The following is a 144179-nucleotide window of genomic DNA, read 5'->3' on the forward strand; positions in this document are numbered from 1 at the left end:
TTTCGGTAAGTCCATACCGAAAAGTATCAGAATCTGCAAAGTTGTGTTTTACGTTGCATGTGACCTTTAAGATGCTTAGTATTGAAGTAAAGACTTCGTCTGTATCCCCCCTTAAATTTCATTCTAGTCAAATCATATCACCTGAATATATATTCCTCATCTGATAAGGGTGAGTTTTAACATGTTTCTTTGGAAAGAATTCCTTCTATTCCCCCATATTAGTTTTTAACATTACCAGTGGTTAACAGAGATAACGCAACGTGGTTTGACCCTATATATTGTAATTGATATTTGGGCTTTTTGTTATTTTTTGTGAGTTCTCTAGCAATTGTTGCGTTAGGTTCTGTTAGTGTTAATAATTTTAGCACATATTAATTTATACATATTATTTGGGATGGGGGGAATGGGAGGAACTCTTACCGTTTCTTTAATCCTATTTGAACATACTGAAAGACTTCTCCAAATGTTTCTCAAAGAAATTTTTCCTAATCATTAGAATTAAGGGGGGATACAGGAGAAGTCTTACCAGATTCTATCCCTAACCCTAAATCCTGGAAATAATCCTAATAAATAAAATCAATTTATTCAATCAATCACCTTTAGAATACAGCACCACAACTTCTCGTGAGGACGATCTCTGCCGTAGGTCACGTGTCATTAAGACAAGCAACCAGTTTGTGAGAACCCGTCGGACGCGAACCAGCGACCTTCGGATTGTTAGCTCGACAGCTAACCGACTGAGCTACGTCCACACTGTTGCACAATGTGCAAACTTATCGAGTCATTTCTGTGACGTCACAGAAATGAACGGAAAGAGTCGAATAGGTCACGGACAATTACCCTAACCCTAAACCCTCAGCCCTAACCCTAAACCCTAAATCCTCAGCCCTAACCCTAACCATAACCCCTTGAAATAATCCTAATAAATCGAATGCATTGACCGAACCGGCAGTATTAAAATGCAAAAGGAAAAACAACAAATGGTACTCACGTATTACACCGGACATGTACCTACTATATTGGATTAGGTCTCTAACCCTAACGTACCTAACCCCTTGGAATAATTCCAATAAATGCATTGACCGAACAGGCACAAACATGACTGACGTGTCCAGTGTAATGCATTATTACCGCTTCGAAATATAAAATACTAATAAAAAACTTTTCTATGTAATGGTGCAAATTACTGAATGAAAAAAATATATATGTATGTCAGTTCACATTGGTAAATAATTTAGACTTAATAGTTACTTAGAAACCGACATATAAAATATATTTACATAATTTAAATAATTACATTGACCAAAATTGCGAATATTCGAATATATATAATATAGACCGGTGTAACGCATTCTCGCTAAATCTAAAAAACCCAAAATACAATAATACACAAAACATAACACCTCAGCACTCCGTAATACAAATAAATATGAGCGTATTAGTGAAAAAAGAAAAATATTTCAAACTGGTCCTTGCAAAAAATTGCGCATCCGCTGGTATACAACTACTGGAAACTCTCTACATCGTTGGGCTTACGCAATGACATAGCTAGTCGAGATGAAACACCAGTGAGTCGAGCTTATACGCACTTGCTGAGCTAGACCACCGCGTTGCCATGCAGGCGTCATAGGGCATTGTTTCGAGAACGTGCTTTCGAACAAAATCACATTACATTACGTAAAAGGGTATTATGACTTATTTTTAAAGTTTGTGGTGCTGTATTCTAAAGGTAGGCCATCAATTTCAAGTGGGGGCTACGGGATGAATTCTTACCGCAGATCAGTGTAAAAGTTAGAGGTATGCAGTTCAGAGACACTGACCATGTAAGTTAAACCTGCAGGCACCGGTTATGTACCCACTGATTTTGGTTGTCAGGATAAATCTTTGATCTGAACCCTTGCCAATAGCATCCTGACTCGTCTCTCAACCACTGCCAATATTAATAGAAATCAGTTTGTGTTGTTAGTGTAACTTACATATTTCACTTAAGTAACAGCGCGGTTTCATTCTACATCAAACAAGTGAGAACTGATTTTGCCTCTTTTTCTGACTTTCACGTTTTCTTATTTCGTTAGTGTGATCAGGAGCTGATGAAGGTTAAAACAACTGATTCAACTTTACATCACGATAACAATCATTTTACATATACTGGCTTAATTCATTATATGTCACGTCAACTCCACCACAAAATCCACAAGCGTATAAATAAGAATATGAATATACATCTAAAAACAAATCATGATCTGATATCACAGGCAGAAAAAACCGGTGCTTCAGTGGAAAAGACAATAAAAAACATACAGTGATGTAAAGCTGTTTTGCTATTATTTCTGATGGCAAAATCAACACGTTCGATATAAAAATCACGCACATCCTTATCAAGGAACAAAGCAAATACATTAAGAGATAATAATATCGAAAACTCACATGTCTCAAACAAATGGCGCCTGTTTTGAAAGATCAGGGGAAGACCACTCTCATTTGCTCTTCTCTATTGCGTGCCGCTAAATGTGATATGAGAAAAGCAAATGTTGTATTACATAAGTTTCCATAGTATAAACAGACGTTTATGAGTCAAAATAGTGTCATTAAAACATTTGCTAAAAACGAAATCGCTTGGTCAAAACATATATCATCATAATTATGGAATCTTATGTCACGGCCTCACCCTATCAGTGAAGCTGAGAACGCAAACATTCATCATTGAGAACTTCACACGGACCTTGTATAGCCATGCAGATGCAACATTTTCATATTTGACTGTCTGTCTTGACACGTATATGAATGCAATAAATATACTTACGGATTTCAACCCGTTCCTTTCTGTTTGATTTGTTAGGTTGTTAAAAGGAACATTTAGGGATCATTTCAAGCTCAACAAGTTACGACATAATCTGACGAGGAAAATCATACAGATCATATTGCCAATTTGATCCTGACAATTTCAATTCGTAATTCTGTTGCGAATTTCAGCAATTTTATTTATGAGACGTTAAAAATATATTCTCTATCTGTATATATTTTGCAAAACATTAAAAATGTTTTTTCCCCCTATTTTGTATGTTTACAAGGAAATGAATAAATAGAAGTGCATAGCATAGGTTTGCACACAACATCTGCATCATCTCTGACGTCATGTCACTCTGATGTCACGGTATTGTGACGTCATGCTATTGTTACCCACATGCGCATGGAAATAAGCCGCATTTACACAGCCTCAAAGAGTATCGACTAAAATGGGATGTAAGCAAACTAAGGTCACACCACTGAAGCAAACATCTCCCGAAGAGGCTCTGGCGGGCAAGATCAACTGCCCTCACGAACTCTACTACGCCAAGAGTCAGGTGACGCCCCGCCTGTCAGGGGATGAGATTCTTCAGCAGCTGAGAGAGGAGGGACTGGTCCCTGTCCTCCAGACACGAGGAGGAGTTGCCTTCTCTGTGCCCGCCACCGAGTGTGTTGGTTCCCGCGGCAAACCACCCCGACGTCTGGAGCAAATCCCAGTGCGATGCTTCTACACAGCTGAGAGGAGAAGACAGAAGGCTGACGAATTTAGATTCAACAGGTATGTCATTATCGCAGATGTACAAGGGTGTCGGGGGAATGTCTTATTTATTATTGGGATCTATTATCCGAAAGGGCGACTAAATGAAGCCTTGCGTTGAACGAATATAGTTTCATTAACGCTGATACTGGCACACCTGAGCATTCCTCGGATTTGACTGACATGTTCCGATTACAAACATCTATTGCAGGCTAGTTGATCAAGTTCAGAGGAAACAGCTGGACAGAGAAATAAAGCACAAAGCTGTGAAAGACGAGAAGAAACGTCGCCTGTTCTTGAAGAAAATGATGGCGGAACATCAGCTGCAGATGAGAGAAGAGAAACTGAAGAGGCTGGATGAAGAGCGGGCGGCCAAAAAGAAGAAGGAGGAGAAGATGTCATCCAAGAAATAGATGAAGAGGCGTGCAGATGGGGCTGGGGTGTGATCGGGGGTCGGGGCTTGGCACAGGCCAGAGAGGGAGGGTCACCCATTATCAAATATCTAAAACGATTTTCAAAAATGCAATGTTAGTGCAAAAAGATATATGATATTTATACAATATGTATAAATATAGATCGTTGTTGTAGATCGCTGATGATAGGCAAGATAGTGATTGTCTTCATTTAACAAACATATGTGCATTATCCAAAATGATTACATGTATATGAAAATATGCGCATAAACTGTTTGTGCTTAAGAGATATTTATACCATATTTGTGAGCATAACATTTGTATTAGTTAATGTAACGTTATGTATTTCCAGTATTTTGTACAGAGTCTTATACCTGAGCCAAAGATAATTGTGTACCATGTCATGTAAACTTTTAAACCATAAACATTGTATTTTGAGTATTCTGAATAAAATATTCAAACTAAAAATTCGGTTTGTATTCTTTGAGTATTTGAATGTTTCCGCCCCATAAAAATGGATCCACCTTATGATCAGTGTTTTAACCGTGTTTTAAGTGAATCCATACGAAGGAGACTCATTTAACGTCGTTTTTCAACCGACTATATATATCGAAATGTTTGCATGTTGATTATGCATACAACCGATATTGTTAACCCTGACATTATATTTTATTCTAAATATTTACGCATGTTCACCAAACTGTGGCATGACAAACGTTCACCCAAGAAGCCACTGCATTGTATAATCACATATGAAGAACTGACCCATGTGAACTCAAATGAGGTTGAAGCTGGTGTGATATGAAAAGACATCATACCTCCAAGAGTAAATATCTCACTGAGTAAGAGACTGAGTGAGAGTGTGCATGAGCGAGAAATATTGTAAGCAATGACTGACTGACGGACTGACTGAGTATGGTGTTACGCCGCTTTTAGCAATATTCCAGCAATATCACGGCGGAGGTCACCAGAAATGAGTTTCACACATTGTGCTCATGTGGGGATTCGAACCCGGGTCTTCAGCGTGACGAGCGAACGCCTTTACAATTAGGCTACCCCACCGCCCCTGTAAGCCATGAGAGATCCCTTGCTAATTCAGCATACACGAAATACGTCTAACAGAATTCCAGTTATAGCCTGAAGTGAGGCAGGTCTCACACACTACAGTTTGGGTAGAACAACGTGCACGGGTATATATTGTGTTGACAAACTCAGAAACATCATCGTGGGTAAACTTACGCAAGCACGCATACTATCAAATAAATCCTTTGGTAGTAGTTGTGTTGGTGACTCGGATTATCCATAGTATTAACCCTAGCTAAGCTAAGGGTAAGATGGCCATGATACTTCAGGGTGTCTCGGAGCACCCATAGTATTAACCCTAGCTAATCTAAGGGTGAGATGACCATGATACCTCAGGGTGTCTCGGAGCACCCATAGTATTAACCCTAGCTAATCTAAGGGTGAGATGACCATGATACCTCAGGGTGTCTCGGAGCACCCATAGTATTAACCCTAGCTAATCTAAGGGTGAGATGACCATGATACCTCAGGGTGTCTCGGAGCACCCATAGTATTAACCCTAGCTAATCTAAGGGTAAGATGGCCATGATACTTCAGGGTGTCTCGGAGCACCCATAGTATTAACCCTAGCTAATCTAAGGGTGAGATGACCATGGTACTTCAGGGTGTCTCGGAGCACCCATAGTATTAACCCTAGCTAAGCTAAGGGTGAGATGACCATGATACCTCAGGGTGTCTCGGAGCACCCATAGTATTAACCCTAGCTAAGCTAAGGGTAAGATGACCATGATACTTCAGGGTGTCTCGGAGCACCCATAGTATTAACCCTAGCTAAGCTAAGGGTGAGATGACCATGATTCCTCAGGGTGTCTCGGAGCACCCATAGTATTAACCCTAGCTAATCTAAGGGTAAAACCAAGTCATCGAATGTCACCTGACACGGATTTCATAAATTGGAACAGCAGTAAAGGAGGTGACATAGTTGCACAACTCGTTCTTGTTGATGGAGTTGAACGTACAATATATGGTAACTTACAAAGGACATTAGCGTCTTTTAAGGAAGTGCACTTAAGTGATTGGATGCATATACATCTTTGAAATTAAATGTTATTCGGGCAGTGTTCGTTCTAAATTGGTCGCTGAAACCAGGGAGAATTATCCCTGCTGAAACAAATACTGAAACACGATCATTAAAAGAGACATGTATTTGATTAGAGTGCGTGCGTGCGTGAGTGAGTGAGTGAGTGAGCGAATATTGCTTAACGCTGCATCAGAAATGTTGCAGCTATTCGCGGCGAACAGTAGTGTAAGAATAATCGATGCCAACGTAGAGAAATCTGTTGCCTTGTGAAAAACAACCATCTTAACACAAATATTTATACTTCAAATGCAAGCGTCATAAACAGGATTCTATTAAAATCATAAATATTTTGAAATTCCTAATAAACCTTTCTCATATTTACCCCGTGCACGTGGGATTCAGAAAGGTACTCGCGTGCACGAACATCTCGTGCCGAAAGTGCCTGTCAAAGTGTCTGGTGTTATTGCACACGAACCATATGGCGCACAATCTGCTTAGATATCATTACGTTCGTTATCTGATGTGTCTTTAAGAGCTCAAGTTGACAACCACTCGATTTGAAGGTGATGCACGTTTTAAACAACAATGCTTTTAGATATTTATTGCCATCATTATTTATTACAGAAAATGAGCTTAAATCTCTGTATTAACCAAAATAAACGAATATCATAGCGCTCGTTTGAAAAATCGATCACTTCCGCGGAAATGTCTCGCAAGTTGGTACAAGGGAGACAACTTCATATTTATCTCGGTGACCTAGATAGAAGCCAACGAGAACTGGGTTGTTGATAGTGAGATACACTTGAGATATCCGACCCGTCGACACTGCTGTTGTATATTTGACTGCTTCATGTGAAATACCGCTTCTGACCAAACACAATTACGTAAGTTACGAACAGTTTATGCTAGATCTCACGTGCATATTGTTCATATATAAGTTTCGGCGGAATTTAGGCGATGTTGAAACAATCGATTTCTCAGCAGACGTGTCTCAAATATGGCCGCCACTATAATTATGGTGAGACGAGGCATGGCGGCTAGCAGTTCGTGTTGTTAAAACAAACATGGCGAATGTAGCTTTCGCTGTTTATGAATGTATGTTCAGACTTACTTGACTGTTACAACTAAGGGGGATTGCGATATCTGTTTATATTACCGTATCAGAGATAACCACGGTATATGACATCAGTTCTACTAATCTTCTTTTCTTATGTGATGATATACTGAATGGTTATAGTGATACATAGAGAATCTCACCCGAGTGTCTTTTGATATCAAATATATCACCAGGAGTTGATAAAGTAACAAATATCCTAGGCTTGCCGAGGATATTTTTACTTTTATCAACGAGTGTTGATATATTTGATATCAGAAGACACGAGGGTGAGATTCTATTTATCATCAAAAATCACTCTTCATTAGTTTTCAATGAAAAATGTACATCTCTTAACTCAGTACTGCCATTAGATTTGCAGTGCAGCGATGTCATAACATTGTGACGTCTACAAGTTCATGACGTCATAGCATTGTCAGGGCATTGTACAAAATCAACTGTCAAAACGATATCTCCTGTATAGCATGACGTGTCCCACCTGTCTGTACATCATGACGTGTCCCACCTGTCTGTATATCATGACGTGTCCCGCTTGTCTGTATATCATGACGAGTCCTACATGTCTGTATATCATGAGGTGTCCCACCTGTCTGTATATCACGTCGTGTCCTACCTGTCTGTATATCATGACGTGTCCCGCCTGTCTGTATATTATGACGTGTCCTACCTGTCTGTATATCATGACGTGTCCTGCCTGTCTGTATATCATGACGAGTCCTACATGTCTGTATATCATGAGGTGTCCCACCTGTCTGTATATCACGTCGTGTCCTACCTGTCTGTATATCATGACGTGTCCTACCTGTCTGTATATCATGACGTGTCCCGCCTGTCTGTATATTATGACGTGTCCTACCTGTCTGTATATCATGACTTGTCCCACCTGTCTGTACATCATGACGTGTCCCACCTATATATGTCATGACGTGTCCTACCTGTCTGTATATCATGACATGTTCAACCTGTCTGTAAAACATGACGTGTACTACCTGTCTGTATATCATGACGTGTCCCATCTGTCTGTATATCATGACGTGTCCCACCTATCTATATCATGACATGTCCCACCTGCCTGTATATCATGACGTGTCCCACCTGTCTGTATATTATGACGTGTTCCACATGCCTGTATATCATGACGTGTCGCACCAGTCTGTATATCACGACGTGTCCCACCTGTCTGTATATCGTGACATGTCCCACCTGTCTGTATGTCATGACATGTCCCACCTGTCTGTATATCATGACATGTCCCACCTGTCTGTATATCATGACGTGTCCTACCTGTCTGTATATCATGACATGTCCCACCTGTCTGTATTTCATGACATGTCCCACCTGTCTGTATATCATGACATGTCCCACCTGTCTGTATAATATACAAGCTATTCATCAAACGCAGCGTGTCTGTCCATCCATAATGAATAGACATGGAAAATTCACAGCCTCACATTATGTGCATGTTTTCAATGTTCAACTCATTTTCCTTCTTAAATACTTATTTTGTTTTGTGCAGACGTATTCATAAGGCATACTGACAACAGCCTCTGCAAGAAACCCACATATGGCTCATTATTAGTTGGGCGGCGGGGTAGCCTAGTGGTTAAAGCGTTCGCTCGTCACACCGAAGACCCGGGTTCGAGTCCCCACATAGGTACTATGAATGGAGCCCATTTCTGGTGTTCCCGCCGTGATAGTGCTGGAATATTATTGCTAAAAGCGGCGTTAAACCCAACTCACTCACTCACTTTTTAGTGTAATTTTCTGTTCCATCTTTCAGGAAATGGCAATGGACCGACAATACTCCAAAGAATTCTTCCACTCACTCATTGATTCCATGCAGAAGCTGTGTCGCCAATACCTTGAGTTTGACCAGGCTGTTGAACTGTGTGGTTATTTATCTCTTGAAATTGATAATAGCAAGAAGGAGAGATATGTTCTCAGTGAACTAGTCCAGAACTCGGGGGATGTCATCAGCGAGAGATACTGCACCAAGGCATTCAGAACAGTCAGGAGAAACAGCAAGAGTCCGCAAAGGGCGGAAGACAGTGGTCCTCCGTGGAAGGCGAGGATTTTACGCGAGGACAATGGGCAAATATCCAGGGACTCAGCTAAACTGACGCAGCGGGAGAGAAACCAACTAGGGCCAGTGTTTCCGACTGGAGGATCATTTAACAGACCCGGTGAACACAGTACAAGCTTAGATAACCCTCTTCCTTCTAAGTCCGTTTCAGGATCCAGAGTTACGAACTATAGCCAAAGATACAGCCCAGTGGAATCGTTGTCATTTGTACAGCGACGCCAGAATCATATTCCACATCCTCAAGCAGCTCCAGAAGCTGTTCCCGTCCAAATGTTTACTTCCAAATTTGTACGTGATGGACAGTGTGGTCCACACGGTCCATGGCAACAGGTGATTCCCTCAATAACAGATAGTGAGGGGTTGGAAGGCTGTGCTGGATCTGGTGATGGTGCCAGAACTGGGAAGAGGAAACCCACGCCCGAGAGCCATGTGATGACAGGGAGCAAGAAACTTAAAGGTATGTATTCTGTCACAGCAACTAAGACTCGGACCAGAATCGACGATTACTGCACTGTCCGCTATGTCCTGTATTCCATCCACTATGCATGCCAGGATCCTAGATTCACCCAGATTATGATGCTTAGGTTATCAGCAATTTACACTGCCCGCTGTCGCAGAGACATCCTACATTACTGATGGGTGAATTCGGTTTACACGAGTTTGAATGGCATGTCAATTTTATGACGATGTGTCAGTTTCATGTTGACGGTTGATATGGGGGAAATACCAAAGTTGTTTTGTTTGTTTGGTTTTTGTATAACGCCACACTCAGCAATATTCCAGCTATGTGGCGGCGGTCTGTAAATAATAGTTTCAGACCAGGCAATCTAGCATGAACAGCATGAGCATGGATCCACGTAGTGGAGAAAGACCGAAGTGGTACTGGATTAGGCGTTTGCGATTTGGATAAACAAAAACCACGATCACAGAAATCTGGAATTCTGATCAACGATCATAGCTTGTGCCACGCACAAGGGACGCAATTCTGTACAGTAACTTGCGGTGCTCTATGATGTTCACTCTGCATTTCACTCTTGTCTTTCAGAGTCGCCAGGGCCTTCTCTGCCCCCTACATCTAGCACCCATACCTCCTTCCCTGTCACTACCTTATCAGGTTCCACTGTACATTCCCGACTCCCCTCCGTCTACAATGACAAGTCGTCCATCATTACAGAAGACATGCCAATCATTGTAAAGGAGGAAGGCGTCCCCTTCCTTGTGATCAACCCCCAAGATGAAGGTCTCGAAACAAGTGGTGAAGGAGACTTAGAAGTTGAGAAACTTATCCAGGAAGGAGGGGTAGATAACTCTTGTCTTTTGGACGGAGATGCTGTTGGACAGTTGCTGGAGGCATCATTGACCGAAGACATGAACAAACACACTTCAAGGAAAACCCGGGGACACGTTAAACTATTTCAGGTTAGTTCGTTGTCATTGTTTCCAAATATCATGTGTGGGCAATCCAGATAATTTCCCCTAAATACCAGACATGATCAAGAAAGTTGGACAAGCACGATCGGATCGTCTCAGTGAAAATACAGGTGCTGGGATATGTACCATGATGATGGAAATTAGCCTAGAATGTCAGCTGAACGTCATTGTGGTAGCGGTATCTCACAGGATACCTTTAACAAACAAAATAATGACAAAACCGGTCAGGGTTAATAGCCTAGTGCTCATTTCCATCCCCGATGGAATGGCATAGACAGTACATGTGTGTTATTAGGTAGCAGCGCCAGAAATTTCTTTTCAGATTCAAATGCCATGAAAGAATCCATCAAAATTATTAACGCAATCACAATGTGTCTATGGCACGTCTTCATTTTCCTAAGCCCCGAAGGTACTTGCAATTAATGTTGCAAAGTGAAAATTTGACGAGTCCAGTTATACAGACTTAGATATGCACCATTACAACACACGGCTAGCTATGGTATGATAACTGTTCAAACACTCGAATGACACGCAGCTTGAGTTTCCAGTTCCTTTTGGCTTAGGCAACACCTGAACTTAACTCTGTTCTGTGTATTTTTCAGGAGTATCTTGTATTACAAGGAATCACTATTCCCATGCAGGAGTTGCCACCGGCAGACCTCGACAATGTTCTGGGAACTTTCTTCTGGGACATCCGAAAGGACAACGGGGAAGAGTACGAGCCTTCTTACTTAAAAAACATGCAGTCAAGCCTTGAAAGACATCTCAAGTTCTGCGGCTACAGCTTTTGCATCACACGGGACAAGATATTCGAGAACAGCAGGACCAAACTGAAGGACAAACAGTCCTGGCTCATCCAGCAGGGGAAAGGAATGCTGCCCAATAAGACTGTATTCCTCACCGAGCAGGACATAGATGTGTTGTTCCGAATCCAGAAACTAGGAGATTATAATCCCGATGTTCTATTGAATACGATTTGGTTGATGGTGAATATAAATTTTGGGAATGTTGTGAAGAATGTTCGAGACCATGGCGATCTGTTGTGGAGGGACATGGAACTGCAGGTGGACTCTTCCGGTAGGGAATGTGTGATGTTGAATAAGTCCCCGTTTCCTGTGGTGCATCTAGACAACACGGTGCCTTCTAACAGGTGTTTGGTTAGGCTTTACAAGACCTTCAGAGACAGTAGAGGCAGATATGTTGAAGGTACTTGCTCTTTTTATCTGTGTCCCAATCCATCAACAATGTCCGAATGGTTCAAACCATCCCCTGCTGGTGTTAACCGACTGAACAATATGGTTCGAAGGATCGTCGAGGGTTCTGGCCTTCCGCTTGAAAGGAAGTACACGAATTCCAGTATACAAATGTTGATTAGGGGGCCATTGAGAGTTCTTGCCGACTAGATCCAAGAATATGCGTGCTTGTGGATTTTCGTGCATTCGTGGACCTGACTGCAGTATTGCTAAAAGCAACGTAAAACAAAACCCCATTCTCTGCCTTAAACAAATTTGACGACATTTGATATCAGCGGCGCCATTCTCTTTAGATGGATGGCTATGATTCTTGTTGCAACCGAGCTGTAGCGTACATTTTGAAATAAGATGTTTAGACAGTTATGCACGTCTTTCAGGGAAATACTGTTTTGTTGTTAATAATTTGAGTTGTGATTCCATTCCTTGCTGCATTTCTGCAGAATGCTGTTTTATTTTGATATTTTATTTATTTCCAACGTACTATGTGCCACGGGTACTGGTTTATCCAGTGTTTAATTGTCAATTGCTGTATTACATTAACATTATTTCAATATGGACATCTTCATAGAAGCTTTGGGCAATGAAGTGATATCCTACCACATGTCATTCATGATATACAATAAAAAAGCAACAACACCAGTTTGGTTTATTTTTTATGTATTTGTTTGTTGTTTCGCAATTTTCCAGCCACGTAGCGGCGTCTGTAACTAATCGAGTCTGGACCAGACAATCCAGTGATCAACAGCATTAGAATCGATCTGCGCAATTGGGATGCGATGGCATGTGTCAGAAAGCCTGGCCGACAAGCATGGGTTGCTAAAGACGAATTCTAACATGGATCTTCACGGGTCTGGCATTGTTCTTTTCCAAGTAACATTCCAGTATCGAACCCACTAGGCTATCCCACCGCCCCTTTCAGAAGGGGAAGGGTCAGGTTCTGATGCACGCAGATGTTTGTTGTCAGCGTTGTCCCAGTATCCCAACCCACAAAGTAGGCCATGCCAGATTATTTGTATTACACCCTCTTTACAAGGTTTTTCCTGATAGCAGGGAATTTGCTGAGAAAGGCATTAACCACCCCCACCTCCCCGAAATTCACTCACGATATCACTTTACATATTAGATCATGGTGAATCCGCGTTAAGGTCTCCACGTACATGCACACGTAAGATGTAGTTCCACGCCTAATAATGGTTTGGGTGGACATGCTTCGTTACCCGACCCTTCGTGTGTTCGAAACCCAACTGCGGTAATCGTTGCTTATTTCATCAATCCCTGTGTTGTCTGATCCAGACTCCATTATTTACAATCCAATGTCATATAACTAGATTATTGATAATTCTACCATGACATTTAAGTATGTTCGTTCTTCATTGGCTGTTACTAAAAAATTAGAAGTGAAAATATTTCAATAACCACTTCTGAGAGCCGGTTCAGTGCGCGTAGGAATATTTTGCACTCATTACCCTACGCAAGGTTAATGAGTGCATATTTAAAACGCGTTTTATTTATGGTGCATATGTCATGGTAGAATGGAGATAATCTTATTGTGTTTACATTTTGGAAGTGATTATAGTTGGTTGAACGCTGCTAAATGTTTCATTTAGCAGCGTTCAACCAACTATATAATCACATCCATGTTTCATTTAGCAGCGTTCAACCAACTATAATCACTTCCAAAATGTAAACACAATAGGATTATCTCCTAAGTGATGCGTTAACAAACTTTACAAAGTCAGTCATCATCAGATGTGCTGTTTTATTCATTGAAATATGATCTTGGGTCATGATACATAATCATGACCAGTACAATCAACGGCTATACCTCGATTTTACTCCATGTATTTTGGCAAGATCCTGGACATATGACGTGATGTCACTATCACTTACATTATGCTTTAAAAAATCAACTAGACTGGAATAGAAGCTGCGAAAAGGGCTGAGACGGGCTGTCATAATGGAATACAGATGTGACCAGTTTGCCAATCAATGATACGGAAATATACAACCGCATTAATATTTTTTCCAGAGATTCCGACAATGCATGTTGGACGAACACAATTTCAGTACAAGTCCGATGATGGCGGTATCCAGCCTGTCGTGTTGGCTGTATTCACCCTTTGTCTTCCAGTATTCCTGATATATGTGCAGTGGATATGATAGACGAAAACAACCTTACAAGGGTTAAGAACACGGAAACTTAGAATATTCTGGAACACCCATGTAATCACCAAGTCAATGCCCCAGGCCATGGTATCCGTTGATAAGAACTCAATTGCAGATGCCGGAAGATATCCTTGCGGAACAAAAATATACGTGTCATGAGATCCGACAAATTTGCTTCCTTCGTCACAGAAGTCACCTGACATGTCACATGACTCTTCCAGTCTGCCGTGACGGGTCAATGCATACATTAACCTCTCCGATTTAAATCTTTCGATGTCAATGAAGTCAAACCCTCGTTCTGGATAAACGTCCGCTTGAGTCACCATAACCAATCGACCTTGAAGTTTCTCAAATGCAAATCGGAAAGTCGAAATCGCTTGCCTGGTGTTTTGTAGATGGTGAAAACATAGTTTCCGATGGAAAGGAACATTGGGAAGTTTCTTTCTAACATGATCAGGAAGTAATTCTTGGTCGTAAAGGAGGTGGACTTCTTCTATGTGCGGATGTAACAAGGTTCTGGTAAGGCCTGTAATGTATTCCTCCGCTCGAGCCTCCTTCTCACTGAGACTGAGGGTCGAGTATCCAGGGCTGTTCCAAGAGGGGTCGAGCAAGTATGGAAACGTAAGAATAACAGAAATCCGCTGCTTCTCACCAGCTTGCTTTGTAACTGTAAACGTGTAGTGTAGAAATACCAGTGTACACACTGTTGTGGTGATCAACCCACATATGGCATATCCAGACCTTCCTGAAACAAGAGGATATCTATTATACGAATGTCATATTAATCTATTATTGTTTGTTTGTTGTTTTTCGCCGTACTCAGCAGTATTCCGGCTATATGACGGCGGACTTTAAATATTATGTAAACCAGTCAATCTAGTGACAGACATCATGACCATCGATCTTCGCAACTGGGATACGATGACAGGCATCAACCAGATCTGCGAGCCTGACCATTTGATCGCGTGGGTCTAATTTTACGACAAGCATAGCTTGTTGAGACCAAATCGAACATGAACCTTTACGGGAGGTTCTTGTTATTAGAACAGTTACTGAAAATGCTTTTCAGATATTTCCGAAAATAGCACATTCAGATAGCGATAAAAATGGCAAAATAGAAATTTGCTCCATTGAAGATATATATCAAATAAACTTCAGATAGAAGAAGAAAAAGACATGATTACAGGTGCGAAATGCATTACCTGTTACTCAAAGTCTCACGCAAATGGCAACAGATTACGGAACTTAAACTGAAAATCATGCAGGACATCTTGCGGTCTTACCTCTGATCAAATGATGAATTGTCTCCCTTGACATGACCTACCACTGTTTGTAATACATATGCGTGAATAAAAGCGCGTTTACGATAAAAGTTAAATAACCCCCCGATAAGAACATGTCTCAATATTTAAAACACATTGAAAAGGCAAATGTATTTAACAATATTGTGTCATGTGAGGACAACAAGAAACAATACAGGGATATAAAAGTAGTTCGGAATGTGCATCCGTCGAGTTGAGGAAAGAAATGCCACATGAATGGACGCTACAGTTGTTGTGTCATTTCTGATACTAGTAACCCAAAATGATTTACCTTTGGATAGACGCATCTTTTATCTCCACAAGCTGCGCGTGCGGCACGCGGAACACTAAATCCCACAGTCAATTCATGGCAGTTCTTTCACTGCGTGCATTTTGGTCAACTATGAGTTATATTATAACACATTAAGGAACACTTATTTCGAACATGCTCATACCGCACGATTTGTGCTTTCAACAGATGGAATGACACTTTATTGAGAGATCTTTAGATGTGGACGAAAACGGATCAGGAATATGGTAAAACATTGAACCTGGATCCAGGACTTGGGGCTATCTAGGTATTACTTGGACTTAATTATTATTTTATTTTTAATTGTTAGACAGTGTAGCTCCTTATATATCTACCCGTAGAGTAACAACTAGTCTCTGAAATGAACATATTTTACTGAAAAAAGTTCATAGTAAAAAAATATAAAATATAATGAAAAGGAGCCCCGAGACTTTCTTCATTTTCGGAAATCTAGACTTGCCACATTTTCAAGACTTGTGTGGGATTTCTTGGATATATTTGCTTCAGGGTCTGTATGACAGACTAATCTACCCGTAAAGATCCGGGTTAAAGTGGTCTTCAGCAACCCATGCTTGTACGAGGCGATTAACGGGATCGGGTGGTCAGGCTCGCTGACTTGGTTGACACATGCCATCGTATTCCGATTGCGTAGATAGATGCTCATGTAGTTGATCACTGGATTGTCTGGACCAGACTCGATTATTTACAGACCAGCGCTATATAGCTGTAATATTGCTGAGTGCGGCGTTAAGCAACAACCAACCAACAAACCAACCTTGTACGGTCATACGGGATTCACCATTGTGTGGTAGAGAGGAAAAGTCTAAGAATTGATGTTAATGAACTGTTGATGCCGGTTGCGTCCCTTAGTCCTGTCAGGTTGCGATGGTCGTGTGTTCGAATCCTTGATTCACTTTCGTTTGTTGTACGTGCCAGCTTGAATGAGGACAACGCAACTGGAGATTAGAATCACAGTGTAGTATCGTATTCCAACCATTGTATCATGCAGTAACTGGTTTGTCTCTTTAGTTAAAGTCTTATGTGTCCACTGACAACGGTGTTAAACAATATTCATTCATTCGGTGGGGTAGCATCTCCGATTGGCAAACTTGGCCGATTTCCTCAACCACATCTAACCGTCAAAGGCGATTGTTTTCAGTGTTGGGAATAATTCAAGTGTTTGTGCCAGGTACATAGTTAATTCAGTTTGGATTTAAAAGTTTTGTTCATAATTATCATTTTTAACAGTAGTTTAGATAATTAGACTCGTCTATTACGGATATAGGCTGACTGGTTGTGTTGGAAGATTTTTAATTGGCTGTGTCATGTACTTTGTCTTGTGTGGCCGTTACACTTCACAACAACGGGGACGGTGAGGTAGCCTAGCGGTTGAAGCGTTCGCTCGTCACGCCGAAGACCCGGGTTCGATTCCCCACATGGGTATAATGTGTGAAGCCCATTTCTGGTGTCCCCCGCCGTGATATTGCTGGAATATTGCTAAAAACGGCGTAAAACCAAACTCATTCTCACTTACTCACCCACAACTGAGACCACCCATCGAATGCTAAGGTTAGTATAGTATTTCAAGTTCTGTATCTATGTTACATTGATATTAAATAGTAGTGCTATTATTTTAAATCAACTAGTCGAGGACAACATACAATACGCTGTATTGATTTATTCAATGGCACTTATGCGCATTTTTAATACTATTCAGTGTTCTCACTACATGGTGAATATGCCTCATAGTGCAAGTTTCGGTATACACATGGTTGGGAATATAAACCGGAGAAGTGATGTAAGTGTCACGAAGCTGTGCTTCTGGGACCAGTGTGTAATTAAACAAGAATAAAACAATATTTCCAAACGTGGTAAAAGTTCACACTATTATTACTATCAACTACATTGTCATTTTATCAATAGACGACGAAAAATGTTCCAAAACCCAATTTAGACTGACAATTTTCATTGATTAATTAAATCAGAGAAAAGACACAAGATGATTTTGTTTATTTGTTTGTTTCTTGTACAACGCCGCACTCAGCAACATTCAAGCTGTAAATAATCGAGTATGAAACAGACTATCCAGTGATCAACATCATGAGCATCGATCTACGCAATTGGGATACGATGACGTGTCAACCAAGTCAGCGAGTCTGACCATCCGATCCCGTAAATCGCCTCGTACGACAAGCATGGGTTACTGAATTCTAACCCGGATCTTCACGGGTATGGCCGTAGTGAGGCTACTGGAAATGCCAGTAGTGATTTCACAAAGCTGACTTACCATCACTTTGTGATTCAAAACAAAACTTACTCCTATGTCTGCAGCCACAAGCAGAGTAGCAATCACACGTATAACGGGGATAACAAGAGATTAGCTATGGCTACACTTTGACAAGATATCGACAAGACGCATAGACAGCCAGTTGAGTCGGATGCTACCAGTTAACCCCTGAGAGTGTACAATTCGACTGGGTTAAGCAGCAGGAATAACAGACCGATGCCCTATCCCCAAAACAAGCCTACTGGACAATGCATTAGAAGACTGACTGACTGAGTTTAGTTTTACGCCGCTTTTAGCAATATTCCAGCAATATCACGGCAGGGGACACCAGAAATGGGCTTCAAACATTGTACCCATGTGGGGAATCGAACCCGGGTCTTCGGCGTGACGAGCCAACGCTTTAACCACTAGGCTACCCCACCGCCCCTGCATTAGAAGAAACACGCCTGAATAGTAGCCTAGTCTTATAGAGTAAAGACTCAGTCACTTCGACAGGGCAAGGCAATTATAAACTCCCCCAAATACAAAGTACTTGGTCAACGTTGCTCAGCCATCCGGATATACGAGAAAAAAATGCACATAATTTACCGTTTTGTATGTGAAAATGACCGTCCGGTTACGGAAATCGGATTTCAGGATAAGTGAGTAAGTTTACAACGTTGTGAATGCGTTTTAAGGAATTTTCGTTCGGAAGGCGAGTTTTCCGGATATCTGAGGTTCCGATAAACGGGGCACGACTGTATACTGACCATGCTGACAGGCTTGGTATACTTGACCAAAAGAAAAACCTCACGCCACGTAGTAAATAGGTACTTGGCCTAAACTATAGACAATCACGGAACGGATTACTAGGAAAACGGAGTATGAAAAGCCCTAGTTAAAAATCTTTAGCTCAATACCACCAAACTAAGTCAGTGCCCGAGAAAAAGCTGCCCCCATAACCCCTTTATAACGAAGACTGGGTTTCGAATGACCACCAAGTTTCGTGACTACGTAGAATCGGCCTAGCTACGCCTGAAGGTTAATATTAAACTGGTTGTACGTGTATGTGTTGTATCCTGAAACTATGACTATTCCCCACATCATGTGTTTCAGTGTGTCTATTTTCAAGATCAAGAAATAAAGACTCTAAGCCTGTGTTTCGTCCACTTTGGTTCCTGCACAACTTCCCGTTACACGTTCAGTGTTTCAGTGTGTCTATTTTCAAGATCAAGAAATAAAGACCCTAAGCCTGTGTTTCGTCCACTTTGGTTCCTGCACAACTTCCCGTTACACGTTCAATCGTAATAACAGCTCGTACATGGTCTTGTGTCACCCCCATGATTTTGCTGGAATATTGCTGAAGCATATCAAAGCTCACCTATTTAATGTATATAGCTAATTTACTGAATATCTTTACTAATATATAACAAACACGTGTATATTGAAGCTCAATCTTGTTTAATGTGTGAATTATCGACGGTACCATGTAAATATCATAATGAATTGTCTTAAAGCTGAACTTGTGGATGAATCCAGTCCAGTGCATCTGCAAACCAAGAAAAAAAGTATTTTAGAAAGTATCGTATTTTAGGAGGAGATATATACCCCCCCTTAAATGAAAACTGTTACAAGTTGGCCTTAAATGAAAATAAATTGTACCCCGGCTCAAGATATTACTGAGGTAGCCTAGTGGTTAAAGCGTTCGCTCGTCACGCCGAAGACCCGGTTCGAGTCCCCACATGGTCACAATGAGCAGAGACAGATGATTTTATGACCGCTTTACCTTGGATGTGAACCATCTTTGCAAATAAAAGTTCACCGATAGTGGAAAATATTCAAACGGTGCGAGTGAATGTGAAACTGTCAAGTATTTACTTTACATTGAACAAGAAGTCTTATATCCACTTGAGCTTTCAATAACATATCCCTTGTCTTCTGTATGTAGTACGAATCAGCAATAACTCATTTACCGATCTCTTTTCGTTTTTAAGGATAACATTTGAATCATCACAATTCCCCTTTGCTCAGTACCTATCAGCACCAAATCTGTCCAGCCATAATAACGATATATTAATGTCTCCCAAATCTCGGCCCCGGGCTCGAGTTTTGTGTGTTGTTTAACGCCTTACTCGGCAATATTTAGTACATATTAATAAACTCGTATTCCAGCAAAGGCCTACCTTGGTACATGGGTGGAAATAACTTTAAAATTGCTAGCGTACTTCGGTACAGTGGCACATGTAAAATCACCTGCCCTGATAATTTTTCCACTATGCCAGCTGTTTTCTTGTTGATTTTTTTACATAAAGAACATAATTAACATTGGAAAGCCAACTGGACACCGGTACAGTGTTATATACAAATTTGCTTGCCCGACAGAAAAAAAACACTGGACTCGGGCGTCGGGCAATGGGTTATTTCCACCCCTGCTGGTATAGTGCAAAGTTAGACTAGGCAATATGATACTAATATGGTGGCTGTCTATAAATAAGTATGGAACAGATAAACCACCCGGGTTCGAGAAATAGACCTGGTAGCATCCAACTGCATCTTGAAAACGCAAATACATTTGATGGGGTAGAACTGCTATTTCGCCTCAGTCGCAATCAGTTGTTATATTTGTCGTGATTTAGTGGAATATTGATGACGGCTTAAAACAACACTCACTCACTGAGATCTTAAACCAATGAATCATTCTGGCACCAGATTCGTACCATGTCAGATGTAGTGTTCAACACGTGTTGCAGGACTTCTTGCAATTCCTGTTCATATAGCGCGGGTTGGCCCGGCACTCCCCTCTTCCAGCCCATACAGAACAACTGGCGTTCTTATCCCTACACGCAGAGTTACCTCCTCCTGAAACAGAGCATTATACATGTTGAAAATGTTCTGATAATAACCTCAGAAGTATTTTTTACTGAAAAATCGCTGTAATGCTTTCTGATATCTCTTCAAGATTCCAATGGTCTCATAGGCGGATCCAGGGGTGTGGGTGGGGGGTGTTTCCTCCCTCTCAACACACACACACACACACACACACACACACACACACACACACACACACACACACACACACACACACACACACACACACACACACACACACACACACACACACACACACACACACACCACCCCATCCGTCATGGGTCTCATGGATGGGGTATATCTAGCAGAGAAGGTGGACGGTCTGTGGTTCGAAGCAAACCCGGTACTGTCACACCAAAAGCGTTTGTTCACAATGTCTCCGCTCGTATACTTTACAGCAGTGGAAATGACAAACGTCTTGACCTTGATGTCAATACTTCACAGGTACGTTAAGTTTGACTTTCTTGACATAGATGACACACCTTCGACGAGCTAATATAATGTTCTCAGCGGCGTTAAACAAAATTCACGCATTGTGTACAATAAAAGAGTTCGCTAAATATCTTTGTCCAAACGTATCAGGTGTGACTTAATAATGATAAAAGTTTGATAATGTCAAACCAAAACATAATCATTGTGAAAAGATATTTTTTGTTTTTAGTTGTTGTTTAAAACCACGTTCAACATTTTTCTAGCTATTTGATGGCGGTCTTTAGATCATCGAGTCTGGACCACCCAGTCCAGTGACGGACAGCATGAGCATCGATCTACGCAAATGCTATACGATGACATGTGTCAACCAAGCCAGCGAGCCTGACCACCCGATCCCGTTAGTTGCCTCTTACGACAAGCATGGGTTACTGAAGACCAATTCTAACCCGTATCTTCACGGGTCACTGAGAAAACGAATACAATGGATAAACTTACCTTTGATACAACAACATATGATACATGACATTTTGGAATAACTGAAAACAATTATTTACATTTCGCAGACGTAAAATGAGTTCAGTTCAGCTGAAGTTTCAGCGATAGAAGAAATGCGTCACTGAATTGTGGAAACAAAAAAAGGCAAGAAGAAAAACGATATTGCCAAAATATATAAGCTAGAAGGCAGAAGTTGAAGCGGCCGCATCAGTCTATTTGGAAGATACAGTTACGCAACTGCGTAGTCGGGCCTTGTTTTATACAGATGTGATATTGATAGTGAGTCAGAGCGCCCCGTGTATGTGATTATGATAGTGAGTGAGTGAGTGAATGACTTAATATTTTTGCAATGAGATCAATTTATACATTAAAATGAATAAATATTTTTTTTCTATTTCGATATACATGTATTTATTCATTTTAATGATTTCGTCATACGAATATGGTGATCGAACAAAAATTAGTATTATACGAATAATGTGAGTCACACTTGTATGAATATGGCAATCAAACAAACGCGACATGTGAATATAATGGTCAAACACTTCCGACATATGGTGGACAAGTCAAAACAGTCGCGTTTCCTGCTGACTGGGTTCCGTCCTATTGCGCAACTTCGTACAATAACCAGTCCAGACTTTTAGACCAATTCATTCAACTGGATACATAAATATTTATCAGTATTATTCGATACATCTAAGCACTTGTATATTGCAACACTACGCTCCTCCTAATCTTTGCAAACACGTGGTTCAGCGTGCTCTGACAAACGGAAATCTGGAAATCCTGGAAATCGCAAAACGAGGCTCTGCCGCAAGAAAAGTTTGGCGGTCTGGTACGGACTTGATATTTTATCAATCACACTGTGCCTTACAAAACTACACTGAATAAGCGCACATAACAGGTGTAACCAGTGAGCTTGATGAAGTGTGAATCATTTTACGACCTCATCAAACGGGCAGTCTGGGACGTCTTAGTTAACGATATGCTGCCTACACCTCGACATAAAATATAGAAATACGACGTTATTAAAGTTTAAAATAAAAATTAACTTGTAAACACAATGTTCTTATGAAACAAGGAATTGGAATTCAGTGTAACCATAGTTGTTTGTGGTGTCTCTTTTCATTTTCACACGAGAAATTTCGGATCGGCTGAAAAGTAGGTCATTGTCTGAATAGTCTAATGGGACTCATGTTTCGGCTTGCAATCCATGACATGGTTATCTAAGCAAGACAATGACATGATATGAACATGGGGATCCTAAAGTCGAGGTTAGTGATCACTGAAGTAACGCAGCACGTCAGACAAAGGGATCTCGTTTAGCGAATTTTCCGATTCAGAAAATCTTTTGTTATAGTTCCGTTATTGATTTTGATCAAGCTTTTGAGATTAATCATGCCCCAAAGTATTAAAATCAGCGAAGTGGTTAATAACCACACGTCAGACCTAACGCCAGTAGGAGTGAGTGAGTGAGCTGAGTTTTACGCCGCACTCAGCAATATTCCAGCTATATGGCGGAGGTCTGTAAATAATCGAGTCTGGACCAGACAATCCAGTGATCAACAGCATGAGCATCGATCTGCGCAATTGGGAACCGATGACATGTGTCAACCAAGTCAGCGAGCCTGACCACCCGATCCCGTTGGGATGGGATGCTGAAGACCTATTCTATCCCGGATCTTCACGGGTCAACGCCAGTAGGAGGACCTGGAGGCTCAATGCATCCAACCTTCACCGTCCCCCGAAAATAGACCAAAATTTTAGCAATGACAACTGGATTAGAAACTGGTCGAGATAATCAAACAGGTGAAATTGTTAAGAGCTACATATATACTCTAATATCCAATCTTATGTTTTACTGAATATGATTGTTTCTGCTTTGCATAAATTTCACAACTTCTCTTCAACCATTTACACACATTTGTACGTGATAAAATTAATAACTTGAGGATATAAATAAAAAGATGTGTGTCGAAATTACTGACACAATTGATTGGTTTAATATTTGAAGCTTATTTCCTGTTTCGTTCAACTGATCATCACATCGATAAGTTTCAGCAAGTTTCAACATTACTATAACACCACATACAAATGATGTAACAACTCAACAACCAAAACAACTATTTAGCAGCACCATATCTCCTTAGAAAACCACTGCCAGGAAAACCCAGGCCAAGACACTCAGTATTTCCTCCACAGTCACCGCCACCAAAAAGGAGGTCAGTGAGCGATACTCACAGACTAGAAGTGCTCATGTAACACGTGACCAACACAAGGCTCAGTGGAATTCAGTCTTTTCAATTCGCCAGTGCATTTTGCTTTGGACAAATGTCGATCGAAATACCACGACAATGTAAGCCCGTGTCCGACCGAATGAAATGCTCGTTGATCACCTGACTTTCGGCACATACCGCCACCTATAAGGCATTCGGCACGTACCGCCACCTATAAGGCATTCGGCACGTACCGCCACCTATAAGGCATTCGGCACCTACTGCCACCTATAAGGCATTCGACACAAACCGCCACCTATAAGGCATTCGGCACATACCGCTACATTCACACGATTTGCGACAATGCATTCTCATCCATTCAGCATTGTGTACACATTCTCCTCTGTCCGCCCACGATGGGCAACTGTCGTAATAGTCTACACAATCTTCACCTGTTGATGGAATTCGCATGTCAATCAAGATCTTTTACCAAAAAAATTTAAGTCCTTCGACATAAGAGTTTCTCCTCTTACAGTTCATGGATTTGCCCATTACGATTAATTCAGTTGGTGGCTATGTACTGTAAGGAATTCTTCGATATGCAACAACAAAATCCAATGTTTTAATTAAACTTATTTTTATGTTACAACATTAAACAATATACTTGAATAAACTAAGGAATTACATTTTAATATAATTGTGGTTTATATTGAAAAAGTTAAAAAAACAGAATACAAGGTCAAATACGTACTGTCCCCAGATGAAGTATCTACAAGAAAGATAACATTTTCTGTCAGAGAACTATTTCACAACACACATAACAGTATGATAACTACAAGCTAACTACATCAAGCACAACAGATCCACCAAGTCAGCATTTCCAGGGCTCATTTCAACATATCGTTGACGTCATTACATTTACACGATTATAAAGTGCAAAATATTTAGATTTTTATGCAATTACAATATTCGTCATTTTCTATGTTTACCTCATTAAGTTTTAGTTTTAGCTCACCTGCACACTGCCCGCACGATCTTTGACAGTATTTGTGCATCCAGCCAGGGTTTCGATCACATTCACCGTGTTCTGCCCACGAGCGGCAGTTACCGTGATTGTCATAACACGTAGTTTCATCTATAACGATGTGGGCAGGTTAATTCAAATGCTAGGGTTCACCATACGTTTACTAGTGAAATGGCACGATAATTGTTTTAGATCATTAAGAACTTGCAAGTTACATATAAGTTGTATATTTTTTACGGTTAATCTGATATACTAATTACACTTTAATATGAATATATTTGTAGTTATAGGTATAAAAAATATAATTATAAACTCATGATCATGTGTAATTATCATGGCCAGTCTTCATAATGGCATAACAATTAAATGTTATTTCATTTGGAAAGTGACGCCATTTACGATACCAGCATGTATAAAAATGGAGAAAACACGAGAGCCACCACCACCAAATAGGGGAATGCACACAGGTAAATTCCAAGTTCTACTTGAAACGTGTATCATATACCATGAACGGAGCACTGACGTATACATTCTTTGACAACAACCAGGACTAAAACTACATATCATAAAACAAATCAATGCACATCCCATGAACAATCAACTTTCAGAACACCGCCATACAACCAGGAAGAGACACGACTTGATATACATACAATCTTCACGCATCTAAAACAAACAGGTATCATTTGATGAGGTTGATAATTGATAAAAATGATGTTTAGTTTTACGTCAAATATTACCGTCGATGAAGCGAGAGCATGACGCTTATGTTATGTTAAACATTACCGAAGATAATGGATCTATAAGACAGTTATATTACGTTAAACATTACGGTAGATTATTGATCGATAAGACGTTTATATTACGTTTGCAAAACATTACCGTAGATGATTGTCCGATACTACGTTTATATTACGTTAAACATTATCGTTGTTGTGTGAGTACGGCGATTTTACTACGTTACAAATGCTACGTATGATGCATGAATATGGATGATTACATGCATGACTATTACTACACTGCATAATGCTAAGCGTTATTATACTAATATATTGATAACATGACCACACGCGGTCTGTTAGCGATATGTATATTACGCTGTATGTACATCTTCATGAATAAGTGATATATAGTGACCCCAATGTTTGTGACATTTATGTTAAGCATGACATGATCGTTGTTAATGGATTGGTTTGACTTGATCACACGTCTTCTCTTAGCAATATTCGTAGAAAACATTACATGATGATACTTACAAATTTATGAAACCAACTTCTTCTATTGTGTGAGTGCGACGTTTCGGTATAGATTCTTGTACCGTTGTCCAGCAGTAATAAAAAATCTGTACCGAAATCTCACACAATAAAGGAAGTTGTTATCCATAAGTTTGTAAGTATTGTACTGGTCAACTGCTAAACTGCCACTTAAAGAAGATGTTGTAACGTGATGAGTGTTAAGAAACGAGATATACACTGAACTCATGCTGTCAGTACACAAGCTTTAGGGAATAGGTGAACAGATACATGACTAAAATGCATGACTTTGTAATTTAATGAGGTATGTATAAACAGAGGTTATGTGAACTTAAATACATTTGTAAAGAACTATAAATGCAAGCGTTGAAGAAGAGACATGTGGGAGAATAGAATATAATATCCCAGCTACTTAGTTACTTAGCTGTTTCATTAAAAGCATGACTGTGAATAAGCTGTGATATGAAAATACAATATATAGTGCAATGATGATATATGTACATTGCACGTAGTAAATTTACTATATATATCTTAAGATATAAGCGTATGTTATAAGACATATGCTAAATACATCATGCACTTCGCATACGAGCAAGCCAACCAGTATATGGCTATATTACGTGTACATATAAGCCCACGTCACACCATGCTGCAGCTACTGACTATAGGTATGACCACATAGGTTCAGCCTAGGGAGACCAGGCTTGTCATAATATCAGCTACTTTAAGCGCGGACGAATCCCGTAATGGTAGAAGAACGCTGCAATGCCTTGTGCTGAATACTCGATTGGTATAATATCGGATGCGCCCAATACAGTGGTACACAGCCATCGTTGTACGCAGCAGCAATAGCTCTATTCAACTAAACACTATCCCAAAATACTGCATCCACATATTGTTCTTTTAGATATAAACTAAATCCTTCAGTATTTATGAGAAAGAACCAGCACTCACCAATAGCTTGGAACTTAAAACTATCTGTGAAGGGGTTCAGTTGATGACATTCAAATAATTATATTATTGCAGTTCAAAATGGTTTGATCCAGGGATACTCATTGTATATATATTGACCACTTCACGTCCTAAAAGTTGCAGATAGTGGCGAATCATCCCATTACCTCTTCTGGTTGTCAGTAGCTGATGACGTTGTTCGCGAACACTGTGGTCCATTGCTATAATTTTCACAGCTATTGTTTCCTTTTACACCAAACTGAATTTCTTTCTGAAGATAGTCAAGATAGCATTCTTTACCACTGACGTTCTATGTTTCCTTATCGGTGTGGTTATACCAGTGTATACCTACGGAGCTTCTAGTCTATATGGCCAGCTTCAAAAACAGCCATAACAAGCAGCCTCGGTTGATGCAATACATGCAGTATATCTGTTGCAGTGCACGAGATGACTAGTACTGTAAACATCGCAAGTGCACACATTGTCAAGTGCACACATTGCAGATCAGGTCATTGACCTACCATAGCAAGTATTGCAGGATTTGGGACATTTGATCTTCATGTAGGCCGGATTTCTTACACAATGATTTTGCCCCGCCCATCGTTTGCAAGACCGGACTTTGTCTCGGCATTCATCTGTCTTCGGGTTCTTAGTTTTAGGTTTCTCCTCTGTTTGTGTTGGATATAGACTTACATGAAGAAGAGGTTCCTTGTTCTCATATGTGTATTATATTCCATACTTTATATACATAATTACATATGTCTGCATTTGTTACTTGAGTAAAACCAGCATGAAATATACTCCTAAATAGAATTTCGACAAAGAAATAACCAATTCGGTATTTGGGTGTGTGCCTCCACCACATTGTGAAACGAATACATTGTTCTTTCAGATCAGCTTTCCTTATCATCAAAAGATACATTTACAACGAGTGTATTTATTGTACATATCAAGAAAACACTCACCTTTCTTACCTCCTTTGGTCGCACCTGTAAACCATGAAAAACATGATTTTGTTTTCCGTCCTAAATCACGGACCCTAAATGACTACACATCATTTTACCTCCAATAAAGGCTTAAGGCGGAGTTCCATATACCAACAAAATACAGATTGGGGAAACGAAAACGGTATGATTTATAGAGCTCATGTGAAGTGAAATGAAAACGATATGATTAATTATATATTAAACACATGTGTGATGTGAAAAAAAACCGAAATAACTTATAGAGCTCATATGTGAGGCGAGTTAAAACCAAATAATTCATTTTACAGAGCTCATATGTAAGGCGAAAGGAAAACGAAATAACTTATAAAACTCACATGTGTATGATGGTTTTACTTGTGATTCTATCCATTATTAATGCTTGATACAAATTGATTTTTTACAAAATATATACAACGCACCTCCCCCACAGATGTTGCAAGACTTTTTACATGTAGATTTCATGTAACGTGCGCTTCTGGTACAGTGGCCGCTTTTGGCCCAAGAGGGACACCGTCTGTCGGAGTCAACACAGTTCTCACCTACTCAAACACAGGCCCAGAAACACGATGTGATCAACGGGTGATAAAAGAACGCGCAGTATTGAAGCGCAAGCGTTCATCTCAGCGACTGCGAAATCAGAGTTAGCTGTAAGCGCTCGTAAAATATACTTGAATAATACTTGGCAGCAGCTTGCATCATTTTGGCAAATTGATTTCGTTATTCAAACTTAGAATATCCTCATGCTTTGGTAGGTTTGTCTTAAGGCCATGTTGCCTCAACACGAGTATGCGCAAGATGGCGCTAAAAGAAGGTTAGTTTTAAAATAATTTGCGTAGTTTAAAAAAGGATACATTATGTAAAATGTAGGTAATTATACAACTGTGGAAAGCCATTTTATAAATCTATGTTAATCTGCAATAGTAAAACAATAGCAACAACAATTATCTTACCTGATGGTTTCTGCTTCGTGTTACCTGTGACAAAACACAAAAGTAAAAAATACAAATGATGTCTGGGCGTGAATGTTGTTTTACAACGCAGTCAGCATTGACTAAACACTTTGTTTTACGATTAGCCAGGTCAAATGTTCTTGCCCCTGATCATTCGTTCAGACTACAATAGCCTACAAATTGAAAGGTACTAAGGGCAATCAACTATGACATGTGTGTATTTAAGGCATATAACTAATGGGTCGGTTGACTAATGGGATGCCACCAATTCAAATAGTGCAGTGACGAGTAAGTGCCATCAAGCCCCAATGGTGTACGCTGGTTGCTGTATGAGGTGTTACTGAACGCTGCTGAAGGCGACCCGCAACACCATTTCGTAAACTGATTATAGAAACTGAACACATGACTTCTGGTCATCATTTTAATTCTTTAAGTTAATGTAATTAATTAAACGTTTTCACGTATATTTACATATGGATATAAACATATGCCTGACCTTTAGTTGGTTTTCTGCCACCTGAAATGAAATCCAACACATCTGCATATGAATATGTTTTCACAATACAACCAACCAAGATCGTTGCTTGATTACAACATGCGTAATACATGTAAACAAATGTCTAAAAGAAACGATAACATTTTTCAATATATTTTTTAATTAAGGATTCCTTTTCATATTAAAACATACTTCAGCGTTTCCCATGTTCCAAACCAAACGTATTCGATCGAACAATCCGGGAATATTTGATCAATTTAGAAAATAAAACGCGCACTATGTCAAAATGATGTTACGTCCCGTTGCACGAAATGCACGTGCAGGTCAACGGTATAAAACTGCTGAGTCCACACTTTGGGATCACAGCAACAAAATCACTCAAACGAAATGCCACGTTTGACCGCGATTGAGATAAAGTTTCTGTATCTTTTTGGTTTTCGTTAATGTCCTTTCAAACACGTGTTATCATTTCTTTTGGACATTATGTTATGTTAATCGTTTTCTAAGTGTCTTCATTTTAATTTTAATTCTTTAACCTATTGTAATTCATTAAACGTTTTTCACGTATATTTACAGATGGATATAAACATATGCCTAACCTTTAGTAGGTTTACCGCCACCACCTCCTGAAAGGAAACCCAACGCCTCTGTATATAATTATATTTTCACCAATACAAGCAAACAATTTCGTTGGTTAATCACAACATGCATAATTCATTGATTACGTCAATGCTTTTATAAGCGTTTTCGTATCGTAATGATCGTACTAGAGGAATAATAATGGCCTTATAAAGTCTTCATTTTATCTTTGGATCTTGATGCATAGTTTATCGCACCGATAACAAGTATCTGTTATGTGCTGTATTGTGTAATAAGTTAAGGTTTTACCTTTGCAGAATTTACAAGCTCGGGCACACGAATCCTTCATGAATTCTTTGTTCTGTGTGCACTGGTTCATCGTGTTGGCCCACATGTCGCAGTTATCGTCCAGGTCCTCGCACGGGTCAGACCCACCTGCAGAACGGTAGGGCCTCAAACTATCATATAGTGCTGCAAGTGTAACTCACACAACTGACCAGGGTAGCTCACACATCTGACCAGTGTAGCTCACACATCTGACCAGTGAAACTCACACATCTGACCACCGTAATTCACACATCTGACCAGTGTAACTCACACTTGTGACAAGCGTAGCACACACATCTGACCAGTGTAACTACACATCTGACCAGCGTAATTCACACATCTGACCAGCGTAACTCACACTTCTGACCAGTGTAGCTCACACATCTGACCAGTATAACTCACACATCTGACCACTGTAGCTCACACATCTGACCAGTATAACTCACACATAGGACCAGTGTAGCTCAGACATCTGACCAGCGTAACTCACACATAGGACCAGCCTAACTCATACAAGTGACCAGTGTAACTTACACAAGTGACCAGTGTAGCTCACACATCTGGCCAGTGAAACTCACACAAGTGACCAATGAAACACACAACTGTCCAGTGCAACTCACACACCTGACCAGCGTAACTCACACATAGGACCAGCCTAACTCACACAAGTGACCAGTGTAACTCACACAAATGGCCAGTGTTGCTCAGACATCTGACCAGCGTAATTCACACATCTGACCAGCTTAACTCACACAAGTGACCAGTGTAACTCACAAATCTGACGAGCGTAACTCACACAAGTGACCAGTGTAACACACAACTGGCCAGTGCAACTCACACATCTAACCAGACTAACTCACACAAGTGACCAGTGTAACTCACAAATCTGACGGGCGTAACTCACACCAGTGACCAGTGAAACTCACACAAGTGACTAATGTAACTCACACATCTGACCAGCGTAACTCACATATCTGACCAGCGTCACTCACACATCTGACCAGTGTAACTCACACAACAGGCCAGTGTAGCTCACACAACCGGCAAGTGTAACTCACACAACCAACCACTGTAGCTCATACAACCGGCAAGTGTAACTCACACAGCCAACTAGTGTGGCTCACACAACTGACCACTGTAGGATTCACCCGCCGTGATATTGATCGCATATTACTTAAAGCGACATAAAAATAACCTCATTCACTCGCTCACCCTGAACCACATACCTGCACACAGGCGGTTGCTGCAAGTCTGGTCGTCTCTACATTTGCTACACGAACTACCCCGTTGATATGGCTTCACGCCCATCTTGTTGCCTCTATAACAAAGACATGTCTGCCTTGAGGATAGCTAGAGAAACAGAGTGCATCATCAGATTATACTGCACAAGTCTCATTTGTCGACATTTTTTGTGACGCACTGTAGTTTAGTTCTCACAGAGGGTGGTACTCGGTTCCCTTTGAATTGGAATTCTGATGATTATTCATACCATTAGATGATTATTTAAAATCATAGATTATTCAAAAGGAATGAAATTTGAAATGTTATCTTGAACCATGTAGAGTTACTTACGCTGGGTCGTAGAAACATACAAGGTACCAGGCTTTGGCGGTACCCTGAACTAAGTATTCACACCGCTTCATAGCACAACCAACCCGCCTTGTCGTGGCCCATACCAGCTGTAATAGACATTAACATTCATTATGGTCTTGGTATGAAGTCATACACACAAAAAGTGATTAGAAAGACTTATTGAACTGTAACACTTAAATAGGTATCAATTCAAACAATATTCGTACTGGAAGGGAGAAGAATTTTAATTCATTGGTCTATTCTAATATATGTAAATTAGCTTAAGTTCAGTTGGATACCTTGAAGGGTTAATAGCAACAATATGAACATTAAAACTACCTCTATGTACAGATGTAATTAGCAATGATTGGGGTCTTCAGTTTGGGGATTCAAATGCGGGATCATTATCAACATTACGTTTTGCAATTTCAATTTCATTTAATGGAGACGTACAATATGAACATTAAAACTACCTCTATGTACAGACGTAATTAGCAATGATTGGTATCTTCAGTTTGGGGATTCAAATGCGGGATCATTATCAACATTACGTTTTGCAATTTCAATTTCATTTAATGGAGACGTAGTTCTAACGTATAAGGCGAGTATATGCATCTGCTGTAGCCTCATTATTTGTGTCAATGGCTTTACCTTATTCCAGTTATCATTGTTTTTATAATATAACTGCTTTTGATCGGTCCTCTGTGAGTGATTGTAAATACATGTACATGTCTGGCATCCTGTAAATCTGGTATATATAGTTTGCTTTCTACATCTGTCAATAATCACCTAAAGAAGGGACAAGAAGTAGCCCAGGAACGTTGTGATATACAAAAAACAAGAAGTTTTCATCCATATACTCGTCTTATATATTCACCAACTTCTAAATGCCTCTCAAGAATCTCATAATTCTAACGTGTTGACGTCACACTGAAGACTATTTCAAGTCTTCATCGGCAACAATTATTTCTGACACCCTATGTATTTAGTAAATACCAATGTAGTTATCAAATCCCTAAGTACTTAGTAAATCCCATGTACTTAGTAAACCCCATGTACTTAGTAAATCCCTAAGTACTTAGTAAATCTCATGTACTTAGTAAACCCCATGTACTTAGTAAACCCCATGTACTTAGTAAATCCAATGTACTTAGTAAAACCCATGTACTTAAACCCTATGTACTTAGTAAATCCCATGTACTTAGTAAATCCCATGTACTTAGTAAACCCCATGTACTTAGTAAATCCCATGTACTTAGTAAACCCCACGTACTTAGTAAATCCCATGTACTTAGTAAACCACATGTACTTAGTAAACCCCATGTACTTAGTAAATCCCATGTACTTAATAAACCCCGTGTACTTAGTAAACCCCTAAGTAGATGCCACGTCCTTTGTAAATCACATGTAAATTCCGATGTAGTTATCAAACCCCTAAGTACTTACCAACCCCCTACGTACGCAGTATACCTCTAGTAAAGCCCCACGTACTTTGTTTATCCTTACGTAGTTATCAAACCATGTTTGTGCGCTTTGAGCATCCTTATGTTTGGAAATAGCGCTATATAAATGCACTATTATTATTATTATTATTGTTATTATGTAAACAGTAAAGCCCTACGTACTTGTATATCCTTACGTAGTTATCAAACCCTTACATACTCAGTAAACCTCAACCTATTTAGAAAACCCCTAGGTGTAAAGTAACCATACGTACTCAGTAAATCCATTCGTACTTAATAACTGCCTACGTCTTCAAGTGTGACAATGCTTAACCTTAGGCTGGTAACACCAAACCTCTTCCAGTGTCGATGCAATATATAACATGAGGTTTCTCTTATCTTACCTGTGTGTAATGACAGCTTGCCCCGCACGAGTACTGCCCGTACGAGTATATGTTCTTTTCATCAAACCAACCCTTAAAGGCGATCTTGGTCAGTTCCGACTCAGGAATCGTCTTTGTGTTAAAGGCAAGGTTCTCCCCCCTTCCTTTCATCTGATGTTCAAATACACAGCGGTTGGCCCAGGCCCTTGCTTCTTTCTCAAGCTGGTCATCCCACACCTGTAACCGGGAATATACGAACACGTATAGTGAGTCAGTTTAGTTTTACGCCACACTCAGCAATACTCCAGCGATGTGGTGGCGGTCTGGAAATAATTGAGTCTGGACCAGGCAATCCAGTCATCAACAACATGAGCATCGATCTACGCAATTGGGGTACGATGACATGTGTCAACCAAGTCAGCAAGCCTGACCACCCGATCCCGTTAGTCGCCCCTTACGAGGTATACCTGTAACAAATGTGTATGTGCGTGTACGTGTGCGTGTGTGTTTGACATTGGAAGCTTAAGACACCTACCTATATTTACATGAAATAATTATTATTCTTGGATTTTATTCTGTTTACAATGTAGTTTATGTAATTATTACAACATATTGTGTGTGTGTGTTCCATATATATAACACTGGTCTGAACGTTATCAGGCATTTACGTAAGCACTAGGTTTCATTCCATTATCAATAATGAAATATTCTATATGTTTAACAGAAAACATGTTTGTATCGTTGCAACAAATGCCTCTGTTACTTATTACCTTTCTTTAAAAATACATTCTGAATATTGGTGCTGATGTGTATGATATGTCAATACGAGGTGTCGTATATTTAAAAAAATGTCATATCTGAGCTAAATGACCCTAACTAGACGTAACAACGCTATTTGTGCTATAAGGTCAAATGCAAGTAGGATTTGTCACTTTATGACATGCTTTGCGCTTACACGGGTTTCCGTTTTGATTTAGGTATAGTCGTATGACAGAGAGGTATACGTTTCAGTTTAAAGGACTAAAGTCATATAGTGCAGCACTGTGCTTTGCAGGTATTCTGTCATACAGACCTGAAACAAATATATCCAAGAAAGCCATGCAAGTCTTAGATTACAACAGTTTCTGGAAGTGAAGAAAGTCTGTGGGGTCCTTTTTATTGTATTTTATTTCAGTTTATAATGTAAAATTTCATTTCAGAGACTACATGTTAGTATACTCGGCCGTTTAGGAGTACGTATGGCCCAATGATTATGTGGTATTTCTGAAGAAAGTAAAGACATATAAGATAGCAGATGAGCAGTGTTCGAGCTGGTCTAGTGTATTATACAGCAATATGCACTGTCGTTTTGATGTAAGTATAATCGTATTATTATGTCCTGTCAATCTGAAGGAGCGCTGGTGTAGCCTAGTGGTTAAAGCGTTGGCTCGTCACATCGAAGAACCGGGTTCGAATCCCCACATGGGTACAATTTGTGAATCCCATTTCTGGTGTCCCCCGCCGTGATGTTGCTGGAATATTGCTAAAAGCAGCGTAAAACCAAATTCAGTCAGTCAGTCAACTTGAAGTACAGTTCTCTGATATAGCGACATGTACTATCTTTTTGGAGGAAGTATAGGTGAAGGATGTATATTTCCATTTTGAAATACTGTGGTCGTATAACATTAAAGTATGTACAGTCGTTTATAGGGTGGTATGCACTTCAAGTTTGAAGTAAGTACACTCGTATTTAAGTAGTATTCGTCTTGTACGAGTGTTCGACTTCGGCGACTTTGAAGTGAAGTACTATCATATGATACGGCGACATTGTGAAGTAAGTCATATTGTCACAGTGAGCGAAGTGTCATTTCTATAAATTAAAACCGACCACCTTCACTAACCATACTCGGTGAGGCCTTTACAAAACCTAACCTGAACCTAACCTTAAAATGTGTTTTTAGTTCACACACAAAAAGTTTTGTTTGATATAAAACATATATTCTAGCACGACATTGTGTGATACTCGATTCTGATTGGCTGAGAGCTCATCAAAACCGTACTTAAATGGCAGTTTAAGACCGCTAATTCAAGTGACCGATTCACCGCGTATGAATACAACGAACTCGTTGACCCTATTGTTTGTAAACAAACATGTCGGACATCGGCAATTTCTATCTCGGCAGCATCTTTTGTTTTTAAAGTAAAAAGCGAATGGTTTGAAGGAGAATTTCTTGAACCTAATCCCAGTGAAGAAACTACGAAGCTGGAAAATCCGTCAGCAGCGCAAAAGCGGCAGTATATTCAAACCGGGTCCAGATCTACGTGTGTTGACGTCGACAACACACGTCGGCCCACACGTCCTAACCTGACCGCTTCCGTCCCGGCCGTAATGCCCAGTCCTTCCACTTCCACTGTCCATGTATCCCACATAAAACGTGGCATGTCAGGTCTTTTCCAAATTGGGAATAGTAGGGTGGTTATCAACAGTTATTAAAAATTTCCGTGAATAAAGTTAGCGGCGACTAAACTTAGCGACTTCACGGCTTGAATTGGGACGAGTCGATTGTCATACAGTAGGGGAGATCAATAATTCGCTTGAGAAAAATCAAATAATTGTACTTGCTCACAGTATAAACTGTATTTTTATATTTATGTATGCTACTTGTTACAAATACAAGCATACTGGTTCCTGAAATAAAGCATTTATGTTGTTGAAAATGTCTCATTTTGTTCATTACACAACCTGTCCCTCAACGGGACGATTCCAAGCGATTTCCAGGAAAAGGGCCCTTTCGCGCCTTGTGTTCTTGCGCGCCAAACAGTTCGGTTTTAAAACGCTTATCAGTCGTGCTAGAATGAAGATAAAGTTACACTGTTTTCAATTTTTTCGGTCCTTTATCGTTGATTTAAGACTGCTAAATGTTTAATTTTAAACCTCACGCTAACGCGTTCGGTTTTAAATTACATTTAGCGGTCTTAAATCAACGATAAAGGACCGAAAATTGAAAACAGAGTAGCTTTATCTTCTAAATAAAATTTAATCATTTATGAAATCAAAAGGTGTCGTTTATTAAAACTCTTGACCGATTTCTCCATCACACACTCAAGCAATATTGTAGTGGGAAGATCTCGTTACACTGAAATTCATACCAGGCATTGAAATCTGTAGCGTAAATATCAAGACGATTTCACACAGTGTCACAAATGCCAGTATATGCCATTGAAACGACTCGGCTAGAGCAATCCTGCAATCTAGCACGGCGATTAGTCTTAGTGACATCTTACTTATGATTACTGCCCGAACCTTGTTTACTTGCCTCAACTACAGGCCAGGTTTTCATGATTGTATGTCAAGCTTATAATTAACACATCAACAATAATTGCTGACGATGACAGCTGATAGCTGAGTCTTTGACGTTATTAATACAATAAAGTGTACCGATCTCTGTCCATTTCAAACCACGATTAGGATCAAAGCTATCTATATACCATTCATTATGAAACGATTATATAAATTGGAATAATTAGTTATTAACATACGCTGTCGTCTTTTCTCCAGGACATTTTTTAGTCAATGTGTGTCAATTTTCAGTTCTTTTGAGACAGAGAAAAATAATTGTTCAAAAAAGATTTCAGGCATTCCGAATAAATTAATCCATTACCTCTCTTGCAAATGGCATTATTTAAAAAAAAGTAAATGCATGATCAGTGAGAGTCAGAATATACTATATGTAGAGAATCGAGTACGGATATTATATTATTTACTGTTGTCTAGTTTTGTCTTATTCTGTTACAACCCGGGTAATAAAAAGCAGTTGTTTGCGAATGTTTTGATTCAGTGACTTGGAGGACTGCTACTTAATTGCTACTCAATTTGTCTTCATTTCTTTGAAACTGACGATAAGTAGTGAGAGAGTATGAGCTTACGCCGTTTTCAGCAATATGCCTGTACTACAAGGGCGGGGGACACCAGGAATGTGGGAATCAAACTCGAGCCTTTGAACCACCAGATTCCCCAGCCGATATATAAATTTGTTATGGGAGAACGTCCTTTAAATCGCATTATCATAATGGTTAAAAATCAATAAATTTCGTAACAATATTTAAATCGTAATAACCTGCTCCTAAATCTAACCGTGGACACGTAAACAAATTGATTAGAACTTTTACGGGGTACTAAATTATTTTCTCACCTAACTGGTCAGATGATTAATGTGTTTTTTTAGTCTTGGTGTATTTCCCGATAGTGTTAAAAAGTACAAATACCAGCATCATGTGGCTGACAAATGAATACTTTGTAAGACTAATATATTTAGATGATCCTGCTGCGTTTGAAAACCCAGGTGTATATTATAAATTGTGTTATAATCATTGTGTTTCCTTTCATAGAACAGCATTCCTACTTCAAGCTGACATGCCTTGATATCCCATTTGAAACGGCTCTAAACCATACTCACTCCCACCTCGAGAGGTCAGTCAGTAAGGAAGTTGCTAAATATTGTTTCCAAATACTCAGCAACGCAATACTAGCCTGAGATACAACTTGGCGACACTAACATATTACACTTCTATGTAAGTACCGTTTTCAGTGACAGGCCAATGAAATAATAGTATAATTATGACAGGCTGCGTTTTCACTTGACTAACATATAAGAACACTTGATGGTATAATTTGTTGTAGGTGCCTGTTTAAGGGGTGTGACTGTATAATACAACCTAGTGCAAAAAGCCATCTTTCGCTCTTGTTCTAGACAAGAAACGAAACAAGGCTAAGTATACTACTGAAAACAATTCTTTCTCTCACATTTGGAAGCTTGATAGAATTTCATATCGGGCGTTCGGTAAAGTATTTCCGCTGCATATATCAGTAAATAGGAAACCAGTTAAACATATTCGAGAATTAAGATGAAATTGTCAGTAACAGGATAAGTTCGATTTCTTGGCGCCCTAAAGAGATTTCCTTGAGAACCACGTAGCGATGTAACGATGTCATCTAAAATCATTCGAAAGTTCTATCATCTTGTCATAAGTGTTCATGAAAGACTCTTACTTGATGGTCTGACTGTACATCCTCACAATTCACAAGTGATCACTGACCATAAATAAAGACTTCCATGATCTAACTTTGTTTGTTTGTTGTTTAGCACAACACTCAGCAATATTCCAGCTATATGGCAGCGGTCTCTAAATAATCAAGTCTGGACCAGACAATCAAATGATCAACATCATGAACATCGACCTATGCAATTGGGATACGATGACATGTGTCAACCATTTAGCGAGTCTGGCCACCCGATCCCGTTAGTCGCTTCAGGTTTAGCACTTTACCCGAACACGTTTTGGACTAGCTTTTAAGTGGAGATAAATGCAGCAATGAGTCTAATCCCAATATTCCACACATTCAGTGATAGCACTTGGGGAGACGTCACGTTGACGTCGTGTACTGAGACGTCAATGTCCATAGAAGTATGATTGTCCATAGAGTGAGTGAGTGAGTTTAGTCTAACGCCACACTCATCAGCATTCCATAATCGAGTCTGGAGCTCACAATCCAGTGACCGACAGCAAGAGCATCTATCTACGCAAATGGAATATGATGACACGTGTCAACCAAGTCTGCGATCCCGTTAGTCGCTTCTTGCGACAAGCATGGGTTACTGAAGATCAATTCTAACTCGGATCTTCACGGGTAGATTGTCCATAGAATTTGTTCTGTATGAAATTACTCATCTGAAGCTGCTTTTCTTATATGTATCTACTTTCTAACCCATAGTGTAGGGTTTTGGATTATGCAAACACAAACATTATCGTTCCCTGTATATTTCTAATAGTCAATTATATGACTGCGTATGAAATGAAAACTCCTACGATAGCCAATTGTGATGTAAATGTGGATTAGAAAGGACTTACACTACGCCTGGAGTCCATTGGAGTATAAACGTTCATAGAGTTAGACTCTCACTCTATGAAGACTCTCAAAGAATTTACACACAGTTGATGGTCACTTTCTATTGAAGTCTATAGTGAAAGACGAAAGCCCAATGACCATGGCCCTATCAAGAAAAACAGTTTTTCAACTTAGTGTTCACAGTATAGTTTTTATACTGCGCTATGAACATATGCATGCAAGCACTTTAGTGAGTGAGTTGGTTTACGCAGCTTTGAACACTGTTTCCGTTATCTCACGGCGTATCCTGCTGAAGGAGAGCCCGAAGTGATGAAGTGTGTGGATGCTTACTACTTTAATGAAGCCAACAAGCACATGTATGGCAAAAAACTAAACCACATTAGTTGGACGAAACGGGATCAGAACCCACCATCACTGGATTATGTTGTGCCCAAGGGACGCAACTATGCACAGCTAATTGCCGAGCCTTATACGACTGGGACAACCATGACCCCTCAAATTCATCTTTTCAATTGAACTCCTAACAATGTGTACTGACCAACTGATTCATGTCGGAGCCTCCTTCGTTTGCCCTGGCGTCGTTGTGGAGTTTGAGAAGCAACGTTTTATACTTGTCTTCTATAGACAGCGTCCCCTGAAGCAACACCGTCACCATCAACGTCACCAGCAACAACATGGTCATATGTCTGCAACACAGAAATACAGGTTAATGAATCAGAATCTCTGTAAGCATAGTTACTAGCACCTACATGCACCATAACAGGACATATTAGAAGAACTGGGCAAGCGTGAGTGAGATGTAGATGAGGACGAAATGATCTAAGATATGGCGCAAAGGGAGTGAGCGCAAGATACGGTAAATGCCAAATCAAAGCAAGACAACAATGGTAACGTGCAATTGCAGATTGAAGAGACAAGGGAGAAAATGGTGAGTGAGTTTAGTTTAAGGCTGCTTTTAGCAATATTCCAGCAATATCACGGCAGGGAACACCAGAAATGGGCTTCACACATTGTACCCATGTGGGGAATCAAACCCGGGTCTTCGGTGTGACGAGCGAACGCTTCAACCACTAGGCTACCCCATCGCCCCCGGGAAAATAGAAAAAGGACTTTAAAAATGAGTGAGTAAGGTTTTACGTTGCTTTTAGCACTATTCCAGCAATATCACGGAGTTGGACACCAGAAATGGGCCTCACACATTGTACCCATTTGGCGAATCGAACCCGGGTCTTCGGCGTGACGAGCGAACGCTTTAACAACTAAGCTACTCTACCGCCCCAGTAAAAATGAGATATGAGGTATAGACGAAGGGTGATGCTGTGAAGGACCCAAAAATGAGAGAAGGAAAGTAGAGTGTGAAATCGAATATGAGAAAATGACAAAAGAAGGACTATATGAGGAAACATAGAAAAGGGAATAGCGACAGGAGAACTGGACAAATAGTCACTGTGAAAAACGTTACCCAGGAAAAAGGAAAAACTAACGTTCATATGTTTTGTGAAATACTGGATTACATAAAACCATATGAAACCATCGCTTACCTCTCTGAAACTAACGTGTTCATGATCTAAGGTGTCCGGTAACATAGGTTCAGTTTCTCCGGATATTAGCAACACACATCTGTTGTATCCGTGCCATGGTCACAACGCTGTTGTGGACATTGTCCAGTGTGATAATTGATATTTGCAAATCAACGTCAACCCGTAGCACGAACGTTTCCGTGAATACATGGAAGAAGCCTTGATAGTTGTTGCCAACGTTTCCGTTAGAAAACGTTAGATCAATAAGGTACATAATGAAAAGGCCAAAAGTTCTATGAACTCGCTTTTGTCTGTGTGGCACCAGGTTTAAGGTATGATTAAACAGAACTGTATAAAGTAAAACGTCCGACTTAACGAAGGGATGAAAAATCGAAAAATATTAAAATTTGTCATTGTTTATATGTAACAGAATGATCTTATATATCCCTTGAAAGTCGTAATATCGAGTGATGACTGTCCGCGAGAACAATTGTATGTAAAACTTCAACGCAAGAAAATAGCCAGTCTTGATTATCCGACGAAACAGCTTCCATTGGGCGTAAAAGGAAAATTAGCTGGAGAACAAAGAAACTCTCACAGTTGTCCTTAACAGTATGTGTTTGTTTATATAACCTCGGTTCATTTATTAAGAAGAAATAAACCCACCAAGCAAAAAAGAAAAGAAAAGAAAAACAAACAAAAACACCACGCACATTGGGCATGAGATACAATTATGTACAATTTTCAAAATGTACTAAATGGCAGTATTTAACATGAGTTATGAGAATAGGATGCATAATTACTCACACATTTTACTAATTGTATTGTACATATGATTAAAGAATCTAAAGAGACCTTTTAGATCTCTTACACTGTAAGTGGTGATACGTTTCCTAAACTGGGCCAAGGTTTGGGAAACTTGCTGATGTAAGAGTTCATATCGTTGATGGAGAAAAGCTTCACATCTACTAAAAGATAACGGAATTCATCTACCACAGCAACTGGTTCCCTGATCCCTTATTCCTAGGGATGTTCAGTCAACATCAGTAATAGACCTCAATTGCCTTTACAGGAGAAAGTCACGTTGGTGATATTTGGAACATAGAACTACAAGAGTTATACATGAGTATAACCTGCCCTTACCTAAACCTTCATTTCTTTTAACAACAACCACTTGTTAGTGCCGAACATTTCATGCACCTCTGAGGATGCCAGACCACTGAAACATTTCTATCTTATCTCCTATAGACAATAAAGTGTAAATATTGTTTAGTTCTATCATATCAATTGGGATCCGATGACATGTGTCGAGATCTGTCCAATCTGACCAAGTCAGAGAGCCTGACCACCCGATCCCGTTAGTCGACTCTTACGACAAGCATGGGTAACTGAAGATCAATATTCTAACCCGGACCTCCACGGGTTGTATTAAGGACTGACTGACTGACTGAGTTTGGTTTTACGCCGCTTTTAGCAATATTCCAGCAACATCACGGCGGGGACACCAGAAATGGGCTTCACACATTGTACCCATGTGGGGATTCGAACCCGGGTCTTCGGCGTGACGAGCCAACGCTTTAATCATTAGGCTACCCCAGCGCCCCTTGTATTAAGGAAGTGATGGCCTATAAGACAATGTCACTACTCAACACTGTAACATTACAAAAACACGTCCTATACCAATGTTAAATATAGATTAGTAGTGAAAAATATTTACAATTTCCTACCTTAATGACTGGCGAACTTGGGAAGTCTCTTCAAATAATGACAAGAAGCTGTTGCTGTTTATATACAAGCGGATAATTATGATATGGTAATGTGGGTTGTAACCTCTGTATAGGAATTAGTGAATGAGTGGTTAACGTGGGTAATTGTGGTCCTGGTCAACTGCCGTATTTGCAGCGTTGCGTGTGAAAACCTATCTTTCAGATGGTGTTGAACAAATAAATACTTTTTGATATTTAATTATAAGCTATTAGAAGTGAGAAGTACCGTCACAGATTATAGCAATTACAGTTATATGATATTTGAAGTAGTTAATAGTGATAAAGAATGTTGGAGAGATAGGACAGGCTGAGAAACACGGTAATGAGTATATTCGTTAAATAGTGTGTACTCCAGGTCGAGCTGAGGTGAGGTGAAATTGGGTTTATCGTCGTGCTTGAGAATATTTCGCTCATATGACGACGTGCATGCATGTGTATGTGTATGTGCGGCTGCTTGTACTAGCCCAGACTGAAGCTGGTTTTATAGTGCTAGCCCACTGAGATACCATGCCGCAGTGAAGCATGAATACCCCACTCAGACACATCATACTGACTCCGAGCCGACCAGTCCTTGTTGTACCCATTAATGCTGAGCGCCAGGCAGGGGCCAACAAGTACCATATTTTAACGTCTTTTGGTATGACGCGGTCGGGGATCGAACCCGCGACCTTACATTGCACCCATATGGGGACTCGAACCCAAGCGTCCCAACAAAACTTGAACTGATAAAGAAGGAACATGTAGGGACCATATGCTCCTCATTAAATTTATAAGAGATTTGTCATCTTCCAGTTGTTTCCCCTTTCAATATTACATGAAACAGACTTATTAAAATTTGCCAAACTGAGCAGGAATTTAGATCAATATGCTTACAAACAGATCAGCAAGAACGCAATAACTGCTGGTAACCATGCAGATTATTCCTTACTTAACGTTCTAATCGCCATATTTCATATAGGTTTTATCAACGAGAAAACATTTCAAGTATTGCTTTCATAGAAAACATCAGAAATTCCATTACTTTATGACTGAATGTTTGGAGATAGGGATTTAACTATACTGTTCCAAACAAGACACGCATACCCCAGAAATATGTTGCGAAAATGTTGTATTTTCAAACATGTATAACTCGTCCACAAATAGACTTTAGTGCATGAATTTTTACACTAGTTTAGAAGAAGGTAATGTCTATACCACCAAGTGGATAATTTTAGATAACGGTGACGCTGAGCCCCATGGTGACCACGTAGCATGGTCCCGACGTCGGGTCTACATATTGGGATTGTGCAGGGTCTTCTGGCTCTCAGTCCAACCAATCTCTCTCAACCTGTTCCGTACAGTTTGACCGGATATCCCCCGAAGTCCAGGCACCCTGGCTGCTGTGCTCTCACCCGTGGCAGTACGATCACGCAAATGTAGTACCCGGATGTAGCGATCTTGGGCTGCAGTGGTGACTCGAGGTCTGCCTGTACAGGGACGGTCATTTGTTATACCTATTTGGTTGTAACGAGCTGCAAGCAGTGATATTTTGCTCAGATTAACATGCAGACGCCTGGCAACAGACAATTGGTAATGTCCAACGTGCATTCTTTCAATGGCGATGTTCTGTGTCGCAGCGTCATGACGTGGCGTAGGGATTTGACCTTGAAACTCCTTCAAAACGAATGCTGATTTCCGAACGTAATTTTCATAGCCAGACAGTGCATGCTCTTTGCTGCACAATTTCAACTGGAATGTAATTTTGGTTGCGTTGCGGCGATGCCTCTTTAATTCTTGTAAGAAATCTCATAAAAATCAACATTTTCAGGTAAAGTAGATTTTTCACTTGTGCAATAGTGTAAAATCGTGTTATCAACACTTTTGTTACATATTTTGACGACTGTTTGAACACAATTGGTAATTAATAGATTTTAAAAAATACAAAACGCCTGTGCGTTTCTTTTTTGGGATAGTATATTTCGGTGATTACAAATGTCCCATAGGTTTGATGAAGTGAGTGTTTTCTGCGTGCATACGTCGAATACGAAGTCAAGCACCGTTGTGTCGAAGGCAACTATGTAAATAATTCGTGCCATCTGCGGTCCGACGAGTGAGTAGGACACACAGCCCTATCTCAGGTTTACCCGCTCTGTCCATCAAGGCTTATTTTAATAGGTGACCCTGCAGAGACCGAAGCCACACACAGAGGATGTATGAATCGATACTTTTTGATGTATTGGTGCAAATGTGAGTGAGTGAGTTTGGTTTTACGCCGCTTTTAGCAATATTCCAGTAATATCACGGCGGCGGACACCAGAAATGGGCTTCAGACATTGTACCCATATGGGGATTCGAACCCCAGCGTCCCAACAAAACTTGAACTGATAAAGAAGGAACATGTAGGGACCAAGCTTTTACTTCGAGACAACCTTTTATTCCGGACATTAAAGTTCGAAAAATCGGTGTTTAACTATTTTCGAAACACCGATTGATTAATATTAGGTTTAGTGTTATAAATACTGCATACGTTCAGGTTCCACATGCACAAAGCTATTTTAGCGCTTAGTATGGGATTAAAGATTGCTTTGTACAACTGGACCCTGTTTCCCACAGCGACCAATCCCCTCCTCCAGTAGAAAAAAACACAAAAATACAAAAAACACCAAAAAAAACCAACAACAAAGAATCAAAACAAAGAAACGCACAACAATTAATTGAGCAAACAAAAACAGCCACTAAATACAACAACAACAACAACAACAACAACAACAAAAACAACAACAACGACACACTAACAACAATAAACTTACCAAACCCCAAACTACACCAAACCAAACCAAAGCAGTTCGTTATAACCGTCAGTTCGTTATAAATGGCAATTCGTGTCTCAATATTCGGGAGCTTTTTGTTCTCTTCAAAGTGCCGTCAAGAATGGCTTGATTTGTGAATAACAAGGGAACCCACATGGTATTTCAATTCCAGATCTTGACATTTATTCGTCCACAATCAGATGGCCTCATGGTTTACAGGGGGTTCACGGATCGACGGCCTAATTCGTTGCAGCTGGATGATGATCCTGATGGAGGCCGCTGGCTTGGTCATTCTTGTCCTGCAGTCTGCATGAGATCTGGACTGCTTCCATTTGCAATGAAGACATGTCTAGCAATCATCCAAGGGAAAGAGGTTCTACCTATATATAACACTCTGTAGCATGTATCACTGACTGACTGACTGAGTTTGGTTTTACGCCGCTTTTAGCAATATTCCAGCAACATCACGGCGGGGGACACCAGAAATGGGCTTCATACATTGTGCCCATGTGGGGATTCCAACCCGGGTCTTCGGCATGACGAGCCAACGCTTTAACCATTAGGCTACCCCACCGCCCCAGCATGTATAAGAAGTCGAATGGTCGCAAATAATATTTTGAGACCTGAAAGAGAAATAAAATACTGAATCTGAAATTTCTTAAGTGTAAAGTATATCCATGAGGAATTCTACCGGAAACGCTTTTCCAGGGCAATCTGTAACTCTATACCATTATTTACGTCAGTGGTCACGGATGTAACAGCTGTGACCGGTAGATGACCATGGAGAGATAACCGACATAGATAATTGAGATTAGTTCCAATTAATGACGAGCAATTACCGCTGATATACAGATTACCTCACTATCATATTACAGATTCATTTTGATATAGCGTGTGTTTTTTTAAACATATCGTGAAAAGTTCCGTTTTCTTTGAACTGACTTAATATACGGTACTTAAGTATATATTAAAATATAATAACAACAGTCATAAAACACCTGTGAGTGATAAATAACAATAAATGATCGTGCTGGGACCCCCGGATCTCAACACGGTTAAAGTGTCCTCGAAATCATGTTTTCCAGGGCCGGAACAAACTATATTACAGGATGGTCATTCCATGCTAAATACTCTAGCATACCCTTATTTTATGTAATTTTAATAAATAGATCACTCTACAAGGTAATTGAAGATACAGAGTCGCTTTGCTTTGGAAACAATTATTTATTATTTGTAGATGCACAAAATGTAAGCTGTCCTGTTTTGGTATGATCCAGCAAGGGTAAGAGTCCGATTGACAGGATGGGCGGGAGATATACGGACAACAGCAAGGGTAAGAGTCGGATTGACAGGGTGGGCGGGAGATATACGGACAGCCTGAAGGACTGCGTTGATGGAGTTGCATTTTCAACCGAATCCCGCCGAGGTCAACACACTTCTATCAGTGGTAACAGAGTGCCCGGATCACAGACGTTTGAAAGGTTTCCTTGTGGCGTAAAAGTTCCTCCACAGCAAGAATGGCGACATCATCATTTGCGTAATGTTTGACAAGGGTTCATTTGGAAGAGGTGGCCGTCTGACGATGTCAAGTCTGGCTCATGCGCAGGACGTCCAGTGCGGTCAAAGACATGGCATGCATCCATGGCAACAACATACCTGTGCAACATACCTTGTCCTGGTGAAACAACACAAACCCGTATTTTCAAAGATTTTTTAGCTTTGATCGTTTCACGAAGTTGCCTGAGCAGATTAGCACAAATAAGGCCAATTATGGTCCGACCTGTTGTGACATGGTCTTCCAGAAGGAGTTCTCTCAAATCCCAGAACTCCGAATCCATTACCTGGTCAGGCGTTGTGGTTTTCGCGTTAGGTGCCGTTTGACGGTTGTTTGGTTTCTGGTTGTAAGCCTAACACTCATGAGTGGTTACAAATCACTATGAAAATCCAAGTCTGCTTCCATTTGACATAATATTCTCACCAGAAATAATGAACATGAGGTATTTCTCCAGAAGCCTTGACACCTTTGTCTTCCCCTGGTCATTCATCAGAATGACGTATCGCCGTCATCATATGATCATATCATGTATTTGATCAATATTAACCTTTATAGTTACCTAAGTGTATGTTTCACCTTGGATAACCTTCGCGTTCTACTCCCCTTTTGAACTCCACTGCCCAACTCCACTTAAGGGCAAATGAAGGATCCTCCCCTGTCTACCATTGACATCTTGACGGCTGTCGTCAGGAAAGTACTTGATGGGAGCACGTTAGCCGGTTTTGTCTATTCTATCAACAGGAACTTCCTAGTTACTTTGATATCTGCAATGACATCCTTACTGGCACATATGCAACTTGTTGGCATGGAAACATATGCAAACAGCACGTTGTGTGAAATGGTTAGAATGAGACCTGATCAGCCACCTCAAGCAGTGGACACAAGGATGTTAACAAAGGGAGATAATAATGCTTAAACTCTTCATGCTAAATGGAACGTTATTCAAAATATGTATAACATATGTATATATTTTTCGTTAACGAGTTGCTGATTATAGCATCTTGACTTTTGGCTTCAGCGGTTGTCTCGTTTTGGCTGTTGAAATCTAAAGACTGAAAGAATTATATATTTTCGTGGAGTTGTTGAGTGAGGATCTTGAGTTGGTCGGAGTTGTCTGAGTGAGTGAAATCCAGAAGAATATGAGTGAGTGAAAGTGAAAGGAGAAGTGAGTGAGTGAGTGAGTGAGTGAAAGTGAGTGAGTGAGTGAGTGAGTGAGTGAGTGAGTGAGTGAGTGAGTAAGTAAGTGAGTGAGTCTGGATTTATGAAGCCATTTGCCATATTTCAGCAGGGAACACCAGAAATACGTTTCAAACATTGTACCCATAAGGGGAATCGAACTTGGGTCTTTGACGTGTCTTGTAGACTTGTGCAGAGTGTAGTTTGGCCAGAATATAGGTTTCAAACAGCTTTAGGATTTGGGTGAAATGTTAACAGCTTGATCACATTGCCTGATTAAAGTAATAACAATGGTAGAAAAATGTTTCTGTCAAGCACAACATTCATGATAGATTTATCAAGATAATAAGCCGAATATCGGCAGCGTTGTCTATCGCTTTGGAATTCCCTCATACTTGTATAATGATTCTGCCAAGACATAATGATACCAACAGAACCAGCTGTCCTGAGTACACTTGTCTGATGTACTTTTGGTAGGTGAGCTCGGTGCGTGTGTACGTCAATCTGCTGGGGGAAAGTCACGGAGTATCATTCGCATTTAATGACAGCGGTTGTCGTATTTATGAACTGACACGGGTTTGCTAAAGTACCAGCATCAAGCGATCATTATCATTTTGTTGTCTCTCTTTGTGTGAGTACTGAGCTAAGTTTTACGCCGCTTTTAGCAATATTCCAGCAACATCACGGCGAGAGACACCAGAAATGAGCTTCACACATTGTACCCATGTGTGGACTCGAACCTGGGTCTTCGGCATGACAAGCAAACGCTTTAACCACTAGGCTACCCCACCGCCCCCGGGAAAATAGAAAAAAGACAGTAAAAATGAGTGAGTAAGGTTTTACGTGGCTTTTAGCACTACTCCAGCAATATCACGGAGTTGGACACCAGAAATGGGCCTCACACATTGTACCCATTTGGCGAATCGAACCCGGGTCTTCGGCGTGACGAGCGAACGCTTTAACGACTAAGCTACCCTACCGCCCCAGTAAAAAATGAGATATGAGACATAGACGAAGGGTGATGCTGTGAAGGACCCAAAAATGAGAGAAGGAAAGTAGAGTGTGAAATCGAATATGAGAAAATGACAAAAGAAGGACTATATGAGGAAACATAGAAAAGGGAATAGCGACAGGAGAACTGGACAAATTTGTCATTTTTGTGTCTTGAAGACCAACCTTTCTTTATCGTTGATATAATCTTCTTTGAACCGATGCATATTTACAAAACAGTCATATACAGTCTTCAACAAAAGAAACGCATAAGCCATTTTTAGAAGAATTTATTGCGTTAGTTTAAGAACAATTATGCCATGTAATTTCAATGGTAAAAAAGGTGAAAATTCACACGTCTGTAGGCAAAGAGTTCGCCAACACAACACTGTTTACTTGAGTCCACAAGATAGCGTGAACGTCAGTACTTTGTATGGCCACCATTGGCAGCAGCTACTGCTCGGCACCGCCTCGGCACAGACTGGATAAGTCGACGCAGTCGCTCTTGCGGAGTTCTTTCCGAATCTTCCTGCAATGTGTGGAAGCGTCTGAGGCGTTTTTTGACGTTGACGTATATGTCGATCGAGTTCATCCCACAGGTGTTCTATCGGGTTTAGATCTGGTGATCGGGAAGGCCATATCAAGACATTGACGTTAGAAATGGGAAGGTAGCCGACCGTGACACGTGCTGTATGAGAACTAGCGTTGTCATGCTGGAACAACTCCCTTTGTCGGTCCATAATAGGAAGCATGTGACGTGCAAGGATTTCGTTGATGTACAGATTTGCTGTCAAAGTCCCCTGAACCACCACTAAATCAGATCTTTGTGTGCTGGATATCTCACGCCACACCATAACACTTCATCCACCGAATCTGTCGACCTGTCGAATACAATTAGGGGCAAAACGTTCATTTCTCCGACGGTAACACGCTGTCTTCCATCTCGCCGGTGAAGAAGAAATCGTGATTCATCACTGAACCAGATTCACATCCAGTTTCTAAGGTTCCGGTTCCGGACCCTACGACACCACCGCTCCCCCAGCTTCAAGGCGGCCTATCGCAATGTTTCGATTGGTGGCACTTAGTCGTGGCATGAGGCTTTCCTCTATTCCAGGCAAAAACGAATGACAAAATTAAACACAACGTTTGCCTTTGTATAGTGATCGATACCGCATGCTTTTTACGCTCACTCGCTGGACCAGGTGTATTTTGCTTTTCATGTTTTCTTGGTAACGTTTTGGCAAATATTTCTTCAAACGCTTCTAAAACAAAGGAAAAAGTTAAAATTGCAGCGTTTTGGGGCTGAAGCAGTTTACAATCACACAATGATGACGCTGTGGAAAGAAATAGTATACTTGTATTGTTTTTGCCGCAGCTACATGAGTCAAATATGCTCAAACTTAAAAATAGCTTTTTGAAGAGTGTAACTCTTGTCCATAACCCTTTCGTGATTCTTTGTCGATATCTTCACTTTCAAACACATATTGGTATTTATGACAGTATATTATATAAGGGGCGGTGGGGTAGCCTAGTGGTTAAAGCGTTGGCTCGTCACGCCAAAGACCCGGGTTCGAATCCCCACATGGGTACAATGTGTGAAGCCCACTTCTGGTGTTCCCCCCGCCGTGATGTTGCTGGAATATTGCTAAAAGCGGCGTAAAACCAAACTCAGTCAGTCAGTCAGTATATTATATAAATCGGGCCTTGAATAAAGTTTTCTCTGGCACTTAGCGAAATTCTCTCATGTTGGCAGATGTATAATGTATGCATCGGCGGGAACTGATCTAGATGTAATTAGTATCGTTATATAAACCATCAATAAGAAGAGGTCGCAACTTTGAACGTTGATTGACATGTTTTATCTTAAAATTATTTCATACGGTTGACAGAAAGGTTCTAACTAGCGATGCATGTACGTTTCACCTCCTGCAGGTATAGGAACTGTATGCAATCTAGCTTTGAAAAGCGTTTCAGGGTTTTCGGGATTTGAACCACACAACTAGGGTGTTATTGTTTTTGGTTTCAGCTTTGTCCAACACGTTTTTAACACAACGCATCAAGACAATCCATTAACTATATATAATTGCTCGTGGTATTTCTTTCAATAAGGGAACTCAAATAATGATTTGAGTATAACATAATCCAAGTAGAAGGCAGATCTCTACTTCAATGTTATTAAAAATCATTATTGGTTCGGCTGAAAGACTTATAGTCACTATGACTATCTGGGGAAACCATACACCCATAAATCCGTTTAACAAAAATATTCCAACGGTGAGACAGCGAAAAACCCTGAGCAAGTAGTCTGTTTGGGTAGATAAACGTTGTAAAGTCGCACCTCCCTCCAAAAAACCTCTGATATCTTGGTAAAAGCGAGAAGACCTCTTTCCATAACCCAACAAATTTAAGCCAAAACAATATCGTTTTTGACTCACTATCAAATAGAAACGCCACCATCAGCATTTTACTACCGCTTCTGTTAATGTGTACGCACACATGACGGGAGAGTGGTGTATGTATAACAACTTTATAGATACGAACTTCTTGTTAATTGTATAGTTTCTTGTATTTCGTTGTAGATTCTTACACCTTTATAAAGTTATCACATTTAGCTTGATAACAATCTAAGAATCTACAAGAAAACGTCTATCTATGCAATAACGTTCTCATCCTAGTTATTGACACACACGCTTCTAGAATGTCGATCAAATAATGACAGGAAATAACTTCCCGTGTGTATAAAATTGATTCTCACCTTTCAGCTGTTGTTCCAATTTCCGCAGCACTGACACAATAAAAGTATACTCTAGTCTGTACTTACACAGTTCAATACACCTGAACCTTGACAAACATTTACCAAAACAACAAACACATGGAACCCTTGAACCTTACCGGAAATTGCTGGCCTCAAAATCCAATTCTGTGTGATATTTAATCTGTTTCTTCTCTTGAATACCATAATTATCCCGCTATTCTAATCAGGATTAGAACCGAATGCGTATCCGTCAGAATTTTTCAGAAACAAGCTAAAACAGCCCCATTAAGAACATGTCAGGTGAATGAGTGAGTTGGGTTTTACGACGCTTTTAGCAATATTCCAGCAATATCACAGCGGGGGACAACAGAAACGGGCCCATGTGCCCATGTGTGGAATCGTACCTGTGTCTTTGGCGTGACGAGCGAACACTTTAACCACTAGGATACCCCAGAACACGTCAAGAGCATTGTGTCTTTTCGTGGTGGTTACTGAATTACGGGAATACATACATGTGATATTAATGACGAAAATGAAAACGATGTAGTTATGTTATTGTTTCATAAATCCTGAGTTATTGACAACCAGCTATGACAAATCTCACCAATCAAAGCCCATATGCATACGCAGGCATCAATTTGCTTTGGGTTATCGGCCGTGTTGATTTATAATTATCGGTTATTACAGTATCTTGTCAGATGATACACCGTCTACGGTTTGTATTGCTGAAGAGGCGCCAGCGAGTCGCTTTTTACCAACTCCAAGCAATTTTGCATTCGAAAGAAATTTCACATTTCGATCTTTAACATTTACTTTGATGTAATGAACATATTGATATGATCCTAGTTGCTTATAATTCCCCCGTGATGGTTTATTTATCTCAACATTCAATAAGCACAAGCGATTTAATTATGTCTATTTACATAACTTTCTCGTCTCTGTGAAATGCGTTTCTGTCATGTCCTGTCAATCAAAGTTGTCTTTCTTGTCTTACACAACGCGTCGGTGTAAGTCGATCGACCGAGAGGGGCGGGTGTGGGTGGTCTAATGGTCAAAGCGTCCTCTCGTCACACTGAAGACCGATTCCCTACATGAATGTACAATGTGGTGTCCCCTACCGTGATATTGGTGGAACATTGCTGAAAGCGGTGGGAAACCATACTCACTCACTCACTCGAGCGACTGTGTGAGTGAGTTTTGTCTAATGCTTCTTTCAACAGTATTAGCAGCTTCACGTGGACGGACAGTAAGAATTAATGAAGGTGTCAGAAGTATGCTTCTTTGGTGAAACTCACGATCACTGACATGATGCTGACCAATTTGTATCATGATGATGAATGAAACACCCAATCGGGTCAACTTGCAGGAACTGCTGTTCACCATATTCCTTAACAACTGCGAAGATTATTTGATAGAGAAACCATTACGTTCCCCTAAAAAGTCGAGGGCCTACAAGTATTGTGTCTGCTTCTATCCAAAACACGACTTTAAATATTTTTGCTATATTTACCAAATGCCGCAATTTATTCAAGCATTGTATACGCGACGTTAGTTATTTTAGATGTTAGGAGAAAACATTGAATATTGGCATATATTCGCCTAATCTGTAGTTCATACAAAAGAATGATGAATGTGTATTTTATTTCGCATCTTATGATGTACCGAAACGCACAAGAAAAGAATACTAAAGTTACGCATTTTTATTTTATTACATACTTGAGCAGGGAAGTTATATGAAGGTTTATAGCAGTTGAAACACATACTTATGATTTAGCCGGAGTCGTACAATGAACTCTTCTTGAGCAGGGATGGCTTTGATTTGTTCAATGGCAGCGTCAGTTGTGGTGGTGGTGGTGGTGGGGCCGTGGGGTAGCCTAGTGGTTAAAACGTTCGCTCGTCACACCGAAGACACGGTTTCGATTCCCCACATAGGTACAATGTGTGAAGCCCATTTCTTGTGTCCCCCGTGATATTGCTGGAATACTGCTAAAAGCGGCTTAAAACCATACTCACTCACTCACGCTTTACAATTCCTCGAAAGCGAGGGAACATTGACTTTTCTTCACATTCAGACTTGGTATTATTCATAACGCACCCACTCTCTACCACAAGGGTACTTACAAACTGTTCTACGATCAAGTACCCTATGAAGTAACATCATCCACCACACCTACCTCACAAGATGGTAATGTAACCGAATCTTAGAATAATCGTTTCTCAACCAATTCCCACGAACTAAACCGTGAAGATCCGGGTTAGAATTGATCTTCAGTAACCCATGGTTGTCGTAAGAGGCGACTAACTGGATCGGGTGGTCAGGCTCGCTGACTTGGTTGACACATGTCATCGGTTCCCAATTGCGGAGATCGATGCTCATACTGTTGATCACTGGATTGTCTGGTCCAGACTCGATTATTTTCAGACCGCCGCCACATAGCTGGAATATTGCTGAGTGCGGCGTAAAACTCACTCACTCCAACAAAGTACCCTTAAAATTGTTTTGAGTTGGTATATGCTTGAGTCAATGTCGTAATATTGGCTAGTTTCCCTTGCAAAACATTACTGATCAACTGATAATGAAAGTTACATCAACAATTAATTAAAATACAGGGCCGAAACCATTTCAACAACATTTTAAATTACACACTGCAAAATTATATGAATCATTACAGGGCACCAGCGTAATCAACCATCTGTTTGCAAATAATTAAATGTTAAATTATCAACATTGCCTTTTTTCCTGACACGATGACCGAAAATTCATTGGGGTTACCTCAAACAATTCATTTATTTATATTACATGCGACCTCCTTATTCAAAGCTCATCCGTATCGGAATGTAAATTATCAGCCATTAGGTTGAAGAGGAGTATAGGGTGACATTTAAACGCTCGTGGTAGAAGTGTATAATGCGGGCTGTCATTTTTACATTGAGGATAATCTGTGTCCTTGGTGTAGACGGGGAACAAGGCTGTGAAACAGAAAGTGTCATAGTAGCTCTGTATTCTATACTTGAGGAGAGGAGAAATAGGGTTTAATGTCGAGTGCAAGAGTATTGCACTTTGATAGCAATATGTATGTATACTACTGGGATATAGCAACTGTGCATTATTTGATGTTATGCAACTTTTAATGCAAAAAGATAATAACAGGATTTATGGTGTGTTTTTTTATTTGTGGTTTTTTTTTTTTAATCACTGTCTAAATTTGACAGGATAACATCGAAATCTGTTTGGTTTGACACAAGGCATCGTGGCACGCCCTTGAAGAGATGTAGTGTCAAAAGTCAGTTCACAAATTCAGTTTTGGATGCAGGCTTGACAACGACGACGCCTAGGCGACACTAAGCGATTGAAGAAAGATTGGGGAATGTCTGAACCAACGCTTGTCCCCATTCAGCTAACGTCAACTTTGCTCGATTTCATCCCAAGCGTACTCTATAATCTACAGGTCTGGAGAAACAGCTGGCCAAGGGAGTACCGGAATGTTCTGCTCTCTCAGGAAATATGTCATGTGTACAGGTATTAGGTTGCTGAAGAGTGATGCTACGTCTCTGTCCTTGAATGAACGGTTGTACATGTCACCCAATGATCTAATCCCTGTCTCGAAGAACTGTCAAGTTGCCATTGGCAAGTTGTGTCTGACCATCAGATGTGATACTTTCCATATCATAACGCCTATGCCACCAAACTGTCGACGTTAAACAACGCACGAGTCAGCATACCGTTCACCTCGCCGTCTGTACACCCTTGCCCTGCCATCTGAGCTGTCCAGATGCAATCTCGACTCGTCAGTGAACAAAACACCATCCCAATCTTGTCTCCTGTACCGTAGATGCTGTTTGCACCAGGCAAGACGTGTCTGTCGGTGACGTTGGAAATTTTTTTGACGTATTGCAGGCCGTCGGGGCCGGATGTTGTGCTGCCTCAGTCGGTTCCGTACATCTTGGAACTGATTGGAACTGGCAGTCTAGAATCGATTGCTTAGATTGGTCAGCCGAATGTGATTGCTTTGCTGACGTGATGTCACGCGTGGACGACCGGTCCGAGGCAAAGCTCTCGTTGAAAACGTCTCTATAGTGATGAGATGGTGTTGCGATGGACACCAAAATGTCTCGCCACTTCATTTTGGGTCATTCCAGTCTCCAGCATACCCACGGCGCGGAGACGCTGATTGTCTTAAGCCGTAGCATGACGTACGCGCAGTTTAGGTTGAAATTAACGTGTTTTCCACAACATTCAGAGGCTAGAGAATAATCAACCGTTCTGTAATTTTCAATATCAGGTGTGTGAACTTCAGGTGTCAAAAATCATTAAAAAAGTGAGTAATTTCACTGTGCATAAAGTGCACGTGCCACGCCGATAACTGACATCAAATGTCATGCAAAGTGCTTTGATAATATTTCTTTTAGAGTTATTTTTATAACTTTCCAAATGTCCTCTATTTTATGCAATGTTTCCTCATTCATGTTCCTCCTGAATGGACCACTTCAGTGGGGCTGCAGATAGCACGTCTTCTTAGCGAAAGTCTGCAGTTCGATTCCAAGTCCGCCTTATACCAATAAAAGTGGCAAAGTCTTTTCAACATCTATAAGATATCTGTGCTCAGAGCAGATTGTAGAATTCCGGCTATATCCTGAGCATGCGTACATCAGTATCAAATAGTGATGGTACTCGTCACGTACAAATGCGAAGGTCGTTCTATTGTTCGACTGAAAAAAACACCAACACAGGAACATATGGTACAAGTCTAAATAGAGAATTGTATCCCATATACTTCTTATCACTGATGCTTCAAACGTGGAAATGTTTTCCACATGTCTGTCTATCACAAAGAACTTGAATGTTGTAATCTTGATCAAACAATTTTTGATGATTTTGATCAGACAAAAAGACACTTTTTGAAATCTGATAAAATGAGCATTGTTCGACTTGCAAAAAAGTTATGAAATATGAGTATAAATTGCTGGACCTGCACGAATATTGCACGATATAAAATTGACTATATGAAGGTTGAATCCAAACATATAATTCTGGGGTCCATTTACCACGTCTCGTCGTATTCTCAAGCAAATCTTGAAAGCATAACTTTAAGCCAACTTTCATGGGGGGCAACATCCATATGCATTGTACATTACATGTCGTACTGAACACGTTGAATAGACTCTTAAGGCTAATTGTCATACGTACAAACAAAGCATTGTGATCAAATGGTTCTCAGCACTATGATTTTGGTAGATATACACAGCGTTAACGCCAGAAACGCCGAAACAAATTCCAAAATAAGAGGCCAAATAGGGTTGAAGACAATACGAATGGATCACTACGTGTATGCTAAAGAACAGGTGCTGTTCTAGCTGTAGCCACGTATATAAGTATATAGCTGTTTACGCTTCTAGTACTTAACGTGTGCTAACTGGATATCTGTGGAGGAAGCTAGGTGTTGGGAGCGTGGAACAATTCAAGTCAGGGGGGACTTCTCGACACTCGATTGTGGGCATGCCACCGTAATGTAAGAGTGCTTTCTGGACGGCGTAAAGCAGCAAACACAATCGTCGAGCGACAAACACAATAGTCAAGAGACAATCGTCAAGCGACAAACACAATCGTCAAGCGACAAACACAATCGTCAAGAGACAATAACAATCGTCAAGCGACAAACACAATCGCCAAGAGACAATCACAATCGTCAAGCGACAAACACAATCGTCAAGAGACAATAACAATGGTCAAGCGACAAATACAATCGTCAAGAGACAATCACAATCGTTAAGTGACAAATACAATCGTCAAGAGACAATAACAATCGTCAAGCGACAAACACACCGGTCAATCGCCAACACAGTTGTCAATCAACAAGCACAGTCGTCAAGCTGGATGCACAATCATCAAACAACAAACACAATCGCCAAGCAACACACACTCTGGCAATCGACAAACACACCGGTCAATCGACAAACACTCCGGTCAATCCACAAACACAGTCGTCAAGCAACAAAACACACTGGTCAATTGACAAACACTTCAGTCAATCAACAAACACAATCGTCAAGCAACAAAACACGATCTTCAATCGACAAACACCGATGGTTCCTGTAGTCAACATTGATTTTGTAAGACGTTTCTTTCATAATATGTTAGCACTATATTATATATTTCCGCCGAATCTGATTCGTAGGATAATCGAGACTGACTTTTCTTTGGCGTATGTTTTAAGTTACGCAAAATGTCAGGGGTGACTTCTCAACATTTGATTATGGGCATGCCGCCGTAATGTAAGAGTACTTTCTGGACGGCGTAAAATAGGAAACACAATCGTCAAGCGACAAACAAAATCGTCAAGCGAAAATACAATCGTCAAGAGACAAATACAATCGTCAAGCAACAAACACAATCATCAAGAGACAATCACAGTGGTCAAGAGACAAACACAATCGTCAAGAGACAATCACAATCGTCAAGCGACAGACACAATTGTCAAGAGACAATCAATCGTCAAGCGACAATCACACGCGTCAAGAGACAATCACAATCGTCAAGAGACAAACACAATCGTCAAGAGACAATCACAATCGTCAAGCGACAGACACAATTGTCAAGAAACAATCAATCGTCAAGCGACAATCACACGCGTCAAGAGACAATCAATCGTCAAGCGACAAACACAATCGTCAAGAGACAAACACAATCGTCAAGAGACAATCACAATCGTCAAGCGACAGACACAATCGTCAAGAGACAATCAATCGTCAAGCGACAATCACACGCGTCAAGAGACAATCAATCGTCAAGCGACAAACACAATCGTCAAGAGACAAACATAATCGTCAAGAGACAATAAAAATCGTCAAGCGACAGACACAATCGTCAAGAGACAATCACACGCGTCAAGAGACAATCAATCGTCAAGCAACAAACACGATCGTCAAGAGACAATCACAATCGTCAAGTGACAAATACAATCGTCAAGAGGCAATCACAATCGTCAAGCAACAAACACACCGGTCAATCGCCAACACAGTTGTCAATCAACAAGCACAGTCGTCAAGCTGCATACACAATCATCAAACAACAAACACAATCGTCAAGCAACAATCACAATCACCACGCAACAAACACTCTGGAAATCGACAAACACACCGGTCAATCGACAAACACTCCGGTCAATCCACAAACACAATCGTCAATCAATAAACACAATCGTCAAGCAACGAAACACACAAGATTTTGTAAGACGTTTCTTTCATAACATTTTAGCACTATATTATATTTTTCCGCCGAATCTGATTCGTAAGATAATCGAGACTGACCTTTCTTTGGCGTTTGTTTTAATTTACGCAAAATGCGATGGGCTGTTTTCATCTAACGCTTCAGAAACGTTTAAACTTTTTGTCCGTATCCGTTATTTAGAGAACTATTCGTTGAGATAATAATTATTCACAATATATAATAAGGGCTATTTCTACAATAATCAAATAATAAATAAACTACAAAGAAGTAGAAAAGGAATATTACTTTCTCTTGATCTGTCTATCATTTGAATTATTAACTTTGTTTCACTTAAGTTCTATGCATGTACATCATTAAATAAATGTAAAAAGCCGTTAACATCGACAAATGAATATACTCTGAACCAATTAGCTATGTTTAATCATCATTCCATGTTAAAATGAAAACTTCGATGCCTTACAGTCCTGTAATAAACTGATAGTCAATAGCCAGTTTCTTTGACTGCAGTAGTAGACGGGGGAATATACGCATCACACCACACTACCCTTGAAAAATTCTAACAAAAGGTTTCTCAGTGGTTTTCACTTCTACTTGGTATGGTTATCAACAGAAAAAAAGTCTACCAAAATCCCACTGTGCAAAAGGGGTTAAAATCGGTTATTTCTATAACATGGTATCAAGCAGCAGCCAACTACAAGCGATACAGATGAAGAACAAGTTTTTAGGTGAGTAGTATCCACTGCTTGTTTACATTGGAGACAACATATTTCCCAGCATATTTACATGAAGTCTTCTTCCAGCCCATAATGTCAATTTAATGGAAATGGTAATTATTGAGATATGAATTTTGATGAGTTAGAATATACATCAGCTTAAACTACTCCAAAAAATGGTGTATGATATTAAATGTATAAGTAAATCCATCTCAATGAATGTGCTGTCTGCTATGATGTCAATATGACCATCAGAAGCATATCTACATCGAATAATGGGTAATCCATAATAAAACTTATGATAATAGTTGTTAAATACCAAACAAACAAGATTCACAACAATGTTCATTGAGGAAATTGTAATATAAAGCTTAATTTCAAAGAAAAGTGCAGCAAATTTACAACACCTCCAGCCCCGCTGCTTGGAGCCAAGCTCCTCTGCAGTGTGTTTCACTTTCTCTGCATGGAGTTTGACCTATAAAAAAAAACTGTTTTCTTGATGCCTTATCATACATTCTTAAATACCCAGATGAATTTTTAAATATGATTTTTTTTTTAAGTAGTACCTACTTTTTTATCATAATTTCCTATAAAGTTACATGTGAACCATTTTAAACAATTAGTTTTATATTGATTGATATAATTTCCACAAACATAAAACACTTAAGTGCCCTGATTAAGAAAATGAATCTGAATTTTAATGTTTTTTCAAATAAAATATAATGCAAAAATCCTATTTTGATCATGATATTTTAGATTTATAGTAATGAATGAACATGAAATATTTAAGTGCTTTGCCTAATAAAATTCAATTGCATGAATATAAGATCTTGCTATTTAATTTGGATTTTTTGAACAAATAACTATCTAAAGCATTGACATATGAATAGGTATGAAAATGTTATTATCTCTCTACATATATTTTTTGGTTATAATAAAACTTAAGTTTAATGTTGTCTTATGATGTTCCAATATACTAGTATTAGCAAAAAACTTTGAAATCGAGGAAAAATAAAAATGTTTTATAGGAAATAAATATTACCATCTTTTCTCTATATAAATGCCAGTGTGAATTGTACCACTGTTTCATCATTTGTTTCAGACCACAGTTGGAGAACACTTATTCAAGTGTCAGTTATGTCTGAAAAGACTTGACAATGGCCGTGACATTGTGAATATTCGTCAGAAGGGAGCCGATGGTATCAACGCTGCTAGTGCTCAGAGAGGTGATGACATTAGTGTGGAAGCAGGATGCAAGGTGCACTTGCACTGTCGCAAACAGTATATCAATCAGCATGATATTGAAAATCAGAAGAAGAAACAAGAGACACAAAAACCCCCTTTGAAGCGAAGTTCTCGTGTTTTGAAGGATACTTTCAATAGTAATTCCGACTGTATATTTTGTGGTAACACAGTTTCCTTGCGTAGTCCAGATTTCAGCTACGTTAAGACTTTCAACTTCGCAAAATCAATACTAGATTGTTGCAAAAAAAGATGTGATGATTGGTCTCTTGCAGTGAAAGGACGCATTCAGTACTATGGAGGAGATCTGCATGCAGCCGATTGCATCTATCATCATCAGTGCAGTGTACACTTCCGTAATGGCAGTGATGTACCAGTGAAATTCCGTGATGTCCCTAGAACTAAAACACCTGGGCGTCCTAAAGACAGTGATCAAGAGCAGGCTTTTGCTAAAATGTGTTTGTATCTCGAGGACAATGATGAGGAACAGATGACTATTACATACCTTCGGGAAAGAATGAGGAAGTATCTGATGGGTGAAAATTCTCTCCCCTACACCAACTCCCATTTGAAGAACAAACTGAAGGAACGCTATGGGGACTCTATCTATATAGCTGACAGAGAAGGACTAAGTGACATTATCACATTCAGGGAGAAAACATCTAATATCCTCCAAGCATATTACAAAAATGCAGAACGTGAAGGTGACGAGGAAACACAAAAGAAGGCCATAATTGCGACCGCTGCAAGATTGATCAAGAGTGACATTAAAACAGATGTACCAACTTCTACTGATTGCTATCCAAAGTCAGAAGAACTTGGACTTGATTCTGCACTGTCATTCCTTCCAGATACACTACAGAACTTGCTCAACTGTCTGTTTGTTGGAAAGAACAAATCAAGAAAAGTTGCTATTATTGGCCAAGCCATAATACAGGCAGTCAGACCAAGGGCTGTTATTGCACCTCTCCAGATTGGCCTCGGGGTACAAGTGCATCACCTTTATCGCTCAAAATTCCTTGTGGAAACATTGTCTTGCATGGGGTACAGTTCATCATACAGGGAAGTATTACGCTTTGAAAAAAATGCTGCAAGTTGTGTCACACCCGACTTGCTGCTTGAAGAGCAGGATGTGCCAGACATATCAGTATTGTTTGCCTGTGACAATGTTGATCACAACACCATTACCATCGATGGGAAAGGTACCTTTCATGGAATGGGCATGATAGCTGCAATGACTCCAGGTGGAAAATCATGTCATCTGGTAACAAGGCAAAGAACATCAGAACTGAACATTGCAAGAATGTCAAAAAATTGATATTAAAGAATACAGATTCACCAGCCATGTTCTTCACAAGGTTAAGTTCAAACACCTCCCTTGTTTTCAGGCCTGTGACAGAATGGTTGATATTTTATGGGAACTATCCTTCAGTTTCAAGCAGACAGTTCCGAATTGGCAGGGGATGATGCACATCCTTCATCAAAAACAGAAACATCCCGGTGTGTCCTCTATAGTCTATCTGCCCATGATTGATATGTATCCAGGTGACAAGTCATGCATTCTGTCAACGTTGGAATACCTGACCAGCCTATCCTTCAGACACAATATCTTTCCAGTGGTAACATTCGACCAGCCCTTGTATTGGAAAGCATCCGAGGTCATTCAAGCTGCACCAGGGGAATAGCCCTTTGAAGAGTATCATACTTAGGCTAGGTACTTTCCACATGTTCATGAATCTACTTGGAGCAATAGGCACACTGATGGTTGGGTCAGGTCTGAAAAACATTCTGGAAATAGTGTATGGTGAAAATGCCGTGGTTCATATGATGTCTGGCAAGGCTGTTCAAAGGGCATTTCGTGGGCACCTTCTAGTAGACAAATGTCTCCACCAAATGATCTTGAAATCGGCAGTGGAAGATAACCCAGATCTTGCAAACCATGTGCTTGAAATTGAGAAAGTTTATTCCTCCTTGTTAAAGGGAGACAAACAAATTGAAGAACTCAGACAATCAGTGTCCTTCATTCAAGTGATCAATGAACTTGACAAAAAGAAGTCCAGACTTAGTGCAGACTCCAAAACAAGCCAGTTGTGGATAGGATATCAGAAGATGCTTGTCACGGCTCGAGAACTGATCAAAGCTGATCGCACTGGATCCTGGGATGATCATCTCTGTGCTATAGCTAATGCATTGCCAATATTTGCTGCAGCTGGACATTACAACTACCTAAAGTCGGCTTACCTCTATAGTCAAGATATGGCTGAGCTGGACACCAGAAACCCAGAAGTTTTTTAAGAAGTTTCAAGATGGTTTCCATGTGATCCGAAGAACAAACCAGTTTTGGGCAGGCCTCAGTAGTGATCTAGTCATCGAACAAACACTAATGAGATCAATAAAAAAGCACAGGAGGCTTGACCCATGGCAGTAAGATGACAGAAGAACAGCGAACACTATGGACAATGTCAGCACCCATTACCTCTGAGTTGAACATTGCCATGCAAGACTTCAATGAACTCACATACTCCACAAGTGAGCAACATAAAGAAGCCAGTGTCGCCAGGATTGAGAGAGACGCTTCTGATCTGTTGAAGATACATTCCAAACTCTCTTCTTGCTCTCCTTTCACCTCAGACCCAGCGTTGAGAAATATCATCAATGGTATCGTTGCAAACGAGGATGCAAATGTTCATGAATATGACTCAATAGGGAAAAATATTATTGACAAAATGGTTGGACAGCCTGTATATTCTTTCTCCATCAAAAGGAAAGAGAAAGCCAAGACCTTGGGAAATTCTGCTGCTGTCCAGGTTGCTCCTGACAGAACAATGGATCCCAATTTGCTGTTTCAACGATTCCTGGTGGTGTCAAGAACAGGGGATTTGGCATTTGAAGAAGTGCTGAAATATGAGTTAAGTCCATACCCACCATCTCTGTTTGAGGACAATAAGATTATGAGAAAGGCAGACAAACCTCAACTAGCCGAAGCTGTCAATGATCACTGTAAAAAGATAGCAAGATGTGATCACACATCAGATGTCATCCCACAGACTGAAAAGTATGTGCTAGATGGAGGCTCCTTGCTACACAAGCTAAAGTGGAACAACAGTGACACTTACGGGAAAATTGCCAAGGGATATGGAGATTTCACAACAAGGCACTATGGGATGGCAACTATTGTTTTTGATGGGTATGGGACTGGCCCTTCAATAAAGGATAACACACACCAACGGCGGGGACAAAAAAACAGCTTCCGGACTGTTAACTTTACACATGAAACTGAATTTGAAGGGAAGAAGGAAGAGTTCCTATCCATAGACAAAAACAAACAAGGTTTAATCAACTTGATAAGTGGGAAACTTAAGGAAGCTGGATGTAAAGTCATTCAGGCACATGGAGATGCAGATGTTGACATCGCAAAGACTGCAGTAAACAGTGCAAAGACCCATTCTACCACACTGATCGGAGAGGACACTGACTTATTGATTCTTGTGCTGCATTACTGTATAGCAGGTGGGAATTCACTCTATTTCAGATCAGACAATTCTTCAAAAGTCAGTCTGAAAGTGTACAACATCAACTGGATGAAGCAACTTCTTGGAAATAAGCTGTGCACCCAACTGTTATTTCTGCACTCATTTACAGGCTGTGATTCCACGTCTCGGATTTATGGCATTGGGAAAAAATCAGTGTTCCAGAAACTTGTCAAAGGTGATCAAGCCCTCCAGCTGTGTGCAGATACTTTCACTGCAAAAGAGGTAGAACAAGCAAAGATAGAGGAAACCGGTCGCCAGGCCATGGTGATCCTATTTGGTGGGAGAGAAGATGTTCCCTGGCTGCATTGCGTTACAGTGTATTCGCAAAGAAGGTTGTGGCTGCTAAATCTTTTGTTACACCTGAACGCCTTCCCCCAACGGAATCAGCCACCAAGTTTCACTGTCTGCGTGCCTATTATCAGGTCATGGTTTGGATGGACATGCAAACTAACCTCGATCCATTGCAATGGGGTTGGAAACTTGAAGACAACCACTTTGTTCCCATCATGACATCACTAAATGCTGCTCCAGACAGTCTTATCAAGATCATACATTGTAACTGCACAACTAGTTGCAGTTCCGCACGCTGCAGCTGCAGAAAGAATGGACTTCAATGCACGACTGCCTGTGGACTGTGCCAAGTGACATGTTGTGACAATCCAGTCAATGAACCCTCAAAAGAAGTGGAGGATAGTGATGAGGACAATAATGACAATGATGAGGACAAAGATGAGGACTAAATAGTGTCCTTGGTAAAAACCTTGTTATGGAACATTATCCTAAAATTGTTTTTTTAGATGATATTCTTCTACTTAAAATGTATACCAATGGCAACATTCCTATGGATAATACTGACTTTCAGATTTCCACAAGTCAAATCCTACATATTTTGTCACCAGTTGTTTGGTCATCCTTCAAAACCATAGATAACAACCAAAAACTATGCTTTGGACTCAATTATTGACAAAGGTATAGTGATTCTGGTGATTGGAAAGTCCCAATGGCGGCCATCTTGGAAATACCCGTTTTTACCCATAATGCACGGTTGGATTTTGGTAGACTTTTTTTCTGTTATAAAGCATACCTGGTAGGAGACAACGTCACCAAGAAACCTTTTGTTATAATTTTTTTTAGGTTACCTGCCATATTCACCCGACTATAGTATTTGGCCTTTAATGTACGTTCTAAGTTATGCAATACTTTGCTAATGTTTTAAGTTTACCGAGAGTTTTCCAGAAGTGTTACAGTTGCTGTCACAGTAAGGCGATCATGCCAATGAGATTGTCATTTCAGTTCAATATTAGAATAATGGGTTTACATATTTCAATTATATGGAGAATCGAACCAGGGTTTGAGGTGTAACGAGGAAACCCGGTACCCACCGCCCCAGTCAGAAGGAAATATACCCTTACCTTGATGTCAGTCGTTTCTACGTGAAGGACAGCAGTAATGTGGAGATAGTTGCTATTTAAACACACTACTTAATTGATTAATGAGAATAAAATGTCTTCTAAACATCACACGATTGCCAAATGTAGAGATAACCGCTCTTATAATACGTGCAATTATAAACAACTATCACAATTCTAGATATTAACTTGTACGAATTCACTCCAATATGTTTTGATATTGCGGACACCACAGCAAGTTATCCATGATAAGCATATGGAATGTGCGAAAAGTTAACTAATGAATATATGCATACATAATTTAATGATAAAACTGCAGCGTTTGCAAAGTAACACTGGATGAAGAGACCGTGAAGTTATAATTATACTCTTCCACCCCCCCAACCCCCAAGAAGAAGAATATATTGCGTTAGTTTAAGAGCAATTAGTTCATGTAATTTCGATGGTAAAAAAACAGGGGGGGGGGATTCACACGTCTATAGACAAAGAGTTCTCCAACACAACACCAACACCTTTATTGTTGTGTTTCCGTTTACTTGAGTCCACAAGATGGCGTGTAAGTATTTCTTCAAACGCTTCTAAAACAAGCGAAAAAGTTAAAATTGCCGCGCTTTGGCTGTTTACAATCAAACATAGATGACGTTTTAAAAAGAAATAGTATACTTGTATTGTTTTTGCCGCAGCTACATGAGTCCAAGATTCTCAAAATCATCTATGCGTTTCTTTTTTTTAAGAGCGTAACTGTTAGATGCGATATGGAAGTACTTTATCACAAGTATGAATACTGTAAATGTTTGTAGCTTAACGACTCGCTATTATCTATTTCCGCTGCGGTCGGGTAGCCTAATGGTTAAAGCGTTCGCTCGTCACGCCGAACACACGGGTTCGATTCCACACATGGGTACAATGTGCGAAACCCTTTTCTTCTGTTCGTCGTCATGAGTAAAACTAAACTCACTCACTCTTCCATATTCCAGCTTCACGACGGCAGTCTGAAAATAATCGTGTCTGGACCTGACAATCCAATGATTGACATTATGAGTCTCAACAAAAAGGGTATTTTGTAAATGGTGGAGTTAAATTCAGTGGCATATGTTTTTGTTTTCATCATAAAGTCGACTTGGGTCACATTCCACACGGCCATTTTAGGTTACGACTGCGTCGAGGCCCAGGACGTTGACATCAACATTAACATCCATGCTTGGAAAATTACTCTCATCTTATATATCATCAAAAACTGGAACACCTGTTTTAGCAGACCAGCCAAGCTAGGATTAAACACAGGATTAACTACAGCTCTTCTCAGACATATAACTGTCACTTGCTTGGGCAGCTAGACGAGAGTTTGGGAGAATTCCTGTTGTGGTCCCATATGTTGATGTTTCTGACGAGCGGCGCCCTGTTGATTCGCTATATGTTTCCGTGAAGGGTGTTTAGAATGTATTGACACACAGCTAATTATCGCTCATGTTAATGAGAGGGGACACATATTTCTTCAACGTACGTTACAGCGACAACTCTCTCCATTCATCGCGTATAATATATAAATATCACACGAAATATGTTCAGACTCTGTGATCACATATATAAAATATAAAATGAATTTGAAATAAGTGTGGCAAACGTTTTCAGTAGTTACATTCTGTACCTGCTTCTTCATGTCGTCTAATGCAGTGAAACTAGTGAATTGTCGGATTGTTTTGGCGTACGATACTGCAGCAAGACAATAAGTGCTTGCCGACACTCTGCGGAAGGGACTCACTCTCTATTTCAAGTGAGAGAGGATGGTTTTACGCCGTTTTCAACAATATCACGGTTTGGGGACGCCATAAAAGGGCTTCACACATTGAACCCGGGCCTTCAACGTGACGAACTAGCGCTTTAACCATTGGGCAACCCTTCCGCCCCTTACTGCATCAAGAGGTCCATCACATTCTGAATCTTACCAAGGCAAAACTGTTGATTTATTCGTTGTGTGCATGTCCGTAGACACTTAAACATTGAAACATGGAAAGAAATAATTAAATTACACACATACACTACAACACACAACATAAAACACTCTCCATACATTGTGTTCCTCTGCTGCTTCTTCAGGCCGTTTAATGCCATAACTGACACACTCTGAAGCAATTTGACACCACACATAAACCTATGGGTCATGATGCGTATAGCAACAATAGCATAGAATCATGTACACAAAATCATGTTTGGCCATTCAAATTTGGCGCATATTTATGAATAAAACATGCTTCTTTCAAGAGTAAAACATTTTCTTGCTGCAGTATCGTACGCCAAGACAGTCCGACAATTCAAAAGTTTCATATGAACACTTCATTTGTCGAGATCAGGAGTGCTGAGTGAGTGAGTGAGTGAGTGAGTGAGTGAGTGAGTGAGTGAGTTTGGTTCAATTCCGCTTTGAATGCTAGTATTACATCAGCATAGTCTAAGAGGAAAGTGATGCCGGTATTAGACATTTACCTCTTTGATGCCACCCATGATCACAGGTACTGTGATGACAAACCTGGAAACATAATCGGCTCGAACTTGGATTCGAACCAATTATTGGACAGTCATAGGTTGACCAAGGGGCGCAACTCTGTACAGGGGCCAAACGTGCCCCAGAGTACGTGAATGGTTTGAAAATGTTTCCCTTATATTAGCTTGGTGTGAGAGATACCCGGACAATAAGGAGTGGTATCATGGCTGCAGATTCACGGCGGCAGGAAACTAGTGTTGTAGGCAACTAACTAGCAACTAACTAAACTGACCACGCCACAAAACCATTTCAACCCTGGTTCAGATAACATAAAACAGAGTCGGCATTGTTTGTGTTTGCTAATTTTGCAATCACTTTGCTTTATTTAAACACTTCGAACAGGCAACATCCAGTCAAAAGTCGTCCATCGTACGAAGCCTCTATTTCGCTGTAAATAAAACAAACAAACAAACATCAAACGATGCCTGAAACACCTTGTAAATAAAGACGAATTACTTAATTTTCGATAGCACCCTGAATACACATACACACACGCACGCACGCACACACATAGATTTCTATCTAACTATGTTATATAAATTGTGAACATAAGTGTTATTTTTAAAGAAAAATATAAGGTCGGTTTCGTACCAATTACAGGTGGAATGCAATAAATAATCACATCACATCAAGGGTTGGGGGTCAAAATAGACAGAAGCATGATGTCTACACATTATTCTTTTTGATGTGCCAAATGCTATGTTTTCCTCATTTGTGGATGAACAGATATTTAACGAGGAAAGTATTCAACCACCTTGTATAGTCAAGAGGCGTTCGAGATTTCAACACGCCTTTCGACCAGCATGAAATGTATAATAATTGCAGTGACGACTTGTATCAAAATTTACTTTAGTAAAGACAACCCAGTTGTTGAATTTCAAAATGTTGGCATTTACCTGGTTCGTAAGCTTCCTCTCCCATCCAGTTACCCCTGGAACATGAAGTAAAATATTTTATGTCTTAGACGGGATTTTGTTGTTGTGACAGAATGTATCATTGAAGGGCACTGCACGTGAATACACCAAAGGCATGAAATAAAAGGAACTAATAATATGAATGTCGCTATTGTTTAGGAGGACGTTCACAATACAATGGCGTTGCATCTGAATGCAAGATCTAATATTTCACATCACACAACACAGTGCGTATTACACGTTTAGAAAAGAATCCAAGTGTGTGTACTTCCACCATCGAAATCATGTCATCAGTTTCAATCTGAGGGTAGTACATGTATTCTGATTATCAGACATTGACCATTTTTAATGAAAACATGATCTCGAGTTACATGACCCAGTCACTTTCTGTAGGCTGAAACGTTGAACTCACTATTTTGTCATGGTTACCCAATGAGTCGCTGCTTGCAAAACACCAACACTGGAATCTGTGGGTCGTGAATGACCACACACGGACAGGCAGATTAAAGTGTAAATACTTACCTGGGCTCATAGTAACACACCAGGAACCGTACGTCATTGTAACCTTGGAACTGAGACATATAGGGGCAGTTATTCATTGCACAGCCAAATTCCCGAGTATCCTCCCAGTTGACCTAGATGAGACATCCATTATTTAGACGTTGCACTGATAAGAATATCGAAAATGATAACGACAACGCCACGTTCAATATTGAGCATTTTGTTTTTAAATGACCATCAAGTAGTGATGATACCAACTGTAAGTAAAAAGGTGGGTAAATCCTGGTATCCGGGGTGAACACATGCAAAGGCAAGGTAATTATTCACCTGAAAATAAGATCCACAGAGATACACAGGGCCAATCACTAAAGGGGTTTGAACTACAAGGTGGTGTCCAATCTGAAATATCCTCCATATTTCTATTGTTTACAAAACTATTCTGAAGCTTTTCATCGAACGACATGTGCACAAGAGTGGCATGACTCTCTTTGAACTCATCATGCAAAGAGCATGCGCCCTCGGACATCAAGAGTTGTGACATCAATGACTGGAACTGGGATTCTGAGCAACAAAAAAGGGAATCCTGACCATTGAAATTTTGAACTCCCTCCTCTTTTTTGAAACATTTTGTCAGCCTAAAATTTTATGCCTAGAACTAAATTCTAATTTCTAATGTGTTTCGAAACCTATCTTTCTTAAATTTAGTTTTTAAATTTTAAATTTTAAAAAGAAAACGAACGTCAATGAACCGACTTAGATGAAATGCATGTCCTGGTTGAGAAATAGCTGAATAACGTTGTTATTCGACGTATCCTCCACTTGTCAGTATTGGAGCACGTGTCCGACAGATAATGATTTTTATGCTCTACCCACGGTGTCACGATTACAGGTAATCATTCAGACAACACTTTGTTACCATTTGTGACTCGGCATACTGGGTCTTTGAATAGGGGACAACAGGGAGACGGTTAAGGAAAGCCACGTGAAATATGAAGGCGCTTGATTTTGTTTCAGGGTGATAAAAAAGGTGAAGCGACTTCCACTTTGAGTGAGTGAGTGAGTATGGTTTTACTCCGCTTTTAGCAATATTCCAGCAATATCACAGCGGTGAACGACAGAAATGGGCTTCAAACATGTACCCATGTTGGGAATCCAACGCGGATCTTCGGCGCGACGAACGAACGCTTTATATTAACCACTACTTCCACTTTGAAGGCACATGATCCTAAATAGTTGGAACAAGATATTTAGTACGCATTTCACTGCAATATTTACACCATGTCAGATTTGTATTAGAAAACAGCTGCTGGAAGTCGATCATGGAACATGGAAATACCTGATAAAATGTATCTATGAGGGGTCATTGTGTGAAACCAATGTTTTTGGTACAATGTCTGACATATGTCCGCCTCCGTGGTGTAGTTGTTAGAGCGTCCGCCCGGAGAGCGGAAGGTCGCGGGTTCGATGCCCGACCGCGTCATACCAAAAGACGTTAAAATATGGTACTTGTTGGTCCCTGCCTGGCGCTCGGCATTAATGGATACAACAAGGACTGGTCGGCTCGGAGTCAGTATAATGTGTCTGAGTGGGGTATTCATGCTTCACTGCGGCATGGTATCTCAGTGGGCTAGCGCTATAAAACCAGCTTAAGTCTGGGCTAGTACAAGCAGCCGCACATACACATACACACGCACGCACGTCGTCATATGAGCGAAATATTCTCAAGCACGACGTAAAACCCAATTTCACCTCACCTCACCTGACATATATTTTCAGGATCTGCTATTTGGAATTTGGCGAGAATATATACAGTGCAAAAGTATTCGCAATGTTTCAAGATACACTGATCGCATAACTATACTGACATCTGAAAATGGATAACTACGACGATCTAGAACGGCTTTGTACTGAGTCTGCCATACCGTGTGATGCTGTCTCATGCATATTAATGTCAACATGTGTATACCTCTTATTCGCACAACAAAATAAACAAACTATGCGTTGATAAACCAAAACGAAATGCTCTGAGAAAAATATATAAGTAGACATCTTTGTAAAACCTATACGATAAACATGAATGCATGTACCTTCAATCATCACAGATGTAGAAAGGGGTTGTAAGAACCCAAAAAATCAATCTGAAATCTGTTTAGCCAGATTTGTGAACATCAGACAGTGTTTACACCAAGTGTTCACAAATAACTTAAAGTTACCTGTGAGTAATAGCAGCTCTGGGAAGGAGAGCATTGTCTGTCATTGTAGCGGAATGAGTCGACCCCGTTCCTCCAAGCGTTAAAGCCTCTATTCATGAACTCTTCCTCCGATCGGGACGACTGCTCAATGTAGAGGTTCTCGCCGAAGTCAGGTCTTGATGAATATCTGAACTCACATCTGTTTGCATATCTCTGGGCTTCTCTTGCTAATTCTTCGTTCCATCTCTGCAACAAACAGTATTTAAGCTTAAGAAGCAATTTGATTTATCTACGAGACCAATGCCAATATGTCTAAATGCTTACAAGATTGTAGTTGGGCTTATAATTTCGTACAACAGTATACATTTGATAATTGACTTGAAATATAACAAATGCGAAAAGAATGCACAGCAAGTAATATGTTCTTGTATTGACAAAATTAAAAAACTGCTATTTTGTTTGACAACATGTCTCCAAATGTTTCCGTTGTGGTAATTGGTACAGTTCATTAATTTCCTTTCAGGAAGTGCATGGAAATTCCATCTCATTGTTTAATGCAGACATTCAGTTTGTGTCTACTTAACATAAAGGGAACACTATAACCTCTTATCTCTCCGTCCAACACTCTGTTAGTTCAAGCAGCATCCACATCAATCCATCCACGTACGCACACACGCACACACGCACACACACACACATACACACATAAATAAATACATACATACATACATACACACACATACATACATACATACATACATACATACATACATACATACATACATACATACATACATACATACATACATACATACATACATACATACATACATACATTTCATGAAAAGGGACAGTAGTTTCAACTACTCACGAGAAAGGGATAGCTTTCCTCTCCGTACTCATTAGGGAACTCTCCCTCATCCATCATCTGGCGTCCCTCGTTGTGAAGTTGAAGCATGATGTTCTGATATTCTGGCATCATTACATTCGCCATGGAGACGCCCAAGACGCCCAGAAAAAGTACGGTCCACATCATTGTGATATTGGAAGATCTGTCAACGTCATAAAAATAGATTTCTTAACTTTTACTGTTCCTGTAATATTTGTAATTATCAGCTTTACGCGAACCCCTCCTCTCACTAATCTTTGCTACTGATATACACATGCTTATGCACTAATCGTAATCGGTTACATCTGTATATTTTATCTGACGTGAAACATTGAAATATGAAGTCCTCCATGGAGATAAACTGTTATCATTCTGTACCATAAACATCTCAGTATACAAGTATGTTGTATGCTCATTAAATATAACGTATCTATACAGATATTTATGTAATGTAGGGATCTTTTTAGAAATACCAGGAAAACTCTTACTTACAATTTCATTTTGAAAACAAAATGAGTGTAGGCTATTCCGTGTGTAAAACCATCATGCGTCCAAAATTATGTTATGAATAAAACTACACAAATTTATACACGTTTTCTATCATAATAATGCTCCAGGTAGGTACATATGAATCTCTACGCCCCAAAATAGTATAGACTGAAGTAATCATGCAAACGTTATATAAATGTACTTAATAAATTATAATCAGTGTTTTAGAATGCGAGAAAATAAAATTGTGTTAGCTGAAGGAAAGTAAGACGAAGCCATACAGTTATCAAGGCTGAAACTACTAGTGTTGGTTGCCTGGGTCTGTATACATATAAATGTCACAATATGAAACTGTATATAGGAAATCAAAATATATATTGGAACTGGATATAAAAGTCACAAAACGAAACTGTACATAAGGAATCAAAATATATATTGGAACTGCATGTTTACATAAATACAGATGTAAACAGTAAACACTGAATTAAACTGAATATTGAACAACCCTGCCTCTGATATCACTTTCCGCCTATTACGGCTTAGATTGAATGTTTCGTCAGAAGGTCCATTTCAACATTTCCAAACTATGTATATTAGTTATTGTATGAAAATCTTCAAACATATCCAGTTTGTATTTAGTGAAAAGATCAATCTTTGATAATTTATCTCCAAATGTCTAAATTGAAAGACAAAGGATTATTTCATTGTATGAAAAACTTGTATTCATGCGAATAGTCACACTATTTTTCTCGTTGTCTTGTACAAATCAGGAAACTACAGGAATTGACATTTTGGGACATGGCAGTCTGTCTTGTCATTTAATCTCTTAGCCGTCACATATTATTATTATCTATGGTTCTATGAGAAATATCATACATATGAAAATTGAATAAACAATAAAATACCAAAAATTGGAAACAGTGAGGTATTGTATTCTGTCATTTGTTATAATAAAATTTCTGAAATGATTTGCCTCTGTAATGTCATACTTTTACTTTTACTGTTTTTGAAGGACGTTCAATCTATTGCTTACACAATTGGGCTACTTTTGCACTACGTTAAATCATGAATTATTGAATTATTTAGAGAATATCCATTATATCAAACTGCACAAATGAATTTTGAGGTTGTCCCTGTTAAGTTAGTTTTACAAAATTTGGAGCTCCCATCTCAACTGAACGAAAATGTTCAATTGTTACATTGCCCATAGGTAGGTGTATCAACCAGATTGATCTAAAAACGATTTACATATATTTACAATAAATTACCTCTGACGGTTATTTAGTACAGATGTCAATTGTTATGTTAGATAATTCTAATACTGTTAATATTTTGTGAGAGGGCTAAAAGTTGCCAAATATGTGCCCAGTCCCAATAAACAATGTCAAAATGAAAGTCGGACATCATACATGTTCTTACCTCAAGGGAGCTGATTCCACTGTTTGAAGACTTGAGTGGGCCTGCCTGTTGAAGCCCTTCTTATATATTTGTGCCATTAATTAAAATGTATTCACGTCCTTTAACTATATACAGATATTACTGATAAACACTTGATCATATTATGACATGCTTTGATATTTAGGGAGCTGATTATTATAATATTACGTATTAAGTGCATATATATCTTATCAGAGAGCATTACCGCCAATCACTTTCAGTGTTTAAATCATTATAGTGATGTTCAGTTAGTACATTGATCATTTCACAGAACTGTAAACATTATGGTATAATGAACTAATTTTGCGGTATCGAAAAAAATTAATCCTTCAAAGAGAATTTCGGACGAGCCTTGCACAATCTGTACTGGCTTGCCTCATCATCAGCAGGTTAGGGAAGAAATTAAAATTATTATTTCATAATTAATCAGAATAACAATGTGATGTACATTCTAGAGAAAGCATGCTTGAAAACGGTATAAGCATCTATACCGAAACGTCGCAATTGTACAATAAAGAAGCTGACCATCCATAAACACTTGTCATCCTATTGCTTTCAACTTCTATAATGCCTCTCAAACAGTACTGTTTCAGAATGGAGCAGCATATGATACCCTGATTCTCCATGTGATGGCTTGTGAAACAATCAAAGTCACCAAGCCTTATCACCTTATCCGTTTAGCTGTCTTACAACAAGCACATATCGCCTATTCTGATGTGGAATCGACAGAGGATATCCCCAAATACTACATACGATCAAACCATTGCTCAGAACACGTTGCAAAAGCAAGCACATTACACTCCGAGACTTGTTTAAGGCGCACCATTGCATTTTGGAGTGAACAAGATACAGAAAACCCCTTTTATGTGTCAACTGTTGCTTCATTTCAAACAGTTAGGGAATAAAGACGAGTGAGTGAGTTTAATTTTACGCAGCAGACAATCCAGTGATCAACAGCTTCAGTATCGATCTATGCAAATGGGATACCCTGACATGTGTCAAACAAGTCAGCTTGCCTGACCACCCGATCCCGTTAGTCGCCTCTTATGACAAGTATGGGTTACTGAAGGCCAATTCTACCCCGGATCTTCACGGGTCGAATAAAGACGGTTTACTATACACTAATGTGCATTAAACAACTATCATGACAAAAAGATCAAGGCGACAAAAACACTCTGTCAGTCATATATAAATTGACAGTAAACATTTCAATATTTATTGAAAATCACTACTACAAGCAGAATGGGGCGTTGGGGTAGCCTAGTGGTTACAGCATCCGCTCGGGTTTAATTCCCCACATGGGTAAAATGTGTGAACCCATTTCTAGTGCCCCTGTCATGATATTGCTGTAATATTGCTACAAGCGGCGTAAAACGTAACTCACACAACCCATTTTACGATTCTGACTGTTGTGTTTGTGAATCACGATCAAATAGTAATAATGCTGATGGCGCTGTAGTAAACACACGCAAAGGAAAGGAAATAGTTTACTTCGGAAAACAAAAATATGGGAAAATACTATCCTGAATGTGAAAATTCATCGGATATAAATTTGACCAGTAAAATCTGGGTTAACCTTTAATGTATCATGTGAAACGAATACTGACTCTGTAATAACACATGCAAAGGCAAAGAAATATTTTACATCGAAAATATAAAACATAGGAAAAATATATACGATCTGTAAACATTCATTGGACATAATGTTGACCTGTGATGCCTAAAAGTGTGTTAACCTTTATGTATCATGTGAAACGAATACTTTGACATCCTTGTGAGTTTGTATAAAACGAGATTTGTATTATATTTGTTTACAAAAGGTTTCGACATAATGAAAGGATGGAAGTCCCATGGGGAAATCAACATCAGTGCATTTAAGAAATGACAACTCTGAGTAGGGGGAGCATTTCTTGTCACTGAAGTGGAACGTATCTACCTTGTTTAAATATGCGGTAAAATGTCGGCTTTCAAACTTTCGATCGAGAAGAGGTTATGATAACAATATAGAGGTTCTGAACGCACTTATGTTTTGCTTTAACACATAGCAACTTCCGTGTGAGAATCTCATAGCAAATGAAATAACTAGTCGGCTCAGATCTGATGCAAATGAAATAACCAGTTGGCGAAAGTCTTATGACTCCTCGTTTAAAAACATATCTCATAGTTGTGAAATAGTTACACTCCAAAGACCGAAGCTCAAGAAATATTACTCAACTTGAATTAAAGGTTATACTATCACTCGTGCCATACTGTAATATTAGGGATTATTTTATCACTATGAATTATTACGTAAAGATGTAAATTTAGGTTGTTTCACTGGTTTCTCAGGTGGGTCAGTTATTGGAAGTCTCTAAAATCATTGGAAATGACGATTTCACCAAGCGACGTAAGAGCGTAAGTGAAAAAGACCCATGCCAGGCACGATAAAGTTATTGAGATGAGAGCTTTTATTTACATCAATGTGATACAGTTATGCTAACATCATTGGGAAAAAATGATTATTCAGAAATCCTGTCAGTTGGAAAGACGAACGTGTAATACATACTTGCGTACCTGGGTGGGTGATGTTGGATGTTTAAGGGTGCATAATTGTGAAGCCAATACATGATTATACATTAGGATGTCGATTAATTTTCGTGAATATCTCTTGATAATCTGCAATAGTGTCGTGTAATATTATTTAATTTCAGGGTTCATTCAGTTCAGTTTCTCATTCAAAGGCATAAATGATCTGTGTGATCTCACACAATTATTCATCTGGCTCTTATTTCATACCTGATGAAACTGGTGATCATTGGGCTTCAGACCCGCAAACCACATTGCAGAGATTCCAAGGATCTACTAATCGAGGGGTTCGAATGCCCAGTTTCCGATTACCCACAAGCACTAGACCAATTGGTCATATACCCACCATGGTTGTTCCAAAATGTAGCTGACATGCCGTAATGAAACACGTTTACACTTACATGGTGTTTAACCCAACGAACTCAGTTAATGAACTGTTTCTATTTGATCCAATTATTTGTCAGATAATGGTACGTGTACTCGTTGGATGACTGTTCAGTGACGTATTAGATTACAAGAAGCGCAGATTGTAGTAGAGAGATCGAATGTTAACCTGATGTATCCTCGTAAGTGGAGGCAGGCACCGTCATCATTAAACGAATGCCTCTTCTTAAATTCAAAATTGTTTAGAGAGAGAAATTAAACGACACCAGGACCGTTTTTTTTTAAATGAGGAAAATGGACTTCAATAAACCGCCAATAATGTGTTTGATAGTTTTAATGGATTTGGGTTCGTATGACTGCATTATCAATGCATACTCTTTAAGTCAACTTTTCCTTTACGTCGAACCTTTGGTGTCAACATTTCTCAACTTTTGAGGTGCGATTGTGCATGCTCTTTCTACGGAGATTTCAAACAGCGACGAGCAACTTTGAAGCTTTTAGTACAACTCTAAACGTGTTAAGGTTTGCCAGTTTGCCAGTTTGCAAACTAGTTTCCGATTCGAGTTCCAAGTTGGACTTTCACCATGCAAACTATTATTCAGTGTTTCATCAACAATTGACGTGTTTTGTTTCAGTCTGCTTTTAGGGCGAGTGCTGCAAATGAGGGAAAAATACACTCACTTATTACTTAATGACTGGTATCATGCTTTAGATCTACAGTGAATTCTGCTGTTAATATGTATTTCAGATCATAATGGAATAGTGTTTATCGCTTGATTTACTTTGTAATATCTGCAGCGCAAGGTAGTAAAAGTTCTTGGTCTAGACATGGTTAATGTGTGTCTGGGACATTGCCAATTAGAGTTAACAGTATTCCACACCCACTGTCTGTCATAAGAGGGGACTGATGAGTTCGGGAGGTCAGCCTGGCCGACTTAGTTAAGGCACATTATCGTGTTCAGATGTTGTAGGTAGATGCTAGTCACAATTGTGTCTGGTCCAGACTGTATTATTTACAGAGTTGTTCAACAAGAGTAGAGTATGTTTATTGGAAAGTATATATAGACAAGAGGACAAATATAAATAAAATGTTTGGTACCTGAACATTTCTATTAAACTTTTTTATTCTCACTTTCCTACTAATGTCTATAACTTGGATGTATTTATGGATGTAAATTGCACTTATTAGTGTATCATTCCGATCTTCAATAAAACAATTATAATTCGTGACTCAACGTATTTCCATGAACTAAGTTTTATCTCCAGCATGAACTAACTCCTTTCTCAATAAATATTATGCCAATGGGGGACCTTGGTGGAGCATGTGTACCCAATGTGGTATGTTCATTCTGAACACTAAGAAATGGATACGTCGGCTCCATGATATCATGCCCTGACGATGTGGATCCTCGTCCATGATTTCAGTTGCTGCTGTTGCTTTATCAGTTATGTAGAGGTCGCATTGATATTGATAGAGAAATTGTGTCCGTAGCGTGAACCGACCGTCGCTCACTCACTCAGTAGCATATATTGTTCAGCCTCGTGTGTAGCATAGGGAGTCGGATTACACCTGTATGCTATTTGTACTGTCGGGACATATGTTTTCCTGTGTAAAGCAAAAACACAAACACGACAGGTTAACTGATTTAATAATGAACGAAATTATGTCATAAGGATACATGAGCGTAGTTCTTTTGTTCAATGTATACGTTAATGTCGAGGTTTTAGTTTTGTTTGGACTGTTGTAATAAACAATTAACCGGCTCACGTCGTCAGAGACAACCGCTGGCGTCATCTGCTCTGTCTCTTTTGGGAGTTTTTGCAATGGTATTTGGCATGTTCAAAGCTTCAAAATACTCAGGCTATTTCAGTCAACATGCGGTGATGACATAAGTAAATAGATATTGCTCACATAAGACAGGGTTTGAATTTGGACAGCAAAGTGAATGATAATCGGAATCCGGTTATGATCATACGCTATATAGTTCCGCCATCACGGTATAACATTGGTACAAATTAAAATCCTCATATATACATGATTTAAATCTACAGTATTGCAGTTTAGATACGGTGTTTATAACTACTTATGTATATCGGAACTACACATGTTCGTGAACAATGAATCTAATTCTCCAAAGCTCTCTTTGTATCCCTCAGCTGGATTATTTTATCACTATGAATTATTACGCAAAGATGTAAATTTAGGATGTTTCACTGGTTTCTCAGGTGGGTCAGTTAGTGGAAGTCTCTAAAATCATTGGAAATGACGATTTCACCAAGCGACGTAAGAGCGTAAGTGAAAAGAGCCATACCAGTCACGAGAAAGTAATTGAGATGAGAGCTTTTATTTACATCAATGTGATACATTTATGCTAACATCGTTGGGAAAAATGATTATTCAGAAATCCTGTCAGTTGGAAAGACGAACGTGTAATACATACTTGCGTACCTGGGTGGGTGATGTTGGATGTTTAAGGGTGCATAATTGTGAAGCCAATACATGATTATACATTAGGATGTCGATTAATTTTCGTGAATATCTCTTGATAATCTGCAATAGTGTCGTGTAATATTATTTAATTACAGGGTTCTCTCACTCAAAGACATAAATGATCTGTGTGATCTCACATAATTATTCATCTGGCTCTTATTTCATACCTGATGAAACTGGTAATCATTGGGCTTCAGACCCGCAAACCACATTGCAGAGATGCTAAGGATCTACAAATCGAGGGGTTCGAATCCCCAGTTTCCGATTATCCACAAGCACTAGACCAATTGGTCATATACCCACTATGGTTGTTCCAAAATGTAGCTGACATGCCGTAATGAAACACGTTTACACTTACATGGTGTTTAACCCAACGAACTCAGTTAATGAACTGTTTCTATTTGATCCAATTATTTGTCAGATAATGGTACGTGTACTCGTTGGATGACTGTTCAGTGACGTATTAGATTACAAGAAGCGCAGATTGTAGTAGAGAGATCGAATGTTAACCTGATGTATCCTCGTAAGTGGAGGCAGGCACCGTCATCATTAAACGAATGCCTCTTCTTAAATTCAAAATTGTTTAGAGAGAGAAATTAAACGACACCAGGACCGTTTTTTTTTAAATGAGGAAAATGGACTTCAATAAACCGCCAATAATGTGTTTGATAGTTTTAATGGATTTGGGTTCGTATGACTGCATTATCAATGCATACTCTTTAAGTCAACTTTTCCTTTACGTCGAACCTTTGGTGTCAACATTTCTCAACTTTTGAGGTGCGATTGTGCATGCTCTTTCTACGGAGATTTCAAACAGCGACGAGCAACTTTGAAGCTTTTAGTACAACTCTAAACGTGTTAAGGTTTGCCAGTTTGCCAGTTTGCAAACTAGTTTCCGATTCGAGTTCCAAGTTGGACTTTCACCATGCAAACTATTATTCAGTGTTTCATCAACAATTGACGTGTTTTTGTTTCAGTCTGCTTTTTAGGGCGAGTGCTGCAAATGAGGAAACATACACTCACTTATTACTTAATGACTGGTATCATGCTTTAGATCTACAGTGAATTCTGCTGTTAATATGTATTTCAGATCATAATGGAATAGTGTTTATCGCTTGATTTACTTTGTAATATCTGCAGCGCAAGGTAGTAAAAGTTCTTGGTCTAGACATGGTTAATGTGTGTCTGGGACATTGCCAATTAGAGTTAACAGTATTCCACCCCCACTGTCTGTCATAAGAGGGGACTGATGAGTTCGGGAGGTCAGCCTGGCCGACTTAGTTAAGGCACATTATCGTGTTCAGATGTTGTAGGTAGATGCTAGTCACAATTGTGTCTGGTCCAGACTGTATTATTTACAGAGTTGTTCAACAAGAGTAGAGTATGTTTATTGGAAAGTATATATAGACAAGAGGACAAATATAAATAAAATGTTTGGTACCTGAACATTTCTATTAAACTTTTTTATTCTTACTTTCCTACTAATGTCTATAACGTGGATGTATTTATGGATGTATTAATTGCACTTATTAGTGTATCATTCCGATCTTCAATAAAACAATTATAATTTGTGACTCAACGTATTTCCATGAACTAAGTTTTATCTCCAGCATGAACTAACTCCTTTCTCAATAAATATTATGCCAATGGGGGACCTTGGTGGAGCATGTGTACCCAATGTGGTATGTTCATTCTGAACACTAAGAAATGGATACGTCGGCTCCATGATATCATGCCCTGACGATGTGGATCCTCGTCCATGATTTCAGTTGCTGCTGTTGCTTTATCAGTTATGTAGATGCCGCATTGATATTGATAGAGAAATTGTGTTCGCAGCGTAAACCGACCGTCGCTCACTCACTCACTCAGTTGTATATATTGTTCAGCCTCGTGTGTAGCATAGGGAGTCGGATTACACCTGTACGCTATTTGTACTGTCGGGACATATGTTTTCCTGTGTAAAGCAAAAACACAAACACGACAGGTTAACTGATTTAATAATGAACGAAATTATGTCATAAGGATACATGAGCGTAGTTCTTTTGTTCAATGTATACGTTAATGTCGAGGTTTTAGTTTTGTTTGGACTGTTGTAATAAACAATTAACCGGCTCACGTCGTCAGAGACAACCGCTGGCGTCATCTGCTCTGTCTCTTTTGGGAGTTTTTGCAATGGTATTTGGCATGTTCAAAGCTTCAAAATACTCAGGCTATTTCAGTCAACATGCGGTGATGACATAAGTAAATAGATATTGCTCACATAAGACAGGGTTTGAATTTGGACAGCAAAGTGAATGATAATCGGAATCCGGTTATGATCACACGCTATATAGTTCCGCCATCACGGTATAACATTGGTACAAATTAAAATGCTCATATATACATGATTTACATCTACAGTATTGCAGTTTAGATACGGTGTTTATAACTACTTATGTATATCGGAACTACACATGTTCGTGAACAATGAATCTAATTCTCCAAAGCTCTCTTTGTATCCCTCAGCTGGCTCAGCCTCGATTCTGCAAACCCCATAACCATTGGGTTAATATATTTCGTTTAAACTAAGCATCTTTGACCTGTAATTTCTCGACCCATGAAGATCCGGGTTAGAAGCGAGTAATGGGATCGGGTGGTCAGGCTCGCCTACTTGGTTGATGCAGGCCATCGAATCTCATTTGCGTAGATTGATGCTCATTATTTTTATCACTAGACAGACAGGTGGAGACAGATTATTTACAGACCGTCGTCATGTAGATGGAAAACTTGTGAATGCAGTGTTCCGCATAGTAAAAACTAACAAACACAAAACGTGCAAGAGATCTAGAGAGTATTTCGAACATGAAGTGGCATCACGGGCGTCCGATTCACGGCTGCAGGAGTGTTGTAAGCAACTAACTAGGGCTAAACTGACCTGGGCACAAACCCTGGTTCAGATAACATAAAACAGAGTCGGCATTGTTTGTGTTTGCTTCTTTTGCAATCACTTTGCTTTATTTAAACACTTCGAACAGTCAACATCCGGTCGAAAGTCGTCCATTAGTATCCATCCTACGAAGCCTCTATTTCGCTGTAAATAAAACAAACAAACAAACATCAAACGATGCCTGAAAGACCTTGTAAATAAAGACAATTTTCTTAATTTTCGATAGCACCCTGAATACACATACACACACGCACGCACGCACTCACATAGGTTTCTATCTGTCTATGTTTTATAAATTGTGAACATATGTGTTATTATTAAAGAATAAAATGAGGTCGGTTTCGTACCATTTGCAGGTGGGATGTAATAACAAATCACATCACATCAATCACATCAAGGGTTGGGGATCAAAATAGAAAGAAGCATGATGTCGATACATTATTCTTTTTGCTGTGTCAAATGCTATGTTTTCTCATTTGTGGACGAACAAATATTTAACGAGGAAAGTATTCAACCAGTTTTTATAGTCAAGAGGCGTTAGAGATTTCAACACGCCTTTCGACCAGCAGTGAAATGTATAATAATTGCAGTGACGACTTGTGTCACAAATTTACTTTAGTAAAGACAACCCAGTTGTTGAATTTCAAAATGTAGGCATTTACCTGGTTCGTAAGCATCCTCTCCCATCCAGTTAGCCCTGGAACATGAAGTAAAATATATTATGTCTTGGACGGGATTTTGTTGTTGTGACGGAAAGTATTGATGGTCACTGGAAGTGGAATACACCAACGGCATGAAATAAAAGGAACTAATAATATGAATGTCGCTATTTTTTAGGAGGACGTTCACAATACCATGGCGTTGCATCTGAATGCAATATCTAATATTTCACATCACACAACACAGTGCGTATTACACATGCAGAAAAGACTGTGTACTTCCACCATCGAGATCATTCCATCAGTTCCCTTCTGAGGGTTGTACAATGTACATGTATTCTGATTATCAGACACGGACCATTATTAATGAAAACATGATCTCGAGTTACATGATCCAGTCACTTTCTGTGGGCTGTAACATTGAACTCACTATTTTGTCATGCTTACCCAATGAGTCGCTGCTTGCAAAACACAAGCACTGGAATCTGTGGGCCGTGAATGACCACACACGGGCAGGCAGATTAAAGTACAAATACTTACCTGGGCTCATAGTAACACACCAGGAACCGTACGTCATTGTAACCTCGGAACTGAGACATATAGTTGCAGTTATTCATTGCACAGCCAAATTCCCTAGTGTCCTCCCAGTTAACCTAGATGAGACATCCATTATTTAGAAGTTGCACTGATAAGAATATCGAAAATCATAACGACAACACCACGTTCAATCTTGAGCATTTTGTTCTTAAATGACCATCAAGTAGTGATGATACCAACTGTAAGTAAAAAGATCAAACTCCTGCCACTGCGATGGTATCTGGGTTGAACACATGCAAAGGCAAGGTAATTATTCACCTGAAAACAAATTCACAAAGATACAGAGGGCCAATCAATAAAGGGGTTTGAACTACATGGTGGTGTCAAATCTGAAATATCCTCCATATCTATTGTTTACAAAACTATTTTGAAGCTTTTCATCGAACGACATGTTCGCAAGAGTGGCATGACGCTCTTTGAATTTATAATGCAAGGAGCATGCACCCTCGTACATCAAGAGTTGTGACATCAAGGACTGGAACTGGGATGCTGAGCAACAAAAAGGGAAACCTGACAATTGAAATTTTGAACTCACTCCTCTTTTTTGAAACATTTTGTCAGCCTAAAATGTTATGCCTAGAACTAAATTCTAATTTCTTATATGTTTCGAAACCTATCTTTCTTAAATTTAGTTTTTAAATTAAAAATTTAAAAAAGAGAACGAACGCCAATGAACCGACTTAGAGGAGATGCATGTCCTGGTTGAGAAGTAGCTGAATAACGTTGTTATTCGACGTATCATCCACTTGTCAGTATTGGAACACGTGTCCGTCGATCACGGAACATGGAAATACCTGATAAAATATTATCTATTAGGGGTCATTGTGTGAAACCAATGTTTCAGGTACAATGTCTGACATATATTTTCAGAAACTGCTACTCGGAGTTTGGCGAGAACATATACAATGCAAACGTATTCACAAATGTTTCAAGATACACTGATCGCATAGCTATACTGATAGCTGTAAATGATAACTACGTCGATCTCGAACCATGACATGTGTTGCTGTTTCGTGTGTATTAATGACAACGTGTATACCTCTTATTCGCACAACAAAATAAACAAACTATTCGTTGATAAACCAAAACGATATGCTCTGAGAAAAATATATAAGTAGACATCTTTGTAAAGCCTATACGATAAACATGAATGCATGTACCTTCAATCAACAAAGATGTAGAAAGGGGTTGTAAGAACCAAACAAATCAATCTGAAATCTGTTTTGCATGAGTTGTGAACATCAGACACTGTTAACACCAAGTGTTCACAAATAACTTAAAGTTACCTGTGAGTAATAGCAGCTCTGGGAAGGAGAGCATCCCCTGTCATCAAAGCGGAATGAGTCGTCCCCGTTCCTCCAAGCGTTAAAGCCTCTATTCATGAACTCTTCTTCCGATCGGGACGACTGCTCAATGTAGAGGTTCTCGCCGAAGTCAGGTCTTGATGAGTAACTGAACTGACATCTGTTTGCATATCTCTGGGCTTCTCTTGCTAAGTCTTCGTTCCATCTCTGCAACAAACAGTATTTAAGCTTAAGAAGCAATTTGATTTATCTACGAGACCAGTGCCAAAATGTCTAAATGCTTACAAGACTGTACTTGGGCTTACAATTTCGTACAACAATATACATTTGATAATTGACTTGAAATATAACAAATGCGAAAAGAATGCACAGCAAGTAATATGTTCTTGTTTTGACAAAAATAAAAAAAACTGCTATTTTGTTTGACAACATGTCTCCAAATGTTTCCGTTGTGTGTGTTTTATGCGTGAAACATTGTGAATAGGAGGTCTTCTAATCCAATGTAAACCTTCGAATTGGTACAGTTCATTAATTTCATTTTCATTAATTTTAAGTGCATGGAAATTCCATTTCATTGTATAATGCAGACATTCAGTTTGTGTCTACTTAACATAAAGCGAATGCTATAACCACACACACACGCACACACACACACACACACACACACACAAGTAAAGCTGCGAGTAATAATGGTTAAAATAGAAAGAAAATATATACATATACGTCATCCAATTAGCATCATTTTGAAATAATTTTTATATTGACATGAATACTCACGAGAAAGGGATAATTGTCTTCTCCGTACTGATTAGGGAAATCTCCCTCACCCATCATCTGGCGTCCCCGTTGTGTAGTTGAAGCATGATGTTCTGATATTCTGGCATCATTACATTCGCCATGGAGACGCCCAAGACGCCCAGAAAAACTACGGTCCACATCATTTTGATATTGAAAGATCTGTCAACGTCATGAAACCAGATTTCTTAATTTTTACTGTTCCTGAACTACAGTCAAATAATGGGGTCAGTTCAACCTGGATCTTCACGTATATTTTGAGAAATAGGAACTACAGTTATCGAAACAAGCACAAATACTTGTAATTATCAGCTTTACGCGAACCCCTCCTCTCACTAATCTTTGCTACTGATATACACATGCTTATGCACTAATCGTAATCGGTTACATCTGTATATTTTATCTGACGTGAAACATTGAAATATGAAGTCCGCCATGGAGATAAACTGTTATCATTCTGTACCATAAACATCTCAGTATACAAGTTAAATATAACGTATCTATACAGATATTTATGTAATGTAGGGATCTTTTTAGAAATACCAGGAAAACTCTTACTTACAATTTCATTTTGAAAACAAAATGAGTGTAGGCTATTCCGTGTGTAAAACCATCATGCGTCCAAAATTATTTCAGGAATAAAACTACACAAACTTCTACACATTTTCTATCATAATAATGCTCCAGGTAGGTACATATCAATCTCTACGCCCCAAAACAGTATAGACTGAAGTAATCATGCAAACGTTATATAAATGTACTATTATAAATTATAATCAGTGTTTTAGAATGAGAGAAAATGAAAATGAAAGCAACGTTTATCAAATGAAGAGAGAACAAAATAGTGTCAGCTGAAGGAAAGTAAGACGAAGTCATACAATTATCAAGGCCGAAACTATTATTGTTGTTGCCTGGGTCTGTATACATATAAATGTCACAAAATGAAACTGTATATAGGAAATCAAAATATATATTGGAACTGGATATAAAAGTCACAAAACGAAACTGTACATAAGGAATCAAAATATATATTGGAACTGCATGTTTAAATTGAATATTGAACAACACTGCCTCTGATATCACTTCCGCCTATTAAGGCTTAAATTGAATGTTTCCTCGGAAAGTCCATTTCGACATTTCAAAAGTATGTATATTAGTCATTGTATGAAAATCTTCAAACATATCCAGTTTGTATTTAGGGAAACGATCAATCTTTGATAATTTATCTCCAAACGCCTAAACTGAAAGACAAAGGATTATTTCATTGCATTAAAATCGTTAAAAATATCAAACTTGTATTCAGGCAAATAGTCACAGTTGTTATTTTTCTCGTTGTCTTGTACAATTCAGGAAAGAACTGGAATTGACATTTTGGGACATGACAGTCTGTCTTGTCTCTCTTAGCCGTCACTCATCAATTATATTTCTGGCCCTAGAAGAAATATCATACATGTGAAAATTGAAAAAATAATAAAATACCGAAAATTGGAAACAGTGAGATGATATATGTAAACAGTGAGATGATATATGTAAAACGATTTACATATATTTACATAAATTACTTCTGACGGTTATTTAGTACAGATGTCAATTGTTATGTTAGATAATTCTAATACTGTTAATATTTTGTGAGAGGGCTAAAAGTTGCCAAAAATGAGCCCACTCCCAATATACTGTGGTTTACTGTGGTCTATTGCTTACACAATTACGCTACCTTTGCACTAAGTTAAATCATGAATTATTTAGAGAATATCCATTATATCAAACTGCACAAATGAATTTTGAGAAAACGAAGGTGCAACTGTTAAGTCGGTTTTACAAAATGGGAGCTCCCATCTCAACTGAACGAAATTTTCAACTGTTACACTGTCCATACGTAGGTGTATCAACCAGATTGATCCAAAACGATTTACATATATTTATATTAAATTACCTCCGATGGTTATTTTGTACAGATTTCAATTGTTATGTTAAATAATGTTAATACTGTTAATATTTTGTGAGAGGGCTAAAAGTTGCCAAATATGAGCCCAGTCCCAATATACAATGTCAATATGAAAGTCGGACATCATACATGTTCTTACCTCAAGGGAGCTGATTCCACTGTTTGAAGACTTGAGTGGGCCTGCCTATTGAAGCCCTTCTTATATATTTGTACAATTAATTAAAATGTATGCACGTCCTTTAACTATATACAGATATTACTGATAAACACTTGATCATATTATGACATGCTTTGATATTTAGGGTGCTGATTATTATCATATTACGTATTCAGTGCATATGTATCTTATCAGAGAACATTACCGCCAATCACTTTCAGTGTTTAAATCATTATAGCGATGTTCAGTTAGTACATTGATCATTTCACAGAAATGTAAACATTATGGTATAATGAACTAATTTTGCGGTATCGAAAAAAATTAAATGCATCAAAGAGAATTTCGGACGAGCCTTGCACAATCTGTACTGGCTTGCCTCATCATCAGGTTAGGGAAGAAATTATAATTATTATTACATAATTAATTAGAATGACCATGTGATGTACATTCTAGAGAAAGCATGCTTGAAAACGGTATAACCATCAATACCGAAACGTCGCAATTGTAGAATAAAGAAGCTGATCATCCATAAACACTTGTCATCCTATAAAATATTGCTTTCAACTTCTGGAATGCCTCTCAAACAGTGCTGTTTCAGAATGGAGCACCATATCATACCCTGATTTTCTATGTGATGGCTTGTGCAACAATCAAAGTCACCAAGCCTTATCCGTTATCCTTATCACCTTATCCGTTTACCTGCCTTACAAGAAGCACATATCGCCTATTCTGGGGTGGAATAGACAGAGGATATCCCCCAATACTACATACGCTCAAGCCATTGCTCAGAACACGTTACAACCAAGCACATTACATTCCGAGACTTGTTTAAGATGCACCCACGGCATTTTGGAGTGAAAAAGAAACAGAAAACCCCTTTTATGTGTAAACTGTTGCTGCATATCAAACACTTAGGGAATAAAGACGAGTGAGTGAGTTTAGTTTCACGCCGCAATATTCCAGTGATATGGCTGCGGCCTGTAAATGATCGAGTCTGGACCAGACAATCCAGTGATCAACAGCTTGAGCATCGATCTATGCAATTGGGATACGATGACATCTGTCAACCAAGTCAGCTTGCCTGACCACCCGATCCCGTTAGTCGCCTCTTATGACAAGCATGGTTACTAAAGGCCAATTCTAACCCGGATATTCACGGGTCGAATAAAGAAACGCTAATGTGCATCAAACAACGATCATGACAAAACAAGACGACAAAAACATTCTGTCAGTCATATATAAATTGACAGTAAACATTTCAATATTAAAAATCACTACTACAAGCAGAATGGGGCGCTGGGGGGTAGCCTAGTGGTTACAGCGTCCGCCCGTCACGCCGAAGACCCGGGTTCGATTTCCCAAATGGGTAAAATGTGTGAACCCATTTCTGGTGCCCCTGCCATGATATTGCTGTAATTTTGCTACAATCGGCGTAAAACGTAACTTATTCAATCTATTTTACGACACTGACTGTTGTGTTTGTGAATCACGATCAAATAGTGATCATACCGATGGCGCTGTAGTAAACACACGCTAAGGAGCGGAGATATTTTACTTCGAAAAACAAAAACATGGGAAAATAATAGAAATGTGAAATATCATCGGATATAAATTTGACCAGTAACATTGTGTTAACCTTAAACGTATCCTGTGAAATGAATACTGACGCTGTAATAACACATCCAAAGGCAAGGAACTATTTTACCTCGAAAACCCAAACATAGGAAAGATATATACGATCTGTAAAAATTCATTGGACATAATTTTGACCTGTGATGCCTGTGTTAACCCTTATGTCTCATGTGAAACGAATACTTTGACATCCCTTTGAGGTAGTATAAAACGAGATTTGTATTATATTTGTTTACAAAAGGTGTCGACATAATGAAAGGATGGAAGTCCCATGGGGAAATCAACTCAGAGCATGTAAGAAATGGCAACTCTGAGTAAGGGGAGCATTTCTTGTCACTGAAGTGGAACGTATCTACTTTGTTTAAATATGCGGTAAAATCTCGCCTTTCAAACTTTCGATCGAGAAGAGGTTATGATAACAATATAGAGGTTCTGAACGCACTTATGTTTTGCTTTAACACATAGCAACTTCCGTGTGAGAATCTCATAGCAAGTGAAATAACTAGTCGGCTCAGATCTGATGCCAATGAAATAATCAGTCAGCGAAAGTCTTATGACTCCTCGTTTAAAAACATATCTCATAGTTGTGAAATAATTACACTCCAGAGACCCAAGCTCAAGAAATTTTACTCAACTTGAATTAAAGATTACACCATCACTTTGCCATACTGTAATATTAGGGAATATTTTATCACTATGAATTATTACGTAAAGATGTAAATTTAGGTTGTTTCACTGGTTTCAGGTGGGTCAGTTAGTGGAAGTCTCTAAAATCATTGGAAATGACGATTTCACCAATTAATGCAAAAGACGTAAGAGCGTAAGTGAAAAGACCCATGCCAGGCACGATAAAGTAATTGAGATGAGAGCTTTTATTTACATCAATGTGATACAGTTATGCTAACATCATTGGGAAAAAATGATTATTCAGAAATCCTGTCAGTTGGAAAGACGAACGTGTAATACATACTTGCGTACCTGGGTGGGTGATGTTGGATGTTTAAGGGTGCATAATTGTGAAGCCAATACATGAATATACATTAGGATGTCGATTAATTTTCGTGAATATCTCTTGATAATCTGCAATAGTGTCGTGTAATATTATTTAATTTCAGGGTTCATTCAGTTCAGTTTCTCATTCAAAGGCATAAATGATCTTTGTGATCTCACACAATTATTCATCTGGCTCTTATTTCATACCTGATGAAACTGGTGATCATTGGGCTTCAGACCCGCAAACCACATTGCAGAAATTCCAAGGATCTACTAATCGAGGGGTTCGAATGCCCAGTTTCCGATTACCCACAAGCACTAGACCAATTGGTCATATACCCACCATGGTTGTTCCAAAATGTAGCTGACATGCCGTAATGAAACACGTTTACACTTACATGGTGTTTAACCCAACGAACTCAGTTAATGAACTGTTTCTATTTGATCCAATTATTTGTCAGATAATGGTACGTGTACTCGTTGGATGACTGTTCAGTGACGTATTAGATTACAAGAAGCGCAGATTGTAGTAGAGAGATCGAATGTTAACCTGATGTATCCTCGTAAGTGGAGACAGGCACCGTCATCATTAAACGAATGCCTCTTCTTAAATTCAAAATTGTTTAGAGAGAGAAATTAAAACGACACCAGGACCGTTTTTATTTAAGTGAGGAAAATGGACTTCAATAAACCGCCAATAATGTGTTTGATAGTTTTAATGGATTTGGGTTCGTATGACTGCATTATCAATGCATACACTTTAAGTCAACTTTTCCTTTACGTCGAACCTTTGGTGTCAACATTTCTCAACTTTTGAGGTGCGATTGTGCATGCTCTTTCTACGGAGATTTCAAACAGCGACGTGCAACTTTGAAGCTTTTAGTACAACTCTAAACGTGTTAAGGTTTGCCAGTTTGCCAGTTTGCAAACTAGTTTCCGATTCGAGTTCCAAGTTGGACTTTCACCATGCAAACTATTATTCAGTGTTTCATCAACAATTGACGTGTTTTTGTTTCAGTCTGCTTTTTAGGGCGAGTGCTGCAAATGAGGAAAAATACACTCACTTATTACTTAATGACTGGTATCATGCTTTAGATCTACAGTGAATTCTGCTGTTAATATGTATTTCAGATCATAATGGAATAGTGTTTATCGCTTGATTTACTTTGTAATATCTGCAGCGCAAGGTAGTAAAAGTTCTTGGTCTAGACATGGTTAATGTGTGTCTGGGACATTGCCAATTAGAGTTAACAGTATTCCACCCCCACTGTCTGTCATAAGAGGGGACTGATGAGTTCGGGAGGTCAGCCTGGCCGACTTAGTTAAGGCACATTATCGTGTTCAGATGTTGTAGGTAGATGCTAGTCACAATTGTGTCTGGTCCAGACTGTATTATTTACAGAGTTGTTCAACAAGAGTAGAGTATGTTTATTGGAAAGTATATATAGACAAGAGGACAAATATCAATAAAATGTTTGGTACCTGAACATTTCTATTCAACTGTGTGATTCTTTTTCCCTACTAATGTCTATAACGTGGATGTATTTATGGATGTATTAATTGCACTTATTAGTGCATCATTTCGATCTTCAATAAAACAATTAATACTTGTGACTCAGCGTATTTCCATGAACTAAGTTTTATCTCCAGCATGAACTAACGCCTTTCTCAATAAATATTATGTCAATGGGGGACCTTGGTGGAGCATGTGTACCCAATGTGGTATGTTCATTGTGAACACCAAGAAATGAATGCGTCGGCTCCATGATATCATTCCCTGACGATGTGGATCCTCGTCCATGATTTCAGTTGCTGCTGTTGCTTTATCAGTTATGTAGATGCCGCATTGATATTGATAGAGAAATTGTGTCCTTAGCGTGAACCGACCATCGCTCACTCACTCAGTAGCATATATTGTTCAGCCTCGTGTGTAGCATAGGGGGTCGGATTACACCTGTACGCTATTTGTACTGTCGGGACATATGTTTTCCTGTGTAAAGCAAAAACACAAACACGACAGGTTAACTGATTTAATAATGAACGAAATTATGTCATAAAGATTCATGAGCGTAGTTCTTTTGTTCAATGTATACGTTAATGTCGAGGTTTTAGTTTGTTTGGACTATTGTTGCAAACAATAAACATGCTCATGTCTTCAGAGAAAACTGCTGTCGTCACTCACAGTCGTCTGCTCTGTCTCTTTTTGGAGTTCTTGAAATGGTATTTGATATGTTCAAAGCTTCAAAATACTCACGCTATTTCAGGGAACATGCGGTGATGACATAAGTAAATAGATATTGCTCACATAAGACAGGGTTTGAATTTGGGCGGCAAAGTGTATGATAATCGGAATCCGGTTATGATCATACGCTATATAGTTCCGCCATCACGGTATAACATTGTTACAAATTAAAATCCTCATATATACATGATTTAAATCTACAGTATTGCAGTTTAGATACGGTGTTTATAACTACTTGTATATCGGAACTACACATGTTCGTGAACAATGAATCTAATTCTCCAAAGCTCTCTTTGTATCCATCAGCTGGCTCAGCCTCGATTCTGCAAACCCCATAACCATTGGGTTAATATATTTCGTGTAAGATAAGCATCTTTGACCTCTAATTTCTCGACCCATGAAGATCCGGGTTAGAATAGGCCTTCATGCTTGCAAGAAGCCACTAATGAGATCGTGTGGTCAGACTCGTCTCCTTGGTTGATGCAGGCCATCGTATCTCATTTGCGTAGACTGATGCTCATTAATTGTATCACTAGACAGTCTGGTGGAGACAGATTATTTACAGACCGTCGTCATGTAGATGGAAAACTGGTGAATGCAGTATTCTGTATAGTAAAAACTAACAAACACAAACGTGCAAGGGATCCAAAGAGAACATGAGGTGACATCCCCGGCGTCCGATTCACGGCTACAGGAACGTTGTAAGCAACTAACTACAGCTAAAATGACCTGGGCACAAACCCATTTCAACCTTGGTTCAGATAACATAAAACAGAGTCGGCATTGTTTGTGTTTGCTTCTTTTGCAATCACTTTGCTTTATTTAAACACTTCGAACAGTCAACATCCAGTCGAAAGTCGTCCATTAGTATCCATCCTACGAAGGCTCTATTTCGCTGTAAATACAACAAACAAACATAAAACGATGCCTGAAAGACCTTGTAAATAAGACAATTTTTGTTAATATTCGATAGCACCCTGAATACACGTAGACACACGCACGCACGCACACATATTTTTATATATCTATCTGTATATCTAGATCGCAATTTGTTACGTTTAACCATATATATATATAATGTATGCTTTTCGACCAGCATTGAAATACAAAATAATTACAGTGACGACTTGTATCAAAATCTACTTCACAGTTGTTGAACTTTAAAATGTTGTCATTTACCAGGTTCGTAAGCTTCCTCTCCCATCCAATTACTCCTGGAACATGAAGTAAAATACATAATTTCTTAGACGGGATTTTTTGTTGTGATGGAATGTATCATTGAAGGGCCCTACAATTGAAATACACCAAAGGCATGAAATTAAAGGAACTAAAACTATGAATGTCGATATTTTTTAGGAGGACGTTTATAATATCATTGCGTTGCATCCGAATTTATATATTTCACATCACATAACACAATATGTACTTCCACCTTCGAAATCATTTCATCAGTTCCCTTCTGAAGGTAGTACGTGTACTCCGATTGACAAGATCAGACATGGACCATTATTAATGAAAACGTAATCTCGAATGACATGATCCAATCACTTTCTGGGTGTAGGCTGTGGCGTTAAGCTCAATATTTTGTCATGTTATGGTTACCCAATGAGTCAAACACAAGCACAAACACAAGCACTGGAATCTGTGGAACGCGAATGCCCACACACGGGTAGGCAGATTAAAGTACAAATACTTACCTGGGCTCATAGTAACACACCAGGAACCGTACGTCATTGTAACCTTGGAACTGAGACATATAGGGGCAGTTATTCATTGCACAGCCAAATTCCCGAGTCTCCTCCCAGTTGACCTGGATGATAAATCCATTATTTAGAAGCTACACCGATAAGAATATCATAAATAAAAACGACAAAACCACTTTCAATCTTGAGCATTTTATTTCTAAATGACCATCAAGTAGTGATGATACCAACTGTAAGTAAAAAGATCAAACTCCTGCCACTGCGATGGTATCCGGGGTGAACACATGCAAAGGCAAGGTAATTATTCACCTGAAAACAAATTCACAAAGTCGAAATCACTACCCGTTAGTTTAGATGGTGGTGTCTGATCTGACAAAGGCATCCATACTTCTTTCATGAAGCTGTTCATGAAACAACATGTTCGCAAGAGTGGCATGAAGCTCTTTGAACTCATCATGCAAAGAACATGCGCCCTCGTACATCAAAAGCTGTGACATCAAAGACTGGAACTGGGTTGCTGCGCAACATAAACGAAATGCTGAAAATTGAAATGTTGATTTCATCCTTCTTTATACACAGTCTTGTGGGAACATTACATACTGATAACTGTAAATTGATAATGACGACGATCTGGAACGACTTTGTACTCAGTCAGCCATGCCGTATGATGCTGTTTCATGTGTATTAATGTCAACATGCGTATTCCTCTTATTCGCTGAACAAAATAAACAAACTAAGCGCCATAACATGTATAAACGACAGCAAATGCTCTGAGGAAAGTTATACAATTATACATCTTTGTAACACCTATGCGATAAACTTGAAAACCTTCAACCATCAAAGATGCAGAAAGGGAATGTAAGTATAAAAAAAATCAATCTGAAATCTGTTTAGCCAGATTGTGTTTATGAATCAACATCAGACAGCGTTAACATAAAGTGTTCGCAAAACACGTATCGTCAGTCCTGCCGCACGTGTAATGTAAGATAAGTTTGTATGCAACATAATGAAGCGTAAGAAGGAACCTTGGATTCCCAACAATACCTGTGAGTAATAGCAGCTCTGGGAAGGAGAGCATCCCCTGTCATTGTAGCGGAATGAGTCGACCCCGTTCCTCCAAGCGTTAAAGCCTCTATTCATGAACTCTTCCTCCGATCGGGACGACTGCTCAATGTAGAGGTTCTCGCCGAACTCAGGTCTTGATGAGTATCTGAACTGACATCTGTTTGCATATCTCTGGGCTTGTCTTGCTAATTCTTCGTTCCATCTCTGCAACAAACAGTATTTAAGCTTAAGAATCAATTTGATTTATTCATGAGACCAATGCCAATTTGTCTAAATGCTTACTAGACTGTGATAGGGCCTACATTTCGTACAACAATATACATTTGATTTGGACTTGAAGAATAACAAATGCGAAAATGCTGGGAGGTAACATGTTGGCTGACAAAACAATAACTTATATTTTCTTAAACAACATTTTATCAATTTCCTTTCAGGAAGCGCATGAAAATTTCATCTCATTGTTTAATGTATTCAGCAAAACATGTATGTGTCTCCTTAACTTAACGAGAAAGCTACAACCTCTTACCTACCCGACCGACACTCTGTTCGTTCAAGCAGCATCCACATCAAACCATCCACGCACGCTCACACGCATACACGCAATCAAGCATACATGACTACATTCATACATCTTGAAAGCTGCCGTAAGCTCCATTACTCTTCATGTGAAATACATGTATTTCAATGATTCAATGCTGCAGATTGTTGACAGATTCGTAAAGCTGCGAGTGATAACGGTTAAAGAAAAAAAGAAACTATAAACAGATACGTCACTCAATCAGCATTATTTTGAAATGATTTGTATAAAGACATGCATACACACGAGATAGTTTTCCTCTCCGAACCCATTAGGGAAATCTCCCTCGTTCATCATCTGGCGTCCATCGTTGTGTAGTTGAAGCACGATGTTCTGATATTCTGGCATCATTACATTCGCCATGGAGACGCCCAAGACGCCCAGAAAAACTACGGTCCACATCATTGTGATATTGGAAGATCTGTCAACGTTATGAAAATATATATTTCTTAACATTTACTGTGCCTGTATTGCAGTCGAATAAGTGAATTAATCCTTCAGTTATCATTATTTTAATTAGCTCGGACACACCATGCAATTACTTAACATTGTTTACACAGGATCCTCGTAAATCGGTTCATAGCAAAAAACGTGTGAGTGCAACTCATCACTGTATAGTTGAAATTTCGCCGAATCAACGTGAAATGTTACCCTATTCACATGAAACGGAGAGCGAATTTGGTTATCTGAATAATACCAATCAAACGCCTTACCCCATTAATTTGATCGATGGCAGCCATTTGCGAAGTCAAAACTTCTATATGGTACTTGCCTTATTATTCATCAAATTCTAAAATGCCAGTCAAACAGATGACTGCTGAGCTTAACATTATGCCATCTATGCAGTTACATACATATATGGACAGCATCTACACAGTATCCCCACAGAAGAGACAACCATTCCGATTTATTCCGCTTTAGACCCGTATAACGTCGGATTCTTGAGAAAAACCGTGATGTTTGACATTTAACACTAAATTCGGAAATATTCTAGGTAGGCATGAACACGAACTGAGGTTTTGAGCAACGCATGTTAAGGCTTTTGAACCTACAAACTCTTTGTCTACATTTCATTATGACACACATACCAGTGAAAACCTCCGTTACTTCTGCATGTATACTGAGGGGAACAAATAAGGGAACACCACTTGTTATCTCTCCCGTTGTTCTCTCCCGAAACTACTGGAATTGACATTTTGGGACATGGCAATCTGTCTGGTCACTTAATCTCTCAAAAATTATTTATGGCCCTATAAGAAATATCATACATATGAAAACTGAATAAACAATAATACACCGAAAACTGAAAAGCTCATATTTTTTTAGTGTGGTTGAAGGAAGTTCAGTTTATTGCTTACAAAAATACGTTACTTTTGCACTATGTTAAATCATGAATTATATAGAGAATATTCATGAAACTGCACAAATGAATTTTGAGAATCCTTTTCTTTCTTCTTGAATTGAATAAAATCTGTTTAAACCACATATATTTATATTAAATTACCTGTGGTGGTTATTTTGTACAAATTTCAATTGTTATGTTAAATAATGCTAATACTGCTAATAGTGTTAATATTTTGTGAGAGAGCTAACACTTGCCAAATATGTGCCCAGTCCTCAGAAACAATGTCAAAATGAAAGTTGGACATCAAACATGCTCTTACCTCAAGGGAGCTGATTCCACTGTTGGAAGACGTTCGTGGGCCCGCCCGGTGAAGCCCTTCTTATATAATTGTGCCATTAATTAAAATGCAATCCCGTCTTTTAACTACTATACAGATGTTACTGATTAACAGTTGATCATATTATTACATGCTTTGATGTTTAGGGTGCTGATTATTATAATATTACGAATTAGGTGCATATGTATCTTATCACAGAATATTATCGGGCAATCACTTCAGTGTTTAAATCATTATAGTAATGTTCAGTTGTACATTGATCATTTCACAGAACTGTGAACATAATTGTACACTGAATGAATTTCATTGTATCTAGAAAAAAAATATACAAAATGCACTAAAGAGAGCTCGGACGATCCTTGCACTGTCTGTACTGGCTTGCCCTATTATGAACAGTTTATATTAGCCATTCAGAAACGAAATTATAATTATTATTACATATGTTTCTTATAATAATAATGTGATTTATATTCTTGAGAAAGTGAGTATTGTCTCAGAATGGAGCACCATATTATACCCTGAGTTTCCATGTCATGTCTTGTGACACAATCAAAGTCACCAAGCCTTATCACCTTATCCGTTTACCTGCCTTATAACAAGCACATATTGCCTGTCCTAGGTGGAATCGACAGAGGATATCCCCAAATACTACATACGATCAAGTCATTGCTCAGAACACGTTACAACTAAGCACATTATATTCTGAGAATCGTTTAAGATATCCATGTCATTTTGGAGTAAAAAAGAAACAGAAAACTCCTTTTATGTGAAAACTGTTGCTGCATATCAAACAGTTCGGAAACAATTTACTATGCACTTATATGTATTAAACAACGATCATGATAAAAACTGCCATATATAAGTCGACACTAAACATTTTAATAGTCATTAAAAATCACAACTACAGTGCGTAAAGGCAGACTGGGACGGCAGGGTAGCCTAGTGGTTAGAGCGTCCGCTCATCAGGCCGAAGACCCGGTTTTGATTCTCCACGTAGGTACAATGTGAGAAGTGAAATGTGTCCCCCGTCTTGGTGTTTCTGTCATATTTAAAAAAGCGGCGTTAAACTAAACTCACCTACTCACTAAAACAGAAATCGATTTACGATTCAGAGTATTGTGTTTGGGAATCACGATCAAATAATTATTATCCCAGATGTTTGTGTAAAGTGCACATATTGTGCCCGGCCGATGACGTTGTAATAACACATGCAAAGGTAAGGAAATATTTACCTCGAGAAACAAAAACATGGGAAAGCAATATGCTACATGTATATGAAAAAAATAAACATAATTTTGACCAGTGATGCGTAAAACCGTGCATCATGTGAATCGAATGCTATGAGATGCCTTTGAGGTAGTATGAAGCTGGTTTTGTATTATATTTGTTTTTCAAACGTTTGGACAAAAGAAAGTTTGGAAGTCCCATGGTGAAATCAACATCAGTACATGTAAGAAATTTCAACTCGGAGTAGGGGGAGCATTCCTCGTCACTGAAGTGGGATGTATCTTCCTTGTATTAATAAGAAAGGTCGTTTTGGCAATATTATATCACTATGAATCTGTATGCAAAGATGTAAATATTGAGACAGATGAGGTTGTTTCACTTGTTTCTCAGGTTTGCCAATCAGTAGAAATCTCTAAAATCACAGGAAATGACATTGTACGGTTTCACCTAACGACTTTAGAGCATAAGTGAAAAGATCCAAGCCAGGCACGATAAAGTAATTGAGATGAGAGCCTTTAATTACATTCATGTGATACAATTATGATAAAATCATTAGGAAAAATTGATTACTTAGAAATCCTGCCAGTACGAAAGAAGAACGTATGTCACATACTTGTGTACTGGCTGGGCACTGTTTGATGTTTAATGGTGCATTTATGATTATAGGATTTCAGGGAACGGAAACTACATTGCAGAGATGCTAAAAGCTACTGATCGTGGGTTCGAACCCTAGTTTCCGATTATATCATAAGCACCATGCCACTGCTCGTGTATCGACCAGCATTGTTCCAAAATTTAGCTAACATGCTGTTGTGAAGCATGGTTACACTGACATGGTGTTGAACCCAACAAACCAATTTAGGAACTGTTTCTATCTGATGCCATTGTCAGGTAATGGAACGTGTGTACTGGTTAGATGACTGTTCAGTGACGTATTAGATTACATGAAGCGCATATTGGAGTGGAGAGAACGAATAACCTGATGTATCCTCGTAAGTGGAAACAGGTTCCGTCATCATTATACGAATATATCTCTTCTTAAATTCAAAATTGTTTCGAGGAAGAGGTTATGACGAAACCACTGCCCTCTTTATTTAATTGAGGAAAATGGACTTCAACAAACTTTCAATAATCTGTTTGATAGTTTTAATCTATTTGTGTTCGTATGACTGCATTATCAATGCATACACTTTAAGTCAACTTTTCCTTTACGTCGAACCTTTGGTGTCAACATTTCTCAACTTTTGAGGTACAATTGATCAACTCTTGCTACGGAGATTTCAACTAGCGACTTACAACAATGAAGGCTTTAGTACAACTTCTAAACATGTTAAAGTAGACATGTACAAGAACATGAACATGACAGTTATCAAAATAGGTTCCGATTCGAGTTTCAAGTTGGACTTTCACCATACTTATTTAGTGTTTCATCAGGTGAACAATTGACTTGTTTTTTTTTCATTTTTCGGACGCGTGCTTCTGATGGGGAAAGATACACTCACGTATTACTTAACCACTGGTATCGTGCTATAGATACCAGTAATAGTAATAGATATTTCAGATGATTATGGAAGAGTGTTATCACTTTATTTAATTTGTAATATCTGTAGTGCAAGGTAGTAAACAATAAAGGTCTAGACGTGGTTAATGTGTGTGTGATATTGCCAATTTGAGTTAACAGTATTGCACACACACCTTGACTGTCATAAGAGGGGGTCTAATGAGTTCTTTTTTTCTTATTTTTTTTATTCATTTCCTTAGTTACAAAGATACATACATGTTGTTATCACAGATGTGAGTGGGTGAATATGGTTTAACGCCTCTTTTAGGAACACTCCAGCAATATCATGGAGGTGGACACCAGAAATGGGTTCCACACAGATTAACCGTGTGGGGAATAGAACCCGGGTCTCCGTCGTGACGAGCCAAAGCCTCAACCACTGGGCTACTCTGCCGCCTCAGTAACAGAAGCAATATACAAGTAAAAAAAGTTGAACAGCTTCTATAGGGTGGTTGAATATAGTCTATTATTGAGATATGTAATGAAATGAAACCATTTTGTTCAAAATTTTCCACGTCATTGTCTCTTTTGAAAATACTTTTTTTCTGCAAGAAAGATGGATTTTAAGGTTTTCAGATACTTGATTAATTTGTGAATTGTTTCTTATTTAATATTACATAAACAGATATGTCTCTTTGCAGAGAAAAGGATATGGTTTAGTATTTTGTTGGCTTGTGAAGTACCAACCAAACTAGATATTTTGTTATGAAATACACAATGCCATTTAGAAAGTGGTCAAATGTAACATATGCTATATTTGGGATTACACTTTCTTAGTAAAGTACAGATTCTAACACTTTTTTGTGGCTTGAGTCCCGTCCGGGATTCAAACCCACACCCTCAGAGTCAGGCACCTAATCGCCAGCACACAAAGTCAGACGCCTAGACCGCTCAGCCACCGCGGCTTCCACAGATATTTTGTTATTTTGATTGTTTTGTTAAGGTATGTATTGATCAAGATCTCAATCCCATTCCAAAATGTCTTGGTTTCATTACAATTCCAGCATACATGACAGATTGTTTCCTCTAGGTTATTAAAAATACCCTGCATGTGCCAGAATATATTAGTTTCATTTTCAAAAGCTCCCCTTTGGAATGTATTGTTCCATGTGAGAATGTAAACTGAAAATCAAGAGTCTGGCCGACTTAGTTGATGAATATTTTCGTGTTCAGATTTTGTAGGTAGATGATTGTCACCCGTTTGTCTGGGTTACGGAGTTATTCAACAAAAGTAGAGAATGTTTATTGGAAATTAAGACAAAAGATTATCAATAAAACGTTGGAGCCTTGACATTTCTATATTCAAATTTGTGATTCTTATATTCCTACCAATGTCTACAACGTGGATGTGTTTATGAATGTATTATTTGCACTTATCAGCTTATCGTTCTGATCTTCAATAAACAATTGTTACTTGTGACACAGCGTATTTCCATGAATTAGGTTTTATCTCAACCACTTGGGCCAATGTGCCTTGTTCATTGTGAACACCAAGGAAGGGATGCGTCGGCTCGATGACATTATACCCTGACGATGTTGATCCTCGTCAATGGCTTTAGCTGATGGTGCTTTGTCTGCATCAGTTATGTAGATGCCGCCTCAATATTGATGGAGAAATTGTGTCCGAAGCGTTAGACAACCGTCACTCACTCACTCAGTAGTAAATATCGTTCACTCTCATGTATAGCATAGGGGTCAGATTACTCCTCTTTGTACGCTATTTGTACTGTCAGGACATTTGTATTCCTGTGTAGAGCAATACAACAGGACATGTACAGGTTAACTGATCTAATATTGAACATAAATATGACAATATAGTTCTTTTGTACAATATATACGTTAGTTCCGAGGTTTTCGTTTGTTTGAACTGTTGTTGTAAACAATTAATCAGCTCATGCCGTCTGAGAATAATGCTGTCTTCACTCACTCTTCTCTGCTCTGTCTGTTTCGGGAGTTCTTGCAGTGGTGTTTGACATGTTCAAGGCTTCAAAATTTTGACGCCATTTCAGTCAACATGCGACAATCAGTAAATAGATCTTACTCACTAGTACTGTGAATGAGTGAGTATGCAATACGTCGCTTTTAGCATTATTCCAGCAATATCACGGCGGGGGACACCAGAAATGGGCTCACACATTTTATCCATGTCGGGATTCGAACTCGTGTCTTCGTCGTAACGAGTTGACGCTTTAACCACTAGGCTACTATGGACATGCGCTGTATAGTTCCGCCATCAGGGTATATCGTTGTTACCAATTCAAATCCTCATATTGCAGTACACTTGGACAAAGTACTGTGACTATGTGTCCCAGTCCACCCAGCTGTGAATGGGTACCTCGAAAGGATGAGAAAATTGCAATAACTCGGTGCGCCTAGTGGCAGCAAGAGTTGTATGATCCCCAGGGAGTTGAGCTTGATAATACGACGTTCCGTTGAGAATGACATCCAGTGATCGAGGGAAAAAAACAAAGCGCATTTGAGCAGCTGAGCTGGATATCGGCGCTATACATATGTATGTATGTATGTATGTATGTATGTATGTATGTATGTATGTATGTATGTATGTATGTATGTATGTATGTATGTATGTATGTATGTATGTATGTATGTATGTATGTATGTATGTATGTATGTACGTATGTACGTATGTACGTATGTATGTATGTATGTATTTTTAAAGTTACATTATTGCAGTTTAGATACGGTGCTTATGACTACTTATGTATATCGGAATTACACATGTTCGTGAGCAAGAAATCTAATTCTCCAAAGCTCTCACTGTATCCCTCAGCTGGCTGTTTCGATTCTCCAAACTCATAACCACAGGCTAGGATTAATATATTTTGTGTGAAATAAGCATCTTTGACCTGTATCTCTTTGTAATTTTCTCGACCTGTGACGATCCGGGATGGAATTGGCCTTAATGCTTGTCGTAAGAAGCGATTAATGGGATCGGGTGGTCAGACTCGCTTACTTGGTTGATGCAAGCCATCGAATCCCATTTGCGTAGATCGATGCTCATTATTTCTATCACTAGATAGTCTGACGGATACAGATTATTTACAGACCGTAGTTATGTATTCTGAATTGTACAAACTAACAAACAAAAAACGCGCACAAGAGATCCAGACAAGAACTTGAAGTGGTATCACCGGCCTCCGATTCACGGCTATAGGAGTGTTGTAAGCAACTAACTAGAACTGGACACCTGGGCACGAAATAACCTGACCTTGGCACGCACTAAACTGACCGTGCCACGAACTAGACTGATCATGCCACAAACTCGATTCAACCCTGGTTCAGATGACATAAAACAGAGTTGGCATTGTTTGTGGTTGCTACTTTTGCAATCACTTTGCTTTATTTAAACACTTCGAACAGGCAGCATCCGGTCGAAAGTCGTCCATTATTATCCATCCTACGATGCCTCTATTTCGCTGTAAATAAAACAAACAAACATAAAACGATGCTTGATAGAGCTTGTAAATGAAGACGAATTCCTTAATTTTTGATAGTATCCTGCCACATTGTATAGTCAAGAGGCGTTCCAGATTTCATCACGCCTTTCGACCTGCAGTGAGATACATAATAATTGCAGTGACGACTTGTATTAAAACTTACTTATGTAAAGACAACAGTTGTTGAATTTCAAAATGTTGACATTTACCTGGTTCGTAAGCATCCTCTCCCATCCAGTTACCCCTGAAACATGAAGTAAAATACATTATGTCTTGGACGGAATTCTGTTGTTGTGATGGAATGTATCACTGAAGGGGGCTGCAAGTGAAATAAACCAAAGGCATGAAATAAAAGGAACTAATGATATTAATGTCGTTATTATTGAGGAGTACGTTCACAATACAATGGCACTGAATCTGAATGCAAGATCTAATATTTCACATCACATAACACAGTGACGTATTACACATGCAGAAAAGAAGCCGAAGTTTATGTACATCCACCATCAAAATCATTTCTTCAGTTCCCTTCTGAGGGTAGTACATGTATTCTGATTATCGGACATGGACCACTACTAATGAACAAACAATCTCGAATTACTTGATCCAGTCAATTTCTGTAGGATGTGGCGTTAAACTCACTTTTTTGTTATGGTCACCCAGTGAGTCGCTGCATGCAAAACACCAACACTGGAATCTGTGGGCCGTGAATGACCACACACGGACAGGCAGATTAAAGTACAAATACTTACCTGGGCTCATAGTAACACACCAGGAACCGTACGTCATTGTACCCTCGGAACTGAGACATATAGGGGCAGTTATTCATTGCACAGCCAAATTCCCGAGTCTCCTCCCAGTTGACCTAGATGAGACATCCATTTTAAGACGTTACACTGATTAGAATATCGTAAATGATAACGACAAATAGCCGTTTTGTCCACTGGAATCTTGATCTTGTTTCCGGTACAATGTCTGACATCTATTTTCAGAAACTGCTACTCGGAGTTTGGCGAGAAAATATACAATGCAAATGTATTCACAATGTTTCAAGATACACTTATCGCATAGCTATACTGATAGCTGTAAATGATAATTACGACGATCTCGAACCATGACATGTGTTGCTGTTTCGTGTGTATTAATGTCAACATCTGTATACCTCCTAGTCGCAGAACAAAACAAACAAACAAACTTTTTGCCTAAACTTGTATGAACCACAACAACTGCTCTGAGGAAATGTCAAAGAAATATATAATTAGACATCTTTGTAAAACCTATACGATAAACATGAATACCTTTAACCATCAAAGGGGTTGTAAGTACAAGAAAAAAATCAGTATGAAATCTGTTTTGTATGATTGTGTTTATGAATCAACATCAGCCAGTGTTAACACCCAGTGTTCGCAAAACACTTAAAGTCAGTCTTGCCCCACGTGTAATGTAAGATAATTTTGCATTAGATGTTATAATATAGTTTCCACAAAATATGAAACGTTAGAAGGAACCTTGGATTCCCAACAATACCTGTGAGTAATAGCAGCTCTGGGAAGGAGAGCATTGTCTGTCATCGAAGCGGAATGAGTCGACCCCGTTCCTCCAAGCGTTAAAGCCTCTACTCATGAACTCTTCCTCCGATCGGGACGACTGCTCAATGTAGAGGTTCTCGCCGAACTCAGGTCTTGATGAGTAACTGAACTCACATCTGTTTGCATATCTCTCGGCTTGTCTTGCTAATTCTTCATTCCATCTCTGGACAAACAGTATTTAAGCTTAAGAATCAATTTGATTTATTCATGAGACCAGTACCAATATGTCTACATGCTTACTGGACAGAACTTGGGGATACAATTTCGTACAACAATATACATTTGGTTTTGACTTGAAGTATAAGAAATGCGAAAATGCTGGGAAGTAATATGTTGGCTGACAAAAAATAAACTTTTTTTTTTCTTAAAAAACATTTTATTAATTTCCTTTCAGGAAGTGCATGAAAATTTCGGTATGTGCCTCCTTATCATAGCGCGAACGCTATAACTTCTTATCTACCCGACCGACACTCTGTTCGTTCAAGCAGCATCCACACCATTCCATCCATGCACACCCACACGCATACATGCATACATTCGACCTTAAACTCCATTACTCTTCATGTAAAATATTTGAATGATTCAATGCTGCAGATTGTTGAAAGATTTGTAAAGCTATGAGTGATAATCGTTAAAGAAAGAAAAAAAGAAAATATAAACATATAAGTAATCCAATAAGCATTATTTTGAAATGCTTTGTGTACTGTCATGAATACTCACAACAAAGGCATAGTTTTCCTCTCCGTACTCATTAGGGAAATCTCCCTCGTTCATCATCTGGCGTCCCTCGTTGTGAAGTTGAAGCATGATGTTCTGATATTCTGGCATCAATACATTCGCCATGGAGACGCCAAAGACGCCCAGAAAAACTACGGTCCACATCATTGTGATATTGAAAGATCTGTCAACGTCATGAAACCAGATTACTTAGATTTGTTTATTTTTGGCATCACTTCACACCGTTGGCGTACGATACCACACAATTACCAAACATTGTTAGCACAGGATCCTCGTAAACCGGCTCACAAGAAAAACGTGTGCCTGTCTGAATCAAATCACCACTGTATAGTTGAAATTTCGTCGAAGCGACGTGAAATTATACCCTATTCACATGAAACGGAGAGCGATTTTGGTTATGTGAATAATACCAAAATCAGTCGCCTTACACCGTTAATTTGATCTATGGCAGCCATCTGCGAATTTAAAAGAACCCTAAACAAAATCTAGTCACACCATACGGTTATATGACGGCTTTCTTTAAATGACCGAGTCTAGACCAGGCACTGCTGAGCTGATGACAAGTACGATACTTTATGGATGGCAACTTCTTTATTTTATTATGATGCTTGATACCGCTGTCAGGCACCAAAATAGTATAGACTGAAGTAATGATGCACAGGTGATGGCAATGCACTATTATAATTATAATCAATGTTTTAGAATGCGGGAAAATGAAAAGGAAAGGAACGTTTATCGAATAAACAGACAATAAAATTGTGGCAACAAAAGGAAAGTGAGACGAAGGTATCAAGGTAGAAGCTACAAGTGTTGGTTGCCTGGGTCTATATACATGTAAACGTCACAAAATGAAACTGTATATAGGAAATCAAAATATATATTGGAACTGTATATCTACTTAAATACACAGTAAGAACTAAATTAAATTGAATATTGAGCTGCCCTGCCTCTGATATCACTTTCCGCCTATTAAGGTTTAAGTTGAATGTTTTTCTCAGAAAGTCCATTTCGACATTTCAAATGTATGTATATTAGCTATTGTATGAAAATCTTCAAACACACCATGTTTGTATTTAGAGAAATGTTAATTTGTTGATAATGTATCTTCAATACTAACGTCTAAATCGTCAAACAAAGGATTACATTTCGTTGTATAAAAATAGTTAAAATATCAAACTTGTATTCAGGCAAATAGTCAAACTTGTTATCTTTCCCGTTGTCATGCCTAACTTGTACAAACCAGGAAACTACTGGAATTGACATTTTGGGACATGGCAGTCTCTCTTGTCATTTAATCTCATAGCCGCCACACATTAATTATTATTTATGGCCCTATAAGAAATATCATGCAAATGACAATTGAATAAACAATAATATACCGAAAATTGAAAACAGTGAAATATCGCATTCAGTCATTTTTTCTTTTGAAATAAAATTTCTGAAATGATTTCCCCTGTAAATCAGGGAATCCAGTACGTTAAGCTCATATACTAACTTTTAATGTTGTTGAAGGAAGTTCAGCGGATTGCGTACAAAGGAATGCTACTTTTGCACTAAGTTAAATCATGAATTATTTTGAGAATATCCATTAAACTGCACAAATGAATTTCGAGAAAACGAAGGTGCCCCTCTTAAGTCGGTTTTACAAAATGGGAGCTCCCATCTCAACTAAACCAAAATGTTCAATTGTCACACTGTCTATGGGTAGATGTATTAACCAGATTGATCTAAAAAGATCTAAATATATTTACAATAAATTACCTGTGATGGTTATTTTGTGCAGATGTCAATTGTTATGTTTAAATAATGCTAATACTGTTAACGGTTTGTGAGGGGGCTAAACGTTGCCAAATATGTGCCCAGTCCTAACAAACGATGTGAAAATGAAAGTCCGACATCACACGTTCTTACCTCAAGGGAGCTGATTCCACTGTTCGAAGACGTTCGTGTGCCTGCCTATTGAAGCCCTTCTTATATAAATGTACCATTAATTAAAATGCAATCATGTCTTTTAACCATAAAGATGTTACTAATAAACACTTGATCATATTATAACATGCTTTGATGTTCAGGGTTCTGATTATCATAATATTACGTATTACGTGCATACGTATCTCATCAGAGAATACTATCGGGCAATCACTTTCAGTGTTTAAATCATTATAGCGATGTTCAGTTAGTACATTCATCATTTCACAGAACTGCAAACATAATTGTACAATTAATTAATTTCATTGTATCGAGAAAACAAATACAAAATGGACCAAAGACCTTTTGTTTCGGACGATCCAGCACAATCTGTACTGGCTTACCTTAGATCAGGTGATATTAGCCCTTCAAGGAAGAAATTATAATTATTATTACATAAGTTTAATTATAATAACAATGTGATTTATATTCTAGAGAAAGTGAGTATTGTTTCAGAATGGAGCACCTTATTGTACCCTGACCCTTATCCTCTTATCCGTTTACCTGCCTTACAACAAGCACATATTGCCTATCCTGAGGTGGAATCGACAGAGGATATCCCCAAACACTACATACGATCAAGTCATTTCTCAGAACACGTTATAAACTAAGCACATTGTATTCTGAGAATCGTTTAAGATATCCATGCCATTTTGGAGTACAAAAGAAACAGAAAACTCCTTTTATGTGAAAACTGATCATGATAACAACTGCCATAACTTCCTAGTGGTTAGAGCGTCCGCTCGTCAGGTCATAGACCCGGGTTTGATTCCCCACATGGGTATAATGTGAGAAGCGCAATGTGTCCCCCGTTTTGGTGTTTCTGTAATATTTAAAAAGCGGCGTTAAACTAAACTCACCTCCTCACTAAAACAGAACCCATTTACGATTCAGAGTATTGTGTTTGGGAATCACGATCAAATAATGATTATGCCAGATGTTTGTGTAAAGTGCACATATTGTGCCCGGTCGATGGCGTTGTAATAACACATGCAAAGGCAAGGAAATATTTACCTCGAGAAACGAAAACATGGGAAAACAATATTCTACATGTATATGAAAAAATAAACATAATTTTGACCAGTGATACGTAAAACCGTGTTAACCCTCATGCATCATGTGAATCGAATACTATGAGATGCCTTTGAGGCAGTATGAAGCTGCTTTGTATTATATTTGTTTTCTAAACGTTTAGACAAAAGAAAGTTTGGAAGTCCCATGGTGAAATCAACATCAGTACATGTAAGTAATTTCAACTCTGAGTAGGGGGAGCATTCCTTGTCACTGAAGCGGAATGTATCTTCCTTGTATAAATAAGAAAGGTCGTTTTGGCAATATTATATCAATATGAATCTGTATGCAAAAATGTAAATGTTGAGACAGATGAGGTTGTTTCACTTGTTTCTCAGGGGGGAAGCATTCCTTGTAACACAAGTGGGATGTATCTTCCTTGTAATAATAAGAAAGATGACACAATCCCTCTTGTCGTTTGGGCAATATTATATCCCTATGCATCTGTATGCAAAGAGGTTGTTTCAGCAGCATCAGCTAAAGTCATTGACGAGGATCCACATCGTCAGGACATAATGTCATCGAGCCGACGCATCCCTTCCTTGGTGTGAACATGGCACATTGGCCCACATGGTTGAGATAAAACTTAATTCATGGAAATACGCTGTGTCACAAGTTATAATTGTTTATTGAAGATCAGAACGATAAGCTGATAAGCGCAAATATTACATTCATAAACACATCCACGTTGTAGACATTGGTAGGAATATAAGAATCACAAATTTGAATATAGAAATGTCAAGGCTCCAACGTTTTATTGATAATCTTCCTATTGTCTATAAGACACTTTTGTCTTACTTTCCAATAAACATTCTCTACTTTTGTTGAATAACTCCGTAACACAGACAAACTGGTGACTATCATCTACCTAAAAAACCTGAACACAAAAATATTCATCAACTGAGTCGGCCAGACTCTTGATTTTCAGTTTACATTCTCACATGGAACAATACATTCCAAAGGGGAGCTTGAAAATGAAACTAGTAGATTCTGACACATGCAGTTTTTGCAATGACCTACAGGAAACAATCTGTCATGTATACTGGAATTGTAATGAAACCAAGACATTTTGGAATGAGCTTGAGATCTGGATCAATAAATACCTTAACAAAGAAATCAAAATAACAAAAATATCTAGTTTGGTTTGGTACTTCACAAGCCAACAAAATACTAAACCATATCATTTTCTCTGCAAAGAGACATATCTGTTACTGAGGCGGCAGTGTAGCCTAGTGGTTGAGGCTTTGGCTCGTGACGCCGGGGACCTGGTTCTATTCCCCACACGAGTAATCTGTGTGGGACCCATTTCTGGTGTTACCTCCATGATATTGCTGGAGTGTTCCTAAAAGCGGCGTTAAACCGTATTCACTCACTCACATCTGTGGTAATAATATGTATGTATGAATGTAACTATGGAAATGAATAAAAAAGAAAAAGAAAAAAAAAGAACTCATTAGACCCCTCTTATGACAGTCAAGGTGTGTGGAATACTGCTAACTCAAATTGGCAATGTCTGACACACACACACACACACACACACACACACACACACACACACACACACACACACACACACACACACACACACACACACACACACACACATTAACCACGTCTAGACCTTGATTGTTTACTACCTTGCACTACAGATATTACAATTTAAATAAGGTGATAACACTCTACCATAATCATCTGAAATATCTATTACTATTACTGGTATCTACAGCACGATACCAATGGTTAAGTAATACGTGATTGTATCTTTCCCCATCAGAAGCATGAAAGTTTTTTCACCTGATTAAACACTGAATAAGTATGGTGAAAGTCCAACTTGAAACTCGAATCGGAAACTTTTTTGATAACTGTCATGTCCATTTTGCAAAGGTTCTTGTACATGCCACTGTTTGAAATCTCCGTAGAAAGAGTTGATCAATTGTACCTCAAAAGTTGAGAAATGTTGACACCAAAGGTTCGACGTAAAGGAAAAAGTTGACTTAAAGTGTGAGCATTGATAATGCAGTCATACGAACACAAATCCATTAAAACTATCAAACAGATTATTGGAGGTTTCTTGAAGTCCATTTTCCTCAATTAAATAAAGAGGGCAGTGGTTTCGTCATAATATCTCCCTCGAAACAATTTTGAATTTAAGAAGAGATATATTCGTATAACGATGACTGAGTGTGTCTCCATTTACGATGATCCATCAGGTTAAGATTCGATCTCTCTACTCCAATCTGCGCTTCATGTAATCTAATACGTCACTGAACTGCCATCCAATGGGTACACGTACCATTACCTGACAATGACATCAAATAGAAACAGTTCCTAAATTGGTTCGTTGGGTTCAACACCATGTCAGTGTAACCGTGCTTTACAACAGCATGTTAGCTAGATTTTGAAACAATGCTGGTCGATACACGAGCAGTGGCATGGTGCTTGTGATATAATCAGAAACTAGGGTTCGAACCCACGATCAGTAGATCATTAGCATCTCTGCTATGCAGTTTCCGGTCCCTGAAATCCTATAATCACCAGTTCCCCCGGGTATGAAGTAAGAGTCAGATGATTAATTATGTGAGATCAAATCGATCATATATGTCTTTGAATGAGGTGACCCTGAAATTCAAAACATCACACGGCAGTATTTAGAATTGTCAAGAGATACTCACGATAGTTAATCATCATCCTAGCATATGTAATAAGTATGGATTATATGTTCTTCTTGCCAACTACCAGGATTTCAAATGAATTAATTTTTTCAAATGATTTTATAATTGCGTCACATTAATGTAATTAACAGCTCACATCTAAATACTTCATCGTGCCTGGCATGGATCTTTTCACTAATGCTCTTATGGAGAAATTGTGTCCGAAGTGTTAAACAACTGTCACTCACTGACTCAGTAGTAAATATCATTCACTCTCATGTATAGCATAGTGGTCAGATTACTCCTCTTTGTACGCTATGTAACTGTCAGGACTTTTGTATTCCTGTGTAGAGCAAACACAACAGGACAGGTTAACTGATCTAATAATGAACATAAATATGACAATGTGTGTGTAGTTCTTTGTACAATATATACGTTAGTTACGAGGTTTTCGTTTGTTTGAACTGTTGCTGTAAACAATTAACCAGCTCACGCCGTCAGAGAATAGTGCTATCTTCACTCACTGTTCTCTGCTCTGTCTCTTTCGGGAGTTCTTACAATGGTGTTTGACATGTTCAAAGCTTCAAACTTTTGACGCCATTTCAGTCAACACGCAGCAGTGACATCATTATATAGATATCACTCACTACTACAGTGAGTGGGTGAGTAAGTATAGCTTTACGCCGTTTTTGCAGCAATATCATGGCGGGGTACACCAGAAATGGGTTCACACATTTTATCTATGTGGGATTCGAACTCGTGTCTTCGTCGTGACGAGTTGACGCTTAAACCACTAGGCTACTATGGTCATGCGCTGTATAGTTCCGCCATCACGGTATATCGTTGTTAAGAAATTCAAATCCTCATATGTACTTTTAAAGTTACATTATTGCAGTTTAGATACGGTGCTTATGACTACTTATGTATATCGGAATTTACATGTTCGTGAGCAAGAAATCTAATTCTCCAAAGCTCTCATTGTATCCCTCAGCTGGCTGTTTCGATTCTCCAAACTCATAACCACAGGATTAATATATTTTGTGTGAAAGAAGCATCTGTGACCTGTATCTCTTTGTAATTTTCTCGACCTGTGACGATCCGGGTTGGAATTGGCCTTAATGCTTGTCGTAAGAACCAAATAATGGGATCGGGTGGTTAGACTCGCTTACTTGGTTGATGTAGGCCATCGAATCCCATTTGCGTAGATCGATGCTCATTATTCTATCACTAGATAGTCTGACAGATACAGATTATTTACAGACCGTCGTTATGTATTCTGAATTGTACAAACTAACAAACAAAAACGTGCACAAGAGATCCAGACAGAACTTGAAGTGGTATCACCGGCCTCCGATTCACGGCTATAGGAGTGTTGTAAGCAACTAACTAGAACTGGACACCTGGGCACGAACTAAACTGACCTTGGCACGCACTAAACTGACCTTTGCACGCACTAAAACAGACATGGCACGAACTAAACTGACCTTGGCACGAACTAGACTGACCTTGACACGCACTAAACTGAACTTAGGACGGACTAGGCTGACCATGCCACAAACTCAATTCAACTTTGGTTCAGATAACATAAAACAGAGTTGGCATTATTTGTGTTTGCTACTTTTGCAATCACTTTGCTTTATTTAAACACTTCGAACAGGCAACATCCGGTTGAAAGTCATCCATTATTATCCATCCTACGAAGGCTCTATTTCGCTGTAAATAAAACAAACAAACATAAAACGATGCTTGATAGACCTTTGTTAATGAAGAAGAATTCCTTAATTTTTGATAGTATCCTGCATATACATACACACACGCAGGCACACGCATATGTTACTATGTATCTATATGTCTATCTATCCATCCATCTACATCTATAGCTTCTTTATATGAATGTGAACATATGTGTTATTCCTAATGAATAAAAATGAGGCACGGGACACTGTCGGTTTCCTACCAATTGCAGGTGGGATGCAGAGAAAAAAATCACATCACATCAATCACATCAAGCGTTGGGGGTCAAATTAGAAAGATGTCTATACATTATTCTTTTTGCTGTGCCAAATGCTATGTGTTCCTCACTTGTGGACGAACAGATATTTAACGAGGAAAGTATTCAACCGCCTTGTATAGTCAAGAGACGTTCCAGATTTCATCACGCCTTTCGACCAGTGAAATACATGATAATTGCAGTGACGACTTGTATCAAAACTTGTTGAATTTCAAAATGTTGATATTTACCTGGTTCGTAAGCATCCTCTCCCATCCAATTACCCCTTAAACATGAAGTAAAATACATTATGTCTTAGACGGAATTTTTTGTTGTGATGGAATGTATCATGAAGGGCGCTTGAAGTGAAATACACCAAAGGCATGGAATTAAAGGAACTAATTGTATGAATGTCGCTATTATTGAGGAGTACGTTCACACAAAAATGGCGTTGCATCTGAATGCAATATCTAATATTTCACATCACACAACACAGTGACGTATTACACATGCAGAAAAGAGTGTGTACTTCCACCTTCGAAATCATGTCATCGGTTTCAATCTGAGGGTTGTACATGTATTCTGAATGTCAGACTCGGACCATTATCAATGAAAACATGATCTGAAATTACATGATCCAGTCACTTTCTGTAGGTTGTAACGTTGAACTCACTATTTTGTCATGGTTACCCAATGAGTCGCTGCTCGCAAAACACCAACACTGGAATCTGTGGGTCGTGAATGACCACACATGGACAGGCAGATTAAACTAAAAAAATACTTACCTGGGCTCGTAGTAACACACCAGGAACCGTACGTCATTGTAACCTCTGAACTGAGACATATACGGGCAGTTATTCATTGCACAGCCAAATTCCCGAGTGTCCTCCCAGTTAACCTGGATAATAAATCCATTATTTAGAAGTTGCACAACAGGAATCTTGAGCAAATTAAATGACCATCAAGCAGTGATGATACCATGTGTAAGCCAAACGGTGTGTAGATGTATATCCTGTCACTCTACGGGAGACACTATGATGAACACACGCAAAGGCAAGGTAATTATTCCCATGGAAAGAAAATTCACGGAGATACATAGAGCTAATCACACTAGGGCTCTGAACTACATGATGGTGTGGAATCTGACAATATCCCCGATATTTCTTTCATAAAACTATTCTGAAGCTTTTCATCAAACAACATGTGAGCAAGAGTGGCATGACGCTCTTTGAACTCATCATGCAAAGAACATGCGCCCTCGTCCATCAAGAGTTCTGACATTAAAGACTGGAACTGGGATGCTGCGCAACATGTAAGGAAGGCTGACAATTTAAATGTTGAACTTACCACTCTTATTACACAGTCGTTTGGAAACATTTCAGACGGTTAAAGAAAGCCATGTAAACTGTGAAGGCATCTGATTTTGTTACAGGATGGTATAATGGTTAAACGACTTCCCCTCTTGTAACAGCCTTGTGAAAAGTATTTTATCACCCTGAATCTTTGTGCCAAGAACTAAATTCCAATTTCCTATTATGTTTCGAAACATATCTTTCTTAAATTTAAGGTTAAGCGACTTCCACTTTGAGTGAGTGAGTGAGTGAATGTAGTTGTACGCCGAGTTTAGTAATATTCCACCAATATCACGGCCGGGGACACCAGAAATGGGCTTCACGCATTGCACCCATGTTGGCATCGATAGCGTGACGAACGAAGGCTTTAACCACCAGGCTACCCCATGACTTTTACTTTGAAGGCAACTGATCTCCTAAATAGTCGAAACAAGTTATTTAATACGCATGTTATGGTACAATGTCTGTCATATATTTTGACTGACTGACTGAGTTTAGTTTTACGCCGCTTTTAGCAATATTCCAGCAATATCACGGCGGGGGACACCAGAAATGGGCTTAACACATTGTGCCCATGTGGGGAATCGAACTCGGGTCTTCGGCGTGACGAGCCAACGCTTTAACTACTAGGCTACCCCACCGCCCGCTCATATATTTTGAGAAACTGCTACTCGGAATATATTCTGCAAAAGTATTCGCAATGTTTCAAGGTACAGTGATCGCATATTCATACTGATAACTGAAAATTGATGACTACGACGATGTAGAACGACTTTTACTCAGTCAGCGGTGTGATGCCGTTTCGTCTGTATTAATGTTAACATCTTTGTAAAGCCTATGCGATAAATATGAATATATTCAGCCATCAAAGATGCAGAAAGGGGTTGTAAGTACAGAAAATAAATAAATCTGAAATCTGTTTTGTATGATTAGGTTTATGAATCAACAGCAGACAGTGTTAACACCGAGTGTTTGCAAACACTAAAGTCAGTCCTGCCCCACGTGTAATGTAAGGTAAGTATTATATTATATGTGTAGATAGTTTCCACAAAATATGAAACGTAAGAAGGAACCCTGGATTCCCAACAATACCTGTGAGTAATAGCAGCTCTGGGAAGGAGAGCATTCTCTGTCATTGTAGCGGAATGAGTCGACCCCCGTTCCTCCAAGCGTTAAAGCCTCTATTCATGAACTCTTCCTCCGATCGGGACGACTGCTCAATGTAGAGGTTCTGGCCGAACTCAGGTCTTGATGAGTAACTGAACTGACATCTGTTTGCATATCTCTGGGCTTCTACTAAGTCTTGCTAATTCTTCGTTCCATTCTCTGCATCTACAAAGAGCATTTAAGCTAAAGACTACAAGACTGGGACTACATTTCGTACAACAATATACATTGATAATTGATTTGAAATATAAGACATGCGAAAGAATGCACAGAAAGTAATATGTTCTTGAATTGACAAAAATCAAAACTGCCACTTTGTTTGACTACATGTCTCCAAATGTGTCCATTGTGTGTCTTATGGGGAAAATGTTAATAAACAGTTCTTCTAATTCAATGTAAACCTTCGTATTGGTACAGTGCAATCCAATTGATTAATTTCCTTTCAGGAAGTGCATGGAAATTCCATCTCATTGTTTAATGCAGGCATTCGGTACATACATAACCCCAATCTACACACACACACACACACACACACACACACACACACACACACACAGCACACACACACACACACACACACACACACACACACACACACACACACACACACACACACACACACACACACACACACACACACATACATACATACACACACATACACATACATACATACATACATACATAAACGAAACAAATTATACATAATCCAGTCAGCATTGTTTTGAAATACTTTGTGTAAAGTCATGAAAAGGAGAGTTGTTTCAGCTACTCACGAGAAAGCGATAGTTTTCCTCTCCGTACTCATTAGGAAATCTCCCTCACCCATCATCTGGCGTCCCTCGTTGTGTAGTTGAAGCATGGTGTTCTGATATTCTGGCATCATTACATTCGCCATGGAGACGCCTCAAGACGCCCAGAAAAACTACGGTCCACATCATTGTGATATTGGAAGATCTGTCAAAGTCATGAAACCAGATTTCTTAATTTTTACTGTTCCTGTACTACAGTCGAATAAATGGGGTTTTAGTTCAACCTGGATCTTCAGGTATATTTTTAGAAAAAGGAACTACAGTTATCGAAACAAGTACAAAGACTTCTAATTATCGGCTTTACTCGAACACCTGCTCTCGTTAATCTTTAATACTGATAATACATAATGTGTAAAATGATATTGAAGATGAGTTGCATTTTATATTGAAATGTCCATCACATTATGATTATAGAATAATGTATATAAAACCATATTTTTACAAATGTCCATCGATATTTAGGCTTATTCAACTTCTTAGTATTAACAGTGTTTGAGTATTATGTAACTTAGGCAAATATTTATATAAGGCTAGTATATTAAGAAATTAATTAATTAGAGTGCAGTAGTTGTACATCCTCCTTCATATGTCCATTGTCACCATCTTTTAAAACCCCAACCTGTACCAATACTGCTATTTGACATACCAATTAACTGTACAGATAAAAGTAATAAAGGAATCGATATACACATGCTTAAGACATAATCGTATTTGCACAAAGGACTCTCTTTTGCAGTGATTTTTTATTATGGAATATAGTCGCATTTTATATTGACTGAGGTGATTACTCGTTTATAACCAAGTGGAAATACACGAATGTTGTTGATTCAATACCAATTACCCCGGTACAGCTATAGAAACTGATAATACATTTTGTTGCAAAAATAGCTCTGAGATGAAAAGTAAAATGTATTTTGTCTAACACTGTACAATTCACCAGTCAACGATAACACATGGATTCTTCAGTTGACATCGGGTGTTCCTTTGAGAACATTGACACCAGGTGTCTGCCTTTATGGTTATCAGGCCTTTGCATAGACTGTAGGAGAAATTATAAGTTGATAGGCATGAAAACGAGCGCTGAAGTATTGAGCAACTCATGTTAAAGCTTTGAATTACAAACTCTTTGTCTTCAGTTTATTATGCATACACACATACTTATGCAAAACCTCTGTTACATCTGTATGTTTTATCTGATGTGAAGCTTTGGAATATGAATTCCGCCCTCGACAACATGGAGATAAACAGTTATCATTCTGTACCATGAACACTTCAATATACACTTTTGTTTTTCGCTTATTAATAATAACGTATGTATACATATATTCATGTAATGTGGGCGGTGGGGTAGCCTAATGGTTAAAGCGTTGGCTCGTCACGCCGAAAACCAGGTTCGAATCCCCACATGGGTACAATGTGTGAAGCCCATTTCTGGTGTCCCCGCTGTGATGTTGCTGGAAAAGCGGCGTAAAACGGCGTAAAAGCGGCGTAAAACCAAAACTCGATCAGTCAGTGATGAAATGTAGGGAAATAGTTTTAGAAATAGCAGGATAATGTAAACTCTTACTTATTTTGAAAACGAAATGTTGTCTCTTCTGTATGTAAAAGCAATATGCATACAAAATGAGTTCATGAATAAAACTACACAAAAACTATCACTTTCTGCCTATTAAGGTTTAAATTGAACGTTTTCCTCAGAAAGTCCATTTCGACATATTAAAAATATTTATATTAGACATTGTATTGAAATCTTCTAATATATCATGTCTGTATTTAGGAAATGATCAATCACGTCTGAATTCGTCAAACGAAGGATTATTTCATTGTATTAAAATCGTTAAAAAATATGAAACTTGTATTCAGGCAAATAGTCAAATTTTGTTATCTCTCTCGTTGTCATGCCCTAACTTGTGCAAACGAGGAAACTACTGGAATTAACATTTTGGGACATGGCAGTCTGTCTTGTCATTTAATCTCTTAACCATGACACATCAATGATTATTTATGGCTCTATAAGAAATATCACGCAAATGAAAATTGAATAAACAATAATACACCGAAAATTGAAAACAGTGAGATATTGTATTCAATCATTTTAAAACAACACAAAATTTCGAAATGATGCCCCCTGTAAATCAGGGCTTCTTTGTACACTAAGCTCATATGTTTACTTTTACTGTGATTGGAGGAAGTTCGGTTATTGCTTACCAAATAACGCTTCTTTTTGCACTAAGTTAAAGCATGAATTATTTTAGCGAATAGCCATTATATCAAACTGCACAAATGAATTTTGAGAAAACGAAGGTGCAACTGTTAAGTCGGTTTTACAAAATAGGAGCTCCCATCTTAACTGAACGAAAATGTTCAATTGTCACATTGTCCATAGGTAGGTGTATCGACCAGATAAAAATGATTTACATATATTTACAATGAAGTACCTCTGATGGTTAATTTGCTTAAAGACTTCAATTGTTTTATGTAAAATCAATGCTGATAATTTCAATATTTTTGTGAGAGGGCTAAAGTTACAAATATGTGCCCAGTCCCAATATACAATGTCAAAATGAAAGTCGGACATCTCACATGTTCTTACCTCAAAGGGAGCTGATTCCACTGTTCGAAGACTTGAGTGGGCTTGCCTATTGAAGCCCTTCTTATATCCATTGTAGCATTAATTCACAAAATGTATTCCACGTCCTTTAACTATACAGATGTTACTGATTAACACTCTGATATTATTATAACATGCTTTGATGTTTTAATGCGCTGATTATTATAATATTACGTAGTAGGTGCATGTATGTATCTTATCGGAGAACATTATAATCAATGTTTTTAGAATGCGGGAAAATGAAAGGAAAGGAACGTTTATCGAATAAACAGACAATAAAATTGTGGCAACAAAGGAAAGTGAGACGAAGGTATCAAGGTAGAAGCTACAAGTGTTGGTTGCCTGGGTCTATATACATGTAAACGTCACAAAATGAAACTGTATATAGGAAATCAAAATATATATTGGAACTGTATATCTACTTAAATACACAGTAAGAACTAAATTAAATTGAATATTGAGCTGCCCTGCCTCTGATATCACTTTCCGCCTATTAAGGTTTTAAGTTGAATGTTTTTCTCAGAAAGTCCATTTCGACATTTTCAAATGTATGTATATTAGCTATTGTATGAAAATCTTCAAAACACACCATGTTTGTATTTAGAGAAATGTTAATTTGTTGATAATGTGTATCTTCAATACTAACGTCTAAATCGTCAAACAAAGGATTACATTTCGTTGTATAAAAATAGTTAAAATATCAAACTTGTATTCAGGCAAATAGTCAAACTTGTTATCTTTCCCGTTGTCATGCCTAACTTGTACAAACCAGGAAACTACTGGAATTGACATTTTGGGACATGGCAGTCTCTCTTGATCATTTAATCTCATAGGCCGCCACACATTAATTATTATTTATGGCCCTATAAGAAATATCATGCAAATGACAATTGAATAAACAATAATATACCGAAAATTGAAAAACAGTGAAATATCGCATTCAGTCATTTTTTTCTTTTGAAATACAAAATTTCTGAAATGATTTCCCCTGTAAAATCAGGGAATCCAGTACGTTAAGCTCATATACTAACTTTTAATGTTGTTGAAGGAAGTTCAGCGGATTGCGTACAAAGGAATGCTACTTTTGCACTAAGTTAAATCATGAATTATTTTGAGAATATCCATTAAACTGCACAAATGAATTTCGAGAAAACGAAGGTGCCCCTCTTAAGTCGGTTTTACAAAATGGGAGCTCCCATCTCAACTAAACCAAAATGTTCAATTGTCACACCGTCTATGGGTAGATGTATTAACCAGATTGATCTAAAAGATCTAAATATATTTACAATAAATTACCTGTGATGGTTATTTTGTGCAGATGTCAATTGTTATGTTTAAATAATGCTAATACTGTTAACGGTTTGTGAGGGGGCTAAACGTTGCCAAATATGTGCCCAGTCCTAACAAACGATGTGAAAATGAAAGTCCGACATCACACGTTCTTACCTCAAGGGAGCTGATTCCACTGTTCGAAGACGTTCGTGTGCCTGCCTATTGAAGCCCTTCTTATATAAATGTACCATTAATTAAAATGCAATCATGTCTTTTAACCATAAAGATGTTACTAATAAACACTTGATCATATTATAACATGCTTTGATGTTCAGGGTTCTGATTATCATAATATTACGTATTACGTGCATACGTATCTCATCAGAGAATACTATCGGGCAATCACTTTCAGTGTTTAAATCATTATAGCGATGTTCAGTTAAGTACATTCATCATTTCACAGAACTGCAAACATAATTGTACAATTAATTAATTTCATTGTATCGAGAAAACAAATACAAAATGGACCAAAGACCTTTTGTTTTCGGACGATCCAGCACAATCTGTACTGGCTTACCTTAGATCAGGTGATATTAGCCCTTCAAGGAAGAAATTATAATTATTATTACATAAGTTTAATTATAATAACAATGTGATTTATATTCTAGAGAAAGTGAGTATTGTTTCAGAATGGAGCACCTTATTGTACCCTGACCCTTATCCTCTTATCGTTTACCTGCCTTACAACAAGCACATATTGCCTATCCTGAGGTGGAATCGACAGAGGATATCCCCAAACACTACATACGATCAAGTCATTTCTCAGAACACGTTATAAACTAAGCACATTGTATTCTGAGAATCGTTTAAGATATCCATGCCATTTTGGAGTACAAAAGAAACAGAAAACTCCTTTTATGTGAAAACTGATCATGATAACAACTGCCATAACTTCCTAGTGGTTAGAGCGTCCGCTCGTCAGGTCATAGACCCGGGTTTGATTCCCCACATGGGTATAATGTGAGAAGCGCAATGTGTCCCCCGTTTTGGTGTTTCTGTAATATTTAAAAAAGCGGCGTTAAACTAAACTCACCTAAAACAGAACCCATTTACGATTCAGAGTATTGTGTTTGTGAATCACGATCAAATAATGATTATGCCAGATGTTTGTGTAAAGTGCACATATTGTGCCCGGCCGATGGCGTTGTAATAACACATGCAAAGGTAAGGAAATATTTACCTCGAGAAACGAAAACATGGGAAAACAATATTCTACATGTATATGAAAAAATAAACATAATTTTGACCAGTGATACGTAAAACCGTGTTAACCCTCATGCATCATGTGAATCGAATACTATGAGATGCCTTTGAGGCAGTATGAAGCTGCTTTGTATTATATTTGTTTTCTAAACGTTTAGACAAAAGAAAGTTTGGAAGTCCCATGGTGAAATCAACATCAGTACATGTAAGTAATTTCAACTCTGAGTAGGGGGAGCATTCCTTGTCACTGAAGCGGAATGTATCTTCCTTTGTATAAATAAGAAAGGTCGTTTTGGCAATATTATATCAATATGAATCTGTATGCAAAATGTAAATGTTGAGACAGATGAGGTTGTTTCACTTGTTTCTCAGGGGAAGCATTCCTTGTAACACAAGTGGGATGTATCTTCCTTGTAATAATAAGAAAAGATGACACAATCCCTCTTGTCGTTTGGGCAATATTATATCCCTATGCATCTGTATGCAAAGAGGTTGTTTCAGCAGCATCAGCTAAAGTCATTGACGAGGATCCACATCGTCAGGACATAATGTCATCGAGCCGACGCATCCCTTCCTTGAATTGTGAACATGGCACATTGGCCCACATGGTTGAGATAAAACTTAATTCATGGAAATACCTTTGTGTCACAAGTTATAATTGTTTATTGAAGATCAGAACGATAAGCTGATAAGCGCAAATATTACATTCATAAACACATCCACGTTGTAGACATTGGTAGGAATATAAGAATCACAAATTTGAATATAGAAATGTCAAGGCTCCAACGTTTTATTGATAATCTTCCTATTGTCTATAAGACACTTTTGTCTTACTTTCCAATAAACATTCTCTACTTTTGTTGAATAACTCCGTAACACAGACAAACTGGTGACTATCATCTACCTAAAAAACCTGAACACAAAAATATTCATCAACTGAGTCGGCCAGACTCTTGATTTTCAGTTTACATTCTCACATGGAACAATACATTCCAAAGGGGAGCTTGAAAATGAAACTAGTAGATTCTGACACATGCAGTTTTTGCAATGACCTACAGGAAACAATCTGTCATGTATACTGGAATTGTAATGAAACCAAGACATTTTGGAATGAGCTTGAGATCTGGATCAATAAATACCTTAACAAAGAAATCAAAATAACAAAATATTTAGTTTGGTTTGGTACTTCACAAGCCAACAAAATACTAAACCATATCATTTTCTCTGCAAAGAGACATATCTGTTACTGAGGCGGCAGTGTAGCCTAGTGGTTGAGGCTTTGGCTCGTGACGCCGGGGACCCGGGTTCTATTCCTCACACGAGTAATCTGTGTGGGACCCATTTCTGGTGTTACCTCCATGATATTGCTGGAGTGTTCCTAAAAGCGGCGTTAAACCGTATTCACTCACTCACATCTGTGGTAATAATATGTATGTATGAATGTAACTATGGAAATGAATAAAAAAGAAAAAGAAAAAAAAAGAACTCATTAGACCCCTCTTATGACAGTCAAGGTGTGTGGAATACTGCTAACTCAAATTGGCAATGTCTGACACACACACACACACACACACACACACACACACACACACACACACACACACACACACACACACATTAACCACGTCTAGACCTTGATTGTTTACTACCTTGCACTACAGATATTACAATTTAAATAAGGTGATAACACTCTACCATAATCATCTGAAATATCTATTACTATTACTGGTATCTACAGCACGATACCAATGGTTAAGTAATACGTGATTGTATCTTTCCCCATCAGAAGCATGAAAGTTTTTTCACCTGATTAAACACTGAATAAGTATGGTGAAAGTCCAACTTGAAACTCGAATCGGAAACTTTTTTGATAACTGTCATGTCCATTTTGCAAAGGTTCTTGTACATGCCACTGTTTGAAATTTCCGTAGAAAGAGTTGATCAATTGTACCTCAAAAGTTGAGAAATGTTGACACCAAAGGTTCGACGTAAAGGAAAAGTTGACTTAAAGTGTGAGCATTGATAATGCAGTCATACGAACACAAATCCATTAAAACTATCAAACAGATTATTGGAGATTTCTTGAAGTCCATTTTCCTCAATTAAATAAAGAGGGCAGTGGTTTCGTCATAATATCTCCCTCGAAACAATTTTGAATTTAAGAAGAGATATATTCGTATAACGATGACTGAGTGTGTCTCCATTTACGATGATCCATCAGGTTAAGATTCGATCTCTCTACTCCAATCTGCGCTTCATGTAATCTAATACGTCACTGAACTGCCATCCAATGGGTACACGTACCATTACCTGACAATGACATCAAATAGAAACAGTTCCTAAATTGGTTCGTTGGGTTCAACACCATGTCAGTGTAACCGTGCTTTACAACAGCATGTTAGCTAGATTTTGAAACAATGCTGGTCGATACACGAGCAGTGGCATGGTGCTTGTGATATAATCAGAAACTAGGGTTCGAACCCACGATCAGTAGATCATTAGCATCTCTGCTATGCAGTTTCCGGTCCCTGAAATCCTATAATCACCAGTTCCCCCGGGTATGAAGTAAGAGTCAGATGATTAATTATGTGAGATCAAATCGATCATATATGTCTTTGAATGAGGTGACCCTGAAATTCAAAACATCACACGGCAGTATTTAGAATTGTCAAGAGATACTCACGATAGTTAATCATCATCCTAGCATATGTAATAAGTATGGATTATATGTTCTTCTTGCCAACTACCAGGATTTCAAATGAATTAATTTTTTCAAATGATTTTATAATTGCGTCACATTAATGTAATTAACAGCTCACATCTAAATACTTCATCGTGCCTGGCATGGATCTTTTCACTAATGCTCTTATGGAGAAATTGTGTCCGAAGTGTTAAACAACTGTCACTCACTGACTCAGTAGTAAATATCATTCACTCTCATGTATAGCATAGTGGTCAGATTACTCCTCTTTGTACGCTATGTAACTGTCAGGACTTTTGTATTCCTGTGTAGAGCAAACACAACAGGACAGGTTAACTGATCTAATAATGAACATAAATATGACAATGTGTGTATAGTTCTTTTGTACAATATATACGTTAGTTACGAGGTTTTCGTTTGTTTGAACTGTTGCTGTAAACAATTAACCAGCTCACGCCGTCAGAGAATAGTGCTATCTTCACTCACTGTTCTCTGCTCTGTCTCTTTCGGGAGTTCTTACAATGGTGTTTGACATGTTCAAAGCTTCAAACTTTTGACGCCATTTCAGTCAACACGCAGCAGTGACATCATTATATAGATATCACTCACTACTACAGTGAGTGGGTGAGTAAGTATAGCTTTACGCCGTTTTTGCAGCAATATCATGGCGGGGTACACCAGAAATGGGTTCACACATTTTATCTATGTGGGGATTCGAACTCGTGTCTTCGTCGTGACGAGTTGACGCTTAAACCACTAGGCTACTATGGTCATGCGCTGTATAGTTCCGCCATCACGGTATATCGTTGTTAAGAAATTCAAATCCTCATATGTACTTTTAAAGTTACATTATTGCAGTTTAGATACGGTGCTTATGACTACTTATGTATATCGGAATTACACATGTTCGTGAGCAAGAAATCTAATTCTCCAAAGCTCTCATTGTATCCCTCAGCTGGCTGTTTCGATTCTCCAAACTCATAACCACAGGATTAATATATTTTGTGTGAAAGAAGCATCTGTGACCTGTATCTCTTTGTAATTTTCTCGACCTGTGAAGATCCGGGTTGGAATTGGCCTTAATGCTTGTCGTAAGAACCAAATAATGGGATCGGGTGGTTAGACTCGCTTACTTTGTTGATGCAGGCCATCGAATCCCATTTGCGTAGATCGATGCTCATTATTCTATCACTAGATAGTCTGACAGATACAGATTATTTACAGACCGTCGTTATGTATTCTGAATTGTACAAACTAACAAACAAAAAACGTGCACAAGAGATCCAAACAGAACTTGAAGTGGTATCACCGGCCTCCGATTCACGGCTATAGGAGTGTTGTAAGCAACTAACTAGAACTGGACACCTGGGCACGAACTAAACTGACCTTGGCACGCACTAAACTGACCTTTGCACGCACTAAACAGACATGGCACGAACTAAACTGACCTTGGCACGAACTAGACTGACCTTGACGCGCACTAAACTGAACTTAGAACGGACTAGGCTGACCATGCCACAAACTCAATTCAACCCTGGTTCAGATAACATAAAACAGAGTTGGCATTATTTGTGTTTGCTACTTTTGCAATCACTTTGCTTTATTTAAACACTTCGAACAGGCAACATCCGGTTGAAAGTCATCCATTATTATCCATCCTACGAAGGCTCTATTTCGCTGTAAATAAAACAAACAAACATAAAACGATGCTTGATAGACCTTGTTAATGAAGAAGAATTCCTTAATTTTTGATAGTATCCTGCATATACATACACACACGCAGGCACACGCATATGTTACTATGTATCTATATGTCTATCTATCCATCCATCTACATCTATAGCTTTCTTATATGAATGTGAACATATGTGTTATTCCTAATGAATAAAAATGAGGCACGGGACACTGTCGGTTTCCTACCAATTGCAGGTGGGATGCAGAGAAAAAAATCACATCACATCAATCACATCAAGCGTTGGGGGTCAAATTAGAAAGATGTCTATACATTATTCTTTTTGCTGTGCCAAATGCTATGTGTTCCTCACTTGTGGACGAACAGATATTTAACGAGGAAAGTATTCAACCGCCTTGTATAGTCAAGAGACGTTCCAGATTTCATCACGCCTTTCGACCAGTGAAATACATGATAATTGCAGTGACGACTTGTATCAAAACTTGTTGAATTTCAAAATGTTGATATTTACCTGGTTCGTAAGCATCCTCTCCCATCCAATTACCCCTTAAACATGAAGTAAAATACATTATGTCTTAGACGGAATTTTTGTGTTGTGATGGAATGTATCATGAAGGGCGCTTGAAGTGAAATACACCAAAGGCATGGAATTAAAGGAACTAATTGTATGAATGTCGCTATTATTGAGGAGTACGTTCACAAAAAAATGGCGTTGCATCTGAATGCAATATCTAATATTTCACATCACACAACACAGTGACGTATTACACATGCAGAAAAGAGTGTGTACTTCCACCTTCGAAATCATGTCATCGGTTTCAATCTGAGGGTTGTACATGTATTCTGAATGTCAGACTCGGACCATTATCAATGAAAACATGATCTGAAATTACATGATCCAGTCACTTTCTGTAGGTTGTAACGTTGAACTCACTATTTTGTCATGGTTACCCAATGAGTCGCTGCTCGCAAAACACCAACACTGGAATCTGTGGGTCGTGAATGACCACACATGGACAGGCAGATTAAACTAAAAATACTTACCTGGGCTCGTAGTAACACACCAGGAACCGTACGTCATTGTACCCTCTGAACTGAGACATATACGGGCAGTTATTCATTGCACAGCCAAATTCCCGAGTCTCCTCCCAGTTAACCTGGATAATAAATCCATTATTTAGAAGTTGCACAACAGGAATCTTGAGCATTTTGTTATTAAATGACCATCAAGTAGTGATGATACCATGTGTAAGCCAAACGGTGTGTAGATGTATATCCTGTCACTCTACGGGAGACACTATGGTGAACACACGCAAAGGCAAGGTAATTATTCCCATGGAAAGAAAATTCACGGAGATACATAGAGCTAATCACACTAGGGCTCTGAACTACATGATGGTGTGGAATCTGACAATATCCCCGATATTTCTTTCATAAAACTATTCTGAAGCTTTTCATCAAACAACATGTGAGCAAGAGTGGCATGACGCTCTTTGAACTCATCATGCAAAGAACATGCGCCCTCGTCCATCAAGAGTTCTGACATTAAAGACTGGAACTGGGATGCTGCGCAACATGTAAGGAAGGCTGACAATTTAAATGTTGAACTTACCACTCTTATTACACAGTCGTTTGGAAACATTTCAGACGGTTAAAGAAAGCCATGTAAACTGTGAAGGCATCTGATTTTGTTACAGGATGGTATAATGGTTAAACGACTTCCCCTCTTGTAACAGCCTTGTGAAAAGTATTTTATCACCCTGAATCTTTGTGCCAAGAACTAAATTCCAATTTCCTATTATGTTTCGAAACATATCTTTCTTAAATTTAAGGTTAAGCGACTTCCACTTTGAGTGAGTGAGTGAGTGAATGTAGTTGTACGCCGAGTTTAGTAATATTCCACCAATATCACGGCCGGGGACACCAGAAATGGGCTTCACGCATTGCACCCATGTTGGCATCGATAGCGTGACGAACGAAGGCTTTAACCACCAGGCTACCCCATGACTTTTACTTTGAAGGCAACTGATCTCCTAAATAGTCGAAACAAGTTATTTAATACGCATGTTATGGTACAATGTCTGTCATATATTTTGACTGACTGACTGAGTTTAGTTTTACGCCGCTTTTAGCAATATTCCAGCAATATCACGGCGGGGGACACCAGAAATGGGCTTAACACATTGTGCCCATGTGGGGAATCGAACTCGGGTCTTCGGCGTGACGAGCCAACGCTTTAACTACTAGGCTACCCCACCGCCCGCTCATATATTTTGAGAAACTGCTACTCGGAATATATTCTGCAAAAGTATTCGCAATGTTTCAAGGTACAGTGATCGCATATTCATACTGATAACTGAAAATTGATGACTACGACGATGCAGAACGACTTTTTACTCAGTCAGCGGTGTGATGCCGTTTCGTCTGTATTAATGTTAACATCTTTGTAAAGCCTATGCGATAAATATGAATATATTCAGCCATCAAAGATGCAGAAAGGGGTTGTAAGTACAGAAAATAAATAAATCTGAAATCTGTTTTGTATGATTAGGTTTATGAATCAACAGCAGACAGTGTTAACACCGAGTGTTTGCAAACACTAAAAGTCAGTCCTGCCCCACGTGTAATGTAAGGTAAGTATTATATTATATGTGTAGATAGTTTCCACAAAATATGAAACGTGAGAAGGAACCTTGGATTCCCAACAATACCTGTGAGTAATAGCAGCTCTGGGAAGGAGAGCATTCCCTGTCATTGTAGCGGAATGAGTCGACCCCGTTCCTCCAAGCGTTAAAGCCTCTATTCATGAACTCTTCCTCCGATCGGGACGACTGCTCAATGTAGAGGTTCTCGCCGAACTCAGGTCTTGATGAGTAACTGAACTGACATCTGTTTGCATATCTCTGGGCTTGTCTTGCTAATTCTTCGTTCCATCTCTGCAACAAAGAGCATTTAAGCTAGACTATACTCGGGACTACATTTCGTACAACAATATACATTGATAATTGATTTGAAATATAAGACATGCGAAATGAATGCACAGAAAGTAATATGTTCTTGAATTGACTAAAATCAAAAACTGCCACTTTGTTTGACTACATGTCTCCAAATGTGTCCATTGTGTGTCTTATGGGGGACAATGTTAATAAACAGTTCTTCTAATTCAATGTAAACCTTCGTATTGGTACAGTGCAATCCAATTGATTAATTTCCTTTCAGGAAGTGAATGGAAATTCCATATCATTGTTTAATGCAGGCATTCGGTATGTGTCTCCTTAACATAACACGAACGCTATAACCTCCAATCTACCCGACCGACACTTGGTTCGTCCAAGGAGCATCCTCAGCAATCCATCCATATTATGAAGTTCCATTCAGGAAGTGCGTGGAAATGCAATCTCATTGTTAAATGCAGGCATTCGGTTTGTGCCTTCTTAACATAACGCGATCGCTATAACCCGACTGACACTCTGTTCGTTCAAGCACGCATCAATCCATCCACGCACGCACATACACGAGCATACATACGTGCACGCATGTAGCGACCAGAACTGGGATACGACCAGAACTGGGATAAACAGTCCACAATTTCGTAAAACCCTATTTACTGCAGTACTGCTCCCGGTTAGCTCTAAAACTTAAGGCGATCTATGCGCGGAATATGATTTAGTTAATGTTTTTGTGAGGAGACACTGAAAATTATCAGTTACATATTTCCATATTCCTCTGCAAATATGTAGCTAACATTTAATTTTCCAATATAGGCTGGAAGCACCTTAAGGGTTTCCAATATTTTTGTACTCGTCAGTTATTCAATCGTTTATATCGTGTGGCAATTCCCTCTCAAGCAAACCTCTCATGGTGTACGATGTTTCATTTTCATTAACTGTGTTGTTTTATAATGCAAGCATCATGTAATTTACATCACGTAATAAATATCATATAATCGGCAACGTTAATGGAAATAGCTCAAACACCCCATTGTGTTCTGAAATAATTCTGATTTTTGTCGTAATTAGTTATGTAACTGTGAAAACATGTCCGTATACAGGTGTTTGTGACAGAATTTGCTGCATTTATACATGATCCTTAACTTTAAATTGGTTGCTTAGTTCAGCTGTTTTGGGTACGGCTCAAAGCTGAAGCCAAACAAATCACATTTGGGACCGTTTATAATTTATGGCTGGCGGTGATGATTTTAGGGGGGGTCACCCACTTTGTTCTGGGGAGGTAGAAGGGACATCAATTTTGTACACAAATACGTGGGGTGGGGTGGGGTGTGTGTGTGTGTGTGTGTGTGTGTGTGTGTGTGTGTGTGTGAGTGAGAGAGAGAGAGAGAGAGAGAGAGAGAGAGAGAGAGAGAGAGAGAGAGAGAGAGTACTTTACATGCTGCATGGGGGTGTCACTTACTTTGTAAATAAATTGTAAGGGGAGTGGGTTATTCACTTTGCTCATGCTACTCCATAAAGATCAGCATCACACCCCATCAATTATGAACTATCCCTTAGATAAAAGTGTTGAAAACAAAATATTGTAATTATCATTCAAGCTGAAAGGAAGGGTGTGTGTGTGTGTGTGTGTGTGTGTGTGTGTGTACACACATATATAACTTCCTTCACAGCGAATGAAAGGAGGGAAGGGCGTATATTGGATATATTAATAGAAGAGGCCAAACCTTTTCCACGTCGATAAGTAATCTCTACTAAAAGCAGAGTCGAATGTACAATTCTGACTATATCATGAGCATGTATTTGTTTTAGCAGTATTACAGGTGTGCGATGTTGTTGGTAAACAGTCATTGATTGTCATCATACGACATCTCACAGAATGAAAGTCGGGAAGGGTATATCGGATATATAACTTACACCACACAGAATGAAAGTCGGGAAGGGTGTATCGGATATATAATTTACACCTCACAGAATAAAAGGCGGGAAAGGTATATCGGATATATAACTTACACCTCACAGAATGAAAGTCGGGAAGGGTATATCGGATATATAACTTACACCACACAGAATGAAAGTCGGGAAGGGAAAATTGGACATATAACTTACACCTCACAGAATAACGGCGGCAAGGGTATATCGGATATATAACTTACACCTCACAGAATGAAAGATGGGAAGGGTCTATCGGATATATAACTTACACCACACAGAAGAAAAGGCGGGAAGGGTATATCGGATATATAACTTACACCTCACAGAATGAAAGACGGGAAGGGTATATCGGATATATAACTTACACCTCAAAGAATAAAAGGCGGGAAGGGTCTATCAGATATAAAACTAACCCCAACAGAATGAAAGACGGGAACGGTATATCGGATAAAAAAACTAAGCCACACAGAATGAAAGACGGGAATGGTATATCGGATATATAACTTACACCTCACAGAATGAAAGACGGGAATGGTATATCGGATATATAACTTACACCACACAGAATGAAAGACGGGAAGGGTATATCGGATATATAACTTACACCATACAGAATGAAAGACGGGAACGGTATATCGGATATATAACTTACACCTCACAGAATGAAAGACGGGAAGGGTATATCGGACATATAACTTACACCTCACAGAATAAATGCGGGAAGGGTATATCGGATATATAACTTACACCTCACAGAAGAAAAGGCGGGAAGGGTATATTGGATATAAAACTAACCCCCACAGAATGAAAGACGGGAAGGGTCTATCGGATTAAAAAACTAAGCCACACAGAATGAAAGGCGGGAAGGGTATATCGGATATATAACTTACACCACACAGAATGAAAGACGGGAACGGTATATCGGATATATAAATTACACCTCACAGAATGAAAGACGGGAAGGGTATATCGGATATATAACTTACACCTCACAGAAGAAAAGGCGGGAAGGGTATATTGGATATAAAACTAACCCCCACAGAATGAAAGACGGGAAGGGTCTATCGGATAAAAAAACTAAGCCACACAGAATGAAAGGCGGGAAGGGTATATCGGATATATAACTTACACCACACAGAATGAAAGACGGGAACGGTATATCGGATATATAAGTTACACCTCACAGAACGAAAGACGGGAAGGGTATATCGGATATATAACTTACACCACACAGAATGAAAGACGGGAAGGGTCTATCGGAGATAAAACTGACCCCCACAGAATGAAAGACGGGAGAGGTTGTACACCGGCTTTGTTCTATTCATTCAGACTGAAGGTGAGGGAGGGTGTGCATAGCATGTTTAATATATACTCATGCCAATAATGGTTGTCACCCCTCCCTCCCCACCCCAACCCCCACACACCCAAACCCCTCTCCAATTAAAAATTTGAAGGGGTGACAACCATTATTGGCATGAGGATATTACAAGTCAGTGTGCGAACTGGTTTCCAAATTTTGTTACCCAGTCGGGCTACCTATGCCTGAAAGTTACTAGCCCACAAAATAATTCACTAGCCCGAAATTTGAATGTAGAAAGTGAGCAAAACATTGCAAAAATAGATGAGAATAAGATAATGTCGGCATGGCATGGGTTTATCATAACTTAACAAGTCGGAGAGAGTGAAATATTTACAAAATGACCCCGAAAATTGGGTGTGGGATGGGTGGGGGCGGGGAAGAAAATGGTTTCTTTTGTTGTATTGGATATGCTGCATTATGCATGCAAATGCAAGTCACATATATCTTCATAGCTGCTTAAAAACCTGTAACATTTATCGGTGCTTGACACAACCTACCACCTGTGTGTGTGTGCGTGCGTGCGTGTGTGTGGTTATAACTATCTTCTTCACTTTTATATTTTATTTGTACCATCAAGTAATTAGTGTCTCGTAGGCCAACTGGCTGGGTGGTCTTTTTAATGTATCATACTATGTCTATACAATTTGTATCACAGCATGTGACACTTTGAGAAAATAATTTCTTCTTCTTCTGGCGAGGTGGGGTATCCTAGTGGTTAAGGCTCCGAAGACCCAAGACCCGGGTTCGCTGTGATATTGCTGGAATATTGCTAAAAGTAACATAAAACCATACTCACTCACTCACTCGCTCTTCTTCTTAAGTGCCTTAATCATAAGCGCATGCTCACACACCATTTCACTTTAGACATATATAGGTGCTGGTATTTCTATGACCGAAACCATTTATAGGCATTTTTCTACCATTCATTACTGAACATTCCGATGGTTGATGATTTGCACTGGATATAAGTTGGATATCCCATATATTTCCACATAGCTGCTCCTGATCTGCATAACAAATATTTTATTGAAGAATACCAAGCAGTCCAAACTACTCATTATCACTATTCTTTCACAATTTATAGATTTAAAATCACATCCAGGACCTACACTTTTACCGAATATCTTAAGATATTTAATATCAGTAACATATGTGCCACTATGCTGCTTCATGTCATACCCAAATATATTTAGCCTTGTAGAGTATCTGACAAAAAAAAGAATCTTAAATATAGTAAGCAAAAAATACACAAACGCTGGTCTACTAATGTTTCATTAATTATTATGTGCATTATATACGAAAACATGCCATATCTTAAAAGCTATACATTTTCACTGCATTAAGATGGAATAACATTTGTCCCACCTGTCCTTGTGCACATGGGTGATCCAATGCTTTGTACTCTTGGCCATGTAACCTCTGATACTGAATAAATTTCTTGTTCTTGTTCTATTTTTATTGTTCTTTAATACATAAGTTTTGAAGAAATCAGCTTTAGAATGGTATGCATTGAAAATATTGTAAAGAATGAAATGAATGTTATTTCCACAGAAAACATCCAGAATTTTGCTTAATTGTTGTGATTGAGCACACAGTACATGACATTGTTGTTCATTTTAACAATGAAATACTACTCAAAAGTGTTTTTGTTTTGGAAGCTGCATCATAGGTATGTCATACCATTAGCCATGAGGAAGTTAATGGTCATGATAGACATGGAATATAAGAAACTTTAGACTTGTGCTGCAATCTAAGAGCTCAATACTTCAAGCATATTCCTATAACCTATTAAGATTGTTAGATAGGTTAGGAAATGGCAAGCATTACTTTTCATAATTACCTTTCCCATCTTCAGTTATAACTGCACACTTTTAACTACATGTATATTGTTCATGTTTTTTTCTTCAATGCTTTGTTCTTGTCAAACAAGTGATAAAACCCCACATATATAATATATTATAATTCATTTTATCAAATTTAACAACCAAAATCACTGTTAGTCTATCAAACAAAACTTTTCAAGATAAGAGATTACTCCACAGTCCTTCTTAAATTTACTAGTCCAATAGTATACATATTAATCCAAATTCATATTTAATACCTTAATGGGTCACACTTTAACTTTTCAACATATTGTATACATGGGTTAAAATCAAGACAACATTATCTGTTTACATGCATTGCAAACATTAAGAAATTACCTAACCATATACATTCCCATCCAAATTGATTTACAAATTATTTCACAAATATCATTATTTCTCCCACAAAATGTCCTATATGAGATAACCACCTTGCTCAAATAAACAGTAGGTTCTCACACCTTTCATTCATCTCCACCTGATAAATATCAGAGACCATATAATATATTATATGGTCTCTGATGTTATGTAGCAAAACACTCTTTAAATATTTCTATTTCAAGATTATATTAACAAAGTATTAAAGTGATGTAAAAGAATTCCACACATACACACGACTTTAGTAGCTAATTAAACTCCTATATATACATGAGACACCTTAAAACCAAACTGATCACCCAATGGGAACAACATTTGTGTTTGCTTCCAATTTACAGTTACTGTCACGTCAAAATGAATGTGTATTCCCACTACCCAATCACAGCTGCTGTAAAATGCCACTGAAATTAGGTTGTGAACTGTTTGCACCACTTCCTCCCTCAGATGCCAAGACCCTCCCTCCTACCCATCCCAAGTGTCATGTCAGTGTCTAACTGGTAACTAGTTGAGGTTTGATGGAATTAATTAAGAGTGTAAGAACATTTGACCTCTGGGTTTATAAATCAAAGGTTTCAGAATACCTTTATCAGATAGTACAATGTTTCCTCTCATGAACAGTTGTCAGAGTACAGGCACTATGCAGAAATAACTTCACAGAAGAAGAAAAAGAAGAATGGCCATCTTCACCTGAATGCTAACACAAATAGGTGTTAATATTTCATTTAAATTCTACCAGATTTATGACCACTGACTGAACTGCCTTGTAATATCAGCCTGCAATGATAAAAAATACTGTACTCCCACTCATTTCTTGCAATTTTTCCAACACTTTTGTGTGTTGATTGTTCCCCACTGCTATACATTCCTGTGAAGGAAGTATTATTGGTATACCTCTATTATTTTAATTCTATGTATCATTGTTTGTTATGTCAAATTATATATATGGGATGGAATTTCAATGATATTTGTATGAGAAATTCTGTCAAGTCCTATTTATCCTTGGCATTATCCAGTTAAAAAGGACAAAGGTGGGAAATGAAGATCTATTGAAGGTTTGAGATTATCTCTACAATTGTATACATATTTTCAAAAAGGATGACCCCATGTGTTTTCAAGAATTTGATAATAGTAGTAACATGGGGCTTGAAATTTAGTTTTTGACCCCAACTGTTTTAGGAAATTACCACACTGTATAAATATTCCAGAAGCTAAATGAATTGGAATCTTATGACCCAAACTATGCTTGAAGTGAATTGAAACATGAAATGTTACAATTTGAAATATAGAATGAAAACACACATAAATTTATCAAGGAATTATGTGTTCCCAAACCTGATATGAGTGATATGGAAATGACCTTTCAGATACATTGATGATTTTATTGAGCGATTTAAAGAAAACTCTCATTGAGCAAGAAATAATCATTACAGAATTTCAAACAGTATTAGAGAAACTTTAGAAGTACAATGAAGGTATTGCTATCAAGTCTTTAAAAATATACTATATCTTTGGAGAAACAACATGAAGATGAGATACACAGAAACTGATAATGACATAGAATGTAATAGTAGAATGAGAAAAAATATCCAAGAACATTCACATCAAAGAAACTCAATTAGGATTGATACACTACACAATATTTAGAAGCAACTTAATGAAAACTAATAAGGTTCCCAAGGAGAACAATATCCAACGATTCATAAATTCTATGAACATATCCTAAGAAACTGAAGTACAGTCCCTACTTTACCCACCAGTCTAATAGCCAAGTCTGGTAAAATTTGTTCTTGTCAAGTAAGAGCACACACACACTTCCAGTCCAAAGTGGGAGACACAAAAATGCTGAAAATAATGCCAATTTACATTTTCAGTCCAGCAAATTTGAGAGACTTTAGCACAGACTACTGCAAGTACAGTAAACTAAAGAAGGGTGCTAGAAACAGATATATCACTCATCTAGCAAACATTTAAGGAGCCATTTTCTGTGTACTGTAGACTGAATAATGTTATCCTCCTTGACATGAAAAATATTCTATGTATATGGTGAAATTGAATCTACTAAAAGAAAAATTTTGATTCAAGTACAGAAAAATAGCAGCTGCTCAACTTCAGAAACTATGCAAGTTCCAAGAGCATTCTTGGAGAAATCCAGGCACGACGAAGATGAATAACAATATATAGATATTGTTTACTGTTTTAGCATTATAAAGTGTCATAATGTCACAAGTTTATACAGTTGTTTCTACACAGTGTTCACTGTTCTTCTTTCTCTATGAGGTGAATCTTTGTCATGTATCTATTGCAGTCCTAATACAGGGAAACTTCTGGTAAGAAAATGCCCAGCCCTGTTCTATATCCTTTGTTCCATGTGATTTCTTACTGATGTAGTTAAGTGTAACAGACTAAACCCAAGAAGTTCTCAACAGCCTAAAAGCTAAATGCACATTCATATAATCTCACCTTTTGGTATAGCTTACTGCTAACATAACTAAATGAAACTATTCCTATTTATTCTAAAAAATTTCATGGTTTATAAGAAATGAGGCAATTAGTAAGTCAATGTTTCTTCAACCTCATACATGCATGTCTAGCAAAAGTGTTCTCTCCTTACAGTGGCTTAATGGAATAATGAGAGAGTCACACAATGTTTCTCTCCAGAGATATCTGTATCAGGAAGTAAAGGCAGGATTTGCATCCTGTTACATACATGTAAAGGTAACTGAATACAATGATAAGATACAGTGCATGAGTGAAGATGTTAAGTTTAATGTTACACTTTTAAGTGTCCCAAATACCAGTTTGGTAAAAATAATGTTTCTATATGACTAAAATTTTCACACCTCTCCAATCACTCTTACTCCGCCCTATCAACTCAACTGGGCCCACTCACCTTTCCACTCCTCCCCACCTACTCCTAAACTAGCTATTCCCTCCCACCTATTACACTCTCACTACACCCTTCTTCCCTCAGGGACTCACTCTGCTCCAGTCACTCAACCCACTACACTACTCTCACTACACCCTCTTTCCCTCGCTTCTCCTCCACCTCAGCCTCCAGTCACTCAACCCACTCCACTACTCTCACTACACCCTCTTCCCTCGCCTCCACTCACTCTTGCTCCAGTCACTCCACCAACTAAACTACTCTCACTCACCCCTCTTCCCCTCCCACTCTACCCTCGGGCCTCCACCCACTATGCAACTCACTACATTCCCTTTTCCTCGCCGACTCACTCCGGGCTCCACCCACCCACTACTCTCACTACACCCTCTTCCCCTCAAGCTCCACCCACTCCACCAAGTATGCTACTCTCACTACACCCTCTTCCCTCAGGGGGCTCACTCCGCTCCAGGCACTCAACCCACTACACTACTCTCACTACACCCTCTTCCCTCGCTCCATCCACTCCGCTCCAGTCACTCAACCCACTCCACTACTCTCACTACACCCTCTTCCCTCGCTCCACTCACTCTGCTCCAGTCACTCCACCAACTACACTACTCTCACTCACCCTCTTCCCTCGCTACACTCACTCCGCTCCACCCACTATGCAACTCTCACTACACCCTCTTCCCTCGATCCACTCACTCCGCTCCACCCACTCCACTACTCACTACACCCTCTTCCCTCGCATCCACCTTCTCCACCCCACTCCACTCCACCTACACTTCCTCGCCCACACTCGCCCAGTCACTCACTACACTACCAAACTCTCTTCCCCTCAAGCTCCAGTCACCCACCAACTAAGCACTACTCACTCACCCTCGCTACACCCCACTCCGCTTCCACCCACTAGCGCAACCTCACTCACCCTGCCGACTCACCCCCACCCCCACTACGCCACCACTGCAACTCTCACTACACCTCTTCCTCAGCTCCACTCACTCCGCTCCCACCACTCCACTACTCTCACCTTCCCTCGCCTTCCCTCACTCCGGGCCCACCCACTCCACCCACTATGCTACTCTCACTACACCTCTTCCCTCACCAACTCACCACTCACCCTCCACCCACTCCATCCACCCTACAACCCCACTACACTACTCTCACTCACCCTCACACCCTTCCACCACTCACTCCACTCCACCCCTCCACCCACTGCCACTACACTACTCTCACCACCCTCTTCCCTCGGCTTCCACTCACCCAGCTCCACCCACTACACTACTCTCACTACCCTCCTCCCTCACTCCACTCACTTTCCACCACGGGCCTCCACTCACTCACCACCCTCTTCCCTTCCCTCCCACCTTCGTCCACTACTCATTTCCTCCCTCGCCCACCCACTCCACCAGCTCCACTACACCTCTTCCCTCGCCACTCCACTCCACTCCACTCCTCCACTCCACCCACTCCACCACTACCACCACTCTCACTACACCTCTTCTTCCCTCACTCCACCTCACTCCACTCCACCCAAGTCCTGCTCCACTCCACTCTCTCACTACACCCTCTTTCCTCGCTTCCACCTCCTGCTCACCAACTACACTATTCTCACTCACACCCTTTCCTTCCCCCTCCACTGACTCCACCCACTACACTACTCTCACTCACCTCTTCCCCAGCTCCACTCCTCCGCTTCCTCCACCCTATGCTACTCTCACTACACCCTCTTCCCTCGCTCCACTCCACTCCACCCACTGCCACCGGCTACTCTCACCCACCCTCTTGCCTCACTCGGCTCCACCCTCTTCCTCTCACACCTCTCAAGCTCCTCCACCCACTATGCTGCTCTCACTGCACTACTCTCTTCCCTCGCTTTCGACTCACTCCGCCTCCACCTCTTCCGCTCACACCCTCTTCCCCTCACACCACCCACTGTGCTATGCTACTCTCACTACACCCTCCCTCCTTGGTCACTCGGCTCACTCCACTCCACCCACTACATGCTACTCTCACTACACCCTCTTCCCTCGCTCGACTCACTCCGCTCCACCCACTCCACCAAGTATGCTACTCTCACTACACCCTCTTCCCTTGCTCGACTCACTCCGTTTCACCCACTGCACCCACTACACTATTCTCACTCACCCTCTTCCCTCGCTCGTCTCACTCCGCTCCAGCCACTCCACCCACAACACTACTCTCACCACACCCTCTTCGCTTGCTCGACTCACTCCGCTCCACCCACTTCACCCACAACACTACTCTCACTACACCCTCTTCCCTCACTCGACTCACTCCTCTCCACCCACTACACTACTCTCACTACACCCTCTTCCCTCACTCGACTCACTCCGCTCCACCCACTTCACCCACAACACTACTCTCACCACACCTTCTTCCCTCACTCGACTCACTCCGCTCCACCCACTCCACCCACTACACTACTCTCACTACACCCTCTTCCCTCACTCGACTCACTCCGCTCCAGTCACTCCCCCACTATGCTACTCTCACTAGACCCTCTTCCCTCACACCACCCACTCCTGTCAAGCCAACTCCACTCAACTTCTCTCACTCACTCACTCATTCCCCAACCCATCCACACTCTCTCTCATTTCACTTGCACTACCCATTCCTCTCCACTCCGCTCTTGTTCAATCCACTCACTTGGCAACTGCCATTCCAACTTATTCAAAGTACTTTCCATGGTTTTTAAGTATGTTGGTGGCCATTTTCTTGAATGTTTTTGATGTAGTTAGTTAATGCAAACATGGTACATTGATTATGTCGTTCTGTTTTCTTCACAGTGCAACACCACACCACACTTTGTACGAAGCAGTGAAAGAAGCATGTCATTTTCTGATTGAGAAATTCAAGAACTTTAATTACAAGCATCTCAACAATGAAAGTTCAGAAATGGAGTCCATCCCAAGTGTTTGTGACTGTATTGAGTTTTGATACAGAGGGGCAGAAGGGCAAGAAGGCTTATGTTAATGTCTAACTCTGTAACTGGAAAAGTGTAAATGGAGGAATGACTGAAAAAAAATGACTTTTAAAGCTTTGCAGATGCCATATCTTCATTATATTTCAAAGTTACCAAGTGCAGATTTACATTTCAGAAATGGAAACACACTAAGCTGAAATTCTGAATTTTTAACTATTAATATTAATCACATGCATTTGACCAGAAATGCAATGGGATAATGCCTTTAAAACCTACAGTTTATGGAATTTCAAGAAGTTGTCTGGGCTGATGATAGTAAATAGCATTTCAAACCCACAAGTAAATTATTAATGTACTGGGTCAATTATTAAAATGTTCAGAGATTTTTAACTATTAATATTAATCACATGTAATTGACCAGAAGTGGGATAAAGCCTTTAAAACCTACAGTTTACGGAATTTCAAGAGGTTTTCTTGGCTGATGATAGTAAATAGCATTTCAAACCTCTGAGCAAATTATGAATGTACTGGGTCTATAATTCTATTTTACAGAGATTTTTAACTATTATTATTAATCACGTGCCTTTGACCAGAAGTGGGATAATGCCTTTAAAACCTACAGTTTATGGAATTTCAAGAAGTTATGTGGGCTGATGATAGTGAATAGCATGTCAAACCTACAAGTAAATTATTACTGTGCTGGGTCAATAATTCAAATTATCAGAGATTTTTAACTATTATTATTAATCACATGTAATTGACCAGAAGTGGGATAAAGCCTTTAAAACCTACAGTTTATGGAATTTCAAGAAGTTGTCTGGGCTGATGATAGTAAATAGCATTTCAAACCTACAAGTAAATTATTACTGTACTGGGTCAATTATTCAAATGTTCAGAGATATTTAACTATTAATATTAATCACATGCATTTGACCAGAAGTGGGATAATGCCTTTAAAACCTACAGTTTATGGAATTTCAAGAAGTTATCTTGGCTGATGATATAGATTAGCATTTCAAACCTCTGAGCAAATTATTAATATACTGGGTCTATAATTCTATTTTATAGATATTTTTAACTATTATTATTAATCACGTCCCTTTGACCAGAAGTGGGATAATGCCTTTAAAACCTACAGTTTATGGAATTTCAAGAAGTTTTCTTGGCTGATGATAGTAAATAGCATTTCAAACCTACAAGTAAACTATTAATGTACTGGGTCAATAATTCAAATGTTCAGAGATATTTAACTATTATTATTAATCACATGCATTCGAAAAGAAGTGGGATAAAGCCTTTAAAACCTACAGTTTATGGAATTTCAAGAGGTTTTCTTGGCTGATGATAGTAAATAGCATTTCAAACCTACAAGTAAATTATTAATGTACTGGGTCAATAATTCAAATTTTCAGAGATTTTTAACTATTATTATTAATCACATGCATTTGACCAGAAGTGGGATAATGCCTTTAAAACCTACAGTTTATGGAATTTCAAGAAGTTGTCTGGACTGATGATATAGATTAGCATTTCAAACC

General features: G+C 39.0%; 6 protein-coding genes and 2 long non-coding RNA genes across 10 annotated transcripts in view; 1 reads left to right on the forward strand and 7 right to left on the reverse strand.

Moving 5' to 3' along the window:
• Positions 1–6838: 6838 nt before the first annotated feature.
• Positions 6839–12581, forward strand: LOC124275445. Its single transcript, XM_046711009.1, has 4 exons — positions 6839–6945; positions 8956–9715; positions 10304–10677; positions 11292–12581. The coding sequence occupies exons 2-4, from the start codon at positions 8959–8961 to the stop codon at positions 12090–12092; spliced, it is 1932 nt and encodes a 643-aa protein (XP_046566965.1). The 5' UTR covers positions 6839–6945; positions 8956–8958; the 3' UTR covers positions 12093–12581.
• A 6848-nt stretch (positions 12582–19429) lies between these two features.
• LOC124275446 (cysteine-rich secretory protein 2-like) lies at positions 19430–43144 on the reverse strand. Of its 3 annotated transcripts, XM_046711010.1 has the most exons (16): positions 43097–43144; positions 40388–40535; positions 33984–34199; positions 32138–32244; positions 31792–31883; positions 30548–30673; positions 30259–30285; positions 29660–29680; positions 29164–29187; positions 28633–28752; positions 28193–28216; positions 27749–27895; positions 25015–25134; positions 24751–24768; positions 20703–20844; positions 19430–19534 (listed from the first exon to the last, which is right to left on the reverse strand). In XM_046711010.1, exons 2-15 carry the CDS (start codon positions 40529–40531, stop codon positions 20720–20722), a joined length of 1311 nt encoding a protein of 436 aa, XP_046566966.1. In that variant the 5' UTR covers positions 40532–40535; positions 43097–43144; the 3' UTR covers positions 19430–19534; positions 20703–20719. The 3 variants fall into 3 exon arrangements, with proteins under 3 accessions (XP_046566966.1, XP_046566967.1, XP_046566969.1); XM_046711011.1 differs by lacking the exons at positions 24751–24768; positions 25015–25134; XM_046711013.1 differs by lacking the exons at positions 24751–24768; positions 25015–25134; positions 27749–27895.
• Positions 43145–69353: 26209 nt separating this feature from the next.
• LOC124275452 (pathogenesis-related protein PRB1-2-like) lies at positions 69354–75491 on the reverse strand. The gene is made up of 6 exons (XM_046711021.1): positions 75469–75491; positions 73543–73723; positions 72693–72917; positions 70501–70613; positions 69961–69995; positions 69354–69452 (listed from the first exon to the last, which is right to left on the reverse strand). Exons 2-6 carry the CDS (start codon positions 73705–73707, stop codon positions 69445–69447), a joined length of 546 nt encoding a protein of 181 aa, XP_046566977.1. The 5' UTR covers positions 73708–73723; positions 75469–75491; the 3' UTR covers positions 69354–69444.
• Positions 75492–83878: 8387 nt separating this feature from the next.
• On the reverse strand, positions 83879–89396 carry LOC124275455 (SCP domain-containing protein 1-like). Its single transcript, XM_046711024.1, has 6 exons — positions 89292–89396; positions 87190–87369; positions 86395–86619; positions 85052–85164; positions 84515–84549; positions 83879–83996 (listed from the first exon to the last, which is right to left on the reverse strand). The coding sequence occupies exons 2-6, from the start codon at positions 87244–87246 to the stop codon at positions 83989–83991; spliced, it is 438 nt and encodes a 145-aa protein (XP_046566980.1). The 5' UTR covers positions 87247–87369; positions 89292–89396; the 3' UTR covers positions 83879–83988.
• A 7675-nt stretch (positions 89397–97071) lies between these two features.
• LOC124275458 lies at positions 97072–97757 on the reverse strand. The gene is made up of 2 exons (XR_006898294.1): positions 97619–97757; positions 97072–97583 (listed from the first exon to the last, which is right to left on the reverse strand). It is a non-coding gene; the product is annotated as an uncharacterized LOC124275458 (long non-coding RNA).
• Positions 97758–105316: 7559 nt separating this feature from the next.
• Positions 105317–109717, reverse strand: LOC124275453 (peptidase inhibitor 16-like). Its single transcript, XM_046711022.1, has 6 exons — positions 109688–109717; positions 107759–107939; positions 106977–107201; positions 106202–106314; positions 105659–105693; positions 105317–105428 (listed from the first exon to the last, which is right to left on the reverse strand). The coding sequence occupies exons 2-6, from the start codon at positions 107921–107923 to the stop codon at positions 105421–105423; spliced, it is 546 nt and encodes a 181-aa protein (XP_046566978.1). The 5' UTR covers positions 107924–107939; positions 109688–109717; the 3' UTR covers positions 105317–105420.
• A 5344-nt stretch (positions 109718–115061) lies between these two features.
• On the reverse strand, positions 115062–118112 carry LOC124275456. The gene is made up of 4 exons (XR_006898292.1): positions 117901–118112; positions 116242–116354; positions 115708–115742; positions 115062–115179 (listed from the first exon to the last, which is right to left on the reverse strand). It is a non-coding gene; the product is annotated as an uncharacterized LOC124275456 (long non-coding RNA).
• A 10081-nt stretch (positions 118113–128193) lies between these two features.
• Positions 128194–144179, reverse strand: part of LOC124275454 (GLIPR1-like protein 1) — a 23070-nt gene continuing 7084 nt past the window's right edge. The window contains exons 3-6 of the mRNA XM_046711023.1: positions 131039–131263; positions 129372–129484; positions 128839–128873; positions 128194–128311 (exon numbers count right to left, since the gene is read on the reverse strand). Coding sequence (XP_046566979.1) covers positions 128304–128311; positions 128839–128873; positions 129372–129484; positions 131039–131263 — 381 coding nt within the window. The 3' untranslated portion in view covers positions 128194–128303. The remainder of the gene's footprint in view (positions 128312–128838; positions 128874–129371; positions 129485–131038; positions 131264–144179) is intronic.

This window comes from Haliotis rubra, unplaced genomic scaffold (assembly GCF_003918875.1).
Source record: "Haliotis rubra isolate DU_JTF1 unplaced genomic scaffold, ASM391887v1 Scf2, whole genome shotgun sequence".
Classification (NCBI taxonomy): domain Eukaryota; kingdom Metazoa; phylum Mollusca; class Gastropoda; order Lepetellida; family Haliotidae; genus Haliotis; species Haliotis rubra.

Coding starts and splice junctions, on each gene's coding strand:
- LOC124275453 (XM_046711022.1), bottom strand. CDS start 107,923: ATGATGTGGACCGTAGTTTTTCTGGGCGTCTTTGGCGTCTCCATGGCG. Junction 107,202..107,758: donor AGGAAAACTATGCCTTTGTT/GTGAGTATTCAT, acceptor CTGTTTGTCCAG/AGATGGAATGAAGAATTAGC. Junction 106,315..106,976: donor AGAGCTGCTATTACTCACAG/GTATTGTTGGGA, acceptor TGTCTCATCTAG/GTCAACTGGGAGGAGACTCG.
- LOC124275452 (XM_046711021.1), bottom strand. CDS start 73,707: ATGATGTGGACCGTACTTTTTCTGGGCGTCTTGGGCGTCTCCATGGCG. Junction 70,614..72,692: donor AGAGCTGCTATTACTCACAG/GTAACTTTAAGT, acceptor TGTCTCATCTAG/GTCAACTGGGAGGATACTCG. Junction 69,996..70,500: donor GTGTGTTACTATGAGCCCAG/GTAAGTATTTAC, acceptor TTCATGTTCCAG/GGGTAACTGGATGGGAGAGG.
- LOC124275445 (XM_046711009.1), top strand. CDS start 8,959: ATGGCAATGGACCGACAATACTCCAAAGAATTCTTCCACTCACTCATT. Junction 9,716..10,303: donor AGGGAGCAAGAAACTTAAAG/GTATGTATTCTG, acceptor CTTGTCTTTCAG/AGTCGCCAGGGCCTTCTCTG. Junction 10,678..11,291: donor GACACGTTAAACTATTTCAG/GTTAGTTCGTTG, acceptor TGTATTTTTCAG/GAGTATCTTGTATTACAAGG.
- LOC124275446 (XM_046711010.1), bottom strand. CDS start 40,531: ATGACCATGTTGTTGCTGGTGACGTTGATGGTGACGGTGTTGCTTCAG. Junction 30,674..31,791: donor CAGCAACCGCCTGTGTGCAG/GTATGTGGTTCA, acceptor ACCGTTCTGCAG/GTGGGTCTGACCCGTGCGAG. Junction 27,896..28,192: donor GACCAAAGGAGGTAAGAAAG/GTGAGTGTTTTC, acceptor CAACACAAACAG/AGGAGAAACCTAAAACTAAG.
- LOC124275455 (XM_046711024.1), bottom strand. CDS start 87,246: ATGATGGGTGAGGGAGATTTCCCTAATCAGTACGGAGAAGACAATTAT. Junction 85,165..86,394: donor AGAGCTGCTATTACTCACAG/GTAACTTTAAGT, acceptor TGTCTCATCTAG/GTTAACTGGGAGGACACTAG. Junction 84,550..85,051: donor GTGTGTTACTATGAGCCCAG/GTAAGTATTTGT, acceptor TTCATGTTCCAG/GGCTAACTGGATGGGAGAGG.